The sequence below is a fragment of the Lactuca sativa genome, chromosome 2 (genome assembly GCF_002870075.4).
Source record: "Lactuca sativa cultivar Salinas chromosome 2, Lsat_Salinas_v11, whole genome shotgun sequence".
NCBI lineage: Eukaryota > Viridiplantae > Streptophyta > Magnoliopsida > Asterales > Asteraceae > Lactuca > Lactuca sativa.
The window spans coordinates 124605360-124749538 of NC_056624.2; the positions used below are offsets into that span (position 1 = coordinate 124605360).

General features: G+C 37.5%; 4 protein-coding genes, 8 non-coding genes and 2 pseudogenes across 13 annotated transcripts; 12 read left to right on the forward strand and 2 right to left on the reverse strand.

The window, feature by feature from the left end:
- Positions 1-14296: 14296 nt before the first annotated feature.
- On the forward strand, positions 14297-16682 carry LOC111898620 (exonuclease V, chloroplastic). 2 transcript variants are annotated; one of them, XM_042899172.2, is made up of 7 exons: positions 14297-14790; positions 15035-15139; positions 15233-15354; positions 15457-15763; positions 16115-16191; positions 16303-16537; positions 16629-16682. In XM_042899172.2, the coding sequence occupies exons 1-6, from the start codon at positions 14410-14412 to the stop codon at positions 16529-16531; spliced, it is 1221 nt and encodes a 406-aa protein (XP_042755106.1). In that variant the 5' UTR covers positions 14297-14409; the 3' UTR covers positions 16532-16537; positions 16629-16682. The 2 variants fall into 2 exon arrangements, with proteins under 2 accessions (XP_042755106.1, XP_023750287.1); XM_023894519.3 differs by having other exon boundaries at positions 16303-16682.
- A 3069-nt stretch (positions 16683-19751) lies between these two features.
- Positions 19752-24278, forward strand: LOC111898619 (pescadillo homolog). The gene is made up of 13 exons (XM_023894518.2): positions 19752-19928; positions 20013-20098; positions 20527-20775; positions 20861-20986; positions 21079-21163; positions 21234-21344; positions 21444-21537; positions 21616-21842; positions 21966-22073; positions 22146-22267; positions 23155-23374; positions 23660-23905; positions 24011-24278. Exons 1-13 carry the CDS (start codon positions 19905-19907, stop codon positions 24098-24100), a joined length of 1788 nt encoding a protein of 595 aa, XP_023750286.1. The 5' UTR covers positions 19752-19904; the 3' UTR covers positions 24101-24278.
- A 6013-nt stretch (positions 24279-30291) lies between these two features.
- On the forward strand, positions 30292-31760 carry LOC122196613 (photosystem II CP47 reaction center protein-like; annotated as a pseudogene).
- A 27605-nt stretch (positions 31761-59365) lies between these two features.
- On the forward strand, positions 59366-61763 carry LOC111898618 (uncharacterized). The gene is made up of 7 exons (XM_023894517.2): positions 59366-59816; positions 59959-60035; positions 60175-60309; positions 60411-60465; positions 60595-60682; positions 61100-61198; positions 61303-61763. Exons 1-7 carry the CDS (start codon positions 59464-59466, stop codon positions 61453-61455), a joined length of 960 nt encoding a protein of 319 aa, XP_023750285.1. The 5' UTR covers positions 59366-59463; the 3' UTR covers positions 61456-61763.
- Positions 61764-62490: 727 nt separating this feature from the next.
- LOC111898698 (small nucleolar RNA Z102/R77) lies at positions 62491-62570 on the forward strand. The gene has a single exon (XR_002852678.1). It is a non-coding gene; the product is annotated as a small nucleolar RNA Z102/R77 (small nucleolar RNA).
- A 74-nt stretch (positions 62571-62644) lies between these two features.
- LOC111898697 (small nucleolar RNA Z102/R77) lies at positions 62645-62730 on the forward strand. The gene has a single exon (XR_002852677.1). It is a non-coding gene; the product is annotated as a small nucleolar RNA Z102/R77 (small nucleolar RNA).
- A 10531-nt stretch (positions 62731-73261) lies between these two features.
- Positions 73262-73363, forward strand: LOC111898692 (small nucleolar RNA R12). The gene has a single exon (XR_002852672.1). It is a non-coding gene; the product is annotated as a small nucleolar RNA R12 (small nucleolar RNA).
- Positions 73364-73412: 49 nt separating this feature from the next.
- On the forward strand, positions 73413-73497 carry LOC111898680 (small nucleolar RNA SNORD24). Its single transcript, XR_002852661.1, has one exon. It is a non-coding gene; the product is annotated as a small nucleolar RNA SNORD24 (small nucleolar RNA).
- Positions 73498-73569: 72 nt separating this feature from the next.
- On the forward strand, positions 73570-73652 carry LOC111898690 (small nucleolar RNA Z199). The gene has a single exon (XR_002852670.1). It is a non-coding gene; the product is annotated as a small nucleolar RNA Z199 (small nucleolar RNA).
- A 44-nt stretch (positions 73653-73696) lies between these two features.
- LOC111898681 (small nucleolar RNA SNORD18) lies at positions 73697-73774 on the forward strand. The gene has a single exon (XR_002852662.1). It is a non-coding gene; the product is annotated as a small nucleolar RNA SNORD18 (small nucleolar RNA).
- A 66-nt stretch (positions 73775-73840) lies between these two features.
- LOC111898693 (small nucleolar RNA R64/Z200 family) lies at positions 73841-73942 on the forward strand. The gene has a single exon (XR_002852673.1). It is a non-coding gene; the product is annotated as a small nucleolar RNA R64/Z200 family (small nucleolar RNA).
- Positions 73943-73985: 43 nt separating this feature from the next.
- Positions 73986-74079, forward strand: LOC111898696 (small nucleolar RNA Z221/R21b). The gene has a single exon (XR_002852676.1). It is a non-coding gene; the product is annotated as a small nucleolar RNA Z221/R21b (small nucleolar RNA).
- A 51408-nt stretch (positions 74080-125487) lies between these two features.
- LOC122196614 (uncharacterized) lies at positions 125488-129514 on the reverse strand (annotated as a pseudogene).
- Positions 129515-129568: 54 nt separating this feature from the next.
- Positions 129569-132337, reverse strand: LOC111898674 (uncharacterized). Its single transcript, XM_052768917.1, has 3 exons — positions 132022-132337; positions 130518-130890; positions 129569-130427 (listed from the first exon to the last, which is right to left on the reverse strand). The coding sequence occupies exons 1-3, from the start codon at positions 132335-132337 to the stop codon at positions 129569-129571; spliced, it is 1548 nt and encodes a 515-aa protein (XP_052624877.1).
- Positions 132338-144179: the final 11842 nt, after the last annotated feature.

A 144179-nucleotide genomic window follows, 5' to 3' on the forward strand; every position in this document is an offset into this window, starting at 1 on the left:
AAATAACGGTCACGAAGGGTTTATGAATCTTCAAAAGCAATTGGCATATTGCTTTTTGTACATCTGTCTTCTGACGAACTCTGCTATCTACGGATGTTGTTGTGTCACTAAAAAGCATGTATATCATATGAAGATGTTCGGACTGTGTCAGGCCAATTATATGCAACTTTTCGTGATGCATGTAACGCTCTTTGGTTTAATAGGAGATGATATTGAATGGATGGATGCCTTTAATGAAGCATCAGCTTTGGGCGACTTCCCATCAGCTACGGTCCCTTTCTGTCATCTTCTGCTCTTTTGTGAAGTCAACAATCCATTGTCACTATAGGAATCTGCATACACCAAAATGGTGGATGATTATGTACATAAACTTCATCTTGAATTTCCAGGTAGATCCTTTTACGTACATTCTGATATAATTCAACAACAACTGCTATAGGATTTAGAGAATATGTTTTGTTCAAATACTCCAAGTAGATCATTGGTTGATTTACAGTTATCTACTCCATCCGATTCTTCCGTAAATGTCCTAACTAACCGTCTCCTACTAGAGGAAAGCATGTATGACAAAGAAGATTTTCATAGACAACATCTCCAAATGCTCTCCGTTTAAACAGACAGCAGATGGTTGTCTACCAAGCAGTTGTTACATCAAATGAAATGAAAAAACATTCTCTCATTTTCGTTTTTGGCCATGGAGGTACTGGGAAAACCTTTTTATGGATTGTTATAATCTCATATTTCAGATCATTTGGGAAAGTGGTTCTTGCTGTAGCCGCTTCTGGAGTAGCCTTACTTATGCTTCCATGCGGCCGGACAACACATTCAAGGTTCATAATACATATTGACCTATCTGATAAAAAAACATGCGACATTAAAAAGAAGACGTCACTTGCGGAAATTGCTACAACATACCTTGCTAATTATTTGGGACGAAGCACCTATGAGTGATCAACGTTGCTTTGAATGTGTTGACCGTTCACTTCGTGACAATCTTGACTGCGATCAAAAACCATTTGGTAGTGTTTCTGTTCTTCTTGGAGGAGACTTTAGACAAACCTTACTTGTCAAGTCAAAAAGTACTCGCGAAGCCATTGTCTCTTCGACACTACCTCATTGCTATCAGTGGAAATCCTTTCACGTTAAAGGTAAACCGAGAATATGAGGTTGATGAATGCACCTGGTAATCCTGGTACTCAATTCTCCACATCAGACTTTGCAGAATGGATACTTAAAGTCGGTAATGGAACTATAGGTGAACCTGACAAGCAAGACCCAATGAATACGTTTTGGACAAATTAATTTTTTGCCTTAGTAATTTAAACTAAAGTCATAGTATTCATTAAACCGAGAGTGTGCATATAGAGAACGTCCAAATCTGACTTCACAAGAGGAAGTTATGATTTTTCGAAGTTTCGGTGTAACAATATACAACTCATAAATTGAATTTTAGATCGGTCATTTTTATCGAAAATGACCTAAATTAGAATTGAAGATCTCATTAATAGGACTTCAACGATAAAAATTCAGTCGAAAACGGAGTCTGTATGTAGAGGTTATGAATTTTACACAACCGTTAACAGTGTAATCTTCTCAGACTGTTAAATTTAAAATCGTTTAAGAATTAGCTAGTGGGTCAAAAGGAAAGTTGTAGTACATGGAAATACCTACGTGTGGATATAAAAAACCTCAAAAAAGGAGCTCGTATGCGAAAGTTATGAATTTTTTAAAATTGGTTATTTTACCTGCGTCCCGCGCCACGTGTCAGCAGTAGGCGAAGCCTTGGTGCCTACACAAGACTCACGACATGAGAGGTGTGTCTCACTACATGAGAGACCCTTGGACAACCTATAAATAGAGTCAGAATTCACTCATTTCTTCACACCTTTCAACTCCATTCTCTCCCAAACCCTAAGATCCTAAGACATTTTCTCTACCACCTCCTAGGTGTTAGTAGTGAGTCCCAAAACACCAGAAGCCCCTGAGAAGAAGAACTTTCAGCTTAGAAGTTGTGCCCGCACAAAGCCCGATTCTTCGCTAGACCCCCTTGTAAGTGAGTTATGCTTACCATACTTTAAGTATAACTTATGTTTAAGTTCATTATCGTTATTATGACCCTATAAACAAGATTTATCAGTGATTCCAAGTCGTTATACTGATTGATCTACTTACAAGGATGATATCTAGGTTATGATTTAGTGAGGTGTTTAAAGTGGGATTTCCAAACAACATACTTTGTATACTAAACGGATCCTACCTCCGATATGATCCTACCTAGTTGTTCCTTACTTGATAGATCTTAAAGTAGACTTTGAGTTAATGATGAATCTAGACTACTAGTTAGTCACAATAAATAATAAACCAATACTTAGTGATAATGATACTAGGTTTCTTCAAAGGAAAAGACAATTGTTATAAGTGAAGCGCTGCCTAAGTTACGAATCATCACTTTAACAGGTAAGTGCATAGTTACTTTCATCTTACACATAGATATGAAATATTTAATAATACATGCTATATGTGTTCCTGATATCTATGCTAGATGAACGATTTATACATGTTTTACGTGATTTAAATTGTATATGTATTTTTATACCTATAAATATATATTAGGTAAAGATGGGTATATGAATGATAAGAGATGAAAGATGATATAGATGATGAGAGATGAAAGATGATGAGAAGACTTGACTTTAAAGTTGATCCAGTCATCTAGCAGAGTATAAAGGACAACTATGGACTATTCTAGACAATTCAATGGAACGCTAGCAGACTGGTAGCATGTAGGTGTTTTTGAACTACGTGTTCACCAGATGTACTCTAAAAATCATGGCAGTTGCACCTAATGGATAATACTGGCAGTTGTGCCTAATAGATAACATTGGAAACTGTGCCTAATAGATAACATTGGCAGATGTGCCTAATAGATGACAGTGACAGTTGTGCCTAATAGATAACATTGACAACCGTGCCTAATAGATAGCAATGGTAGTTGTGCCTAATAGATAACATCGGCAACTATGGACTTAATGCCTGTTACATAAACCCTGACAACGATGGACTTCGTGTCTATTCATTAGGACAATCATTAGAAATAAATAAATGAAGAATAAATGATTCTTAGGGTACAACCTTAAGGATAAAGAAGATAATGAGGATGATAAATTGGGTTAATTATTCGATGATTAAACATAATAATTATATAGTTGTGGGTTAAAAACCCTATGTGCTCACCAGGTTTCCCAACGCGACCCACTCAGTTTATCGTATCACAAGTAGCGATATTAAAGATACATTCTGCTGAGAGATTCAAAGAGTTTTAAGCCACTAGTTTAACTACTGTAAGGCTTGTGATATTTTGTTATACTTATGTTTTTGTATTGATGATGACATTCCAAATGTTTTAATATAAATAAAATAGATTTCTTAGGAAATAATTTGATAACATCATTATCATGTTTTATGGGAACAAATTCCACAATATTATTCTTCAAAAATGATACTCTGATTTTTAAATAAGCATAACCAAATTGGTCTTTTCTGGCTGTGAAAATAGGGATGTCACAACTTCATTATCAAACCAAGTTTCAAAACTCAAAGAATAACTACTATTATTAAACACTATCAATGGAACTTATAGTATTAAAATAAAGTTTCTAATTATGTTATAGTACTAAATCCATGTTTATATTTAGATTTAAACAAGTCAAGGAGTAATTCACTTATGTTAGGGCTTAAAACACCGGTCTAAACTTCATAATCCATTATCCAACAAGTATGTGGATTAATTTTCAATGAGGTAATAGAGCATCATATATTATTACTAAATACATTGGATCATCAAAGTATTATCACCAATTCATGACCGATAAATCTAGGAAGTGATTTACCATTGATAGAAGCTCAAACATTTAAATAGGAATATGCCTGCCTCGAGAGCTTAACACTTGAAAATGATGTTAAACTATGATTTGGATAAAAAAAAAATTGAATGGAAAACACGAATTTGGATTAATTGCTTTCATGGTTTTGAATTCTCCTTCAACCACCAATGAAACACCTCTCGTTTGATTTAATTGATTTAATCCATTTCAAGAATCTTCAATCAAATTTAAAAACATCATTTACGAAAATATGGTCTCATAGTCATTGTTCATAAAATATCAATGATTTAAAAGTACTTTAGAGGATGGCTAATCAATTGTAACATCTAAATAAAAGTTCAAAGCAACCACACAACAAGTATAGCTTTCTAAATATTCAAGTCATCTTCTAAGTCTTCATTCACTACTACCACCTAAATACATGTCAAAATATAGGTTAGGAAATGGGAAAGTCTAGTGAGTAATGTTGATATTTCACACTTGTGAAATCAAATTAATTGACACATTCCCTTGAATAATAAGAAGCTCCCAAAAATCAATTGTAAAACTATTAATAAAGAGTAAAGTCTTAAATAATCCTCAAATTGGGATAGTCCTTAACTCATTGAAAACTCTTAAATATTTAGTTAGTGGTAAGTCCCAAGTAAGTTGAAATAAAAGTCATGAGTTATTATCAATCATTTATTCATAATCAAAATATCATCAATATAGTTATAAAAAGAATAGATGCAATGTAATATGTTTATATCCCTTTCACAAATCAATATCACATGTCTAACCATACAAGTCATATAGTCATAAAGTGAGAAGTGTCCTACATCATCATCGTGTAAGAATATTCAAACAAAGAATGCTCACATGCACTGCAATAAACTTCTAACTCATAACTAGGATAATGTGTTTACTCACAAAATACACATTCAAGATAGCTAGTCTTGCATACAAATGAGGTATTGTTTAGACCACCCCCATTAGCAACCCCAACCCACCATAACTTTTATATAAAAAAACTAATTTATCTCTCTTACACCTATAGAACTCAACCCAATTCAATTATCCATACCCATTAACAATCCAACTCAAACCTAGTTTTATTTTAAAAAATAAGTAATATAATAAAAATAAATTGGAATTATATCAATATTATACTCTATTTATATAAATAGATAACAAAAAATCATGAATTTTAGTTTTTTTTTTTTAATTTTTTTTATCCAGATAAAATTAATTTTTTTAATGACAATAGTTTTTTTTTATCAAAAAAGAATATATATCTATCCCCTAAATAATAAGCACTTGGCATCAAAATAATATGACAATCTTTTGTGAACTTTGATCGTGTGTGTGGCCTAGGCTGTCGATATTTATGTAATTTTCATTTTTTTTAATAAAAAGTGGACGAGCGGCTCGTCCAAAACTACCAATGGGGGTAGTCTTATAGTGTTATCATTTAGTCATTTGACTATATATATATATATATATATATATATATATATATATATATATATATTATACACGTGCTCTGATAGCAAGTAAGACATCAATGTGTTGTGGACCCCGATAAAACCTAACAATTTCGGTTTATAATTGATCCCTAATCTATAAAGTTTTATTCGAACTAGGAAAAGGCCCGTGCGTTGCACGGGTGATGAAAGTTGTTGACATAGGAGTACACGCTAACATGTTTACACAAATATTTGTACTTAGATAAACCACCGCTTTTATAACAAAAACTAGATGATGAACTGTTTTGCTTGACTTGGTTTTTGGTTATATGTTTCTAGCCTGCAGAATTTGGACCATGTCTTGGAGCATAGTGATGGTTGTCTCCGTAAGTGTGATGGAGTGATTTAATCTTTCCTTCATGAGTTGGTCGGAAGAACTGCAGGAGAGCAAAGTTCTTAAGGTAAAGGATTTGTAGGTTGAGTCTGGATCGTTGTTCAGGTTGTTGATTGTTTGCAGTTTGGTGTGAAGGTCGTTTGTCAAGTTGGTGTGGGTTATTTTGAGGTCATCAAGTCTTACATGTTCTTTGTGTAGCATTCTTGTGACAATGGATTGCATCTTCCTTCTGGCCTCTTTTTTTTGGATCAAGGTTGTGGTTCTTGTGTCCATTTTGTCCTTTATTTTGATTTTGTTTGATATGATTTCGGATGTTGCTTGTTATATAGTGACTGAGATGTAGCTAGTTGGTGTCATTTATGACGCTTACATTTTGTAGGTGTGTATTATCTGAGTACTGCATGGATAAGGACAGGGTTTGTAATGATGAGTTTCTAATTTTCGTATTTACTTTTGAGGGAGAATATACTTCAGTGTTTTGTATATACATATGTGGGTTTGTATATTATAAAAGTAAGTAAGAAGAGTGTGAAATGTAATAACTTGAGTTAGATTATAATGTATATTGTTTAATTGTAATAAGGTTAAAAGATAGTAACACTAATATTCCATTTATTTATATATTACTATGGAACGGATTGTATCTCTTAAAATATGAACATGGTTTTACTCGGCAAAAACGTTATTACAAGGTATCTGAGTCTTTCATTGTACGTTTATACTTTCCAATCCTTTTATGGATCGATCCAAGCCTGAAGGAGATGTTGTCCTCCATGGACTGCTCCTCGATTGTGGCATCTTGAAGGATGTTTTTTAGGATTTTCGAATTGGGGTGGTCTGCATGTATGGAGATGGTGGTATGAGAGCTATCTTCCATGGTGAATCCTTCTTGTAATTTGGTTTGAGCTGCTTCTATAATGTCTGCTATCTCTCGGAGGTAAGCGATAAGTACGAGGATGACGCTGTTTAGTTCTTCGTTCTTCATTTGCTCTGTTTTTAGGTTGGAATTACTAATTTGCTTAGTGTATTGTGAATTAGTTAAACAAAGCGTGCAGTGATAGGAATATATAAAAAAAACTGTGTCAAAAGTAAGAAATGAAAAAAGTCACCGTTGAAACATGCCATGGGCTTTAATATATATATATATATATATATATATATATATATATATATATATATATATATATATATATATATAGGGTTAGGTTATTTTGTTTTCACTATCTATTGTGTGCATGTATGACTGATTCTGGACCAATCATTTTAGTTATTTTAAGAAAGTGTTTAATGCATATTACATGTTGAAGATATAATAGGTATTAATTACATCTTCAGCATTTAATATGCATTAATTACTTTTTTAAAATAACTATAATGATTGGTCCAGAATCAGTCATACATGCACACAATAGATAGTGAAAACATTTGAACCTAACTCTCTCTCTCTCTCTCTCTTTCTGTATATATATATATATATATATATATATATATATATATATATATATATATATATATATATAGAGAGAGAGAGAGAGAGAGAGAGGTAGGTTCAAATGTTTCTCACATTTATTGTGTGCGAGGATGCACCAATAGGAATTTAGTATTAATTATATGTATATTAAATGCTATCTATACTTATAACTCAGTTTTATGAAAACTAATTAAATTCGTCATTAATGTCAACAATAATATTCTTTCAGAATGAATTCATATCTAGAAGAATGAGAGTGTATTCCAACAGAATTAGAGTGAATTATAGTAGAATACACTTTCGTTCTTCATATTCCATGCAACTTTATTATATTTTAAGTGACCGAGTCCTGAAACAAAATACGAACTCATATATAAAAACCTAGATGCGAATTCATTCTGAAAGAATGTTATTGCCGACATTAATGACAAATTTAATTAGTTTCCATAAACAGAGAACTATAATTATGGATACCATTTAATATACATATAATTATGGAAATCATTTAATATATATATATATATATATATATATATATATATATTTAATTAAATAATTATTTAATTTACTAAGTTCCTATTGGTGCATTCTAGCACACAATAAATGTAAGAAACAAAATAACCTAGCCATATATATATATACATATATATATATATATATATATATATATATATATATATATATATATATATAATAAGCGTACTTGTTTCAATTTCCATATATCAAAGTTTAGGATGTTCATGTAAAATTCTTCAAGCACAGATCATGTCGTCCATAAGTTTTGGTTGTTCGGCCAATTTGAGGAAGTTTAGTAGGATCTGAAAATCGAGTTTCAGGTCTATGCTCAAGATCTAGATATAGGTTAATAACCGCTTCATGAAAAAAACACATGAAAAAGAGACACTAAATTGTGAGTACGAGATGCGCATATAGAATTAGAACTCATTTAAGACAAAACACATAAGTCCATATTTTGATGGTTTAAGTGAAATCTTATATATACATAGAATATACATGACCAAAATAATTTTTAGATGGGAAGGGATAATTTATATACTAATCAAAGCACAATGTTCTTAGGAACAGTGCATGCGGTGATTTTTTTTTACCGTTCCTCTAACCCCACCGCTCCACCGCCTATCTACTTTTTTCGTCCCTAGCCTCTTCTGCTTCATCTACTTCGAATCAACCGACCACCATTATCTTACTTCCACATTTTCTCTACTCCGATCAGTGGTTTCCAACAACATTTCGACAAAGGCTGATGCCTCCCCTCCCTTCTTGCGACATCCAAAGATCGAGTGAGAGAGGGGCGAAAAGCAGACAACATCGGAAGACCACAACCTGTTCACCGTTTAGGTTCTCTCCCCTCTGTTTCTCTATATCAAAACAAAAACCCTTGACGTAGGAGGTTTCGCCGTCGTTACCTGTAGAATCCAATTAACACAGGAGGTGGTGAGGTCGGCGGAAAAGGTGGTTCAATCGGTCACGCCACCGTCATCACATGAAGCACTTCGATTAGGGTTTAATTCCCCCAATTTCACCTCACTTTATCTGTATTTTATCATCACTTAATTTGGTTTCTTAGTAAATTGCTTATTCCGATTTCAGAAAAGTCAACCTACGATGGGCTTTGTGCCAAATTAAGAAGATTTGAGGGGTCACAGAAGGTAGAAGGTTGATGCTTCAACATGTCTCGATTTCTATCCCATGTGTTTCATTACACTTTGATTTTAGAATAATTTTGATAAGGTTTGTTCGATTTAGGAACCCCATTTACATTTCACTTTTTTTGATTTCTCTTGATATATTACATTTGTGTTTGTCATTTTTAGGGTTTACCTTCGTTTTCCCCACCTTCCGTTCTAATGACTTTTGCTCTCTCATGTATCCATCAGGTCTGAAGCAGTGATTATAACTTTTGTGGTGGATTTTATAATTCACGAGAATGACTTTAAGACAAAGGTAATCACTTGAATTGATTGCAATTTTATGTTACTAATTTATATTGCTTCGCCTATGCTATTCAGACTTCATTGTACAATGATTTTGCGTCTTATTTTTTGTATTCTATTTGTGGATTTTTGTATATGGTGAAGAAGTGAGAGTGGCAAAGTTGACCAGATTAACTACATGGCAGAAGGTGACATGTCAGATGTTGCAGATGATGTGGATGAAGATGAAAACAATGGTGGAGATCGAAATCTTTATGATTACGAAATATTTAGTTTAATACTAAAATTCCATCCCTTTTATTGTTTTTAGTCCAGAATCTAATATGGCAGACGGTTGCCACAGTGGAAGGCCACCTGGACTACTTATAATTTTTCTCAGGCATGTTTTGCTTTTTGTTATTTTCATTCCAGGTTGTATTTTTCTTGGATATATCCTTAGTCAAGTTGTCAACAACCTTAACAAGAATACATCAGTTGTGATGCTCCAGATTTGAACAAATTATATATGAAGGGAAAAAAATTCTTGGTGCTCGGAGAAATCCCCATTGATAGAGTTTAATACACACTTGGATACAAGTTTAGTATGTTTATTTTTTTAATGGTACATATGTATTTTATTTTTTCCTTTTGTCATATGAACTTTTGTTGAATTTCTCTATGTTTGTGTACGAAAAACTCTTTGTACACTATCTCTTTCAAGAAATTTGTTGGTCACCATGAAATTGGTGAAACTTTATGTTTATTTGTTTGCTTTATGCTACTTCAAATGTCCCAGATTCGTAATTTTTCTTTGTTATTGATTTCTCTCTTTCTGTTTTGGTTCTTGCAGGGATTTTGTCTATTTTGAAGGTGAAGGAGGCAACGATGCCAAAATTTAGGTTTGTCGTTGTTGGTGTCAAATTGAAAGGATACATTTGAAGCCTCACTTAACAAAAATTCACGTGATGTTTCTGAATCATTTATCATTTTTTAATGGCCCGTCTCAGCAAAAGCTTAAGAATTGTAGTTTATCTAAGTATGATAACTTCATAGCATAATGAGTCATTCCATTCCAAAAAACATATGATAACTTGATAACATAAAAAGTATCGTGAATTTCAAATGTTTTTTTTTTCAGGTGTTGTAAAGACAAAAAGGAATGAGAAGTAGAGCCTGAGGTTGATCCTCAAAGAGATCAACACATGGTTCTATACCATACATATAAATAAAGACTGCATTACTATTTAATGGTGAGATTATGCTGGGAAGCAAATGATAGTTATGCAACAAATTGATAAGGACCACACTCTTTATCATCATACCAAAGGGCTGAATGCCATAAATAGCAACATAAATGTAGAATTATTGGCAAGGGATTGCAATTCAAATTTAGCGAGTAACTAATTAGAAAAGCATATCACCTGTATTACTTCTAATTTTATATATTTCTCATACTACTATTTTTGGGATTTTGGTTTTTGGTAGAATGATGTAAGAAGGTGTTCTAAAGACATAATCGAACACAAGTTTCAAAAACGCACAATGTTGCCTAGTAAGCTTTGTTATTTAATAGTTATGAATTTCATATGATGGGAGATTAGAAGGTATAATTTAACAGTTGAATTGTTCACTTGGTCCATGTAGTTTTCAAATGACCGAAACGATCCCTGTAACAAAAGTGAATTGTAATTTTGGTCCCAATAGTTGTCAAATAGACAAAATGATAGAAGTGGTCCTTGTGTGAAAGAAAAAAAAATACATGAATGGTTTGTGTCTTTCAGAAAAACGGATAGAATTTGTCCCTTTGTGTGAAAAAGTTATAGAAATGATCTCTGTCTAACAAAGTAACAGAAACGATCGCCACCTAAGACAAATTTACAGAAATGGTCCCTCTATAACAAACAGATGAATTTATAGAGATGGTCCTTACATAAGAGAAAGTTATAGAAACGGTCATTGTGTAAGACAAAGTTTCATAAATGGTCCCTGTGTCTAAGACAAATTGTGACATCCCCATTTTCACGGCCAGAAAAGACCGATTTTTTTATGATTTATAAAAATCAGAGTACTTCTTTTCATAAAAATGTTGCGGAATTTGTTCCCAGAAAAACATGATAAATACGTTATCAAAACATTTTCGAAGAATCATATTTTATTTATTTTAAAACATTTGGGATGTCATCGTTAATACAGAAACATAAGCATAAACAGAACTTACTAGTGATCTACATCTCTTTAATCTCTCAGTGTAATGTGACTTCATGACAACACCTGTGACATAAATAAACTGAGTGGGTCAGGTTGGGAAACCTGGTGAGTATATAGGGTTTTCAACCCACAATAATATAATTATTATGTTTAAACAATCAAACAGTCAACCCAATTACCCATCCCCATTATCTTCTTTACTCTTAAGGATCTACCCTAAGAATCAGCTCTTTCTCATTCATTCATTCCTAAGGATCATACTAAGGAAACAACATGAAGTCCATTGTTGCCAATGACACATTGGTTAAGCGCAGCTGCTAATCTTGTCACTTATGCGCAGCTGCCAGAATTGGGACATTTTCTATGAGGCGCTTCTGCCGGTATTGACCTTTAAACGCTACTGTCATGGTCATAAGGCTCCCTATTAGGCGCAACTGCCGATACTCTCATTAGAGCGCAGCTGCTAGGACGTTTACCGTAGATCTAAAACATCTACGGGTTGTGGCGCAACTGCCAGTGCTCATCTATAGGGTACTAGGTCTACTGCTGCCAATGTATACCTATAGGGCACTAGGTCCATGCTACTAATGTTCCTCTATTTCAGCTTTTATCTCTCATCATTCATCTACCCATGTTTTACCCAACATATTTTGTAGATATAAAATACTTTATACAGTTTACATCATTTAAAACATGTATAAAAATCTTTCACCAGCATAGACAGCAAGTATTCAGACAATATGCACACATAGCACGTAATTTATAATAAAATACTTCATATCTATGTGTAAGATGAAAGGGACCATGCACTCACCTGAAAGGTGGTGACTCAGCACTTGGACAACGCTTCGATACTCTCAAAACAATTTCCCTTCGATAAAATCTAATACCAATACCACTAGGGTTTAGTCTAACGATAACCACGACAAATTAATAGTCTAACTATTATTATTATTATATAAGCGTTAAATAACACTCAATATAACTCATAATAATAGCCCAAATACTCATTATAAGTTCATAATAACGTTACTATATTAAAACGTAAGCTATACTAAAGATAGGGTAGGCATAGCTCACTTACAGCGGGTTTTCTTGAAAACCGGGCTTCGCTGGAGCAGCGTTCCCAAGCTGAAAGGCTCTTTTCTCAGGGATTCGGGAGCCTCGGGGCTTCCTTTGGGTGCTAGGGGGTTTACCTAGGCCTTTAGGAGGGGGGGGGGGTTAGGGGCTTTAGAGAGAGAAACTAGAGAGAGAAAGAAGGGTTTGAAGGTGTGAAGAAATGGCAAGACCCGACACTTCTATTTATAGGGTGAATTCCTGACGGACTCACCGAGTCGGTTCACTGACTCGCCAAGTCAATGTCACATGTCATCATCTGATGGTTTTCCTTGGGGAGAAAGCCTTGGCCCATATTCAGCCACGTCACCCCTTTTGCAGCAGCACCCTGCCGACTTCTAAGCCCTGTAACTTTCGCACACAAGCTTCATTTTCAACGTTCTTTTTTTCCACACGTAGGTAAAAACAAGATTTACAACTTTCATTTAGACTCCGTCGGCTAATTCTTGACCGATCTCAAATTTAGCAGTAGGAGGCGTTTAGACTGTTAAATGACCGCGAAGAATTCGTAACTCCTTCATACGAACTCCGTTTTCGTCCATATTTTTACCGTTGAGTTCCTATTAATGATATCTTCAACTCTCATCTAGGTCGCGTAAGCCAAAAACCGCTCGAACTAAAATTCGAGTTTCGGGTCGTGCACTGCTAAGCCGAATCTTAGAAAAATCATAACTTCTTCATACGAAGTCAGATTTGGGCGTTCTTTTTATGGATTTTCTCGGTTTAACATATTCTACGACTTTCGGTTAGGTCTCTAAGGCTAAATCTCGCTCTATCGTAAATTCACTATTTACGCTTTCCGGTGTCGTGCCGGTTTTGCCGTAAATCTTCGACGGACCATAACTTCTTCGTTATAACTCGGATTTCGGCGTTCTTTATATGTACGGAAACCTTGTGACATATTCTAAAACTTGGTTAAGATTATTTATTCTAAATAATCTTTTGTCGAAAAGTCATTTTCGTCCTCTATTGCCTCTAAATTGACTAGTCCGGATCTACGGGCGTTACACAAATGTAGACAAATTTTCTGTCTAACCAAACATGGTTGCCTGTTTCTTCACAATCTTTACAAATACATCCAACATTGCTAAACTTAACACCGATAATATGCTGTTTCTTTCTTTGTTTTTTTTTTTTTGTTTTTTTTTTCATTTGGTTTGTGTCGTATTTCAGCCCCTGGATCATGACGGTATGAAAGAATGGAGTTGTTGCAAAAAAAAAAATCATGATTTCACCTTATTTCTGGAATTTCTAAGGTATGTTGCATGTATATTTTGCTGCATTGTGCACTGTTAAAAATAACATTTAATGACTTCATTGTTTTGTCATTTAAGATGCAAGACAGGAAAACACACAACTGAAAAGCCACAGGCATTGATTTAGCTTGGAAAATGCCCGATGTTGTATGGGCAATTTCGGAAAACCACCGGGTGACACGATGGAGAAAGTGAATATTCTTAATTTCTTTCGGCTTAATGCTAATCACAACAATTACAAGTGCACTTTCAATTATTTCTTTTGTTGTAGCAATAACATCCTTTTTTTGTACAATTAAATACAACATTATATTTACAAAGATTTTCTTTTTATAGAGTTATAATATGATGAAATCAAAGTAGGTTACTTTTGTTATTTAATCATCCTTTGTATGCTTTTACCTTGTAATCAACATCCAACCCATGCAAAACATGACCACCTACACTAGTAATACATTAAAAAAAAAATAACCGATTTTATGCGGTAATAACTAATAATTATGTGTGTTAAACAAAAACAATAAGTTAATTAAGGGCTAATAATACATTAAAAAAAATAACAAAGTCTAAAAAAGAATTTCCCCAAACTAGAACTCAAAGCCAAAGGCTCAAAGCTTCCACAGGAAGTCGCAAGAAAAACATGTTTCTTGCTTCTTTTTACTGTCGCGCGGGTCGCCAGTTCTAACGATCATTTTCCGAGAATGGCCACCGAAGTAGGATTTGAATCTGCTCCCGAAGTCATCGGTCCGCCGACTCCCCCCATTCCCATCGAAACCCCCCAAATCTCATCATCCCCACCGCCTCAGATCCCGACAGAGATCGTCAGCGACGAAGAAATGTCACTAATCGAAGCCGCTTTCTCTTTCGCTTTCGCATCCCGCTCCTCTCCCACTTCCCTCCACGTCCACCGTAATCCTCCGTCTGTTACGTCAATTACCCTGCTTTCGAAACGCAACTGCGTGGGCGATATCGAAGATGGAATTGGAATCGGGAGAACCCAAAAGAAGAAAAAGTTCACTGAATCGTTGTTGTATCGTTTCAGAAGGAAAACAGGACTGTTCGTTACTGATATCACGTCTACGGTAATTGGTTCTTTCATTAATCTTTCTCTCAATTAGGTTTTTACTTTCTCTTCCTCTTATGTCAAGTTCCCTGCTTTCTAGCAAATTAGTTATTCAAAACTGGTTGATGAAGTTGCTTGTTGATGGGTATTTGGATGTATTTGTAGATTTTATGTGAATTTCACCGTCTTTAGTGTCTTTTTTTATCAATTACAGTGATTTTTGTCATGAATCCAACAAATTTCTGTTAATTTTTTTGCTTTAGGAATGGTGTGAAAAACAGCAGGAGTTCTTTCTTCTTCGTGGAAAGCCGAAAGCTAGTAAAGCCATGAAAGCAGGAAGTGCTCGTCATGCAGTACTTGAAGCAGAGGTACCTTAAGCATTCAAAAATGATTAATTTCCATTTGCATTTGTTATTATTTTTTTTTTCTTCATTATATCATTTTGAGTGATATGTTAACAGGTTATAACAACAGTAGAAGTGCTTATAAGATCATCTGAAGAACGATGGGCTTTGAAATTCATAAATTTCATACATGGTACTAATCAATTATTTCTTGAAGGATTAACACGCGAGTTGCCAATGTAAGCTTGATTAACTCTTTAATCTTTATATTTGTTTTTTTTACTTCTATTCTAGACAAACATTTGGCACTTAATTTATCGCATTATGTTTGCTTCAAACAGATTAGGGTTTGTGGAAGGTGTATGTGTGGTTGGAGTTATTGACGAAATTCGTGAGACAACACTAATGGAAAATAGACATGTTCCAACATTGGTGGAAACAAAAACGCGTTCACAAAACAATCTTCCATCTGAACCCCAACAAAGAAACGGAAGGCTTCAATTAATGTGCTATAAGTACCTTTGGGATCATCTAGTTGCTAATCCTTTTCCTACTTCACAATTTTTAAAATTATTTTCCTTAAATCCCAATTACGTTTTATCCAAAGAAATCCAAGAAAGTGCTATTCAAGCAGGTGTCGAGGCTCAGGTAATTTTGTCCTTTTTCTCTTCTTTTTTTTTATAAAAAAAAAAAAAGTTATCTTTTAGCAACCCCTAAGCTGCCCCACACTGTCATGTCATGACCAGCTGCATCATGTGAGAAGTAAATCATATGCACTACAACCCTTGAGGTGACCGACATAAACCCTAAACCCTAAACAGAGAAGTCTTAAAAGTCACCTTGAAATCCAGTCAAAACATAGGGTTTAGGGTTAGTTGTCAGCTATCAGGGTTTAGGGTTAGCTGCTCAGACTCAAACCCTAGGGGCACTTTCGTCTTTTTCTCTTTATGATTAAACGTGCTTCGATCGGTCGTTTTATTAACTTTGATGTGGTTGCAGACACTTCATGATGTACTAACACAATACCAATATATATGTTCCAAGCTGCCCAAAGCTCACAATGAGCTTTTGTTAAGGTAAGTTGGTAGTATTTTTTTTTTTTTATAAAAATTAAATTTTAAAGATCTAATTCGCATATTCTTCCGAGTTATATTGATAAAATTGTTTTTTTTAATCAATGGGGATAGATACGAGTACCAAAAAGATCAATCTTTGATAGGCGAAAACCAATATTTATATGATTCTGATTGGGTCACGGGTCAAATTAAGTCAAGTATTGAATTTTGGAAAGGTGAAAGAGAAGCTAATTATGTTCTTGAGGATGAAAGATGGAAATGCTGCCTCTGTAAATATGCATCTATGTGTCCAGTAAATGCTAAGTCTGAAGAACATACAGCACACACCACTAAAGAATAGACGTGGGTATGTGCATATTTGAATATGTCTTTCATTTTTATTTTATTTTTTGTGTTTGTAGGTTTAATCTTTTCATTTATATGATTTGTTGTATTAGGATCATGTAAAACATCCATATATGTGAATGCACCTGATTGAACTGTCTTCACCATTTTGTTATGGGTTCACTTAGTCTTATTTGTTGTACATAATAACACTTGTATAGTTTGTAAATAATGTTAATGAGATAAAACTTGTTGTCTTTTGTCTTGTTAAATGTAGCCTTAGAAAGTTTGTAATGTGAAATTTAGAAAAAATATAAGAAAACATTCTACATGAAAAAAGAAACATCAACAATAAAGTAGTAAAAGAATATCACCGTATCATAGTGTTCTAAAAGGTGTGTCAAGGCTTGAGGTGTGCCTTTGCTGTTACGAAGCCTCATAACGTTGCTGTTAGGCGTGACGCATGACAATGCATGATATGACGCGTGTTTTTTCGTTTGAGACACATTCTTTTTGCTGTTTGTTATGTCTTTTCTAATTGAGGATATAAGTATTAAGTTTTTTGTTAACTTTTTGTTATCACTTATTGATATAACACTTTTAAAAAGTAGTTATATTTTATATAAATTTATATTTATGTGGTAATATAATTATAAATTAATACAAAATCATCGTCTTACATCATATCTTGAAAAACATCATGGCTTGTTAAGCTTGAAGCTTGGTCTTGCTACAACGCCACGTCTCATGCCATTTAGAATCTTGTTGTATCATGTTGAAACAAAATAAGATCAAATTTATATGACAAAATTACAATTTTGAATCAAACACATGTAAAAGAGGTCGGTTTTACATAAGGAACAAAAATAGGTTTTATCAAATACCTTGCTAAACATTTGTTGTAATAATAAAATGGCTAGGGCTGAAGCAGGTGAAAATAAAAAGCAACCAAATAAATGATTTGGTGGAAACCCTTGTGAGAGAAAAAAAAACATAAAAGCGTATATACTTGGTGTCTTTGGATCAAAAACCAAATTTAATTCCTATATACACAATTTATTATATAATAAAAAAGCCAAATTTAATTATATAAAGGTAATACAATCATTTTATACGGATCAAAAACCAAAACTATAAGGTTTGAAAATCACAATAATGCTTTATGGAAAATAGAACTAAAACTTCAAATTTGACCAAACCATATGAATGAGTTCTATAATTTAGTCTAAATTAAATAATAATTACACACTAGAATATTTCCAGCCGTGCTTTGTTGTTGAATCCGTTTTCTAAGTTGAATTTTGATGATTATATCAATAAAAGTTAGTTATTGTTATATTTTTTGGTAGATTAATATACAAGGTCGGCATCACTGACTAACTCCAATATATACGGTCAAATTAAAACGTATTATTGTGACTAAATTCATACGTAGAAAATGTACATAAAAATAATCACGAAAACGTAAAATAACTATAATTAATACCGATACGTACATAAAAATAAGCAAGTAAGATTTGTTTAAATTAACAAATGAAAATTCAAATAATCAAAAAATATTATATGTGCTTGGCAAATGCACATAAAAGTAAAAGTAAATTATAGTTTTGGTCCCTATGGTTTGGACAGATTCTTATTTTTAGTCCAGTCTTTAAAAATTTGATAAGATGCATCCCTATGGTTTAAAAAAAATTGCAGGGCACATCCTTAGTCCATTTAAAAATAACATTTTACCCTTAGTTTTATATTTTTGTTTTTCTTTTATATATATATATATTATTGCTTATTTATTTATTTTATATTTTTTCGCTTACATTTTATTTTATTTACTTATATTTATTATTTAGATTTTATTTGACGTTTTTTGAATATATTTTTTTTAATGTTTTTACATTTAGTTTGCTTATATTTTTTTGAATAATCATTTCTAGTTTTTTGACGTGTTGTTTGAATGCATTTTATGCTTTGACGTTTTGTTTGTTTATATTTTTTAAAATAATTTTTGTAAAAAATGTAAAAAAGTTCATTAAATGTGAATATTATTAACATAGATTAGGTATAAAATTATTTTTTAATACAATTAATAGATAAGTTAACCGAACTTCGAAAACGAATTTCAACTTATATAATGGTTAATTGGAACCATATAACTCGAAAACGAACAAAATTTCTAAAATAAACTCGAAAACATTGATACATGTGTTTGAGTTATAGGAATTCTGATTAGCATTTGCCATTCGGAACAAAATGTTAAATATTTCTAAAACCAAAAAATTGAACTCGAAGCCATTGACTCTCGTTACGAATTCCGATTAGCCTATACAATAATACTATAAAAATAAATAATTTTACACCTAATATGTGTTATACATAAAACATTTTATATTTTTTATACAAAAAATATTTATAAAATGCTTTAAAAATATAAAAAAACAAAAGATCAAAAAAACATATAAAAATATATTCGAACAAAACATCAAAAAAAATAAACCAAGATTTTTTTTTTCAAAAAAACATCAAAAAAATATATTCAAATAAAATTTCAAAAAAATATAAGTCACAAAAAATATAAATAAATAAAATAAAATGTAAGTGGAAAAATATAAAAAAAATAAAAAACTATATATATATATATATATATATATATGTGTGTGTGTGTGTGTGTGTGTTTGTGTGTGTATATATATAAAAGAAAAAACAAAATATATAAAAGTAAGGGCAAAATGGTCTTTTTAAAATGGACTAAGGATGTGCAGTGAAATTTCTTTAAACCATAGGGATGCATCTTGTCAAAATTTCAAAGGTTGGATTGAAAGTGCGAATCTAACCAAACGACGGAACCGAACCTATAATTACTCTAAAAATAAGCACAAAAACATTAAAAAAAATGATATCGAAACATAAATAAAATCGAATTTATACTGACATATGTATTAGAAAAGCAAATAGTTTTTTTTGGGTTAAACACCGGATTTAAAAAAAATGGAGGGGTTCATATACTAGGGTTAAATAATGAAGGTGTAATTGACATTTTAAAAAATTTAAAGTTAAGAAATAAAAATGATATTTTACAAAGTAAAAAAATTAAAAATGTTATTTCTGAAAGTTATAAAAAGACAAGGGTAGAAAATATGACTTCTGAAAGTTAAAGGAGGTAAATATCGATCCATTCCACCCTACCGACTTTACCAATATATAATATAATATTATTTTAAAAAATGAAAACCCTAAGATATATAGTTTCACTGACCGAAGAACATACGGCCTCCCTTTCTTCCTCGCCGAACTTCGGCCACCCACAGCCTCCCTTTCCCTCTTCAGAGAAAGGCACCGTTCACCGGAGCACCTCACCGTCTTTCCTAGAAGCAGATTCGTGACTGCTAGCAGCCATGCCGAAACATTACAGGCCTCCAGTAAGTTTCAAACGAAACATACAAGTAATTCCTTAAACGGAAGAATACTGTTTTTTATGTTGCGTTTTTACTTGTCTTCTGCAGGGGAAGAAGAAGGAAGGGAACGCCGCCAGATACATCACCAGGTCTCAGGCCGTTAAGTACCTGCAAGTCAGTCTTTCCGTGTTCAGGTATTAATTTGCTTTGAAGCTTGGCGTATGTTTATGAGCTGAGATAAGAAGCACAAAAGCTCAATGATTGAATTTACAATCGATATTCGCGTAGTTAAATGTATATTCATATCGAGTGTTTTGAATGAGGGTGTAAAACGAAGAATTTGAAAGAAGTTTTCGTTGTGAAACGTATTGATTTATCTTCAATGAGCATTAAAGGGGAGAATTTGAGATAAGAAGTCCAGAACCCTAATTTGATGTCATTTAGTACCATGAAGGGTCTTATTGACATAAAAAGCAAAACATCTAATAGAGTGGATTTGAATAGTTACTCTTTTCTGTTGTATTTGATATCTATATGTTTGAGTATTCAGCCATAACATGCTATGTATTTTCAATTATGTATACTAATAATCTAAATGTTTTGGTTGTTTTTGATTCAATAGGAGATTATGTATCTTCAAAGGTGTGTTTCCTCGGGACCCGAAGAAGAAGGTGAAGGGAAACCACCATACCTATTATCACATGAAAGATATTTTGTTTCTTAAACATGAGCCACTTCTTGACAAGTTTCGTGAGATGAGAGCATATGAGAAAAAGGTAAAGAAAGCAATGTCTAAGAAGAACAAAGATCTTGCTGAACGCCTCTTGACACGCAAACCTTCTTACACACTTGATATGCTTATCAGAGAGAGGTTAGCATGACTATATCCAAACTTATATACCATTTTTTGTTGCGTTTCCTTATTATGTCCTTACTTTTTACAAATTTGACTTCAGGTATCCAAAGTTCATTGATGCATTAAGAGATTTAGATGATGGCCTCACCATGGTGCATCTTTTTGCTGCATTACCTGCTATAGAAAGGGAAAATATCCAAGCAGAAAGAATCCATAACTGTAGAGGGTATGTGTGATTGTCTTCCCATATTTTGAAATCTGAAGTTGACCTTTGTTTTTATCCGATTTTATATCTTAATGTTTTATATGTTTCTTTAGGTTGAGTCTTGAATGGCAAGCATATGTCTCTCGCACACATAAATTGCGAAAGGCTTTCATATCTGTGAAAGGCATATATTACCAGGTACATAAATCATCACATATATAAATTTGATGTTATGTAGAATGTAAATTTACCATTCTGCCCTTTTCAGGCTGAGGTTGAAGGGCAGAAAATCACATGGTTGACTCCTCATGCACTACAACAAGTAATGCCTCAAGATGTTGATTACAAGATCATGCTTACATTCTTGGAATTCTATGAGGTTTATGATAATCATCAAGCTTCTACCTTATGAATATTTTCCATTTGTTTATCTTTTGTTTCAACTCTTTACTTACATATAACATGATTAAATATGCAGACTCTTCTTGGATTTGTTAATCTCAGACTTTACAATTCGATTAATTTGAAATATCCACCTATTCTTGATCCCCGATTGAAAGCTTTAGCTGCAGGTATGATTTTTCTACCATATGATAAAATATCAATGAACATGGTGTATTAAATTCCATAAATCTTGATACTTTTTGCAGATTTATATGCTTTGACAAGGTATGTTGATGCTAAAGACAAAAAAGATGGAGGAAATCATGAAGAATCTGAACTTAGATTAGCTCAACTTCAAGACCAACTTCCTGCTAATGAACCTGGTGCATTAATGCATCTTGTTGAAAACACTGCTGATGAAAATGAAGATGATGAAGAAACAACTGCATGTAAAACCCTTTTCAAAGACATAACATTCTTCTTGAGTCGTGAGGTAAATAAAGTCGAATATATATATATATATATATATATATATATATATATATATATATATATTTGTAATTTATTAATTCTTTCATCTTGTTAAAGTGAGTGTCTTTGTTTATTTTTTTTACAGGTTCCAAGAGAATCATTGCTTTTTGTGATTACTGCATTTGGTGGGGTGGTGTCATGGGAGGGAGATGGAGCTCCATTTGAGGAATCTAACCAGAGCATTAATTATCAGGTATTTTATTTGTTATTATAGTATAAGAAATTCTTTTTTATGTTTCTTATTAATTGTTATTATTTTTTGTAGATTGTTGATAGGCCAACTCAGAGTCACAGGTTTATTTCAAGAGATTATATCCAGCCACAATGGGTCTTTGATTGCATAAATGCACGTGTTATACTACCAACTGAAGAGTATATGGTTGGGAAGTAAGTTTCAGCAAACACCCACTTTTTAACATTCTTAATAAAGTAAATTACATTTTTGGTCCCAAAGTAAGGCTGATTTTTGCAATTTTGGTCCTAAAAAGTTTTCTATCACATAATTTTAGATCTTGTTTGAGGTTCTTGTAACATTTTTGGTCCCTTTTCACAAATATGACCATCTTTGGTCCAAGAGTATGGCTGATTTTTGCATTTTTGTTCCTCAAAAAGTGTTCTTTTACATTTTTGGTCCCAAGAAGCGTTTATTTAACAATTCTAGTCCTTGTTTGAGGTTCTTGTAATGTTTTTGTTCCTTGTTCAAAGTAAAATGACTATTTTTGGTTGTAGAGTATATCTGATTTTTTGCAAATAAGGTCCGAAAATGTTTTCTATTACAATTTTGGTCCTTATTTGAGGTTCTTCTAAACATTTGTGGTCCCTTTTCACAAAAATGACCATCTTTGGTCCTAGAGTATGGCTGATTTTTGCGAATTTGGTCCCAAAAAGTGTTCTTTTACAAATTTAGTCCCTATTTGAGGTTCTTGAAACGTTTTTGTTCCTTGTTCAAAGTAAATCAGACATTCTTGGTCCTTGAGTATAGTTGATTTTTGCAATTTCGTCCCAAAAAATTCTCTTTTCAGTTTTGGTCCTTACTTCAGGATCTTGTAACATTTTTGGTCCTTGTTCCAAGTAAAATGACTATTTTGGTCCCTGATTTCTGCAATTTTGATCCTAAAAGTATAGTGATTTTACTTGGAACAAGAACAAAGACCAAGAATGTTAATAGAAAACTTTTTTGGGACCAAAATTGACATAAGTCAAAATACCCAGGGACCAAAAATGTAAAATTTACTCATTTGAATTATGTATTCTGAACATTTTGTATAATTCAGGGTTCTTCCACCACATTTGTCTCCATTTGTGGACAATGAAGCAGAAGGGTATGTACCTGAGTATGCAGAGACCATTAAAAGGCTTCAAGCTGCTGCTAGAAAAGAGATCCTCCCAATGCCAGGTGGCGAACAAGATGATTTTGATAATGCCCAAAATCTCCTTGCTGAAGGCATCATTGATCGCGCTAAAGCCAAAGAAGCTGCTGAAAGAAAACGAAAGGTTTAAATTTACATTTTTGGTCCTTGTACTTTGGTCATTAAAACAATCTTTCTTTCTTCCTTCTTTGTCCCTGTTTCATTATGCCAATGACTGAATGGATAATGATTAAAAAATTGTATTTTTTTTCTTGATTGACAAATGACCATTATACCCTTGCATTCCAAAAACTTGTTTTAGTGTGGCTAAACCAATATAAGCTCATTAAGTGAAAAAAAAGAAACAGATTGTTGGTGTATGAGTGACGAACATGTGTAAAATGACGATTTTGCCCTTTTGGGATTGCAGATGGAGGTTTTTCAAGCGCAGTATCATGAGGAGCTAAAAGCAGAACTGGAAGGGAAGACAGACACAAACACACCCACTACACCTAAAGAGAGCAAGAAGAAGAAGAAGAAGGAGAAGAATGTTGATGATGAAGAAGAAGAAGAAATAGAAGACGATGGAAATCTGAAACAGTTTGCTGATGATAATGACAACATGTCAAAGGTTGCCATGTCACGTAAAAAGAGGAGACTTTATGAAGCCATGAAGGTTACTTTACTTTTCATTTATTTATTATTATTATATTTATATTAAGAAGAAGCACATAATCCATAATATGTTTTGTTTATTTAATTTGTGTTTATTTGTGTTCAGATTTCGCAAGAAAGGAAAAAGGCAAGTGTGGACACTCTCAAGACAAGGAAGAAAAATATTCAAAAATCCAAGAAAACAACATCTGACTGATTCAAGTTCCATTTAGAGATTCGAGGTCTGTGCTTTTTTAAAAGCAGGGAATTAAATTTTGTAGGTATTTATTTATGTTTGAGTTTTATAACTGTGGATTTTTCTCAAAATTTGGTTTTGGTTTGTTTCAGTATCTGATGATATTCTTACTAAATCACATATGGCAAGACTTTGAATTTGTTCTTTGTGAGTATTGTTAATTTGTGTTTATGTTTTACCTCTTTTAGAGGTTTGAAGAGCTTAAAATTTTAAAAGAAACTGAATCCATGATAATGATGGATAGCATGTCATGATTATGTTTTTCAAATAGCATTTTCAATGGGAGTGTTGTAAGATGTCAAATATTAATAAATACTTATCCCTTCGGAACACTGTTCCCACAACAAACCTTATTTCCCTTTCTTCTAGACAAACACACCGACATTTATACCAGAAACCCAAACCTCCCCGGTCTTCAAATAATTACACGATTATGATATCCCTAACACAATGAAACTGCCACATCTCAAGTCTATGATGACACAACCTAGGAGGAAAGCCATATTGATGTGTATGAGTCGGACATGCAGTTGCTAAAACTTGACAAGAGGTTCTGGTACACACATGTCCCAACCATTCTAGATCGCAATGCGAGGGTATTGTTCAAAAGTCTAGCAGCAAATAGTATTTGAAACTTCACAAAGCTCAAAGAACTCTTCCTAACGAACTTCACCTAGTTGGGGAAATATCGGGAAGAATTCGAGAAATTATAGAATGTAAGTAGATCGAAGGAGAGTCCGTCAAAGATTATTTTAAATGCTTCAACGAAGCAAAGCTAGACGTACCGGGGGAAAATGATCACATGGTCACAGAAGCACTCACCCATGGTCTACTTCCAAGGTCGTTGTCCTGGAAGTTATTGGGAAGAGTCCCAACCATGCGACAAGAGCTTAAAGAAAAGGCGTAATACTATCTGTGCTAGGAGGAAGGAACAACTGCAAAAGAAACATATCTGAAAGTCGCTGCCTTCCAAACATCAAAACACAAGGAAGCCCATAACAATTACCAAACAGAGAGCGCAAACACTCATGAAGAAGCAGGACGACACCAAAGATCATTCCACCCCAGCCTACGAGACGAAAGGTGTCACCATAGATTCGACATGTTCGCCATAACCGACAAACCTCGCAACCTGAGAAAGTATGTAGACGCCCTACGACAAAACATAATATTATGAATTCCGATCCACAAGAACCATGGGCATGACACAACAAAATGCACCATCCTAAAAAAAGAGTTAGAAGAACAAATTCAACACGACAACCTAACTGAAATTGCCGGAAGCCTAAGAACTTAGAATGACACAAAAGAACTACAACCTAGAACCAAGAGGGATGACAACCGAACCAAAGAAAATGGTCATATTTTTTGGGAATCATATCCCAATGTCGGCCTAAAACCACACAATAGCTCAAAGCAGGAAATAATTCTTGCAAATACCACAAAGAGTATACGTTGACAACAGTATCACAACCAAAATCATGTTTGGGTACCGTTTCATACACTTGTCGTGCGAGTGGAAGAAAGAACTACGTACGAACTTCAACAGGTTGGCTACTATGTTTCGCTGGACACAATGATGCAGCAGTGAACAGTCGAAGCCATCTACCTACCATTCACGTTGGAAGACCATAAAGGGGTTAAGAAGAAAGATAGTTACTCTAGAATTCATGGTCATTTTAGCACCCTCAGAACACAACATCATTATAGGACATGCTACGCATCTGCAAATCGGCATAGTAATATCCACCATACACAATCTGCTAAAGTTTACCACCAATGATGGAGTGGCAACAATCATAGCCACTCCACCCAGAATAACCAAGTACAACCAAATCATGACACGTGAAGAAATAACCAAAGGATGCAAGCGGACAAGGGAAGCATAACCTAAAAAAAGAAGAAGTTGTTCAATATACATACCAGACCAACAAGTTTGCATCGGCTCAACCCTACCAACCTCCATGATATAAAAATTTCTTTCCTTACTCAAGAAATACAACCACATCATCATCTAGGAACAAACTTATATGGTGAAACTATGTTCCGATATTACCGAACACAAACTCAACATGCAACCTAGAAGTAACATAGTTAAACAAAAACGAAGAGGCATGTTGAAGATAGGAATAAAGCAATCAAATTGGACATCACCAAACTCTTCTCGGTAGGCATTATGAGGGAAGCCATCTTCCCAACCTAGATAATCGATCCAACCATGGTCAAGAAACATGACGAAAGTTGAAGTATGTGCATTGTTTATACAGACATGAACAAAGCTTGTACGAAGGATTACTACCCCTTCCAAAATTCGATCAGAAAGTTAAATCGATGGAAGGGTTCAAATGGAAATGTTTCCTAGACGCCTATAAGGGGTACCACCAAATCTTGATGAAACAAAAAGACGAAGAGAAAACACCATTTTACGTAGACCAGGACATGTTTTGCTACTAGAAAATGCCGTTTAGACTAAAAAATGATGATGCAACCTATTAACGCTTAGTTGATAAGATCTTCAAATATCAAATATGCCAAGATATAAAATTCTATGCCAACGACATGGTCATCAAAAGTATTGATGACACGTCTTTGCTGAGAGACATTAAAGAAACCTTAAAAGACTACGATGAAACTCAACCCCATGAAATGCATTTTCACGGTAGAAGAGGGTTAGATCTTGGAACCAAATCTAAGCAAAATTAGAGACCTTTTAGAAACAAAGACCCCCCCATGGCTTGGAATATATGAAAGGCCTTAACAGGAAACTCACCGCCCTATGAAGGTTCATAAAAAATCAGTTGAAAATGTCATGCCACCAAAGGGCTTCTAGCCCAGCGGTATCAGGTGGTGCCCTCCCTTCTTGAGGTTGAGGGTTCAAGTCTCGTGGTGGACATAGGTGGAATTAGGTGTTAGTTTAGGAGTAAATTATAATATTTGTATTTGCCGGTTCAAAAAAAGAAAATGCCATGCCACTATTCTAAACCCTAAAAGGATGAGATGACAAAAGCAATTTCAAATGGACATCAGAAGCAGAAAAATCACTAAACCAACTAAAGGATGCCATTTTGGAAGCATCCTACACTAGTTATCCCTATTCTTGGGGATACATTGTCCTTCTATCTGGCAACATCTCCATAATCAGTTTCGTACTTACATTAAAAAGGGATAAAAAGCAATCACCCATATACTTCACTAGCAGGGCCATACAAGGTCATGGATTAAATTACCATGTCGTAGAAAAATTGGTGCTCGCATTGATCTATGCTACCAGATGACTCCGAAGTTGCTTCTAAGTGCACTACATTGAGGTACTACCTAGCCATCCAATCTGTCAGATCCTCCTAAAACCATAAAAGTAGGGATGATTAGCCAAGTTGGAAAATGAACTAGGAGAACACGATATTGAATAACGATCACGGACAAGTATTGATCGACTTTTCGACTGAAATACTCGAGTAAAAACAAGCACCATTGTACCAACAATGGAAGCCAATAAAGTGCCACACAACAAAGAAATACAAGACATTTGGACCTTACACACCGAAGGTGCATCAAATAAGGAAGGGTCATGATTAAACATTGTATTAAAAATCCCTAAAGGAAAATCTCTTGAGCTCTAACCGGCTAAACCCGCTTTGGTGGCCCGCCCCAAGTCTTGCCCATAGCTGACTTCTTTGCTAGATGATATCGAATAGTACGACTAGAGTTCAAACCCTCAGAAAATACAGGGAAAGAGATCTGAAAGTAGCCTTTTACCCCGTTATTCGATGGTGAATGCAACTTAACTCTCCCCATTCAATAGGCTAAGCCTATCCCTTTGCCGTAAAGCTAAGACAGAACTCAGCTAGGACCGAAGATAGGATTGCCAACCGGATGAAAACCGAAGAGAGCATTGTCAGTTTCATTCCAGTCTTTTCTCAATTGAGAAGTCAACCAACAGGTCAATCCTTCCCTTATATCATATCCATTTTACACAGTCTTTGTTGAAATAGTGTAAACAGTGCGAGACTTTCAACTAATGAAATCTAAACCAGCTAGTTCAGTCAGATACCGGCTAAGCAACCTCTAAAGCAACTATCAGAGTAGTAGCAACTTGAAATTCGCATACCAAAGACGATGGAATTCCCCACTTTCTAATGCAATACGGAAAAGCTTAGGGAGTCAGCTAGTCCAACATCAGTCATTCTAATGGAATATCTGGAATATCGAACTAGGAATTGAAAGACTTTCTTTCTTTATATACGAGTCAATTACATACCGGAAATCTCAAACAGTAAATGCTATACCGGAAATGCGATATCTAAAGTCAATCTCAGTGAATTCCGTACAAAGCAGTCCAACCAAAACCACTTATAAAAAAGGATTTTCTTTTATTTTTCACTAAACACGAGTTTGTCTTCCTTTCCTTATTAACGTATAATATCAAAAAAGAATTCATTAAACTTATCCAATTAACTTCTCATTGATGGATTCTTTCATCGCGATTCAATCCAAATCACGATGTTATTTTCTTGTTCTTAAATGAGTCTCTTTAATCTTTTTAGGTTTATGCTCTACTCCGGGTAAAGATCCTCCCAATTTTGATTTGCACATATAGTACAAATGCTCCCATTACCACTTCTTTTTCTTATGCCTTTTTTTTAATTCACGCATGCCGTAAAATAGTTGACGGCTTCATGCATATTACTCGATTGATTAACATAAGAGTTTGAAATAACTTCTACTTACAAAAAAGGATTTCTTTCAAATCAAATAAAAATAGGAATCCTTTATTATATAAAATAGATATATTATCACTTGGTTTTTTTTAAACGGAGCCTGGATACTTCAATGTAGTAGTCCAATTAAGCCAACCAAAAATTCTTCTAATTGATAATAGTAATTTGAATCCCCCCCCCCCAAATGGATCTAATTGCACTTCACGCTCCAAATTTTTGATGATTCAATTAATCTTTCGTGGGCGAAACAGAGAATATCTCGATTGGGGAGAAAACAGGGAAATCCCATATGACCCAATATATCTGACAAGTCATACTATATGTCAGCCCAAGATGCATCTTCTGTTGGATTAGTGTCTAAGTCCATAACTATTTTAGTATGTACTTGACCCGATGGTGCATGATCCTTTTGGGTTGCCTTCACCAAAGTAACTTGATAGGATGAATAATGGAGAGAAAGGATTAAATATGATTTATTAATATATTATGAGAATAATATATTAAAGGAGAAATCATATTGTTTAATTAATATTAGTCAAAAATTAATAAGAATTAAGTTTGTGACTAAAAGACATTAATTAAACTAAGGGACTAGAACTGTCAATTGTATGATAATTGAATATTGAGCTAATGGACTCCATATTAAAGGGGTGGACGAATTCTATGGGAAACCCATTAGAAATCGTTCCAAGGCCTTTAAGGAAGGAGCCCATGGGTTGCTTAGGGCTTAAGCATCCAAATTAGGGTTTCCTTGTTAGATAACCCTAATAGCCTCACTATTTAAAGAACCCTTATGCCTCAAAAACGTGGACAAGCTTCCTTCTAGGGTTTCCACACGTTTTGGGCAGCCTCCTTCTCTTCTCTTCTTCATCCTCTTGCTCTTGGTGTTTGTGAACCATTAGAGGAGTGACATTTGTGACTCTAAGCTTTCTAATGTCATTACAAGGAAGATTTGAGATTTTTATTACTACATAACAATCAAGGTATGATCTAAACCCTAATTTATATGTTATATTGATTATCATATGCTAGATCTAGGGTTTATAGTCTTGGATAACTTGCATGTATAATAGAGAAACCTAGATCCAAGCATTAGGGTTTGTATGAGCACATAGGATGTTCTTATGACCAAAACCCATCATCTTCCTCTCCAGGACTTCGAAAAGGTACTTTTGGAACACCAATAGGCGTTAAATGAAAGAAAAAAGAACTCAATACTAGATTTTACTTTGATGTGGAAACGTAACAAACCATTTATTATCTTTATAATATTGTACTTTATCCTAATCATATTTTATTATCATATTTTATTCATAAATTAGAAAATTTTATAAAGAAAGTCAGAAAAAATAAGGGAAAATTATTACGAATAGTGTCCTTTAATGATGAACAAGTATGGGCACATTCGCTCATATAAAATGGCAATAACCTCCCCATTGCGTATTGGTACTTATCGAGTATAGAATAAATCTGCTTCTCTTTGTTCCTACGAACAAAATTGTTCCATTATTACCAACAAAATAGAACAAATATGAACCCTTGCGTTGAAATAATCCACTAAAGAGGGGGTCCATAACATAGTCATAGTATATTTCCAATGCAATAAAGTTACGTAGTGTCTTTTTTCTTTCATAAAGGGGTATTTCTATGGGTTTGCCTTGGTATCGTGTTCATACCGTTGTATTGAATGATCCCGGACGGTTGCTTTCTGTTCATATAATGCATACAGCTTTGGTTGTTGGTTGGGCCGGTTCTATGGCCCTGTATGAATTAGCAGTTTTTGATCCTTCTGACCCTGTTCTTGATCCAATGTGGATACAGGGTATGTTCGTTATACCCTTCATGACTCGTTTAGGAATAACCGATTCATGGGGTGGTTGGAGTATCACGGGGGGGACTATAACCAATCCGGGTATTTGGAGTTATGAAGGTGTGGCTGGAGCGCATATTGTGTTTTCTGGGTTGTGCTTTTTGGCAGCTATCTGGCATTGGGTGTATTGGGATCTAGAAATATTTTCTGATGAACGTACAGGAAAACCTTCTTTGGATTTGCCCAAGATCTTTGGAATACATTTATTTCTTGCAGGTGTGGCTTGCTTTGGTTTTGGTGCATTTCACGTAACAGGTTTGTATGGTCTTGGCATATGGGTGTCCGATCCTTATGGACCAACAGGAAAAGTACAAGCTGTAAATCCATCGTGGGGTGTGGAGGGTTTTGATCCTTTTGTTCCAGGAGGAATAGCCTCTCATCATATTGCGGCAGGGACTTTGGGCATATTAGCAGGCCTATTCCATCTTAGTGTCTGCCAGCCCCAACGTCTATACAAAGGATTGCATATGGGCAATATTGAAACTGTCCTTTCCAGTAGTATCGTTGCTGTCTTTTTTGCAGCTTTTGTTGTTGCCGTAACTATGTGGTATGGTTTAGCGACTACCCGCATCGAATTATTTGGGCCTACTCATTATCAATGGGATCAAGGGTACTTCCAAAAAGAAATATATAGAAGAGTTAGTGCTGGGTTAGCCAAAAATCAAAGTTTATCAGAAGCTTGGTCTAAAATTCTTGAAAAATTAGCCTTTTATGATTACATCGGAAATAATCCGGAAAAGGGGGATTATTCAGGGCGGGCTCAATGGATAACGGGGATGGAATAGTGGTTGGATGGTTAGGACATCCTATTTTTAGAGATAAAGAAGGGCGTGCACTTTTTGTATGTCGTATGCCTACCTTTTTTGAAACATTTCCGATCGTTTTGGTAGACGGAGATGGGATTGTTAGAGCCGATGTTCCTTTTCGAAGGGCTTTACACTCTCAGGTTCGACTTCTAGAGATCAAACAACGAGGCAGAGTTCGCAGCCCTGCCAGTTGGAATGCACCTAGTGACCGAGGTGGGTGCAAATGATGTCGTAACCTGAATGATTTGCTACTCCTAGCAAATAAAATCAATGAAAACTACGGAGTTTGGGAAATATATACGTAGGAGTATGTAAACACGGTAAAAAAACTCGTCGACATATTCTGAATGTTCATTATTAAACAGATTATGAGATCAGAGAACAAACAATTCGACACCATAAACAAATTGGCTTTAACCTCGTTTGACCATCTAGCAAAGAAGGTACTAGTAGAGTTACTTACTGAAAGATCTTCTATGCTCAAGAGTCATATTAAAATGATATTGTTAATTAACATATGATTTTAAATGGTCACATTAACAACAAACTAATACAATTGATTATCTATTAAAAATTGAGTTTAATAAATATTTATAAACTCTTATAAAAAATTGGAAATTATTTATTTCATGAAAATAATACTTTTCAATAGCAGGTAATATAATATATATCATATGATATAATTTTTTAAGTTATGTATAACATTTTGGAGTAGAAAGACTTTTTTGTCTTTTACCAAAAGGTTAAAATTTATATTTTGAAAACTAGTTTATAAAAGTTACAAACTTGGCGTTCTTTTTGTGGCTCTAAAGTTGGAGATGGTTAAGGAGACAAGGGGATGGGCTTTTGATTTAATTAATCTGAAATAATACATCTCTAGAAAGCATGCATGGACTACTTGATGGAGTATGAGACATTATGTAACACCGTAAATTTCAAAACAATTTTTCTTTTAAAAAATTAAAATTATCAGTACATATTTCACAAAACATAATTTATTTAAATCACAAAACATAGCTCCATGTTTAATAAAATGGAAATCCAAGATCCTCTTAACTCTTTCTCTGGTGTGTACAATCAAGTTGGTGTCGTCCCGCGATCCAAATAAGAAAAACCTGAAACACATAACACATAACACATAACACGGTAAGCACGAAGCTTAGTGAGTTCCCCAAAATACCACATATAACACATATTAGCCACTCGAGGCTATAACTCTGTGGACCCTCTGGTCCTAGCTCTGTGGATCCTCTGGTCCTAACTCTGTGAACCTTCCGGTTCTAACTCTGTAAACTCTGGAACATACACAACATAAATCACATAGAATAATGCGGTGCATCACAATCACATAAACATCATACAAGATACTCTGTCATATAACTCTAATTACCACTCTAGGTAAAGTATAGTGATAAGACTCACCTCGGATGAAGAACAACTCCTAAAAAACATTACTGCCACGCACCGGCCTCCAACTTTGTGCCAAACTCACAATTATCTCAATTAGGAGCTAAGTCCAACCTCTCACTATTTGGGTCTAAAGATAGGCCACCTACCAGCCCATTAATGCCCTGAACCCATTGAGCCCACCAAGGCCCAATAATAAATAGGCCCTCACACAGCCCAAAACCCAAATAAAAAGGCAAGCCCAACTCATGGGCCCAAAGCACATACATATGGTTCTCTGATCCAAGGCTCTATTACGTGAAGCCCGAACCCCAGGCCCAAAACTTAAGGCCCAACACATCATTTATCCCAAAAGCCCATAGAGGGGTTACGCGGGGCGTACCTCCTTTGGTACGCTCAGCATACTCAAGCATGCACAATTCTGATCGGGGACCTCAGCCCAGTACGCAGGGCTTACTAAGATTACACTGGGCGTACTCTCAGTTTTGCTTAAATCAATTTTTGGTTCTTAATCCGTTAAGACCTTAACTCATCTCTTGGATCTAGACTTCCTAACATCTCCTACTCCATAAAGTTATCAACTTTAAGCCTTTGCATGGCTGAAGAAGTCACAAGCACACAAAACACTTATTCTCTTTACCCATTAAGCTCTTATCTCATGCATAACTTGGCTCCAACACCCAAGATCCCATTTTTATGACATTACACCACTAATAAGCTCAAAAGGGGAGGGTCTTAGTCTCTAGAGTTCAGTATCTCATCAAGTCTCCACCTTTTTGGGACAAAACCCTAAAGTACCCCATTAACATACTTAAAACAAAAGAGAGGTAAAGTTTGAAGCTTTATACCTCAAAAAGAAGCTCCCATCTCATATATGCTTAGATCTAGAAGCTTGGACTCCAACTCCTTCTTCTTCAAGGCTTCCACTTCTCCTCAAGAGCACACAAAACTCTCAAAAGCTCTTAAATACACATACAAGATCCAAGAATGAAGGACTAGGGTTTTGGAGGGTTTGCTCTCTGAGAAAGGTGGCCAGGAATGAGGCCATCTCATTCTTTATATAGGGTCACTTAAAATATTAGGGTTTTCCTTATGTGCCTAGTACGTCCAACGTACTCAGTGGCTCTTGGTTAAGGAACACGCGCATTTGTACGCTAAGCGTACACATACGTACGCCCAATGTACTTCGCTGCCACACTTCTCCACTTTAGGGACACATCTTGCCAAATCTCAAACTTCCATAACTTCTTTGATATAACTCTGATTTCAAAGATCATCATACCTACGGAAAGGTGATGAGATGCCTTACGATTCCAGAAACTCGCCACAACCCGAGACTTCCTCATGCCCGGCTCGTGGCCCACGAACCCTATTCATGGACCCTCCGAATCAGGATGTTACAATTCTCCCCCACTTAATCAGATTTTGCCCTCAAAATCGCTTCTTATCAACACTTAGATTGAAACCAAACCCAAGAGGCACCAATAAAAAGGACCTCATATCCCACCACTATCTTTCCATGGATGCCTGAGTCCAAACAGGAACTCCCAAATCCATAACCAAAATCGAACTCTCTGCCGCTAAGATACCCCCTTTCTGACCTTCCCAAAATCGGGAACTCCAGTCGCTTGGCCCGCCACCAAACCGTCCACTCATGTTATCACCATGATAGTCGCCCCTTTAACCTCAAACTCTGATAACTCACTGCTCCTCTGTCTTCACAAGACAAAATTCAACAATCAGCTATCGATCACTCATACCAATGCACCAAACAATCTGGATCACGCCCCAAAGAACGGAAGGGTTCACATCCCACCATGGTTCATTCACTGAACTGCTATACTAACCCATCCGAACAGTGAATTCTCAACACTCTGCCCTCAGACACAAGAGAATAATCGTGCTCGCTCAGAAGTGTCCTTAGACACAAAAATAACCATAAGCCTCAGCTCCATTTCACATACCCCTTTTTAACATTGAGCACCAGGTCTGAACTCGACCCATCTGTTGAACCTCCAAGGTCCATTGCATTATCTCAACCGTCTCAATGGCTCCCTTTTCACAATAACTACCTCGGTCCATAGTGACACACAAGTCATGAAATTTGCCTTACCCCAAGCGAATGATATACTCCCACTGAAGGTCGACTCAGCCCCGACCCATGTCGTTCACTGCTCAAAGTTCCATGCATCCCGCGGTACTTCCCGTACCCGAGTACTGACCTACACAGGTTTAAGACATCAGATGATAAACAATAACCCTCAATATGGAATCCATCTCTGAATCCGACATCTCATTCCACCTACTGAATACACCACTAGAATCAAACTCAACTCGAGAGTCTGGTCTGGCACAAAATTGGGACCACTCGTCCCAACGAACATTCAAATCGTGACCCATGACTCGCAACCCATGCGCACTTTACTTGACCGAATTCTACGAATTGCGATGTCCACAACTTTACTCAGAATATAATGATTCCCGATCATTGAGGAGACCCCAGTCTCGCCCCTGGTCCGACCACCGGACTCCCAAGAACTCATGAATTAGGGCTATTCAAGCCTAAATCCTTTCTGCGTCATGCTCTAAACAAGAGTGCTTCATCATAACAACCTCTTGCTAACTAGTGCGTACTATGGCTCCTCATAGCATCACGACACCCTCCTCTCTGACTAGTGAGTACTACGGCTCCCCGTAGCATCACAACACCCTCTCTCTGACTAGTGAGTACTACGGCTCCCCATAGCATCATAACACCCTCTCTCTGACCAATGAGTACTACGACTCCCTGTAGCATCACAACACCCTCTCTCTGACCAATGAGTACCACGACTCCCTGTAGCATCACAACACCCTCTCTCATCACTAACTCATTAAAATGCAGCTCTTCGCGGTCTCACCCCACTAACTCTTACCACTTCATAATTTCACTCTCAGATCAACGCCACACTGCGATCATTACTCATGCCTTACGGATCATCCATAGATAGGTGCACGCACACCCATCCAGGCTAAGCAACACTACTTCGGACAACCACCGTCGAGACAAAACCTCTTTTTCTCGCTGTAATTCACATTCTCAAATAAATCCTTTAGATGCCAATTAGCTGAAGGGCCTCCCACCAAAACCATACACACTCGATACCCCCACTTGGCATCTCAAGCTCAAAACTCAAAATAATCCGAGATTTAGGACATTGAACTCGGATACCCCGAAATACTCCATCTTCCGAATTAAAACACAGAGAAATTGCCAACGACTCAAAACATGAAGATGACAATCCGAAACTTCCTCCTCTATTTCCTAGAACTCATGCTAGAATACCCATAATGACTTTGAATTTGGTTGACTAATCAACTTCTTTCCTTCTCATACCGTATATAATAGCCCATACTCTGAACCAGAAACTCTCAACCGCCGAACTAACCTCACAAGCCAACCACCTCGAATTCACCATTTAACCTTGAAGGATCCCTAACTATCACAAGGTCTCCGACCAACGGCCACTTGCCGTGGAGACACTCATCCTTTCTCAAACACGTACCACATGCACTATCTCACTTTGCACCTCTCCCTGACCAGCAATAACCCTGGTCTCAGAAATCCACACTGCATGCCTCTCTATCCAGATCTCTTACCGTTCTTGGACAACTCTCTGATCCTCTCAACCAAAAGACCCGGTCCTCCCCCACTTAGGGTTCGAACCATCACCAACTGGTGCACCAACACTCTATCCCATAGACTGTCTCTACTAATAACATCACACCTAATTTCGCAAGGCGCTACGCAACGCTTGATGATCTCCCTGACAGAGCTCAAACAACTACAATACCCGAATCTCATATGCAACCTTTAGAACTTACCATCATCACTGTCTCTAGTCATTCATGATCTCACACTATACCATCATCGGACCTCCCAACTGTCCAGTATTAACACTGACTCTTAATCTAGAAATAATGGACCATCATACTCCTCATCCTCGATTCCTTGCCCAACGCTCCGACATGTCCCTTATCATAAGAGCAGAAACCACATTTCCACTCCCTATACCCTTCAAAACAATAAAAGTCACCACCCTGATATACTCCTCTTGATCTTCCAACGCTACATCTAACACATGCCCTACTATACTCCAATAGGGTGTATCGTGGTCCTCGACCATCTCAGTCCCCACTGACAACCTGCTCAAGCTATATCATTCCCTTGCGACAGGCCTACTGCCAGATACTTTGATTGAATATCACCATTAGTGCGATCCACAAGGCTCACTCCCAACTCAGAAACCCAAATCTCAACACCTCATACGTATCCCTTAGGAACGAAGATAGCACTACTCGGGTCACAAAGGTGACGTCTCTACTATCGACCGACTGCCCAGCTCAGACCGTATTCTTCCATAATGCACCGTCCCTACTCAAATTTGAGTCTTGCTACTCTTCTGGCAAGTTACTGTTGGAATAGTGTCTAAGGCTGCAACTATATTAGGCAAGTATTTGACCCGGTTGTGCATGGTCCTTTTGGGTTGCCTTCACCATAGCAACTTGACAGAATGATTTATTATGAGAGAAGGAATTTTATTAATACATTATGAAAATAATATAAGGAATAATAATAATATTATTTGATTAATATAAGTCATAAATTAATTAGGAATTAATTTGGTGACTTAAAGAGATTAATTGAATAAAGGGGCATAAACTGTCAATTGTATGATAGTTGGACTTTGGGCTATAAATCCCTTATGGATAAAGGTGGACGATTTCTAGGGCTTAGGATAGGCTTAGAATTCATCCAAAGGCTTATCAATTAGGGTATTGGATTGCTTAGGGCCTAAGTTATCCAATTAGGGTTTAAGGGTGAAACCCTAGGAGCCTTACAAGTATAAATAGACCCCAAGGGTTAAGGAAATCGACACTTGTGCTTTAGAAAGAAACCCTGACCGATTTTGATCCCTTCTCCTCTCTCTCAAATCATCCTCTTTCTAGTTGGTGTTCGTAAGCCATTAGAGGAGTGACAGTTATGACTCTAAAGCTCCAAGGACAAGAAGATCAAGCAAGTGATTCAAGGTAAACTTCTAATTCTGATTTCATATGTTATTATGCTCTATTAGTCATTAGAAGTATTGGATTCAATGCATGTTTAATTAGAGAAACCTAGATCCAAGCATTAGGGTTTGCATGTGCACATAGGAATGTTCATTTGGCTAAAACCCATCAGTGGTACCAGAGACTAGATTGGTTTCTATTGAATTGATGCATTGGTTACTTGTTTGATGCTTACTAAATTTGAATTTTATGTTTCTGTCTGATGGACTCGGCGAGTCCCATAGTAGACTCGACGAGTTGGCTCGACTCGGCGAGTCCAAGCGTCAGAAAGAGCAAATATCGGGATTTCTTGCTGTTTATCTTTGAGATACTTGCCTTTATCATATTAGATCAATATAAATCCGATTTTATGATATATATGAGTATATTCTTGATCTAATTGAAGATATTTATCAATTAATAAAATATTTATTTCCTTATGTGATAATTGATTAATTATTTTGATTAAATTGGTAAATTGTTTTGCAAGAAATTATTAAATAAACCAAATATGGATAATTATGTGATTAAATGTTAATTTAGATTATTTGTTATTTGATCCCCTATGTTTTGAAAAGTTTAAAACTTGCCCTCAAGTTTTGAAATTTATGTTTTGTGATTAAAAGTTTAATTTAGACAATTTAAATTTCAAACCCTAGAATTTTACAAGTTTAAAATTCAACCCTATACTAATATAATATTACAAGACTAATATATATATATATATATATATATATATATATATATGTATGTATGTATAGTTAAAATGCTAGTCTTACCGTTAGTAGGCCTCATTCACGAAGCCGGTCTATAAGGTGGGTATAAGGTTGCGACCTATAAAATGGAGCTTAATGGGTGTACACTCACACCCACCGCTTGCTTGATCAGTGGAGGGTCGTTAGCCTAACGGGTATGATAGGGCAACCTCATCTTATCATTAAAAGTATAATATGAAATACAAAGTAACTACATGTTTTTTTTTTTTTTAAATTCCCAATCTTAGTTACTTTAGGAAAAGTGAATTCATGCAATCCCATGAAATTACACTTTGCACCCTTGCTAAGAAGTTAGTGGATCGTGTGTGGTTTATCGGCACACTAATTGGTTCTAAGCAAAGGTGGCAAAGGGTGATTCATTGTTTATCATAGTTCGATGGAGCGTGTGTGGTTTACTGGCACATCGAATAGGTGATTGTTACAATGAAGGCACCATGTGAATTTGCATGGTAATTCACACCCACTTTGTGATCCTCGGTATCCCAGTCACAAACGAGAGGGGCATATCGAGATTTAAACATGCCATTGAAAGGTTTCAATGAATCTCATCCCAACCTAGGAATTCTCAATACATTTAGAACTTAAAGTTATGTTTTCATGGTGGAGAATTAGTGAATTGTCATTCACTTACCTTCAAATTGTTTGCATGTTAGATTACGGCATCCCTTTTCTAATATGTAAATATTGTTGTTGGATCCTATCCCTAATTTTTCTTATTGGGTGATAATTAGGGATTCAAATTCTAATCTATCTTTGTCCTTTCTATTTGTAGATGTCGAACGCGAACAACGTTGCTGCTAGCTCGTTCACATTGATGAGCCTTTGCCAAAAGGTGACTTTCGATGGGACGAACTTTAGCGAATGGATAAGATACATTCGCACAATTGCTCGCTATGAGGACAAGGAGTATGTCCTCGATGAGAAGCTCGAGAAAATCAACCCATAAATCGCTACTCCGGCTGAAATGACTGCTTTTGAGACTCATGAACGTGATGGACGAAGGTTCATTGCATCATGATAGCCACAATGAACGCCGAATTCCAAAATTCCTATGAGGACATGTATCCGTACGAAATGCACCAAGACTTGTTGGAGAGATACCACCAAAACACGAGGCAGGAGCGTTACGAGATTTTCACTAACATGATTTCCGCCAAAATGGGTCATGGAGAATCTCTAACCGTGCACCTGCAAAAGATGCAAAGGTATGTCGATCGTCTTCGCAAGTTGAATGTTGACTTTGGGGATAACTTGGCGATCGACATGGTGCTTCACTCTTTGCCTCCGTGGTACAATCAATTTAGGATGACCTACCACATGAACAAAGAAAAGGTCACCCTAAGTAAGCTCCAAGGTCTCCTTAGGGTTGCTGAAAGCAACCTCAAGGACAAGTCTGTTGCACCCGCTCCCAATCCACCCGCTGCTCCTGTTTTGGCCATTGGGCAAGGAAGAGGCAAGAAGAGGAAGGCTCCGTCTAAGAGCCACCGCAAGGGAAAGTCCCGAGATGGTTCCTCTTCTAGTGGGACCAAAGTTGATCCCGCTAAGCCTAACCCTAACCCGAAGGAGGCAGGGTGCCATCATTGCCATAAAATAGGGCATTGGAAGAGAAGCTGCCCAGACTACCTACAAACCATAAGGGAAGGAAAGATCAAGCCGTCTTTCGCAGGTATATATATGATTAAATCTAACGATTCATCTCATGATATTTCTTAGGTCCTTGATACCGGTTGTGGTTACCACATTTGTTCTGAATTGCAGGGACTAAGAAGAAATAGGGATGTGGAGCATGGAAGAATAAATCTAATCATGGGGAACAGAAGATCGTCGCCTGTGACCAAGATTAGAGTGTATTCTTTAGTGCTTAGGAATGGTTTATGTTTAGATTTGAACAATTGTTGCTATTCGCCAGAAATGGCAAGAAACATCATATCATTTCATGGTTTGTTTAGACAAGGATTTAGATTTTCTTTTAATAATGAGAATGGTTCTATTTGTGCTTATCTAAATGGTGTCTTATATTTTGAAGCAATACCATGTAATGGAATTTATGAAACTGTTATGATTGTAGATAACTTAGGAAATGATGTTTTATGCATGGATTCTTCCAATGGTATGGATAAAGCATCCTTGTGGCATTGTCGTGTTGGACATGTTAACAAGAAACGCATATCCCAACTCCAAAAAGATGGAGTGTTGGAATCATTCGACCTTAAGGAAGATGACACATGCGAGTCTTGTTTGCTTGGAAAGATGACTAAGTCACCCTTCAGTAGTACATGTGAAAGGGGTGAGGTTCTATTGGACCTAATACATACCGATGTATGTGGACCGTTTAGATCAACCACGAAGGATGTAAACCGCTTCTATGTGACTTTTACCGATGACTATAGTAGATATGGGTATATCTACTTAATCAAGCAAAAGTCAGAAACGTTTGAAAAGTTCAAAGAGTTCAAGAATGAAGTGGAGACACAATTGGGCAGGAAAATCAAGATGCTTCGATCCGATCGAGGAGGAGAGTACCTAAGTCTTGAATTCCACGACTATCTCAAGGAGTGTGGAATAGTTTCACAATTGACGCCACCTAGGACACCGCAGTTAAATGGTGTGGCAGAAAGGCGTAATCGAACCTTGTTGGACATGGTTCGCTCTATGATGAGTCGTGCTTCACTACCTATCTCTTTTTGGGGGTATGCCTTAGAGACTGCCACCCATATCCTTAATCGAGTCCCTACTAAGAAGGTTGCCAAAACTCCTCACGAGATGTGGACAGGGAAAGCTCCCTCGTTAGCACATATCAAGGTTTGGGGTTGCGAGGCTTTCGTAAGACGAGATACTCACGACAAGCTTGAACATCGTAGTGAGCGATGTATTTTCATCGGCTACCCGCAGAAATCCTTTGGATATCTCTTCTATAGACCGAAGGACAATGTTGTCTTTGTTGCGAGGAGAGGAGTTTTCTGAGAGCGAGAACTCATAAGCCAAGGAGACAGTGGGAGGCAAATCGAGCTTGAAGAGATTCAAGAGTCGATAGATGAAGGAACCTCTACCGCTGGCACTCAACCCGAGGAGGAAACTCCGGTTGAACCGATTGACGTGTCATTACCTCTTAGACGTTCCGAAAGAGTTAGAGTTCAACCCCAGTTATATGGTTTTCATATTACTACCGAAGGGGACACGTACATTAGTGATGGTACACTAATAAATCTTGATGAACCTAATAGCTATAAGGAAGCCATGGCAGGCCCGGAGTCTGCGAAATGGAAAGAGGTGATGGACAGCGAGATCCAGTCCATGTATGACAACCAAGTTTGGATTTTGGTTGATAATGTGTCCGGACGTAAGACCGTTGGGTGCAAGTGGATCTTCAAGAAGAAGACCGTCGTGGATGGAAATGTACACACATATAAGGCGCGATTGGTTGCGAAGGGCTTTACTCAAACTCCTGGAGTTGACTATGATGAGACCTTCTCACCAGTTGCGAAGATAAAATCTATTAGAGTGATGCTAGCAATTGCCGCATTTCATGATTATGAGATTCGGCAATTGGATGTCAAGACCGCTTTCCTTAATGGGAAGTTGGCTGAGGATGTTTACATGGCTCAGCCAGAGGGTTTTGTCGATGCCAAGCATCCCAATAGAGTGTTCAAGCTTGAAAAGCCCATTTATGGACTTAAGCAAGCATCTCGCAGATGGAATCTTTGCTTTGATGAGAAAGTCAAAGAGTTTGGATTTGTACGAAGCGAAGATGAATCATGTGTATATGTCAAAGCCAGTGGGAGTATAGTTAGCTTCCTCGTTTTGTATGTCGATGACATACTGCTCATGGGAAACGACATCCCGACTCTGCAGGAAGTTAAGTCCTGGCTCGGGAAGTGTTTCGCTATGAAGGACCTCGGAGAGGCTTCCTATATTTTGGGAACAAGGATAGTGAGAGAACGAAGTAAGAGACTAATAGGACTTAGTCAGAACACTTACTTGGATAAAGTACTAAAACGTTTTAGTATGGAAAACTCAAAGAAGGGAGAATTACCGATATAAAGTAATGCCAAGTTGAGTAAGACTCAAAGTCCGAGTACCGAAGCTGAAATAGCAGAAATTAGCCGAGTACCATACGCTTCCGCAGTTGGCTCAATCATGTATGCTATGCCTTGTACTCGCCCTGATGTAGCCTTTGCTTTGAGCATGGTTAGTAGATATCAAGGGAACCCTAGCATAGCCCATTGGATTGCGGTCAAGAATATCCTTAAGTACATTCGGAGGACGAAGGAATGGTTCTTAGTCCTCGGAGGGAGTGATGACTTGAAGGTGCGAGGGTATAGTGACGCCAGCTTTTAGACCGATAGGGACAACTACCGTTCGCAGTCGGGCTGGGTCTTTACCCTGAATGGAGGAGCAGTGACTTGGAAAAGTTCCAAGCAGGAAACCGTAGCTGATTCAACGTGTGAATCAGAGTACATTGCAGCGAGCGAAACGTCAAAGGAGGCAATATGGTTGAAGAACTTCATCGGTGATCTTGGAGTTGTACCTACCATAAAGGAGCCCATGGAAATTTTCTGTGATAATGAAGGAGCGGTTGCCTTGACCAAGGAACCGAGAGATCATGGTAGATCTCGACATATCGACAGAAAATATCATTTTATTAGACATCGTGTAGATGAAGGACAACTCGTGGTGAAGAGGATATCATCAGAAGATAACCCAGCAGATCCGCTTACGAAGGGACTGAGCAGGGTTAAGCATTTGCAGCATGCTATGAGTATTGGGCTGAAGGATGATATTAGTATAGATTAGATAGTAGTAGAAACGTGTAATAGATAAATGTAATTGACATTTGATGATTAAATAAAGGAGTATTATTTATGAGTAATGTAACTATCTTATCTTAATTGTTTAACTATTGTTTCACTTTGCATGTTTTGACTTCCAGAATAATTGAGTTTATTAAGAATAATCGAATTATTCAAATTGTCCACAATCGTTCATATTTGGAAGTAGATATGAGTGAAGATTGTCATGAATTGGTGTGTAGATTGTCTAAATGGTATTAGACATAGCAAAAGTGTGCTACAACGTTCATGAGTGCTTATGAACTAGTTTTGAGCATTGGAACAAACCCGCGCTTGCTGGAATCATCTTATGGAATATGATAAAAGGATGATCGCAAGACGATAATATCATATGGTCTTAAAACCTAGATATATGGTTTGTTATTTGTTAATTGGTTGTACATTGATAATGCAAAACCGCATCAGTAACTTGATGTTATAAAACGCATTGTTGTGTATACTGATTAATGAATAAGTAAATGTATATAAGTCGAAGTTTATCTATTACTTTTATCCTAAGAAGGTAAAAGCGATATCTCGGCTGCTCGATGATTTGATTTGACTTATGTGTCGGGCCCGGTCAAAACTAAATTGATGTGTTCAATTAAGTTCTATGTCAAATAAATCGGAGATCGAGAAACCAAATGCTAGACAAATTTTTCCATAGAATTGTCAGCATGATATCTGAACAGAGGGCTGTAAGATCCCTTATCTAAAGGACAAGATTGATTAGATCAGAGGTTGACAGCGTCTTTGAGAGCTATGATTGCTAATCGGATTATACTTGTGTATATAGTTAGTAGACATATCCAAGTGGGAGACTGTTGGAATAGTGTCTAAGGCTGCAACTATATTATGCAAGTATTTGACCCGGTTGTGCATGGTCCTTTTGGGTTTCCTTCACCATAGCAACTTGACAGAATGATTTATTATGAGAGAAGGAATATTATTAATATATTATGAGAATAATATAAGGAATAATAATTGTAACGCCCGCGTTTCCAGGCTAGGCATTTTCGTTGATGTAATAGTCTAGGTTAACCTTTGTAACCCGTTTTGAAATAATATAAGTATATTATTTGAGTATTATGTGTTTTGTGCTTAATTGCTTAATTATGTGATTTGATTAATTAAGAATAAAATGAGCGTCAAAATTTAAGTGTAAAATAAACTTGATATCTTTGGATAATGTTGTAGTAGTTGAAACGAGGTTCCCGAATATATAAAGAACGCCCAAATCTGACTTCGTATGAGGAAGTTATGATTTTCTGAAGTTTCGACTTAGCGGTATGCATCCCAAAATACTCGCTTTGAGATCGAGCGGTTTTTAGTCAAATCAATCTAAACGAGAATCGAAGATCTCGTTGTTAGTATCGAAGCGATGAAAAGTTAGGCGAGAACGGACGTCAAACAAAGAAGTTATGAATTTATAACGAAGTTTTTCTGTCCCGGCCTACTAAAAATAATTAATAAAAATAAAGTCAAAATTAGTCGACGAAGTCTAAACAAAAGTTGTAGAGCGTAGTCTCACCTACGCGTGGATATAAAGAACGTCGAAAACGGAGTTCGTATGAAGAAGATATGAATTTCTGAAGTTTATTAAATTATTTGTATTTAAATTTAATCTTTAATTCGGATGTATATCCGAAGGAGTCACCGATCTGATCCGAAGTACGCCCAGCGTACCGCGAAGCATGACGCACCTCGCACTCAAGTTCTTCGGATGACGCATGCCATGACGATTCAGACGCGTACGCCCCGTGTACTGTTGTACGCCCAGCGTACTCCGAGGCTCCAGCCTCCTATAAATAGGATGCGAGGGCAGCCGGCTCATTTGCTCTTTTTTTCTCTTCTCTCTCCCGTTTTGCATCGTTTTGCGTAACAGAAGTACCCCGAAGCCCCGATATCATTCCCGAGCCCCGAAGCAAGTCCCGAGGTCCTGAAAATCCCGAGAAGTAAGATTCCCGAGCCGAAGCTCTGCCCGCGAGAAGTTCGGTTTTTGTGGAGATCTTCCAGATCTGCCGAAGAATACTACTTCTACAAGCCGTAGTGCTGTCTGATCATCTTCTGATCAAGTGAGTGTGTACTACCTTTCATAAACACGATAATAATACAAGTATGGTTTGAGTGTATTAAGTATATTGTTGTTTATATACGTGAGTGTGTGGTTACTTTCTTCTAACGCATAATTATGAAGTATTTTATACGAAATACGTGTTATGTGTATAATTTTGTGGTTATGTGTGTGAATGTGTATTCACTTTCTTCTATCTCATAGATATGATTTATTCTCTATGAAATATGTGTTATGTGTGTGTGCCTCATCTGTTACGTGGAATATGTATTGATTAAAGCATGCTATACAGGTTTTTTAAACTATGTATAAAAATGTATATTTTTATCTACTAATATGTTGGGTATAACATGGGTAGATAGTTGGTGTGTAATAAACAAATGAGAGGCCTCGTTGTTGTTTTGATTCAGTCATCTAGCGGAGTTTGGATGACGACCACATACTTTTCTAGACAGTCCTGTGGAACGCTAGCAGGTTCGCCACCTGTAGGTGTTAATGAACTTGGGTGTTCATTCGATGTACTCCATCCCCCTCGTGGTTGCCTTATTTGACTTATATTGCTAAGGAACCCCCGAAGCATGTGTTGTCGCCCCGATGAAATATTCTTAGACTAGGTCCCTTGTGTTAGTTATTTTAGGGACATAAAGTGAGAATAACGGAAATAGGTAATTGGGTTATTGTTGGTTGGTGGAATTAAATATAATTATTTATTGTGGGTTGAAAACCCTATATGCTCACCAGGCTCCCAAGCCTGACCCACTCAGTTTTATTTGTATTACAAGAAGTGGCGCAAGGGCATAGGATGGATGAACCATCAAGTTGTTTTGTTTACAAGTCTGTATATGTTTATATTTGTTGAATGACTTGTAATGTTATCGTTTATGTTTTATGGTCTGTATCGGAACATGACATCCCGAGTTTTGATTATATAATGAAAATACATTTCTTTTATGAAATGCTTTGGTAAACATTGTTTTATCACGTTTTGTTTTTGGGAACAAATTCCGCAACTCTTTCAAATCAAAAGGATTTACTCTGAAATTATTTTAAAAGCATAAATCGGTCTTTTCTGGCCGAGATTTTGGGGATGTCACAGTTGGTATCAGAGCATTTGTTTAAGCGAACTAGGAATTTGTAGGATTTCTAGACTTAAACTTAGAATGCTAAGTGAAATTTTGAGATATGTGTCTGTTATGTTTTAGACACGAGCACTAGTTTATTTTAGGAAAGTTGCCTAAAATGCTTTATGTGCTAAATGTTATATGCTGCCATATATGATATTAATTGTTCGGATCTATGGTTTGTTGCCGACCGGATCTAGAAACCTTATGTGTGTAGGATTCTAAGCGTACGTCTACGATATTAGAACTAGCATGTAAACGTTTCGGAGTGATAAGGAGGATTTGAATATCTATCGTGAATGAGGATCTAATTTCACCTTATTCGGTGTATAGAGCAAAAATGGTGAGAACAATAAGTGGAGTTGGAAATGCTGATGAAAACAGGAATCAACCACCAGTGATTGAACAAATACATGTCGTAGCAGCAGCACATGAGCCAATAACCATGGCTGGTGTGCAAATGATGATTCAAACAATGTTGGATCGTCAGATGGATGAAACTAGGCGGTTGCTTCAACAGAATCATGAAGAACTGTCAATTTGTGTGGAAGAGCCCGAATTAAATGAAGGGCACTCGGAAGGTGGAAACTTCAGTGGGTCTATTGGTCAAGCCAACCCACCGATAGTTAAGCAAAACAACCATGATGGAAGGAATGATGGAATGAGATGCAAGTACAAGGACTTTCTAACTTGCAAACCATCGACCTTCAATGGAATGGAGGATCCGATTGGAGTTATGGATTAGATCTCCGAAATGGAGTTAGCCGTCATGACTTGTGGCTGCAGAGGCAAGTTGCAGGCTATCTATGCAGTGCGTCAGTTCCGGGGTGGAGCCGTTCGTTGGTGGAACACTCTAGGGAAGACGTTAAGCCCTAATGAGCCACTGCAATTGACATGGGCAGAGTTCTTGGTGCAGTTCAAGCGCAAGTTCTGCTCGGCTCAAAATCTGTTGGAGTTGGAGAATAAGTTTTTGGCATTGACGAAAGGCAGCATGTCAGTTGATGAATACACCAATAAATTCACCGATAAGATGGAGTTTGCCTTGCGTATCGTCCCAGACGAGCTGACAAAGGTGGACCGGTATGCGAAGGGACTCCCATGGGAGTACGAGGTGCCAGTACATCAGACACATACTCTAGAGGTAGCTATCTGGGCTGCCAAGTCTGTTGAGAACATGATTAAGGGGAGAACCACCGACAAGGTTGAGGTTGGTGAGAAGAGAAAGTTTGAGGGAACATCTGGTTCCGGTAAGAAAAACAAATTTTCGAAATCTGATTCGAAAAAGTTTGGTGGAGGAAAAGGAGGCGAAGCAAAATGGTGTGATAAGTGTAAGAAAAAGCACTTTGGGAAATGTAGTGAGGATGTAACCTGCTACAAGTGCGGAAAAATTGGGCATTTTGCCAATGAGTGTCCGAACAACAAAAGGATGTGTTTTGGTTGCAATGAAGAGGGGCACATTTTGAAAGACTTTCTGAAAAAGAAGGAGGCAGCTAAGCCCAACATTCCACCAAAGCCAAAGGCGAGAGCCTTCCAGATGACACTCGAAGCTGCGAAAGATGAAGCTGATGTCGCTTCAGGTACCTTTCTCGTAAATGAATTACCTGCTCAAATTTTGTTTGATTCTGGAGCCAACTACTCCTTTATTTCGCATGAGTTTGGTAGAAAACTAGCCTTGTCTGTTGATAGACTAGATAATGCTTTATTAGTCGAAGTAGCTAGTGGCAAGTTTGTACCTGTTAGCCATCGTATGAAAGACATCTTAATCGACCTTAATGGGAATAAGTTTCACGAGGAATTATTGCCTATCGAACTTAATGGTTTCGACATCGTGTTGGGAATGGATTGGCTTAGCGCCAATGATGCCGAAATATTGTGCAAGAAGAAGATAGTTAAAGTAAACCCGCCTGGGAAGGATTCATTTATGGTGTACGGGGACAAACGGCGAGTAAATTTTGGAATCATTTCCCTAATGAAAGCCAGAAAGTGTTTGACCAAGGGATGTACATCATATTTAGCATTCGTGATCGATGCTAAGAAGGAAAAGAAGGTGATGCAGAGTATTCCAGTGGTGTGTGATTATCCGGAAGTGTTTCCCGAAGATCTTCCTAGATTACCACCTGATAGACAAGTGGAGTTCAGAATAGACCTGTTACCAGGAACCACGCCAATAGCAAAAACACCTTATCGATTAGCACCGACGGAGATGAAGGAGCTGATGATGCAACTTCAGGAGTTATTGGACAAAGGTTTCATTAGACCTAGTTCATCGCCCTGGGGAGCTCCGGTGTTATTTGTGAAGAAGAAAGATGGAAGAATGAGAATGTGCATCGATTACAGAGAGCTGAACAAGGCAACAATAAAGAATATATATCCATTGCCGAGGATTGATGACATATTTGATCAATTGCAAGGTTCGAGCTATTTCTCGAAGATCGATCTTAGGTCAGGATATCATCAGCTAAAAGTAAGAGAGCAAGATATCGAGAAGACTGCATTCAGAACTAGATATGGACACTACGAGTTCTTGGTTATGTCGTTTGGACTAACCAATGCTCCAACAGCGTTCATGGATTTGATGAATATGGTTTGTAATCCGTTCCTTGATAAATATGTGATAGTGTTCATAGACGACATTCTGATTTATTCGAAAAGCCAAGAGGAGCATGGCAGACACTTGCTAGAAGTGTTAGAAGTCTTGAAGAAGGAGAAGTTGTATGCAAAGTTCTCTACGTGTGATTTTTGGATTCGAGAAGTCCAATTCTTGGGTCACGTGATCAACCAAGAAGGGATAATGGTTGATCCAGCGAAGATTGAAGCTGTAATGAAGTGGGAACAACCAAAAAGTCCCACGGAGATCCGAAGCTTTTTAGGATTAGCCGGATATTACCGAAGGTTTATCCAAGGATTTTCTTCGATTGCTACTCCATTAACAGCTTTGACCCACAAATGAGCTACTTATGCTTGGAGTGATAACCATAAAGAAACATTCGAGAAGCTAAAGAAGAAGCTATGCGAGGCACCGATACTTTCTTTACCCGATGGAGTTGAAGACTTCGCTGTTTATAGCGATGCGTCTGGGGCTGGATTGGGTTGTGTTTTGACCCAAAGAGAAAAGGTGATAACATATGCCTCTCGACAACTGAAGGAGCATGAAAAGAATTACCCGACTCATGATTTGGAGTTGGCAGCGGTAGTTTTCGCTCTAAAAATATGGAGGCATTACCTCTATGGCACGAAGTGTAAACTTTTCACAGATCATAAGAGTCTCCAATATCTCTTTAATCAGAAAGAATTGAATATGAGGCAACGACGTTGGCTAGAGTTACTCAAGGACTACGACTGTGAGATACTTTACCATCCCGGTAAAGCTAATGTTGTTGCTGATGCTCTCAGTCGGAAAGTCAATCTTGAAAGGAAAAGGCCAAGAGCGTTGAGAATTGAAGTTGTCTCGACTATTTTGGAAAGTATAAAGAAAGCTCAAAGCGAAGCTTCTGAGAAGAATGACCGAAAGGAGGAACGTTTGGGCAAAACGTTGGTGTTCGGTGTAAACAGTCATGGACTGAAGGTGTTCCAAGATCGGATTTGGATACCTAAGACAGGAGGAGTCAGAGATCTTCTGATGGAAGAAGCTCACAAAACCATGTACTTGATTCATCCCGGTAGCACTAAAATGTATAGGGACCTAAAACCCTACTACTGGTGTCCGACGATGAAGCTTGATGTTGCAAAGTATGTGGCCGAGTGTGTGACTTGTGCGAGAGTCAAGACACAACATCAGAAACCATATGGGAGTTTAGAACCTTTACCTGTGCCTATGGGTAAATGGGAAGACATTGCGATGGATTTTGTCATTAAACTACCCAGAACAAAAAGTGGTCACGACATGATTTGGGTGGTCGTTGATCGATTCACTAAGAGTGTGCATTTCATAGCAGCCAAGGAGAAATGGTCTATGGAGAAGCTTGCAAATTCTTACGTGAAGGAAATTGTGAGGCTTCACGGTGTTCCGTTAACGATTGTGTCGGATCGTGATAGCCGTTTCACCTCAAGGTTTTGGAAAAGTCTACAAGAGGAAATGGGTACCAAGTTATGTTTAAGTACAGCTTATCATCCGCAGACTGATGGTCAGAGTGAAAGAACAATACAAACACTTGAAGATATGCTGAGAGCATGTACCCTGGAATTCCTAGGTAATTGGGATGAACATTTACCTTTGGTAGAATTTTCCTACAATAATAGTTTCCACTCGAGCATAAAGATGGCACCTTATCAAGCTTTGTACGGACAGAAGTGTCGTACGCCGTCTTGTTGGCTTGAGGCTGGGGAAAAGCAGTTTATGGGACCCGAGATGGTCCATCAGACTGCTGAGAAGTTGAAAGTGATCAGGGAAAGAATGTTAGCAGCTCAAGATCGTCAAAAAAGCTATGCTGACAAGAAGCGAAGGCCAATGACCTTCGAAGTTGGAGATTCGGTTTTGCTTAAAGTCTCACCGTGGAAGGGACTTATAAGATTTGGTAAAAGGGGAAAGTTGAGTCCAAGGTTTATTGGACCGTTTAAAGTTCTTCAAAGGATTGGGAACCAAGCTTACAAGCTTGATCTACCAGAGGAACTGAATGGAATTCACAACAATTTTCATGTGTGTTATTTGAGGAAGTTCACGGGAGAAGTTCCCGATATAATTCCAATTTCTGAATTGAGAATAGATGAAAACAAGAGGTTAATTGAAGAACCAGAGGCAATTGTTGACCGAAAGACTAAGAAGCTTCGACGCAAGATGGTCGAATTAGTGCTGGTTCGTTGGAAATATACGAATGGGTCAAATCTCACCTGGGAAACGGAGAGTGACATGTTGAGTCGCTATCCGCATTTGTTTGTTGATGTGTGATTCCGAGGACGGAATCATCATAATGGGGAGAAAATTATAACGCCCGCGTTTCCAGGCTAGGCATTTTCGTTGATGTAATAGTCTAGGTTAACCTTTGTAACCCGTTTTGAAATAATATAAGTATATTATTTGAGTATTATGTGTTTTGTGCTTAATTGCTTAATTATGTGATTTGATTAATTAAGAATAAAATGAGCGTCAAAATTTAAGTGTAAAATAAACTTGATATCTTTGGATAATGTTGTAGTAGTTGAAACGAGGTTCCCGAATATATAAAGAACGCCCAAATCTGATTTCATATGAGGAAGTTATGATTTTCTGAAGTTTCGACTTAGCGGTATGCAGCCCGAAATACTCGCTTTGAGATCGAGCGGTTTTTAGTCAAATCAATCTAAACGAGAATCGAAGATCTCGTTGTTGGTATCGAAGCGATGAAAATTTAGGTGAGAACGGACGTCAAACGAAGAAGTTATGAATTTATAACGAAGTTTTTCTGTCCCGGCCTACTAAATATAATTAATAAAAATAAAGTCAAAATTAGCCGACGGAGTCTAAACGAAAGTTGTAGAGCGTAGTCTCACCTACGCGTGGATATAATGAACGTCGAAAACGGAGTTCGTATGAAGAAGATATGAATTTCCGAAGTTTATTAAATAATTTGTATTTAAATTTAATCTTTAATTCGGATGTATATCCGAAGGAGTCACCGATCTGATCCGAAGTACGCCCAGCGTACCACGAAGCATGACGCACCTCGCACTCGAGTTCTTCGGATGACGCATGCCATGACGATTCGGACGCGTACGCCCTGCGTACTGTTGTACGCCCAACGTACTCCGAGGCTCCAGCCTTCTATAAATAGGATGCGAGGGCAGCCGGTTCATTTGCTCTTTTTTTCTCTTCTCTCTCCCGTTTTGCATTGTTTTGCGTGGCAGAAGTACCCCGAAGCCCCGGTATCATTCCCGAGCCCCGAAGCAAGTCTCGAGGTCCTGAAGATCCCGAGAAGTAAGATTCCCGAGCCGAAGCTCTGTCCGCGAGAAGTTCGATTTTTGTGGAGATCTTCCAGATCTGCTGAAGAATACTACTTCTACAAGCCGTAGTGTTGTCTGATCATCTTCTGATCAAGTGAGTGTGTACTACCTTTCATAAACACGATAATAATACAAGTATGGTTTGAGTGTAATAAGTATATTGTTGTTTATATGCGTGAATGTGTGGTTACTTTCTTCTAACGCATAATTATGAAGTATGTTATACGAAATACGTGTTATGTGTATAATTTTGTGGTTATGTGTGTGAATGTGTATTCACTTTCTTCTATCTCATAGATATGATTTATTCTCTATGAAATACGTGTCATGTGTGTGTGCCTCATCTGTTACGTGGAATATGTATTGATTAAAGCATGCTATACAGGTTTTTTAAACTATGTATAAAAATGTATATTTTTATCTACTAATATGTTGGGTATAACATGGGTAGATAGTTGGTGTGTAATAAACAAATGAGAGGCCTCGTTGTTGTTTTGATTCAGTCATCTAGCGGAGTTTGGATGACGACCACATACTTTTCTAGACAGTCCTGTGGAACGCTAGCAGGTTCGCCACCTGTAGGTGTTAATGAACTTGGGTGTTCATTCGATGTACTCCATCCCCCTCGTGGTTGCCTTATTTGACTTATATTGCTAAGGAACCCCCGAAGCATGTGTTGTCGCCCCGATGAAATATTCTTAGACTAGGTCCCTTGTGTTAGTTATTTTAGGGACATAAAGTGAGAATAACGGAAATGGGTAATTGGGTTATTGTTGGTTGGTGGAATTAAATATAATTATTTATTGTGGGTTGAAAACCCTATATGCTCACCAGGCTCCCAAGCCTGACCCACTCAGTTTTATTTGTATTACAGGAAGTGGCGCAAGGGCATAGGATGGATGAACCATCAAGTTGTTTTGTTTACAAGTCTGTATATGTTTATATTTGTTGAATGACTTGTAATGTTATCGTTTATGTTTTATGGTCTGTATCGGAACATGACATCCCGAGTTTTGATTATATAATGAAAATACATTTCTTTTATGAAATGATTTGGTAAACATTGTTTTATCACGTTTTGTTTTTGGGAACAAATTCCGCAACTCTTTCAAATCAAAAGGATTTACTCTGAAATTATTTTAAAAGCATAAATGAAAATCGGTCTTTTCTGGCCGAGATTTTGGGGATGTCACAATAATAATATTATTTGATTAATATAAGTCATAAATTAATTAGGAATTAATTTGGTGACTTAAAGAGATTAACTGAATAAAGGGGCATAAACTGTCAATTGTATGATAGTTGGACTTTGGGCTATAAATCCCTTATGGATAAAGGTGGACGATTTCTAGGGCTTAGGATAGGCTTAGAATTCGTCCAAAGGCTTATCAATTAGGGTATTGGATTGCTTAGGGCCTAAGTTATCCAATTAGGGTTTAAGGGTGAAACCCTAGGAGCCTTACAAGTATAAATAGACCCCAAGGGTTAAGGAAATCGGCACTTGTGCTTTAGAAAGAAACCCTGGCCGATTTTGATCCCTTGTCCTCTCTCTCAAATCATCCTCTTGCTAGTTGGTGTTTGTAAGCCATTAGAGGAGTGACAATTGTGACTCTAAAGCTCCAAGGACAAGAAGATCAAGCAAGTGATTCAAGGTAAACTTCTAATTCTGATTTCATATGTTATTATGCTCTATTAGTCATTAGAAGTATTGGATTCAATGCATGTTTAATTAGAGAAACCTAGATCCAAGCATTAGGGTTTGCATGTGCACATAGGAATGTTCATTTAGCTAAAACCCATCAGTTACCAGCAATCCCTCGGAGCTAACTCGATTTCCGTATCAAGGGATGCTCCACTAAAACTCGTTAATCCTGGCCTTCTGGACCCATACTCTTTCACATCCGACCTTGGTCTAGATAATCATTGCGGAATAATTGGTAAAACCAAAAGCACTAACCGTTACAGATCATGGTACTCGAACCACGATGTCTCCTCTCAATATGCCACCAATCATGGTACTCGAACCATGGCATCACCTCTCGATCTGCTTCCAATCATGGTACTTGAACCATGACATCACCTCTCGATCTGCTACTAATCATGGTACTCAAACCATGACATCACCTCTCGATTTGCTACCAATCATGGTACTCGAACCATGACATCATCTCTCGATCTGCTGCCAATCATGGTACTCGAACCATGACATCACCTCTTAGTCTGCCACTTTGAACCTCTAGGATACTCCATGCATCGAGTATGGGTCTTCTGCTTTCAGTAGTACAGGCCCATACTACCTGCCACATCTACCCATACTCTCTACACGGACCACTCCAGATTCCCTAAGTAGTTACTCAACCTCTTCTTCACCAATCTCAACACGCGTGCTCGCTCCCCAGCAAAATGCTCTACTTTGTCAGCGTACTCACCTGACGAAGGCCACTTCCTAGGTTGTTCCTAGGTTCTCACATTTCTCTGCCATCAGCTGCTGAGAAACTCCTTATGATGTCAGTCATCTACCTCCTGAATATCGTCACATTCACTTGGTAGCTGACTCCCATCATCGGGAGTTCCACAAAGCACGAAGCAAGCAGCATTCGGGCATCGAATGACCACATATAACCCGCTCTAGGTGATAACTCCACTAGCTCTACTCATACTCAAAAGATATCACCAAACTCTGCAACTCTACCTCCCGCGGTATCCAGCTACTCTCTCGGTAGGTTTCACAATGCTAATCTAAGTATCTCTCCTCAATCCAAATCCCTCTCTACAAAGGATTCCTGCTGGATACTCTTACTTAGCACCTACTTGAAAGTGCATCACAGATAACAACAACTCCTAGGCTAAGGCATCACAAATCAGGCCACTCTAATCCTAAAATATGATATACCTAGCCTATCTCTATCATGCATAATATCTCATGACATATTTCATAACACAAATGTAATGGTAGTTTAGGAAATCACCGTTCGGGCTCTGGCTGATTGTACCCACTGCTCCTTCCGCTTTCTCTTAGAAACTCTTACTTGTTTTAGAAAATCATTTATTTTGAAAATTTTCCTCATTTCCTCAGTTTGAGTCCAGGCATACACAAAGGTACATCCGAATCCCTCAAACCAAGGCTCTGATACCAACTTGTAACACTGTAAATTTCAAAACAATTTTTCTTTTAAAAAATTAAAATTCTCAGTACATATTTCACAAAACATCATTTATTAAAATCACAAAACATAGCTCCACGTTTAATAAAATAGAAATCCAGGATCCTCTTAACTCTTTCTCTGGTGTGTACAATCAAGTCGGTGCTGTCCCGCGATCCAAATAAGAAAAACCTGAAACACATAACACATAACACGGTAAGCACGAAGCTTAGTGAGTTCCCCAAAATACCACATATAACACATATTAGCCACTCGAGGCTATAACTCTATGGACCCTCTGGTCCTAGCTCTGTGGATCCTCTGGTCCTAACTCTGTGAACCTTCCGGTTCTAACTCTGTAAACTCTGGAACATACACAACATAAATCACATAGAATAATGCGGTGCATCACAATCACATAAACATCATACAAGATACTCTGTCATATAACTCTAATTACCACTCTAGGTAAAGTATAGTGATAAGACTCACCTCGGATGAAGAACAACTCCTAAAAAACATTACTGCCACGCACCGGCCTCCAACTTTGTGCCAAACTCACAATTATCTCAATTAGGAGCTAAGTCCAACCTCTCACTATTTGGGTCTAAAGATAGGCCACCTACCAGCCCATTAATGCCCTGAACCCATTGAGCCCACCAAGGCCCAATAATAAATAGGCCCTCACACAGCCCAAAACCCAAATAAAAAGGCAAGCCCAACTCATGGGCCCAAAGCACATACATATGGTTCTCTGATCCAAGGCTCTATTACGTGAAGCCCGAACCCCAGGCCCAAAACTTAAGGCCCAACACATCATTTATCCCAAAAGCCCATAGAGGGGTTACGCGGGGCGTACCTCCTTTGGTACGCTCAGCATACTCAAGCATGCACAATTCTGATCGGGGACCTCAGCCCAGTACGCAGGGCTTACTAAGATTACACTGGGCGTACTCTCAGTTTTGCTTAAATCAATTTTTGGTTCTTAATCCGTTAAGACCTTAACTCATCTCTTGGATCTGGACTTCCTAACATCTCCTACTCCATAAAGTTATCGACTTTAAGCCTTTGCATGGCTGAAGAAGTCACAAGCACACAAAACACTTATTCTCTTTACCCATTAAGCTCTTATCTCATGCATAACTTGGCTCCAACACCCAAGATCCCATTTTTATGACATTACACCACTAATAAGCTCAAAAGGGGAGGGTCTTAGTCTCTAGAGTTCAGTATCTCATCAAGTCTCCACCTTTTTGGGACAAAACCCTAAAGTACCCCATTAACATACTTAAAACAAAAGAGAGGTAAAGTTTGAAGCTTTATACCTCAAAAGGAAGCTCCCATCTCATATATGCTTAGATCTAGAAGCTTGGACTCCAACTCCTTCTTCTTCAAGGCTTCCACTTCTCCTCAAGAGCACACAAAACTCTCAAAAGCTCTTAAATACACATACAAGATCCAAGAATGAAGGACTAGGGTTTTGGAGGGTTTGCTCTCTGAGAAAGGTGGCCAGGAATGAGGCCATCTCATTCTTTATATAGGGTCACTTAAAATATTAGGGTTTTCCTTCTGTGCCTAGTACGTCCAACGTACTCAGTGGCTCTTGGTTAAGGAACACGCGCATTTGTACGCTAAGCGTACACATACGTACGCCCAATGTACTTCGCTGCCACACTTCTCCACTTTAGGGACACATCTTGCCAAATCTCAAACTTCCATAATTTCTTTGATATAACTCTAATTTCAAAGATCCTCATACCTACGGAAAGGTGATGAGATGCCTTACGATTCCAGAAACTCGCCACAACCCGAGACTTCCTCATGCCCGGCTCGTGGCCCACGAACCCTATTCATGGACCCTCCGAATCAGGATGTTACACATTAGGGACATGATATGTATTAATGTGCTAAGGCCTTATGGTTATTACCTTTGCTTTAAGACCATTACTTGGATATAGTCCACAAAATGTGTTGAATCTTCATCTTTGTCTGCATCACCGACTCTTTCTAAAGACATTGTTTATGAAAATATCACATTCTTATATAATAGTAATATTATAATATATGTTGTATTGCATCACTTTATACGTCATCTTCTTTACAATCGAACAATCGATTGTAAATACAATACTAAATGTTGCTCGTGAGTCCTTAGCGAGATCAGTTGTACGCTAACTTATACTATATTGATTGGACATAAAGTAACATTATACATAATAAATGCAACCTGCCAGACCATACTGAGCTAACTCTTGGAAAACGAATCATCACGGCTTTACAACCGTTAATTGACGACTTTGTAAAAAAAAGAAGGTAAAATGGTTTTCTTCTGATGATTAGTGTCATCTTATAAACAAATAATTCAACCATTTGTATTTAATTTTACAAAAAAATATGGATCCATAATAGTTATAAGGATAATGACTTGAAAAGGTAACCAACTATACCCTTTGTACATATTTGGTCACTTAATTTTTTTGGTGCTCTGTTAACCGTTAAACTTGTTATTTTGTTCAAAAGATACCATTATTACCGGGTATTGAAGCTTTAGTTGGTCATGTTGAATTTTCCTGCGAAGCTATGAATTTTCTGGCGAATGCAACCTGAAATCGAACCCTAGGTTTGAGTTATGGCCCTTCATCCATGGGACCTTCGAATACCCATCACACCTCCACCTCTCTCTTCATCCATGACAGATCTCGAGTTCACCATCTATTCATCATCTCCATTAACGAATAAACATCACACATCCACCCGCAACACCTTCGAATACCCATCTTATTCATCATCTCCATTAATGAACCTGCAACACCTTCATCCATGGCAGATCTCGAGTTCATCGATGGTATGTTTCTGGAACCCTTCATCTTCCTCGAGTTCAAACCATTCATACATGGTAAATTTCGATTTGTTTATGTTCCTTCATCTTCCTCGAGTTTAAACCATACAAAAACCCACAAAATCGTTTTTCGGACCTTCAATTTCTGATGAACAAGATGTAAGTGTGTGTGTGTTCTAGAAATCGTTATGAAAATTCGTTTTCGATTTTTGGACCTTCGATTTATGATGAACAAAGAACTCGAAAACTAAAATAGTTTTCAGAAACAGACGAACAGATGACAATAAGTGTTTTTGAAATCGTTTTTAGATATGCAATTGTTCCTAACATCATTTGGCCGGAACACCCCTGGAGAAGACGACCGTAATGACATATTCACCGGAAACCTTCACCCGAGAATAATGATATCTTTTGAACGAAATAGCAAGTTTGATGTTTAACAGAGCACCGAAAAAAATTAAATGACCAAATATGTACAAAAGATATAGTTTTTTACTCTCTCAAGTCATTATTCTATAGTTCTACAACCTTTAAATAAATAAATCTAAAATTATAATAATACATTGAAACAAATTAAAAAAGAACGGTACAATTCTTAAGAGTCTACACTATACACATGGTCATGTATCATGCTGCCACAAAAACCCTATTAAAAAGACTTCAAAAACCCCTGTTTTCTTATCCATAACTGTTCTTCTTCATCCCCTCCTCTCGAAAAACCTCCGTGAACTACTACAATGGACACAAGCTCCCTTCTAATACATCAGCCATTACCATGCTCATATATTTCTTCTTCTTCTTCTTCTTCATGCTCGAAACCTAAATTTACTCTCAATTCCTCTCCTTGTTCATCGTTTACTTCTTATCCGTTCGGGAAATGCCTTCGGTGGAATGTCCTCCCGCCAACAACCACCGTGCTCTTCTCTCTACCTCAATCATCACTCTTCCGTACCTCTGCGCTTGCAGTAGAGGAGATTTTGGAAAAATCCACCTTGGAGGATTCTGTTTCCTCGCTTCCCAAAGTGCCTATGCCGAAAATCGATAAAAGCGGGAGGTTTTGTAGTCCTAGAGCTGCCAGAGAGCTTGCGTTGTAAGTCAAATTATACCTCAATATCTAGATCTCATAGAATTTTGAATCTGTTTATGCGTATTCGATTATACCCACCATGAGAATCATTGTTTGATTGATACTAATCTCATTGCTTTGTTTATTGTATGTTTCTAAATGTTAGGTCAATCATATATGCTGCTTGTTTAGAAGGATCCGATCCTGTACGTCTGTTTGAGAGAAGAGTGAATGCCAGAAGAGGTAAGTATTTTATTTTGCTTGCCTTTCTTCATGATTTTGTGTGCTGTTTTAAGCAGAATTAACTCCTTATAAGTTTATGATCCAACTCGTCTACCTAATATCTGAGAGACTAACCATGAAGTATATCTGAAAATTGAAGAACTAGGGTACGAATTTGATAAAGAGACATTGATGGAATACAATCATATGAGCTTTGGAGGACCCCCTGTGAAAACAGAAACAGCTGAAGAAGCCGATGAGCTTCTGCAATTAGATGAAAAAGCCTCTGAAATTGGTACAACACAAATAACATCAACTACAAAATTCTTCAAATTGATTTAACTTCTCATTCTTTAAAAATCTTTGAATAATTTTGGCTTCTGTATTCTATCTCAGAGGCAGAAGTCCTTTCAGCCCCTCCAAAGCTGGTATACAGTAAATTAATCTTGCGGTATGCATTCAACAGAAGTAAAATAAGTGCTGATAAAATTCAACCTCTGAAAACTTAATCCCCTGATTATTATTATTATTATTATTATTATTATTATTATTATTAATTTTTTTTTGTCTTCAAATGCAGCTTCACAAGGAAATTATTGGTGGCAGTAGCAGAGAAGTGGGATGATCATGTTGTGGTCATTGAAAAAGTTGCTCCACAAAATTGGAAGGTTTGAACCACCTTGCCACTTTTGTCCCCAACACAGTATAACCTGTTCTGTTCTGTCCTGTTTCGCAGTATAACCTTTTTGGGAGAGACAAAAGTTGCACTTTTTGTCCCATATAATATAATCAACATTGGTGCAATGCATGTCAAACACAGTATAATATGTTCTGTTTGGTTCTACTTTTTTGGATGTTCCACCTTTTTGAGTGAGAGAAAAAGCTGCAAATTTTGTCTCATTGTCTAATGCATGTCAAACACAGTATAACATGTTCTATCAAGATCCACTTTTTTGGAATCCAATATAACCTCTTTTCATGTTCCACCTTTTTGGGCGAGACAAAAAGCTGCAATTTTTGTCCCATTGACATCAACTCACTCCGATACATGTCAAACACAGTATAACCTGTTTTGTTTTGTTCAGAATGAACCAGCAGGAAGAATCTTGGAGCTTTCAATTCTCCACCTGGCCATGTCTGAAATCGATGTTTTGGGTACACGTCACCAAATTGTGATAAACGAGGTTCATTTCTTCATACCCTTTTAAAGTTCTTATTAACCCTTTCTTATAACAACAATCAATTGATTTAAACATTTTTGGGTGTTTATTTATTTATTAATATAAAGGCAGTAGATCTTGCAAAACGGTTTTGTGATGGATCAGCACCCCGGACAGTGAATGGATGCCTGAGGACATTCATAAAGGGCATAAAAGGAAATAGTGTGGCTCTTGCACAAGATTTGGAGACTAAAAAAGAAATCATCTCAAATGAGTTGTAGAATTTATACTCTTTTTGAGTTTGAGATAATGCCAAATACCAACCAGAATATATAGACTTTTTTAGTGAAGTCTTGTTGTAAGAAAGAGGAGTTGTTGTGAACTTGTTTGCAAAGTGGTGTGTGGAGGATCAACACCTAAAGAGAACGCATTTCTTCGTGTATCTAAAACGGCGTTTTTTTGATGACATATTTGTGTATGATATAATGTTTTTAGGTTGGAATTGGATATTTTGATGTTAAAAAGAACTTGCATTTGGCTTGTATTTAACATGTAGTATAATTTTTATTTTCACTTGCATTTGACCTTATATGTATGTGCTATTTCTTTTTAACTAAATGGATTGTATGGAGATATAATCATTTGAACTATAATATTGATGTGAAAAAAATGATAGATATTTGTGAGGTTAAGCATTGGAGATGATCTTAGAAAACTGTACCACACTGCGAAAGTTCTAAACCGTTTTATATGGTATGGTTGGTTTTTTTCCATTAGGATACACGAAACCTTGGAAAACTTTAACCCTAAGTTATATCTATCTATACTTATAATGGGCCTTCCGAAGTCATACGGTTATAGATAAGTTGATATTTCAAACCATATTGATTTGAAACATAAGAACTTTTGTATTCTTGTAACTAATGACAATTAGTAATTTCCTTTCCTTCACTTTAATTTCCTTTTAAAAACTTATTTCATATTTTATAAAACATATTTTCCTTAGAGTTTCAAGTGGTCTCACAACCCTATTTCATTTGATCCTAACTCTATGAAAATTCCTTACAAATTCCAAGTCGAGACAAATGGTTAGAAACAAGATAGATGTGATTTCGCAAATATTCGGTTAATCAGACGTTAGACTACCATTTTAATCATTTTGGTTCAAATCCATAGTTCTCACCTTCTCTCAACCTTCTTATTTTAGTATTTTATGCGTTCATTGCTCATTGATTCGATGTGCATGAATCATGAACGACTATAACTATATTTATGATATGTGCTTTGTTCTCATTTTCTTAAATTTTTTTCGAGCTTGAAATGATGATAAATTGTTTTCCTTGTTGATTTGACTGCCAATATGATGACAAAAATGTATTAGCTCTATTTGATATCCCTTGATTCTTAATGTGATTGAATTGGATTTTTAAGTTTTTGAAATCTTACAACATGTTTGTTCATTTGAACATAGAATGAAATGATGGTTAATAAGATTATCTATCAGTTTGATTTGTCATCAAAATGGCAAAATAAGTATTAGTTATGTTTGATCGTTCTTCAATTTTGATTTTATTTGTTTTCACTATGATCTTTTTACATTCTTATCTATAATCTTATATTAACTTTCCTTTTATGGTTTATGATGTTTAATTGATGTTTTTGACTTAATGTGATTGAGTTGAAGTTTTTGAAATCTTATGGTTTTTATGTCTTTCAAATCTTACGATGCTTTTGTAAATTTGAAGGGAGAATGAAGTGATGATTAATAGACACTTTGTTGGTTTGATTTGTGAGCATGATGGCTGAATAAGTATTAGTTTTGTTTGATTTTATTTGTTTTTGTAACAACCTAAAGATAAAAGATATAAAATTTGGGCTTTCAATGGTTTAAATATATTATTGGACTTTTGGAACATTGAGCCCCTATCCCAAGAAAATAACTTAAAACTCAATTATTGTTAAAATGAGGATTTAATGAAACATCTCTTACATATAGTGATTTTAAAATGATTTTAAATTAAAGTTTCTATCCCAAAATCAAAGTTCAAATTTTAAACATATGTGGATAAACATTTGGTCCCGATTCAGGTTTAGTTTAAAACATAGTGATGACATTGATGGGTTTTAGCCATATGAATATTCCTATGTGCACATGCAAACCCTAATGCTTGGATCTAGGTTTCTCTAATTAAACATGCTTTGAATCCAAGACTTCTAATGACTAATTAGGTATAAGAACAATACAAAAGCAGAACTAGAAGTTTACCTTTGAATCTCTTGTTTGATCTTGTTGTATTGGAGCTTTAAAGTCACAATTGTCACTCCTCTAATGGCTTACAAACACCAACTAGCAAGGAGGATGATTTGAGAGAGAGGAGAGGGATTAGAAATCGGCCAGGGTTTCTTTGCTTTAGCATAGGTGTCGATTTCCCTTGCCTTAGGGGTCTATTTATACTTGTAAGGCTCCTAGGGTTTCACCCTTAAACCCTAGTTGGATAATCTTTCCTTAAAGCAATCCAAATCCTTTCCATGATAATGCCTTGGACGATTTGTCGCTTATCCCAAGCCCTAGAAATCGTCCAACCCTTATCCCTTAAGGATTTACAGCCCAAAGTGCAACTATCAAACAATTGACAGTTTATACCCTCTTATTTAATTAATCTCTTTAAGTCACCAAATTAATACTAATTAATCTATGACTTATATTAATCAAATAACAATATTATTATTCCTTATATTATTCTCATAATATATTAATAATATCTAATCTCTCATAATAAATCATCCTATCAAGTTGCTATGGTGAAGGCAACCCAAAAGGACCATGCACAATTGGGTCAAATACTTGCCTAATATAGTTGCAGCCTTAGATACTATTCCAACAGTCTCCCACTTGGATAAGTCTAGTAACTATATGCACAAGTACAATCCGATTCGCAATCGTAGCTCTCAAAGACGCTGTCAAACTCTGATCTAATCAATCTTGTCCTTTAGATAAGGGATCGTACAGTCCTCTGTTAGATATCATGCCGACAATTCTATGGAATAATTTTGTCTAGCATTTTGGTTTCTCGATCTCTAATTTATTTGACATAGAACTTAATCGAACACATCAATTCAGTTCTGACCGGGCCCGACACATAAGTCAAATCAAATCATCGAGCGGCCGAGATATCGCTTTTACCCTCTTGGGATAAAAGTAACAGATAAACTTCGACTTATATGCATTTACTTATTCATTAATCAACTATACACAACAATGCGTTTTATAACATCGAGTTACCAATGCGTTTTCGCATTATCAATGTACAATCAATTAACAAACAACAAACCATATATCTAGGTTTTAAGACTATATGATATTATCGTCTTGCGATCACCCTTTTTATCGTATTCCATAAGGTGATTCCAGCAAGCGCGAGTTTGTTCCAATGCTCAAAACCAGTTCATAAGCACTCATTAACGTCGCAGCAATCTTTTTCTATGTCTAATACCATTTAGACAATCTACGCACCAATTCATGACAATCTTCATTCATATCTACTTCCAACATATGAACGATTGTGGACAATTTGAATAATTCGATTATTCTTAATAAACTCAATTATTCTGGAAGTCAAAACATGCAAAGAGAAACAATAGTTAAACAATTAACATAAGACAGTAACATTACTCATAAATAAAACTTCTTTATTTAATCATCAAATGTTAATTACATTTATCTATTACACGTTTCTAATACTATCTAATCTATGCTAATATCATCTTTCAGCCCAATACTCCTAGCATGCTGCAAGTGCTTAACCCTACTCGGTCCCTTCGAGTTGTCCTTCTTCCAACGATATCCTCTTCACTACGAGTTGTCCTTCTTCTACACGATGTCTAATAAAGTGATATTTTCTGTCGATGTATCGAGATCTACCATGATCCCTTGGTTCCTTGGTCAAGGCAACCGCTCCTTCATTATCACATAAAATCTCCGTGGGCTCCTTTATGGCAGGTACAACTCCAAGATCACCAATGAAGTTCTTCAACCATATCGCCTCATTCGACGCTTCGATCGCTGCAATGTACTCTGATTTGCACGTTGAATCGGCTACGGTTTCTTGTTTGGAACTTTTCCAAGTTACTGCTCCTCCATCCAGGGTAAAGACCCAGCCCGACTGCGAACGGTAGTTGTCCCTGTCGTTCTGAAAGCTGGCGTCACTTTACCCTCGCACCTTCAAGTCATCACTCCCTCCGAGGACTAAGAACCATTCCTTCGTCCTCCGAAGGTACTTAAGGATATTCTTCACAGCAATCTAATGGGCTCTGCCAGGGTTCCCTTGATATCTACTAACCATGCTCAAAGCAAAGGCTACATCAGGGTGAGTACAAGTCATAGCGTACATGATTGAGCCAACTGCGGAAGCGTATGGAACTCGGCTCATTTCTGCTATTTCAGCTTCGGTACTCGGACTTTGAGTCTTACTCAACTTGGCATTACTTTGTATCGGTAATTCTCCCTTCTTCGAGTTTTCCATACTAAAACGTTTTAGTACTTTCTCTAAGTAAGTGTTCTGACTAAGTCCTATTAGTCTCTTCTTTCTCTTACTATCCTTATTCCCAAAATGTAAGAAGCCTCTCCGAGGTCCTTCATAGCGAAGCACCTCCCCAGCCAGGACTTAACCTCTTGCAGAGTCGGGATGTCGTTTCCTATGAGTAATATGTCATCGACATATAGAACGAGGAAGCTTACTATACTCTCACTGGCTTTGACATATACACACGATTCATCTTCGCTTCGTACAAATCCAAACTCTTTGACTTTCTCATCAAAGCAAAGATTCCATCTGCGAAACGCTTGCTTAAGTCCATAAATGGACTTCTCAAGCTTACACACTCTATTCGGATGCTTCGGATCCACAAACCCCTCTGGCTGAGCCATGTAAACATCCTCAACCAACTTCCCGTTAAGGAAAGCGGTCTTGACATCCATTTGCCAAATCTCATAATCATGAAATGCGGCAATAGCTAGCATCACTCTAATAGATTTTCTCTTTGCAACTAGTGAGAAGGTCTCTTCATAATGAACTCCAGGAGTTTGAGTAAAGCCCTTCGCAACCAATTGCGCCTTATATGTGTGTACTTTTCCATCCACGTCGGTCTTCTTCTTGAAGATCCATTTGTACCCAACGGTCTTACGTCCGGGCACATTATCAACCAAATTCCAAACTTGGTTATCATACATGGATTGGATCTCGCTATCCATTGCCTCTTTCCATTTTGCAGACTCCGGGCCTGCCATGGCTTCCTTATAGCTATTAGGTTCATCAAGGTTTATTAGTGTACCATCACTAATATACGTGTCCCCTTCGGTAGTAATATGAAAACCATAAAACTGGGGTTGAACTCTAACTCTTTCGGAACGTCTAAGAGGTAAGGACTTGTCAATCGGTTCAACCGGAGTTTCCTCCTCGGGTTGAGTGCCAGCGGTAGAGGTTCCTTCATCTATTGACTCTTGAATCTCTTCAAGCTCAATTTTCCTCCCACTGTCTCCTTGGCCTATGAGTTCTCACTCTCGGAAAACTCCTCTCCTCGCAACAAAGACAACATTGTCCTTCGGTCTATAGAAGAGATATCCAAAGGATTTCTGCGGGTAGCCGATGAAAATATATCGCTCACTACGAGGTTCAAGCTTGTTGTGAGTATCTCGTCTTACGAAAGCCTCGCAACCCCAAACCTTGATATGTGCTAACGAGGGAGCTTTCCCTGTCCACATCTCGTGAGGTGTTTTGGCAACCTTCTTAGTAGGGACTCGGTTAAGGATATGGGCGGCAGTCTCTAAGGCATACCCCCAAAAAGAGATTGATAGTGAAGCACGACTCATCATAGAGCGAACCATTTCCAACAAGGTTCGATTACGCCTTTCTGCCACACCATTCAATTGTGGTGTCCTAGGTGGTGTCAATTGTGAAACTATTCCACACTCCTTGAGATAATCGTGGAATTCAAGACTTAGGTACTCTCCTCCTCGATTGGATCGAAGCATCTTGATTTTCCTGCCCAATTGATTCTCCACTTCATTCTTGAACTCTTTGAACTTTTCAAAAGTTTCTGACTTTTGCTTGATTAAGTAGATATACCCATATCTACTATAGTCATCGGTAAAAGTCACATAGAAGCAGTTCCCATCCTTCGTGGTTGATCTAAACGGTCCACATACATCGGTATGTATTAGGTCCAATAGACCCTCACCCCTTTCACACGTACTTGTGAAGGGTGACTTAGTCATTTTTCCAAGTAAACAAGATTCGCATGTGTCATCTTCCCTAAGGTCGAATGACTCCAACACTCCATCCTTTTGGAGTTGGGCTATGCGTTTCTTGTTGACATGTCCAAGACGACAATGCCACAAGGATGCTTTATCCATACTATTGGAAGAATCTATGTTCAAAACATCATTTCCTAAGTTATTAACAATCATAACAGTTTCATAAATTCCATTACACGGTATTGCTTCAAAATAAAAGACACCATTTAGATAAGCCAAAATAGAACCATTCTCATTATTAAAAGAAAATCTAAAACCTTGTCTAAACAAACCATGAAATGAAATGATGTTTCTAGCCATTTCTGGCGAATAGCAACAATTGTTCAAATCTAAACTTAAACCATTCCTAAGCACTAAAGAATACACTCCAATCTTGGTCACATGCGACGATCTTCTGTTCCCCATGATTAGATTAATCCTTCCATGCTCCACATCCCTATTTCTTCTTAGTCCCTGCACATTAGAACAAATGTGGTAACCACAACCGGTATCAAGAACCCAAGAAATAGCATGAGATGAATCGTTGGATTTAATTGTGTATATACCTGCGAAAGACGGCTTGATCTTTCCTTCCTTGATGGCTTGAAGGTACTCTGGGCAGCTTCTCTTCCAATGTCCTATGTTGTGGCAGTGGTGGCACTCTGTCTCCTTTGGGTTTGGGCAGGGCTTAGCAGGATCAACTTTGGTCCCACTAGAAGAGGCACCATCTCGGGCTTTAACCTTGCGATAGTTCTTAGACGAAGCCTTCCTCTTCTTTCCCTTTCCTTGTCCAATAGCCAAAACAGGAGCATCGGGTGGATTGGAAGTTGGTGCAACAGACTTGTCCTTGAAGTTGCTCTCAGTGACCCTCAAGAGACCTTGGAGTTTGCTTAGGGTGACCTCCTCTTTGTTCATGTGGTAGGTCATCCTAAATTGATTGTAGCTTGGAGGCAAATAGTGAAGCACCATGTCGATCGCCAAGTCTTCCCCAAAGTCAACATTCAACTTGCGAAGACGGTCGACATACCTTTGCATCTTTTGCAGGTGCACGGTAAGAGACTCTCCATGACCTATCTTAGCGGAAATCATGTTAGTGAAAATCTCATAACGCTCTTGTCTCGCGTTTTGGTGGTATCTCTCCAATAAGTCTTGGTGCATCTCGTACGGGTACATGTCCTCATAGGACTTTTGGAATTTGGAGTTCATAGTGGCTATCATGATGCAATGTACCTTCGTTGCATCACGCTCGTGAGTTTCAAAAGCGGTCATTTCAGCCGGAGTAGCGATTTCAGGGTTGATTTTCTCGAGCTTCTCATCGAGGACATACTCCTTATCCTCATAGCGAGCAATAGTGTGAATGTATCTTATCCATTCGCTAAAGTTCGTCCCATCGAAGGTGACCTTTTAACAAAGGCTCATCAATGTGAATGAACTAGCAGCAGCGTTGTTTGCGTTCGACATCTACAAATAGAAAGGACAAAGATAAATTAGAATATGAATCCCTAATTATCACCCAATAAGAAAAATTAGGGCTAGGATCCAACAACAATATTTACATATTAGAAAAGGGATGTCGTAATCTAACATGCAAATAATTTGAAGGTAAGTGAATGACGATTCACTAATTCTCCACCACAAAACATAACTTTAAGTTCTAAATGAATTTGAGAATTCCTAGGTTTAGATGAGATTCATTGAAACTTTTCAATGACATGTTTAAATCTCGATATGCCCCTCTTGTTTGTGACTGGGATACCGAGGATCACAAAGCGGGTGTGAATTACCATGCAAATTCACATGATGCCTTCATTGTAACGATCACCTATTCGATGTGCCGGTAAACCACACACGCTCCATCGAACTATGATAAACAATGAATCACCCGTTGCCACCTTCGCTTAGAACCAATTAGTGTGCCGGTAAACCACACACGCTCCACTAACTTCTTAGCAAGGTGCAAAGTGTAATTTCATGGGATTGCATCAATTCACTTTTCCTAAAGTAACTAAGATTGGGAAATTTTTTGAAAAACATGTAGTTACTTTGTATTTCATATTATACTTTTAATGAGAGGATGAGGTTACCCTATCCTACCCGTTCGGCTAACGACCCTCCACCGATTAAGCAAGCGGTGGGTGTGAGTGTACACCCATTAAGCGTCATTTTATAGGCCGCAACCTTATACCCACCTTATAAATCGGCTTCGTGAATGAGGCCTACTAACGGTAAGACTAGCATTTTAGTTATACATATATATATATATATATATATATATATATATATATATATATATATATATGTATGTATATATATTAATCTTGTAATATTATATTAGTATAGGGTTGTATTTTAAACTTGTAAAATTCTAGGGTTTGAAATTTAAATTGTCTAAATTAAACTTTTAATCACAAAACATAAATTTAAAAACTTGAGGACAAGTTTTAAACATTTAAAAACATGGAGGATCAAATAACAAATAATCTTAATTAACAATTAATTCCATAATTATCCATATTTGATTTATTTAAGGATTTCTTGCAAAAGAATTTACCAATTTAATCAAAATAATTAATCAATTATCACATAAGGAAATTAAATATTTTATTAATTGATAAATATCTTTAATTAGATCAAGATTATAGTCATATGTATCAAAAAATCAGATTAGGGTTGATCTAATATGATAAAGGCAAGTTTCCATAAGATAAATATAAAAAAATCCCGAATTTGGCCCTTCCTGACGCTCAGACTCGCCGAGTGTCCAACTGGACTCGCCGAGTCAGGCCAACTCGCCGAGTCCACTATGGGACTCGCCGAGTCCATGACTCAGAAACACAAAATTCGAATTTTGCAAGTAAGATTCAAACAAACAAGCAACAATTTAATAGAAACCAATCTAGGCTCTGATACCACTGATGGGTTTTAGCCATATGAACATTCCTATGTGCACATGCAAACCCTAATGCTTGGATCTAGGTTTCTCTAATTAAACATGCTTTGAAACCAAGACTTCTAATGACTAATTATGTATAAGAACAATACAAAACCAGAACTAGAAGTTTACCTTTGAATCTCTTGTTTGATCTTGTTGTCTTGGAGCTCTAGAGTCACAATTGTCACTCCTTTAATGGCTTACAAACACCAACTAGCAAGGAGGATGATTTGAGAGAGAGAGGAGAGGGATTAGAAATCGGCCAGGGTTTCTTTGCTTTAGCAGAGGTGTCGATTTCCCTTGCCCTAGGGGTCTACTTATACTTGTAAGGCTCCTAAGGTTTCACCCTTAAACCCTAGTTGGATAATCTTTCCTTAAAGCAATCCAGATCCTTTCCATGATAATGTCGTGGACGATTTGTGGTTTATCCCAAGCCCTAGAAATCGTCCAACCCTTATCCCTTAAGGATTTACAGCCCAAAGTGCAACTATCAAACAATTGACAGTTTATACCCTCTTATTTAATTAATCTCTTTAAGTCACCAAATTAATACTAATTAATCTATGACTTATATTAATCAAATAACAATATTATTATTCCTTATATTATTCTCATAATATATTAATAATATCTAATCTCTCATAATAAATCATCCTATCAAGTTGCTATGGTGAAGACAACCCAAAAGGACCATGCACAATCGGGTCAAATACTTGCCTAATATAGTTGCAACCTTAGACACTATTCCAATAGACATTACAATCAATCTTAAACCATAGGTAAGACTACAACATTACATCTAATATCATCTTCTAAATATCTAAGCCCCCTTCATCTTTAACCTGAGCAACATGCCAAAATATAGCGTAAGACATGGGAATGCCTCGTGAGAATCCATGAGGTCAACTCTTCGAGAGTAAAGGATGATGGTGATCATCCATACTCAAAGTTGAACCTCCAAAATAGTTTAAATCAACAAAACATTTCAATACCCTTATAATGGGTTCAAAACAATATCGCTGACTAGGGAAAATATATCAACATATTAGCTTCACAACATTAGAAGGAACGCAATGCATATGCGCCTAACGCATTTCCCATGTTTATCCCAGTCCATCTCAGTCCAATACACGTCGAACATAGTATAACTTATTCTGCTTTGATTTTCCTTTTTGGAAGAGACAAAAGTTACGGTTTTTGTCCAATATAATTATCATTTGGTCCAATGCATGTCAAACATAATATATCATGTTTTTATCTGGATTCACCATCTTGGGAGAGTTTTGTTCCAATGAAATCAACCTTAGTCTAATGCTTTTGAAACATAGTATAACCACTTTCATTTTGTTCAATCTTTTTAAGCGACATAAAAAGATGCAAAATTTTCCCATTAACATCTGCATCGGTTCAATTAGTGTCAAACATACAAACACTATATAATATGTTATGTCTAGTTCCACCGGATTGAGCGAGACAAAAGGGGGCAATTTTTTGTCTCGTGGACATCAACCCCATTCAAATACATGTCAAACGTAGTATAATCTGTTTTTGCCTTATTCTATCTTGTATCACCCACTTTACATATTCTTATAAATTTTGTTCAAAATGAACTAGCTGGTAGTATCTTGAAGCTTTCTAAGATGCAAAACTTTCCCATTAACATATGTCTCGGTTCAATACGTGTCAAACAATTTAATACGTGTCAAACATACATACACTATATAATATGTTATGTCTAGTTTCATCGGAATGAGTGAGACAAAAAGTTGTAATTTTTGTCCCGTTGACATCAACCCCATTCGAATACATGTCAAACATATTATAACTTGTTTGTGTCATATTCTATCTTGTATCACCCATTTTACATATTCATATAAATTTTGTTCAAAATGAACTAGCTGGTAGCATCTTAGAGCTTTCTATTCTCCACTTGGCCATGTCTGAAATTGATGTTTTGATACACTGTCACCAAATTGTGATCAACAAGATTCATTTCTACATACCCTTTTAAAGTTGTTACATTTTTTGAGATACAAATCCAACTCATTTAGAGATTTTGTGGGTAGTGTTTGTTTATAAAGACAATATCTTGCAATCATATAGTTCGCTTTGCTAACTTTCTCAAATGGTGTGTACGGATGTGGGAGGGTTGCAATTGAAGTTTCAATCGGAGGGAGAAAGAAAAGCCATCATCTTTTAATTTTTTCAGATATTACTTTACATCTAAATGTTTACGAGACATCTTCTAAATCAAGACACATAAATTCATATGATTTTCGATTTACCAATTTTGGTTTGAAAATAAGAAAAACTAATTGTTTTCGAAAAGATGAGCCCAAACCCTTAAAGGCCTAAACTTGATGCGCTATCTCTTTCTAAAAAAAGCCCATAAAAGAACATAACGAAGCCGCAGCAACTAGGGTTTAAACACCGTATCCCTAATTTACATCTGTATATAAAATACATCCTCCTCGTTGCAACAAAACAACTCAATCGCAGCTAGCTACTTCATCTCTTTGTAAATCTTATGTTTGAATAGCTTAGAATCCATTATCTCATATTGCTTTCTACGTTCTTTTGGTTTCAGTAATACTCGATTTACTTGTACTTCATCATTTTGAGTCTGTTGAATGGTGTTATCATTAAGCCTGATATTGCAATTCCTTGATCGGAGTCCAATTTCAACGGTGGATTAAGGGATCTATCATTAGGCTAAATGAAGTATTTCGATCACATATATTTGAATTCTATATGTGGCTACCTTTAGCTCCGGATCTTCCTCTTTAGCTAGGGCTTTTCGGTGACAAGGTAGATACATTCAAACTTACTTATCTTTTCTATATTTATCATTATATCATTGATAACGAGTATGATGAAAAAAATCATTCGGATTCCCAATGATTTTCTCTTTATAATAGTTTTTATTTGAAGAGGAAGGTGATCTTACACTCCATTTCTGACTCATTATACTACGATTTATCTAAATCAATTTAATCGATTTTTTTTACTGTTGTGGCCATTGATGTAAGAAAGATATTTGCTACTCTTGATGGGATTATCCCATTTGATGATTCATTATCCACCAAGATCTCTGAGGCCTCTTCAATTTTGGATTTTTAATTTCGTTTTGAAATATTTCATTTCTTGTAAAATCATTTTGTTTCTGTTTCCGTTGCCAAGTGATGAGAAAATAACTGCAACAAGATGATCGAACTAAGTGTTCGTGATTATTAGTATTTAAGTCTCTGATGCTCAACAATTAATCTAGTTTTTACTTGTTATGTTTATAATTTTTTTTGAGATATGATGAGCAAATTTATTGGTCCGTGTTTCTGAATTTACAGTGACGATAGATCTTTAACCAAACTCTGATCTCGATTCTCAATATTCGACATTATTCGTTTTTTGAATCTTATATTTGTGTTTTGTTTTGGTTAAATAGTATCTGTTTTGATGAATTATGAAACTTATCACATGTCAGACTTCAGAGTTTCTTTTAAACAATGAAACAATGAGATTACAAGTTCATAAATCTGAACAGATTTGAAAATACATCAAATTGCGATTTTTATGAATTGATTTATGAAGGGCAATGATGATAAAACAGGAAAGTCATGCACCACTCTGATATTCATTGTGATCGATAAACTTTCTCATTACCCATATTATGTTTCTGAGCCTTTTTTTTTTTATTATCTTGAGCTTTAATATGATTAAACTTTTTTTATTTAGTTTTTTCTGTTATATATATATATTTTTTTGTGATCGTTTAAAAGAGGACCCAGGTGATGGAATTTCCCGATTGGGAGATTAAACCATGATGCGGACCGTATGGCTTTTATTAGCATTTGGGGATAAATATTTGGTTTCTGATGGTTTCTCTTTTATGTAGTCATAAATCATTATCTTGTTTTTTGGGTTATAATAATTTATCATTTGTCTTTAAATATTATTATTTTCATGACGCATCAGGTAGTAATATCCAAACAAATTTTTACAGTATTGTTAGCAAAAGTTCAAGGGGAAAGATCATGACGGAAAATGGAAAAAGTGCATACAATTTAAAATGTTTATTAAAAGAAATCAAAAGTAAAAACAAAACAATATGGAAAAGTTAGAAACCAACCTTCTAATCTCCAAGTGTAACTCTAGAATCATTGTGGAAAAATTAGACTTTTAAGGGTGAGCAAACCCAAACCTAGAAACCGACTAAAACCGATGAAACTGAAACCGAAAAAACCTAAATTGAAAATCGGGTTCACTTTTGGTTTTAACCCAAAAATTGATCCTTCCAACCTAGAAACTGATCCATCCAACCCATGAGAAACTGACTTATATTTAAAACTGATAAATTGTTTCTAGAAATCGATCTATCCAACCCAAGAATTTGACCCATAATTGATTTTAGTTTTGTGTTTTTTTTTAAAGTATTTAACTTGTTGGTTTATTTATGAAAAATGGGTTAAAACCCAAAATCCATGGGTTTAAAGCCAGAACCCTTGAGTGTATGGATTGAACCTAAAAAACCGAAAAACCGTCCAAACTGATATCAGAACCCGAAAAACCGAATCGATCAGAAACCGATCCTATGTTCTGAAAACCAGAAACCTACCTTAGATGTGTTAGGGTCCAAAACCGACCCAACCAGGTGCATGCACAATCCTATTTAATGTAACACGTCTCAAAAGTGTGTCTCTACAGTCATTATGGAAATTAAGACAACTATTCCAATTCAACCAATAATCAATCTATGATCATCAACATAAACCATTATAGTTATCCGTACATCATATTTCAAAACAAAGAAATCCTCCCATTATCTTTAATAGATTCTGCATTGTTGACATGACCACCACAATTACCCGTAAATTATATTTCAGAACAAAGCATAATTACCCGAACATCATATTTCAGAACAAAGAAAACACACACAAACCAGAAAATCACAGTTAGGCGATGTCATTGTTAACCCTCTTATGACCGGTTCATATTTAGTTAACAGTCTGTCAAGTACCACACGCCATCCAAAAAAAATTATTTTTAATGGGACCCAATTATTCAACCAATGTTTGTACGGTAGCTCCATGTAATTCTTCGATTCCCATAGTCTACGCAATGATTTGACCGTGAACTCTACCAACGTTTCGATTTTCCTGCTCCATTTATCATCAATACTCTTGAGGTTATTGGCCTGTAATACTAGGTCACAACAGATTCTTTTAATTTTTTCCTCTTCCGACAATGTACCCTTTTCTAATTCCACCTCTAGCTGATAAATACCCCATTAAACTCCAATCTATCAGACACCATACATTGGTTTTTTTTTTTTTTTTTTTCCTTCTAATTTGAGTAGTGCTGGAAAAACTTCTTTTAGAATGCCAATACCCATCTAGTTCTCAAACGAGAATGAAGTTTTATTTTCCCTTCCCAATTCATTTTTTAGTAATTTAGAAAACACCATATTACTATCCTCCATGTCGTTTGTTACCCTTATAATGTTTTTCCATACTCCTGATAATTCGATGCTCTAAGCCTTACAACACCCATACATCCCTTATTTTTTGGAGTTAAAACCTTATCCCAAGTAATCCAACAGATTTTTGTTGTTGGCGATCCTCCTGCCCATAAGAATTTTCTTCTAAACCCGTCTAAGTTCTTGATCACTTTCAATGGAGCTTTAGACAATGAGAAATAAAAGATTAGGAGGCTACTAAGCACTGAGTTAACGAGAGTAGTACGACCCCTGAATGATAATGTTTTTGCTTTCCAAGTTGACAGTCTGAATTGAAACTGGTCAATGACAAGCTTCCAATTCTTGCACAAAGACATGTTCGCCCCCATGGGGAGCCCCAAATACGTGAAGGGGAGAGATGCAGACTGACAATTCAGAATCAATGCAATAGAGACTACTTCATTTGTGTCCACGCTAATACCAAAGACCCTGCTTTTTGAGAAATTCATTTTCAAATCCGAAGCTAGATGAAAACATCTCAATATACTTCATAAGATTCACTTGGGACCATTCCCCCACAAATTAGGTGTCATCTACATAGAGTAGGTGGGAGATACAAGGTCCCTCCTTAGGCGTGGAAATACTGTGGAATATACCCAAGTTCACACCTTTTATCATCACTATGTTCAGAGCTTCCATTGCTAAAACAAACAAAAATGGGGAGAGCAGGTCGCCCTGTCTCACCCCCATACTCATCGAGAACTCCAGAGTTGGAGCACCATTTACCAAAACAGACATACATGAGGATCAGAGACATCAAAGTATCCTTTGACACCACCTTGACGGGAAGCCCAATCGATCCATGGTTGAGATCAAGAAATCCCAACTCAGTGAATCAAATAATTTATTAAAGTCAACTTTTAAAATTAAAGCTTCCCTATTTGTCTTTTTGAGCCACATAACCAATTCATTAATCATCAGTGGACCATCAAGAATATTCTTGCCTGCTATAAAGGCTGATTGAACCTCCCCCACCTCCGACCCAATTACTTTCTTCAACCGATTTGCCAGCACTTTTGAGATAACCTTATATACACATTCTATAAGATTGATTGGGCGATAGTCAACCAAACACAAAGGGTCCACCACTTTGGGCATGAGCTGTTGGATTAGTGTCTAAGGCTGTAACTATATTTGGTAAGTACTTGACCTGATTGTGCATGGTCCTTTTGGGTTGCCTTCACCATAACAACTTGACAGGGTGATTTATATAGAGAGAAGAGATATTATTATTAATGTATTATAAGAATAATATATTAAAGGAATAATAATATTATTTGATTAATATAAGTCATAAATTAATTAGGAATTAATTTGGTGACTTAAAGAGATTAATTGATGAAAGGGGTATAAACTGTAAAATGTGTGATAGTTGTATTTTGAGCTAAGAATCCTTATGGATATGGGGTGGACGATTTTAGGGATGCGGATCACCTAGAAATCGTCCAAGGCCTTATCTAGAAGGGATATTGGATTGCTTTGAGGCTAAGTTATCCAATTAGGGTTTTAGGGTGAAACCCTAGGAGCTCACAGTATAAATAGACCCTTGGGGTTGTGGAAATCGACACCCTTGTTATTGGAGTAACCTTAGAGCCGATTTCCCTCTTCCTTACCTCTCTCAAATCATCTTCTTGCTAGTTGGTGTTTGTAAGCCATTAGAGGAGTGACAATTGTGACTCTAAGCTCCAAAGAAGAAGAATGTTTCAAGTAAGTAACTCAAGGTATTATTCTAGATCTGTTTTCATATGTTTTGATTGTTATTTTACACTAGATCTAGCCATGAAAGTCTTGGATATATTGCATATTCAATTAGAGAAACCTAGATCCAAGCTATAGGGTTGTATGCGCACATAGGAAAGATCTTATGTCCAAAACCCATCAGTGGTATCAGAGCCATGATTGGTTTCAATTGAATGTGATGCTTAACTGTTTTGCTTGCTGAAAATCGTTTTTCTTCACCTATGTCCGACCCAACTCGGTGAGTCCAAAGCTTGACTTGGCGAGTTCCAACGTCAGACAGAGGATAATTCGGGATTTTATTGCTGTTTTGTCTTGGATTGATACCTAAATCGTTTTATTAAGTATAAATCCGAATTTTAACCTAATTTAATGATTATCCTTGACATAAGAATAGATAATTTCAAATCTTGTGAATATTAATTATTTATATGATAAATATGGACTATTTAAGATTATTTGGTAATTATCTAATGACTAAAATTGGATTAGGTCAAATATAGATAATTATGAAATTAATTGTTTAATTTGAATTATTTGTTATTTGATCCCTATTGTTTTGAAAAGTTCAATATTTATCCGGAAGTTTTGAAATTTGAATTTGATGATTAATAGTTTAATTTAGAAGAATTTAAATTTCAATCCCTAGAATTTTACAAGTTTAAAATTCAACCCTATACTATTATATTATTAAAAGCTTAATAAATATATAAGTAAAATTAAAATGCTAGTCTTACCGTTAGTAGACCTCATTCACGAAGCCGATCAATAAGGTGTGTATAAGGTTGCTGCCTATAAAATGACGCTTAATGGGTGTACACTCACACCCACCGCTTGCTTGACTGGTGGAGGGTCGTTAGCTGAACGGGTAGGATAGGGCAACTCTCTCTCCTCATTAATAAGTATAATGAATCTATAAAGTAACTAAACTATTTTATAAAATTCCCAATCTCAGCTACTTTAGGAAAAATGAATTGATGCAATCCCATGAAATTGTACTTTGCACCCTTGCTAAGAAGTTAGTGGAGCGTGTGTGGTTTACCGGCACACTAATTGGTTCTAAGCAAAGGTGACAAAGGGTGATTCATTGTTTATCATAGTTCGATGGAGCGTGTGTGGTTTACCTGTGTAACGCCCGCGTTTCCAGGCTAGGCATTTTCGTTGATGTAATAGTCTAGGTTAACCCTTGTAACTGTTTTTGAAGTATTAATGATGAAATATTTGAGTATTATGTGAATTATGTGCATTTGTGTGTTTATTACTTAATTATAAAGATGTAATTAATAAAAAAATAAAATAAGCGTCAAAATTAAAGTATGAGATAAGCCCAATATCTTTGCATAAAGATGTAGTGGTCGAAACAAGGATTCCGAAGATATAAAGAATGCCGAAATCCGAGTTATAACGAAGAAGTTATGACCTGTCGAAGTTTCGCGACAGAACCGACAACGCTGAATGATGTAAAAAGTGAAATTTACGTTAGAGCAATATTTAGCCTTAGTGATCTAAATGAAAGTCGTAGAGTTCGTTAAACAGAGAACGTGCATAAAAAGAACGCCCAAATCTGCCTTCGTATGAGGAAATTATGATTTTTCGAAGTTTCGACTTAGCAGTATGCAGCCCGAATACTCGATTTGAGATCGAGCGGTTCTTAGCCGAAACAATCTAAACAAGAATTGAAGATCTCGTTAATTGTAGTGAAACGATGAAAAGATAGGCGAAAACGGACGCCGGATGAAGAAGTTATGATTTTATAACGAAGTTTTCCTGTCCCGGCCTACTAAAAATAAATAATAAAAATAAATCAAAGTTAGCCGACGGAGTCTAAACGAAAGTTGTAGATCGTAGTCTCATCTACGCGGGGATACAAAGAACGTCGAAAACGGAGTTCGTATGAGGAAGATATGAATTTTTGAAGTTTATTAAATATTTTCGATATTTAATTTAAATATATATTAACCGATATTATCCATGGGGGGAGTCAGCGACCCTATCCTCATTACGCCCAACGTAATTTCATATTACGCCCAACGTAATTCGAAGTTCCATCCCCTATAAAAGGATGTCGAGGGCAACCGAGTTCATTGCTCATTTCTTTCATTTTTCTCGCGTTTTTGCATCGTTTTTGTGCAAGAATTACCCCGAAGCCCCGATATCATTCCCGAGCCCCGAAGCAAGTCCCGTAGCCCTGAAGATCCCGAGAAGTGCAATTCCCGAGCCGAAGCTCTGTCCGCGAGGAGTCCGGTTTTTGTGAAGATCTTCCAGATTTGCCGAAGAATACTACTTCTACAAGCCGTAGTGCTGTCCGATCATCTTCTAATCAAGTGAGTGTGTGGTTACTTTCTTCTAACGCATAATTATGAAGTATTTTATATAAAATACGTGTTATGTCTATATTTTGTTGTTATATGTGTGAATGTATATTCACTTTCTTCTATCTCATAAATCTGATTTATTCTCTATGAAATACGTGTTATGTGGGTGTGCCTCATCTGTTATGTGGAATATGTATTGAATGAGAATGTTATACAGGTTTCAAACTATGTATAAAAATATATATTTTTATCTACTAATATGTTGGGTAGAACATGGGTATATAGTTGACGTGTGATAAACAGATGAGAGGCCTCGATGTTGTTTTTGATTCAGTCATCTAGCGGAGTTTAGATGATGGCCACAGACTTTTCTAGACAGTCCTGTGGAACGCTAGCAGGTTCGCCACCTGTAGGTGTTAATAAACTTGGGTGTTCATTCGCTGTACTCCATCCCCCTCATGGTTGCCTTATTTGACTTATATTGTTGAGGAACCCCCGAAGCATGTATTGTCGCCCCGATGAAATATTCTTAGACTAGGTCCCTTATGTTAGTTGTCTTAGGGACGTAAAGTGAGAATAAAGGGAATGGGTAATTGGGTTATTGTTGGTTGGTGGAAATTAAATATAATTATTTATTGTGGGTTGAAAACCCTATATGCTCACCAGGCTCCCAAGCTTGACCCACTCAGTTTATTTGTATTACAGGAAGTGGCGCAAGGGCATAAGATGGATGAACCATCAAGTGGTTTTGTTTACAAGTCTGTATATGTATATATTTGTTGAATGACTTGTAATGTTATCGTTTATGCTTTATGGTCTGTATCGGAACATGACATCCCGAGTTTTGATTATATAATGAAAATACATTTCTTTTATGAAATGCTTTGGTAAACATTGTTTTATCACGTTTTGTTTTTGGGAACAAATTCCGCAACTCTTTCAAATCAAAAGGATTTACTCTGAAATTATTTTAAAAGCATAAATGAAAATCGGTCTTTTCTGGCCGAGATTTTGGGGATGTCACAACCGGCACATCGAATGGGTGATTGTAACAATGAAGGCACCGTGTAGATTTGCATGGTTATTCACACCCGCTTTGTGATCCTCGGTATCCCAGTCACAAACTAGAGGGGCATATCGAGATTTAAACATGCCATTGAAAGGTTCAATGAATCTCATAGAAAAATCTAGGAATTCTCAATAAAAACTTAAGGTTATGTTTTCAAGGTGAAGAATTAGTGAATCGTCATTCACTTACCTCCAAATTATTTGCATGTTGGATTACGGCATCCCTTTTCTAATATGTAAATAATGTTGTTGGGTCCTAGCCCTAATTTTTCATTTTGGGTGTTTAATTAGGGATCCAATTCTAATCAAACTTTGTCCTTTCTAATTGTAGATGTCGAACGCAAACAACGCTGCTGGTAACTCATTCACGTTAATGAGTCTTTGCCAAAAGGTGACCTTCGATGGTACGGACTTTAGCGAATGGATAAGATACATTCGCACCATTGCATGCTACGAGGACAAAGAGTATGTCCTCGACAAAAAGCTCGAGAGGGTCAACCCGGAAATCGCTACTCCCGAAGAGATGGCTGTCTTTGAGACACACGAACGTGATGCAACGAAAGTCCATTACATCATGATAGTCACTATGAACCAAGAATTCCAAAAGTCCTATGAGGACATGTATCCCTATGAAATGCATCAAGACTTGATGGAGAGGTACCACCAAAGCGCGAGGCAAGAGCGTTACGAGATCATCACGAACATGATTACCGCCAAGATGGGAAATGGAGAATCGTTAACCGTGCACTTGAAAAAGATGCAAAGATATGTTGATCGTCTTCGCAAGTTAAATGTTAACTTTGGGGAGGAATTGGCCATCGACATTGTTCTTCACTCCTTGCCTTCATGCTACAACCAATTTAGGATGACCTACCACATGAACAAGGAAGAGGTCACCCTAAGCAAACTCCAAGGACTCCTAAGGAATGCTGAGAGAAACCTAAAGGACAAGTCTATTGCACCAACTCCCGCACCAATCGCTGCTCCTGTTTTGGCTATAGGGCAGGGAAGGGGCAAGAAGAGGAAGGCTCTGTCAAAGAGCCACCGCAAAGGAAAGTCCCAAGATGGTTCCTCTTCTAGTGGGACCAAGGTTGATCCTACTAAGCCCAACCCTAACCCGAAGGAGGCAGAGTGCCATCATTGCCACAAAATAGGGCATTGGAAGAGAAGCTACCCGGAATATCTACAAGCCATCAAGGATGGAAAGATCAAGCCATCTTTTGCAGGTATATACATAATTAAATCTAATAATTCATCTCATACTATTTCTTGGGTTCTTGATACAGGATGTGGTTACCACATTTGTTCTAATTTGCAGGGACTAAGAAGAGATAGAGATGTGGAGCAAGGAAGAATAAATCTAATCATGGGAAACAAAAGATCGTCGCCTGTGACCAAGATTGGAGTGTATTCTTTAGTGCTTAGTAATGGATTAGGTTTAGATTTAAATAATTGTTGCTACTCGCCAGATATGGCAAGAAACATCATTTCATTTCATGGTTTTTTTTAGACAAGGATTTAGATATTCGTTTAATAATATGAATGGTTCTATTTATGCTTATCTAAATGGTGTTTTATACTTTGAAGCAATGCCTTGTAATGGAATTTATGAGACTGTTATGGTTGTAGATAACCTTGGAAACGATGTGTTGTGTATGGATTCTTCCAATAGTGTGGATAAAGCATCTTTGTGGCATTGTCGTCTTGGACATGTCAACAAGAAATGCATAGCCCAACTCCAAAAGGATGGAGTATTGGGGTCATTCGACCTTAGGGAAGATGACACGTGCGAATCTTGTTTACTTGGAAAGATGACCAAGTCACCCTTCACTGGCACTTGTGAGAGGGGTGAGGGTTTATTGGATCTTATACATACCGATGTATGTGGGCCCTTTAGATCCACCACAAAGGATGGAAACCGCTTCTACGTAACTTTCACCGATGATTATAGTAGATATGGGTATATTTACTTAATCAAGCACAAGTCTAAAACGTTTGAAAAGTTCAAAGAGTTCAAGAATGAAGTGGAGAATCAATTGGGCAGGAAGATCAAGATGCTTCGATCCGATCGAGGAGGAGAGTACCTAAGTCTTGAATTCCACGACTATCTCAAGGAATGTGGAATAGTTTCGCAATTGACGCCACCTAGGACACCGCAGTTAAATGGTGTGGCAGAAAGTCGCAACCGAACCTTGTTAGACATGGTTCGTTCTATGATGAGTCATGCTTCATTACCTATCTCATTTTGGGGGTATGCCTTAGAGACTGCCGCCCATATCCTTAACCGAGTCCCTACAAAGAAGGTTGCCAAAACACCTCACGAGATATGGACAGGGAAAGCTCCCTCGTTGGCACATATCAAGGTTTAGGGTTGTGAAGTTTTCGTAAGATGAGAAACTCATGAAAAGATCAAACCTCGTAGTGAGCGATGTATTTTCATCGGCTACCCGCAGAAATCCTTTGGATATCTCTTCTATAGACCGAGTGACAATGTTATCTTCGTTGCAAGGAGAGGAGTTTTCCGAGAACGAGAACTCATAAACTAAGGAGACAGTGGGAGGCAGATCGATCTTGAAGAGATTCAAGAGTCGAGTGATGAAGGAACCTCTACCGCTGGCGCTCAACCCAAGGAGGAAACTCCGGTTGAACCAATTGACAAGTCCTTACCTCTTAGACGTTCCGAAAGAGTTAGAGTTCAACCCCAGTTGTATGGTTTTCATATTACTACCGAAGGGGACACGTATATTAGTGATAGTAAACTAATAAATCTAGATGAACCTAATTGCTATAAGGAAGCCATGGCAGGCCCGGAGTCTACAAAATGGAAAGAGGCGATAAACAGCGAGATTCAATCCATGTATGACAACCAAGTTTGGAATTTGGTTGACAATGTGCCCGGACGTAAGACAGTTGGGTGCAAATGGATCTTCAAGAAGAAGACCGACGTGGATGGGAATGTGCACACGTATAAGGCACGACTGGTGGCGAAGGGCTTTACTCAAACACCCGGAGTTGACTATGATGAGACCTTCTCACCAGTTGCGAAAATTAAGTCTATTAGGGTGATGCTAGCCATTGCCACTTTTCATGATTATGAGATATGGAAAATGGATGTTAAGACCGCTTTCCTTAATGGGAAGTTGGCTGAGGATGTTTACATGGCTCAGCCAGAGGGTTTTGTCGATCCGAAGCATCCAAATAGAGTGTGCAAGCTTGAGAAGTCCATTTATGGACTTAAGCAAGCATCTCGCAGATGGAATCTTTGCTTTGATGAAAAAGTCAAAGAGTTTGGATTTGTACGAAGCGAAGATGAATCATGTGTATATGTCAAAGCCAGTGGGAGCATAGTTAGCTTTCTCGTTTTGTATGTCGATGACATACTGCTCATAGGAAATGACATCCCGACTCTGCAGGAGGTAAAGTCCTGGCTCGAGAAGTGCTTCGCTATGAAGGACCTCGGAGAGGCCTCCTATATTTTGGGAATAAGGATAGTGAGAGAAAGAAGTAAGAGACTAATAGGACTTAGTCAGAATACTTACTTAGATAAGGTACTAAAACATTTTAGTATGGAGTACTCGAAGAAGGGAGAACTACCGATACAAAGTAATACACAATTGAGTAAGACTCAAAGTACGAGTACTGAAGCCGAGATAGCTGAGATGAGTCGAGTACCTTACGCTTCCGCAGTTGGCTCAATCATGTATGCTATGACTTGTACTCGTCCTGATGTGGCCTTTGCTTTGAGCATGGTCAGTAGATATCAAGGGAATCCTGGAAGTGCGCATTGGATTGCGGTCAAGAGCATCCTTAAGTACCTTCAGAGGACCAAGGAATGGTTTCTAGTCCTCGGAGGGTGTGATGACTTAAAGGTGCGAGGGTATAGTGACACCAGTTTCCAGACCGACAGGGACAACTATCGTTCACAGTCGGGATGGGTATTTACCCTTAATGGAGGAGCGGTAACTTGGAAAAGTTCTAAACAGGAAACTGTAGCTGATTCAACGTGCGAATCAGAGTACATTGCAGTGAGTGAAGCGTCAAAGGAGGCAATATGGTTGAAGAACTTCATTGGCGATCTTGGAGTTGTGCCTGCTATAAAGGAGCCCATGGAAATTTTCTGTGATAATGAAGGAGCGGTTGCCTTGACCAAGGAACCGAGAGATCATGGTAGATCTCGGCATATCGACAGAAAATATCACTTTATTAGACATCGAGTAGAAGGACACCTCGTGGTTAAGAGGATATCATCAGAAGATAACCCAATAGATCCGCTTACGAAGGGACTGAGTAGGGTTAAGAACTTGCAACATGCTAGGAGTATTGGGCTAAAGAATGATATTAGTTTAGATTAGATAGGTTTAGAAACATGTAATAGGTAAATGTAATTGACATTTGATGATTAAATAAAAGAGTATTGTTTATAAGTAAAGTTACTATCTTATGTTAATTGTTTATCTATTGTTTCACTTTGCATGTTTTGACTTCCAGGATAATTGAGTTTATTAAGAATAATCGAATTATTCAAAATGTCTACAATCGTTCATATGTTGGAAGTAGGTATGAATGAAGATTGTCATGAATTGGTGTGTAGATTGTCTGAATGGTATTAGACATAGCAAAGGTTTGCTGCAACGTTCATGAGTGCTTATGAACAAGTTTTGAGCATTGGAATAAACCTGCGCTTGCTTGAATCACTTTGGGGTGATCGCAAGACGATAATATCATATGGTCTTAAAACATAGATATATGGTTTATTATTTACTAATTGGTTGTACATTGATAATGCGAAACCGCATCAGTAAATTGATGTTATAAAACACATTGTTGTGTATAGTTGATTACTCGATAAGTAAATGCATATAAGTCGAAGTTTATCTGTTACTTTTATCCTAAGAGGGTAAAAATGATATCACGGCCGCTCGATGATTTGATTTGACTTATGTGCCGGGCCCGGTCGGGGCTAAATTGATGTGTTTAATTAAGTTCTATGTTAAATAAATCTGAGATCGAGAAAATAGTTGCTGGACAATAAGTATGACAATGTTTCATGAAATTGTCTGCACGATATCAAAACAGAAGACTGTATGATCCCTTATCTAAAGGACATGTTACTGATAAGATCAGAGTTGACAGCGTCTTTGAGAGCTACGATTGCTAATCGGATTGTGTTTGCGTTTATAGTTACTAGACTTATCCAAGTGGGAGACTGTTGGATTAGTGTCTAAGGTTGTAACTATATTTGGTAAGTACTTGACCCGATTGTGCATGGTCCTTTTGGGTTGCCTTCACCATAGCAACTTGACAGGGTGATTTATATAGAGAGAAGAGATATTATTATTAATGTATTATAAGAATAATATATTAAAGGAATAATAATATTATTTGATTAATATAAGTCATAAATTAATTAGGAATTAATTTGGTGACTTAAAGAGATTAATTGATGAAAGGGGTATAAACTGTAAAATGTGTGATAGTTGTATTTTGAGCTAAGAATCCTTATGGATATGGGGTGGACGATTTTAGGGATGCGGATCACCTAGAAATCGTCCAAGGCCTTATCTAGAAGGGATATTGGATTGCTTTGAGGCTAAGTTATCCAATTAGGGTTTTAGGGTGAAACCCTAGGAGCTCACAGTATAAATAGACCCTTGGGGTTGTGGAAATCGACACCCTTGTTATTGGAGTAACCCTAGAGCCGATTTCCCTCTTCCTTACCTCTCTCAAATCATCTTCTTGCTAGTTGGTGTTTGTAAGCCATTAGAGGAGTGACAATTGTGACTTTAAGCTCCAAGAAGAAGAAGGTTTCAAGCAAGTAACTCAAGGTATTATTCTAGATCTGTTTTCATATGTTTTGATTGTTAGTTTACACTAGATCTAGCCATGAAAGTCTTGGATATAATGCATGTTCAATTAGAGAAACCTAGATCCAAGCTATAGGGTTGTATGTGCACATAGGAAAGATCTTATGTCCAAAACCCATCATGAGCGTGATAAATGAAGAATTGCACCCCGAGTTTATGATTTATGTAGAATGAAACTGTTGGAAAACCCTAAGAAAATCTGTTTTCAAGATCTCCCAAAAGCTTTTGATGAATTTGAATGAGAATCCGTCGGGCCCCGGTGCTTTTTCACTCCTACAACTCCATACAACATCTTTTATTTCCTCCATTCTGAACATCTCCATGAGAAAAGACGCATCCACAACCGCTAACCTCTTTATAAAATTACCAGCTAATCTAGGCCTGTTAGTTGCATGATCAATGAATTTCTCTTTGAAAAAAGGAAAAACCTCCTTCTTTATCGCTAATGGGTCAGTGGACCATACCCCATTTATTGACAGCCCGTTTATTCTATTATTGGAGATGTTACTCTTAATAATACCATGAAAATAACGTGAGTTTTCTTCGCCATCAATAGCCCACCTGATTCTCGCCTTTTGTTTAAGGTAATAAGCTCATTTTAAAATAGTGTTTGGGTTATCTTATTTTTTTGTAAAATGACCAATGGACAAACTTACATTACACAATTGTAAGTCATAAAAATACACAATTATAAGGCATCAAAATACAAAATTATAAGTCTTTAGAATACATAATTTAAAATCATCAAAATACCATACATTGTAAATAATATAATTGTCACTTATATCACATTATATATCCTGCAGTCATATCTCTTACTGCAATCATATATATAAATAATCATATCTATGACATGCATTTGCATCTTCATTTGGTTCATTACCACTACTAGATGCATGGGTATTAAATTTTTTTGTGGTTTATAAGAATCTTGTTGTGCCCTGCTAAATGCTTCATAAGTATTATCTTTCATTCTAATATAATTATGAATTGCCATATATGTTAACATAATGTTCACCTGTGTGTTTCATAGGGTAAGTTAACATGCATATCTTTTAAAAATGCCCACCTAGCTTTCCATACTCCAAAAGTCCGTTTAATGACATTTCTCAGCGATGAATGATGGTAATTAAACTTCTCTTTCGTTCCTTTTGGAGAACTTATGGCAGAAGTGTAACGCCCGGGTTTCGGGGCTAAGCATTTTTGACGATGTAATAGTCTAGGTCAACTATTGTAACTCTTTTTGAAGTAATAAAGATGAATTATTTGAATATTATGTGAATTATGTGAATTTATATGCTTATTACTTATTTATAAATGTGTAATAAATAAAGAATAAAAATAAGCATCAAAATTAAAGTGTGAGATAAGCCCGATAACTTTACATAAAGTTGTAGTGGTCGAAACAAGGATTCCAGGGATATAAAGAACGCCGAAATCCGAGTTATAACAAAGAAGTTATGACTCGTCGAAGTTTACGACGGAACCGGCACGACACCGGGAAGCATAAATAGTGAATTTACGATAGAGCGACTTTTAGCCTTAGCGATCTAAATAAAAGCCGTAGAATATGTTAAACCGAGAGCGTTCATAAAAAGAACGCCCAAATCTGATTTCGTATGAGGAAGTTATGATTTTTTGAAATTTCGGCTTAGCAGTGTACAACCCGAAGTTCGAGTATTAGATCGAGCGGTTTTTAGCTGACACAACCTAAACGAGAATCGAAGATCTCATTATTAGTAGCGTAACGATAAAAAGATAGACGAAAATGGACAACGGATGAAGAAGTTATGAGATTTTAACGGACCAACCCTATCCCAGCCTGTTAAAAATATAACTTTAAAAATAAAGTCAAAATCAGCCGACAGAATCTAAATGAAAATTGTAGAGTACGTCTCCACCTACGCGTGGATATAAATAACGTCAAAAACGAAGTTCGTATGAAGGAGTTACAAATTATAATAGCATATTTACGTATTAAAATAAAGTATAAATTATATATACGTACACATATATATACATATGTATATGTCATTAGAAAGATATCGACGATGCGGTCATTATAAGACTAATGTTGAGTTATTTCGACATTAGTATAGTACAAATATCGTTAAATCTATTTAAAATAGTATTATAAATGAGTGTTTAGTTGTTTATATAACTATAAGGTCATTAAGTAATTATGGAAGGTGGTTTTTGAAAATTCAATTAGTATAATAAGAGCCTCTAGCTCTCATATTTCTTGCACCATTCTCTTGATTCAAGAGTCTTTCTCTTCTTATCCCCCGAGCATTTCGGTCCATCCTGATTCGACTTCTCTTTCTGTAGTTTTAGTATAGTAAGGTGAGCGCTGAAGCGCTGCACGAATCTTTTCTTAGAAAGATTTAACGACAAAGTTCTGCCTCTGCAGAGCCCGACTCCTAGCTAAAATCCCGTTGTAAGTAAGTTATGTTTACCCTATTTTAAATATAGTTTATATTTAAAATTAGTATTGTTATTATGAACTTATAATAAATATTTGAGCTATTATTATGACTTATATAAGTGTCGTTATAATATCTTTTTAACTACTCGCGGTACGGGGAATTTGGTTTAAAGGGCCGCATAGGGTTGTTGGATTTCAGAAGTGCTATATGCCAAAATGGTCATGCCCTCCGGTGTTTTATGTCTGGCCCCTGTCTGTACATAGTGGTTGGAAATTATTGTTTAAACGCTTATATAATAATAATAATAATAATAATAATAATAATAATAATAATAATAATAATAATAATAATAATAATAATAATAATAATAATTATAATTAGTCACGGTAAATATTAGTTTAAAATCTAGTGGTAATAATACTAGGTTTCGTCGAAGGAAATTATTTTAAAGTAAACGAAGCGCTGTCCGAGTACTGAGTCACCACCTTATCAGGTGAGTGCATAATTACTTTCAACTTACACATAGATATGAAGTATTTTATATAAATTACGTGCTGTGTGTGCATATTATCTATATACTTGCTATCTATGTTGGATGAACAATTTTATACATATTTTAAATTATTTAAACTATAAATATATTTTATATCTACAAAATATGTTGGGTAAAACATGGGTAGATGTAATAGTTGTTGTGTGACAAAATAAAATGATGAGAGGCCTCGTTACAGATGTTATTGATGATCTAGTCATCTAGCAGAGTATAGATGACGACCACAGACTATTCTAGACAGTCCCGTGGAACGCTAGCAGACTCGCAACCTGTAGGTGTTTATTTGAACTGTGTGCTCACCAGGTGTACTCCATCCCCCACGTGGTTGCCTTAAGTACATTTATTGCTGAGGAATCCCCTTAGCCGTAGTGTCCATCCCGATGATGATCCTTAGGCTAGGTCCATTATGATAGGTGTTTAGGGATGTAAAGAGAGGATAACGGGAATGGGTAATCGGTTTATTGTTGATTGATGAAATTAATAAACTTATTTATTGTGGGTTGAAAACCCTATGTGCTCACCAGGTTCCCAAGCCTGACCCACTCAGTTTCTTGTATTACAGGTAGTGGTGCATGAACATAGATGTGATGTCTTGGGATGAGAGATTAAGGGATTTTAGGCATGTAAATACAGAATAATGTAGTAAGGCCTATGTTGTATTGTTTATGCTTATGATCTGTATCGAACATGACATCCCGAGTCTTTTTAATGAAATACATTTCTATGGAAATGCTTTTGATAAATCTTTATCATATTTTGTTTTCGGAAAAATTCCGCAACACTTTTATTTAAAATGTTACTCTGATTTTCAAACAAAGCATAAACAAAATCGGTCTTTTCTGGACGTGAAAATGGGGATGTCACAGTTGGTGTCAGAGCATTAGTTTAAGCGAAATAGGAATTTGTAGGATTTCTAGACTTAAACTTAGAATGGTAAGTGATGATTGTGAGATGTGAGCACTAGTTTATTTTAGGAATTATACCTAAAATGCTTTTATGCGCTAAATGCTGTGTGCATGATATGTTGTTATTTGCTCGGATCTATGGTCTGTTTCCGACCGGATCTGGAAACCTTATGTGTTTGGGATTCTAAACGTACGACTACGATATTAGAACTAACATGTAAAAGTTTCGGAGTGATAAGGATTATTTGAATGTAAGTCCTAAATAAAGATCTAAACTCACCTTATTCGGTGTATAGATCAAGATGGCAAAGACCCGTAGTGGAAACATGAATGGAAATGGGAACCAAGATCAACCCCCAATGATACAGCAAATACCAATGATAGTAGAAGTTGCACCTGAGCCAATCACCATGGTTGGAGTACAAGACATGATGCGGGCTATGTTAGCTGAACAAAAGGAAGAAATAAGGCGGATGATGCAAGAGAATAGGGACGAAGCCACCGTGCCCATTGTGCAACAAGAGCCGATTCCCGAACAATCGGAGGATGGAAACTACAGTAGGTCAGTGGGCAAATCTGATCCGCTAATTAATAGGAGAAACGACCAAGATGATGTAGTCGAGAGAAACAGATGCAAGTACAAGGATTTTCTGACTTGCAAGCCATCGAATTTGATTGGAAAGGAAGATCTGATCGGAGTCATGGATAGGATCTCAGAAGAGGAAATTTGAAAGGTCTGCTAAACCCAACAAAAAGAAGAGCAAGTTCAGTTCAAAGAAGCTCGGGGAAGGAGGAAATGAATCGAAATGGTGCGAGAAGTGCAAGAAGAAGCACTTGGGAAAATCTAGCGAGGAAGTAACCTGCTACAAGTGTGGGAAAACGGGGCACTAAGCCAATGAGTGCACCATCAACAAGAGGGTGTGCTACCAGTGCTGTGAAGAAGGAAACATTGCCAAGGATTGACCAAAGAAGAAGGATGCAGGAAGGCCCAACGTTCCACCAAAGCTGAAGGGGAGAGCCTTCCAGATGACGCTGGAGGCTGCGAAGGAGGCAACAGACGTCGCTTCAGGTACCTTTCTTGTAAATGGTTTGCCTACAAATATACTATTTGATTCCGGAGCCAACTACTCCTTTGTATTGCGTAAATTCGGTGGGAAATTAGCATTGCCTGTAGAAAAACTTAATAATGCCCTGATTGTAGAAGTTGCTAGTGGCAAGTTCATACCGGTTAGTAATTGTATTAAGAACGTAGTCATCGACTCAAACGGAAACGAATTCCACGAGGAGCTGTTACCCATAGAGTTGAACGGTTTTGACATCGTTCTGGGTATGGATTGGCTTAGTGCCAATGATGCTGAGATCCTTTGCAGAAAGAAAATAATAAGGGTAAACCCACCAGGGAAAGAGTCGTTTATGGTGTATGGGGACAAACACAGAGTAAATTTTGGAATCATTTCCCTGATGAAAGCAAGGAAATGTTTATCCAAGGGATGTGCGTTATATTTGGCATTTGTTATCGATGCTAAGAAGGAAAAGAAGGAGGTGCAGAATATACCGGTCATAAGTGATTATCCGGAAGTCTTTCCCGAAGATCTTCCCGGATTACCACCTGATAGACAAGTGGAGTTTCGGATAGACGTACCAGGTACTGATGGGTTTTACTATAAAGAACATCCTATGTGCTCATACAAACCCTAATGCTTGGATCGAGGTTTCTCTATTGTACATGCAAGTTATCCAAGACTATAAACCCTAATTCTAGCATACAAATAATCATATTAACATAAGAATGGGTTTAAGTTATTACCTTGATTGTTATGTAGCAATAACAATCCCAAATCCTTCTTGTATTGACTTTAGAAAGCTTAAAGTCACAAATGTCACTCCTCTAATGGTTCACAAACACGAAAAGCAAGAGGATGAAGAGAAGAGAGGATGGAGGCTGCCCAATACGTGTACTAACCCTAGAAGAGAAGTTCCCCACGTTTTTGAGCCTTAAGGGTTCTATATATAGTGAAGCTATTAGGGTTATCTAACAAGGAAACCCTAATTTGGATGCTTAAGCCCTAAGCAACCCATGGACTCCTTTTATTAAGGGCCTTGGACGATTTCTAATGGTTTTCCCCATAGAATTCGTCCAACCTTATAATATAAGGCAATCCATGGCCCAATTGCAATTATCTTATAATTACAATTCCAGTCCCTTAAGTTTAATTAATCTCTTTTAGTCACAAACTTAATTCTTATTAATTCTTGACTAATATTAATTAAATAATATGATTTCTCCTTTAATATATTATTCTCATAATATATTAATAAATCATATTTAATCCTTTCTCTCCATAATTCATCCTATCAAGTTGATTTAGTGAAGGCAACCCAAAAGGACCATGCACCATCAGGTCAAGTACATACCAAAATAGTTATGGACTTAGACACTAATCCAACAGTCTCCCACTTGGATAAGTCTAATAACTATTCTGTGTATGACTTCAGATCCTGATCTGCAATCATAGCTTTCCAAATCCACTGTCAACTCTGATCCTATCACATACGCGTGTCCTTTAGATAAGGGATCATATATTCCTCCATTCTAGATATCGTATGAGACATGATTTCTAATCATTCTCTATGTACTATTTCTCGAATTTCGATTTATGATGACTGACTAATTGAACAAATCAAATTAGCCCTAGCCCGGCCGAGCATTTACGTTTGTCATCACTAAATCATCGAGGGGCCCAAAGATATCGCTTTTATCCTACTTTGAATAAAAGGAACGGATAAACTTTGATTCAATGCTCGCTTGCACTTACTCACCGAATCACACACACCAATATGTTTTATAACACCAAGTTACTGGTGCGTTTACATATTATCAATGTGCAACCGATTTGCAAGATACAACTCACACATCTCGGTTTCAAGAATATAAGATGTTATCGTCTCACCAATCACTCATGATACAATTCATGGAGTGATCCAAGTGAGCGTGGGTTTAATCCAATGCTCAAATCATATTCATAAGCACTCATGAACGTTGCAACAAACATTTGCTTATGTCTAATGCTCTTTAGACAATCCACACACCAATTCACGACAGTCTTTATTCATATCTACTTCCAACATATGAACGACTGTGGCCCGTTCGAATATTTTGACTGTTCTAAACCAATTAAATTATTCAGGAAGTCAAAACATGCAAAGTGAAACACAAGAATAATACTAATCCCATATGGCCTCAAACCTTTGAGCATAAATAAAACACCTTTTATTTATCACCATATCGATTACTCATTATTTGTTGTTTCGGGTAATCAACTTTTTACTTGAATTATTACAACACTTGTCCCATGCTCTTAGCATGCACACAATGTTTACCTATGGTTCTTACTTTGTGAAATAGATCAAATGAACACATTTTCAATCATACTCATTTCACAACTCCCAATCCTTTTCACAAGTGAAAGAGTATCAAATTCTTGCCACTTATTGAATATGCTAGATTCTAACATTTTATGCAACGGTCCTTTTGTAATGTCACTGCACTAAAGTCACAATGACTATTGCCAATGAAATCACAAAGTCCTCTATCGGAGATTGTTACAATACAGTTCCTTAGATGTGATGTCTCTCACTCAAAGTACATTCTTTTGAACATCCTTTTGCATAAAATTTCTAATCTAGACATTGATTCTCAATATCTAACTCCCAATATGGAAACCTTTCCATACTTACCATATGACAACTCATTCTCAATAGAATCTTATCTATTCATAATAATGTCGATATGGTCATCCAATACTATACTTCCAACTACTCACAAGCGACCAATCCTCGGCGAACTTTGGATTGTCCTTTGATAGTTGTTTAATTATCTTAGTCAAAACCGATTCTTGTCCTTTTTCCCTCTAAATGCGCTAGACATTTGGAAAATTTTAGAATGGTCAAATATTATAGCATTTGCAATCGATCCTATACCCGAAGTGTATGGGACACAATGCATAATGTTTTACATAAAGATTTGATACTTTATCAATCTTCTGCTATAATATTTTATGTGCTATGTTCTCAAAATTCGAATTGTGAAGAGGAATGCCGTAATCATAATCGAAATTTTAAGAACACACTATGTACCTTTGACTAAATTTATTAACATTCCACAACCTAAGCCTTTAGATTTGAAATGAAGCATAATATTCTCTCCCTTAATTATAGCAAAACAACTTTACAACACTTACGACTTTGCAAGGTATAACTCTTGTTTTTTTCTATAATTAATATTGCTAACTTGCAATACTTGCCTTAATAATCATACAATCATAACATTTATGCTCCCACTATCATGATGATTATTATAAACATAACACTTATGCTCCCACTAGCTTTGACATGTATTCAGAACCCAACTCAACTTCCAGAAAACAATACTTATTGAATTTCTTAAGTTTATGTTTCTAATACTTAATGCTTTGATAATCATTTATCTAAGCTTATACACCTTTCCTTTAGATAGCTCATATGTGTGTCTAAGCAATTCAGACTAATTTCCAAATCTCACAATTCGAATCATGGAAAGGGATACCATAACCATAATCGAATTCGAGAATCCAATTTTCACAATCGCTATCTTCTTTAAATCTCTCTTAGTGAAAGCATTTCCTCACAGTCATTTTCATGAAGGAGGGAATCTTATGACACTTAGATTTTTAATGGTGTATGTGTTCCTATCCATGTGAATTTGTCAAAACCAAAGTTTACGACAAATTCAAACTCATATGGACCGAACTTTCTTAATCTTGATTTCTTGCCTTATGGTAGCACAACTACCCATCATGTCTTCCAAGTAGTTAAACAACTCACCTTTTCCTATCAATGTACTTTTCATTGATCAAGATGCATGCCTTTTATGCGTTCAAATGAGAACTCATAGAACTCACATGCATAATTAACTCAATTGGAACGACACAAAAGCAAAATAGTGTCAACACGATAGGTTGTAAACCTCAACTCGTGTGCTAGTGATGATCGATAAGGTCTATTTTGATTTGTTCTTGAAACCTTTCAAGACCATTAAGACTCCCACTGACTCCTTGACATATAAGATTCTCTTGTCAATAAATATTTCTTGACAAACAAATTTTCAAGAGTTAGTGTAGTTTTTATCAAAACACTTCATAAATTGGTCCTAGTTGGTCTTTGTCTTATCCAAGACATCACAACTTTCCACATTTGATGAATGTTATAAACCTTTTTAATGCTTGTCACTCATTGTTACAATCTTAACTCTAAGACTTGTTTGGAATGAAGTATGATTGACTTCTTGATTTTAACCATTTCTTCAATTCTTGATTCCTCTTCTTAGACATACAATTGTACTAAGACTCGCTTAGAGGATCAATTGAGATAAGACCTATCATAAAGCATAAAAGGTACTCTCCCTTCTTCTTAGAATGGAGAAACTGTTATCTTTCTGCCTACTTGATTCTTCTTATTCATTTTGCTATTGATTTAAACTTTTTCAATCAACTCAGAATTACACTTAATCTTATAAGTATTTACTAAACCTTTAGTAAATCATGACGAATATCTTGTTACTCTTATGGTGGACTTGATCAACACACAACTTTGTGTACTCAATCTCCTAGTCCTTCACTTGACACTTTGTCGATGAATTAGTCTATTTTTCCAAATATGGAATTTCTCATTCATCGTGCAACCAAGTTGCATGATTCCAAGTTTGTGTCCAATTGAAACTCGGGCGATGAGAAACTCTCCCTATTTGGTAAATTCTTGACATTTCCATAAATAACATAATTAAGAATCAAATTCATTATTGCTAATATTAGAAACATTCAAACATCACTTTTTCATGCATGCCATCGCAAGGATAAATAAATCATATAAAATCAAAATTTATTTTATTGCGGAAAAAATTTGTCCTTGCAATTCATTGAAAAATATGCTAATACATCTTTCTTAGCAATCTAATTCTAACTCTAAGTCGTAGCTCAAGAATCTAATCTTCAAGTAATGCGATCGATATTCATTTCTTCACGGTTAGATTCTGCTTACTTCTTCCCTTAAGCTTCCTTTCTTTTCTTCGATCCTACAAAACATCAATTGTAATCTTATCACATTATGTATTAAGAATCTAGAATAGAAGATTAAAAGAGTTAGTCAATGGATTTTACCTAAAACAGAGCCATACGTTTTGACTCTCTCATCTCTTAGATCTCTCAGGTAAATAGGGCAGCTTCGTCTCCAATGCCCCTTCTCTTGGCAATAAAAGCAAATTGACTCTTTTGGAACAGAACATGGAACTACTTCATACACTGCCTTTCTCTTATGGTCAAACTTTTCGATCATAGCATGTCTTTCGTTGTCATTGTCTATATTCATAGAGGTTTTGAAGGCAGATTCACCAATCAACTTTGCTTTTCTATTGCGCCAAATCATTGCTGATTCAGCAACAACAAGCATGTAGGTGAGATCTATGAGGGTCACGTCGCAGTTCATCATATAGTACTCTCTTACGAACTCACTATATGAGTTAGGAAGTGACTGAAGAACCCTATCAACAATCATCTCCTCACAGACAACGGATCCCAACATTCTTAACCTATCAATGTGTGACTTCATCCCTAGGACGTGACACCGACTTTCCTTCTTTATGTTTACTTGCCAAAAGGGCTTGAGTGATCTTGAAATTTTCAAGCCTTCGAACTTGTGGGTTAGGGAGAATAATTGGAGGAGGTGGAGGAAGTGAAGCATGATCTCTTGTTCCTCGATCGAATCGTGGAATATCATCTTCATGTGGAATGCTTGTTCCACGGGATTTGGGAAGACCATAGTTGTCGAACTTTGACATCTACAAAACGGGAGAAAACGAATTCAAGTTAGTTGATTGATTGAGTCCTTAGTAAATCACCCAAATGAGATACTAAGGCTAGGACCCAACACAATATGCTACAACCTAGAAAAGGGATGCCATAATCTAGTTGCAGAATATTTGAAGGTAAGTGAATGATGATTCACTAATTTCCACCAAGAAGAATGAAAAAGAAATTTAAGTTTTAAATCTATGAAAACTCCTAGATCCTTTGAGATTCATTGAACATTTCAATGGCATGTTTAAATCTCGATATGCCCCTCTTGTTTGTGACTGGGATGCCGAGGATCACAAAGCGGGTGTGAATAACCATGCAAACTTACATGGTGCCCTCACATGTTACAGTCACCTATTCGATGTGCCGGTAAACCACACACGCTCCACCGAACTATGACAAACATTGAGCCACCCTGTGCTACCTTTGCTTAGAACCATTTAGTGTGCCGGTAAACCACACACGCTCCACTAACGTCTTCGCAAGGGCACAAAGTGTAATTTCATGAAATTGCATCAATTCACTTTTGCCTAAGTAACTAAGATTGGGAATTTGTAAAAACATTTAGTTACTTTTGTACTTCATTATACTTATAATAGAAGGTTTCTGTCCTATCCTACCCGTTCGGCTAACGATCCTTCACTAGTCAAGAGTGCGGTGGGTAAGAGTGGATACCCATTCAATCGCCATTTTATAGGCAATTTCCTTAAACACCCCTTATAGACTAGCTTCGTGAATGAGGCCTACTAACGGTAATACTGACTTTTACTCATACATATATATAATGTTAGACTTTTAATGTTATATATCGTATAGGGTGTATTTTACACTTTTAAAATATTAGGTGGTCAAATTTAACAATTATACTTTTAATTCGATTAAATTTTAAACCTAAACTTTTATGGATTTATCAAACCTCTTTTAATTATACACCTTAATTAATTAATAAAACCATAAGGGTGTGATTTGAACTTTTCAAAACAATACTAGGGTTTTATAATTTAACATTCCTAAATTAAACTTTTAATCAACTTTTAAATTCCAAAACTTGAGGGCAAGTTTTGAAACATTTCAAAACATTAGGGTTTAGAATTTAAATATAAATCAAAATTAAACTATTAATTAAAATTTAAATTCCAAAACTTGAGGGCAAATTTTGAAACATTTCAAAACATTAGGGTTTAACCTATTTAAATCTCAAAAAACAAAACCTTTGAGTTTAAATTTAAACTATAAAATCTAAATTAACATTTAATCACATAATTATTCATATTTGATTTATTTAATGATTTCTTGCAAAACAATTTACCAATTTAATCAAAATAATTAATCAATTATCACATAAGGAAATAAATATTTTATTAATTGATAAATATCTTCAATTATATCAAGAATATACTCATATATATATATATATATATATATATATATATATATATATATATATATATATCATAAAATCAGATTTATATTGATCAAATATGATAAAGGGAAGTATCTCAAAGATAAACAGCAAGAAATCCCGAAAATAGCTCCATCTGACGCTCGAACTCGCCGAGTACCCCCATGGACTCGCCGAGTCCATCATGCAGAACCACAAAAATCGAATTTTTTCAACATACAAGGCATCAATACAATAGAAACCAATCTAGGCTCTGATACCACTGATCGGTTTTACCATAAAGAACATCCTATGTGCTTATACAAACCCTAATGCTTGAATCTAGGTTTCTCTATTGTACATGCAAGTTATCCAAGACTATAAACCCTAATTCTAGCATACAAGTAATCATATTAACATAAGAATGGGTTTAAGTTATTACCTTGATTGTTATGTAGCAATAACAATCCCAAATCCTTCTTGTATTGACTTTAGAAAGCTTAGAGTCACAAATGTCACTCCTCTAATGGTTCACAAACACCAACAACAAGAGGATGAAGAGGAGAGAGGATGGAGGCTGCCCAATACGTGTACTAACCCTAGAAGAGAAGTTCCCCACGTTTTTGAGCCTTAAGGGTTCTATATATAGTGAAACTATTAGGGTTATCTAACAAGGAAACCCAAATTTGGATGCTTAAGCCCTAAGCAACCCATGGACTCCTTTTATTAAGGGCCTTGGACGATTTCTAATGGGTTTCCCCATAGAATTCATCCAACCTTATAATATAAGGCAATCCATGGCCCAATTGCAATTATCTTATAATTACAATTCCAGTCCCTTAAGTTTAATTAATCTCTTTTAGTCACAAACTTAATTCTTATTAATTCTTGACTAATATTAATTAAATAATATGATTTCTCCTTTAATATATTATTCTCATAATATATTAATAAATCATATTTAATCCTTTCTCTCCATAATTCATCCTATCAAGTTGCTTTGGTGAAGGCAACCCAAAAGGACCATGCACCATCGGGTCAAGTATATACCAAAATAGTTATGGACTTAGACACTAATCCAACAGGTACGACACCGATAGCAAAGGCACCTTACTGTCGCACCACAAAACCATAGAACGGCGGAAACGTTCGGGGGTGGAGGACGTCATGTACAATATCACAACAATGCAAAGTAGTAGACAAGCAACAATATCATCAAGTGCATCAATAATATAATTTCGTACAAATGTGTTCTATCAAGTTATATAGACACCAAAAATATACATAAAAAAAGAGGAGTCTTGAACAAGCTCCGCCTTCTAAAAAACTGGCTCTGGTACCTGTCTACTGGTGACCTAAGAATACAAGTTATTTTGAAAGAGTTTATCAACTTTAAAGCTGGTGAGATCATAAGTATATTAGTGTCTGTGTTTGTATGAAAGCATTTGTAAGATGTTTGTAAGATGTGATGTATAAGTTTTGTAAAGTTTGTATTTGTTTGAACACTCCTAGAAAACCCTATGTTTCCTACTAAAAGTAGCCTTCTACCAAGGCATCTAGTATCTGTGTGTGTGTGTCTCTTGTAAGAGTGTGTATTTTTCCCAATTCCGACTATCATTAACCAAAAATATAGTTTTTACATTACCGTGCATCATCTAAATGTTCACGAAGTGAATGTAATGGGAAAAATATTATAGTACTGTAGTGTTGTATTAAGTAACTACTGCTGTACTAACTACCTTAAACCAATTGTTATTTAAAGTACCATGTGATCGGCCTGTAACCTGCTACCGACTCAATAGTAAAACGACGATGTAAGACGCCGTAAGAAATGACATTTGGCACCCGTAGACTTGCAAGTCCCACTGTAGCGAGCAGCAAGGTGTAGGATAGTCAATCCAGTATAGATCTATACGCAAGCTCATACGCTCCCTATTAAGGAGATTCTGGATACAAAAACGGTCATAGAAGGTAGAGCCATGCCCCGTTTAATGGCTCACATAACTATATTAATGTGTATTTAATGTATGTTCTAGCTGTATTGTGTGTTCTTTCTCTGTCTAGCATGTATGTTAGTTTCTCATCACAGTATCTATCGTGTGTTTCTCGTTATAGTATCTCTTGTTAGTTTCTCATCATAGTATCTATTGTTTGTTATTGATTCATGTATGAACTGACTCTTGGTATGTTTCATTGCTCTAGTAATAGTATTAGTATATCTCTAAACTATACCTATTATAGTTTACTAGTAATGTTGTTTGTGTATATGAGCTTGTTTGTATACCCTTGCTACCCAAAGGTATTGTACTGAATGAAGTAACCTTTTATATCTATATACATATACATAATATATATAACTAGGATTCAAACGACCCTCGGACAAAATAACCCTGATACCCTAAGTCCACAACCAAACAAGGAACGGGAAGTAAGGTGAGCTATCAGTCCTAAGTCCTTTCAATCCTACTTATATAACTATATCTATATAGATATACATTTTAATAGAATATAAGTTTAAAAGAGTTTAAGAAACAGTAATTGGCATGTGAAAGAGTTGATAAGAGCATTTGATATGTAAAAGAGTTTGTAAAAATGTTTGACGTAAAACAGTTTGATAACACAGTTTGAAAAACAAGAAGACCACTTGTTTGGTAGTTATTAATCACATGTGATTGATATAATAACTATAATTGTTCAACTTGTATTCCCCCCATAAAAGCATTTAAAACATTTAGAAGGTTAATTAAGGGGTATGAACTCACCTGTAGTGAGTGGTTTGGATGAACGGATTGTATAGGATGCTAAGTGTCAAGTGAAGACTTGAGCACACACGCATATCCTATTTAACATATAACGATACATATATGAATATAATTAGTGCCTATAACATCTAATTATTGAATTGAAGCTACCTTAGAGGCTAGTAAACACTTATTTTGAAGTGTTACAACCATATATGATTGTATATAAGGGGTATATGGCTATACAAGGGAGTGTATGGTCAAAATACACACTATTTGTGTGTGTGTGGCCAGGGTGTGCGGCCAGGGGGTGTGTGCGGCCGCACACTCCCTATGGAATGTTTCAAAATGTAATTTAAGGCTTTAAGACTCATATAGGAAGGTTTCTTACTTCATGCTTTAGCCTTACATGAAGTTTTTTACCATTTTTGGACCTAAAAAAGGTGTGTGCGGCCGCACACCCTTTATGAACATGATAAAATCATGTTTTTCTAGCATATCATCAAGTGTTCTTAGCATATAACAAGTTATGATAAGTGTATACACGTTATAGAGGCTAGAAAGGGCGATTAAGGTCCAAAACTAGTGTGTGTTCTTCGTGTTCTTGACTAAAAATGTATGTTTTCATGGATCAAGGCAAGGGGAAAGGCTAGTTAAGTTCACATATTAACTAAACAAAGGATGAATCACTCACTTGATTGAAGTTTGGCGTGAAATTTGGATGGTACTTGAGAGAAAACGTGTTCTAGCTTTGAAGAAGTGAAAAAGTGTTCAAAAATGACAAGTGTAGTATATATATGGGAGAGTGTGCGGCTGGGGATGGGTGTGCGGCCGCACACTCCATGTGTTGGAGTGTTTGGCCCGATTTTGCTTGATATGCATCCTGTTATCCCATTTCTAGTTTCCCACCTTAATTGTATAGGGTTTAGAACACTCTAATTGACTCTAAATAGTGTTAGAAAATAGCAAAAAAGAGTCCAACCTTCATTGATTTGAATAAGAGTATAAGATAAAATTTTCGGATTGTCACATCATCCCCCCGTTAGAGAGAATTTCGTCCCGAAATTAGAGTTTAAGCAATTAAGTGGTTACAAATAAATGAGTAAAAATACGAGGGTATTTCAGTTTCATCTGATCCTCTCGCTCATAAGTGAATTCAGGTCCTCGCTTGGTGTTCCAGCGGACCTTCACTACCGGGATATGGCTTTGTTTCGTTTGCTTGACCTCTCAGTCCATGATCTCTACAGGTTCTTCCACGAAGTTGAGGCTCTCGTTGATCTCAATCTCGTCGAGTGGGATTACAAGAGTCTCGTCGGACAGACACTTTTTCAAGTTCAAGACGTGGAAAGTAGAATGTACGTTACTGAGCTCGCGTGGTAAGTTAAGTTTGTAAGCTACAGGGCCGATTCTGGCAAGAATCTTGAATGACCCAATGTACCTTGGATTTAGCTTTCCACGCTTTCCAAAGCATATCAAGCCCTTCCAGGGTGAGACCTTCAATAGAACGCGGTCGCCCACCTGGAATTCCAACGGTTTCCTTCGTTTATCAGCGTAGCTTTTCTGTCGGTCTCTAGAGGCTTTCAGTCGTTCACGAATCTGAATGATCTTCTCTGTCGTTTCCCGTATGATCTCCGGACCTGTAAGAGTGCTGTCAGGAACTCATCCTTTAGCTAACTGGGTATCACCCACCTCAGCCCAACACAGAGGGGATCTGCACTTTCGGCCATAGAGGGCCTCAAATGGAGCTGCCTTTATGCTTGTGTGATAACTGTTGTTGTAGGAAAATTCTACAAGGGGTAAATGAGTATCCCATGCTTTCCCAAAGTCGATCACACAGGCTCGCAACATATCTTAAAGGGTTTGGATAGTTCTCTCACTTTGTCCGTCGGTCTGTGGATGGTAAGCTGTACTCATGTCCAACCTAGTTCCTAAGGAACTTTGTAGCGACTGCCAGAACCTCGAAGTGAACCTACTATCTCTGTTTGAGATAACGGATATGGGAACACCATGCAGTCGTACAATCTCCCATATGTAAGTTCTTGTCAGCTTCTCCATCTTGTCTGTTTCTTTGATCAGCAGGAAGTGTGCAGACTTGGTCAATCTATTGACGGTGACCCATATGGTATCAAGTCCACCCGTTGTCTTGGGCAAGTTGGTTATAAAGTCCATAGTGATCCGCTCCCACTTCCATTCTGGTATTTCCGATTGTTGTAGTAAACCGGAGGGTTTCTGGTATTCGACCTTGACCTTGGCACAAGTAAGGCATTTACTCACGAAGGTAGCAATCTATGCTTTCATGTTAGGCCACAAGTATAACTTTTTGAGATCCAGATACATCTTATCTGAACCCGGGTGCACGGAATAACGAGTGTTGTGCACCTCGTTTATGACCAAGACTCTGAAGGCACCATGTTTTGGTGTCCAGATCCGATCCATAAGGTATAAGGATCCGCCACCCTTGACTTCCAAATTCTTTTCCATCCCTCTCAGGGATTCACCCGCCACGTTTTCAGGTTTCAAAGCGTCGAGCTGATCCTCCTTAATTTGTGTGGATAAGTGTGAATGGATAGTCATAGTCAATGATTTGACTTTACGACCAGAATATTCTTTCCGACTGAGAGCGTCAGCTACTACATTGGCTTTACCCGGATGATAACAAATTTCGCATTCGTAATCATTGAGTAGCTCGACCCACCGTCGTTGTCTCATGTTGAGCTCCTTCTGGTCAAATATGTGTTGTAGGCTTTTGTGGTCTGTAAAGATAGTGCTTTTCGTACCGTACAAGTAGTGTCTCCAGACCTTCAGAGCAAACGCAACTGCTCCCAGTTCAAGATCGTGGGTCGTGTAGTTGACCTCATGTTTCTTCAGCTGTCTCGAGGCATAGGCGATGACCTTACCTCGCTGCATCAGAACACATTCGAGCCCTTGATTTGACGCATCGTAATAGACTACGAAGTCTTTTATCCCTTCGGGGAGGGATAGTATTGGTGCAGTACACAAGGCTCGCTTGAGCATTTAGAACGCTCTCTCCTGTTTCTCTTCCCAGTCAAAGGCCATGCCCTTCTGGGTCAGTGTTGTAAGAGGTTTCGCTATGCGGGAGAAGTTCTGAATGAATCTGTGATAGTAGCCAGCGAGGCCTAGAAATTGACGAATTTCTATAGGCGTCTTCGGTGCTGACCAGTTCTCAATGGCTTTGATTTTGGAAGGGTCCACGTGTATTTACTCTTCACTAACCACGTGCCCTAAGAATTCGACTCTTCGGATCCAAAATTCGCATTTCGAGATCTTTGCATAGATCTTCTCCGAACGTAATGTTTCTAGGACTTGTCGCAGATGTTGACTATGCTCCTCCTTACTACGAGAGTAGATAAGTATGTCATTGATGAAGACGATGACGAACTGATCCAAGTAAGGACGACACACCCTATTCATTAAGTCCATGAATACAGCGGGCGCGTTTTTTAATCCGAACGGCATCACTACGAATTCGTAGTGCCCATAACGAGTTTGGAAGGCTGTCTTCTGAACATCCTCCCCTAATACTCGTAGTTGGTGATATTCAGATCTTAAGTCGATTTTTGAAAATAAGTTCGCCCCCTGAAGTTGGTCAAATAAATCGTCGATACGAGGCAATGGATAACGATTTTTGATGGTTAGTTTGTTGAGCTCCCTGTAGTCGATGCACATACGAAACGATCTGTCTTTCTTCTTGACGAACAAGACTGGAGCTCCCCAGGGTGAGAAGCTTGGTCTTATAAAGCCCTTGATGAGCAGTTCGTTAAGTTGACAGGACAGTTCTTGCATCTCTACAGGGACTAGACGATAGGGCGATTTGGCTATGGGAGTAGCCCCTGGTACTAAGTCGATTCGGAACTCGACTTGACGTTGTGGAGGTAATCCTGGGAGTTCTTCTGGAAAGATGTAGGGAAATTCGCATACTACTGGAATGTTCTGAATGTCCTTTGCTTCTTGGCTCACATCGACCACATGAGCAAGGAATGCTCGACATTCCTTTCGCAAGAATTTATGAGCTTGAATGCTCGAGATGATACGAAGGTTCTTGCTAGGTTTGTCACCATAAACTACTAGGGTTTCACCAGACGACAGATTAAGGCGAACAGCCTTTTCGTAACACATGATATCGGCACGATGTAAACTCAACCGATCCATGCCGATAATGACGTCGTAACTTTTAATTGAGATCGGCATGAGATCGATCGAAAATGAATGGCTGTCTAAAGTTAGGGTACACCCTATGAATATATTGCTAGTGGTCTCTGTCTTTCCATTAGCCATTTCTACTGTGAACGGTTCTTTAAGTGCTCGTGATTTTTGCTTAAGTAAATGAGCAAATTTTTGGTTCACAAAAACTCCTCTCCGCTCCGCTATCAAATAGAATGCATGCATAAGAGTTATCGAGGAGAAACGTACTAGTGACCACTGTGGGGTCAGCAACCGCTTCCTCGTGGCCTATGGCCAGAACTCTTGCCACTCCACCGACATTCCCTGCCTTTGGGCAGTTTCTCTTGTAGTGGCCCGCCTCGCCACATCCGTCGCAAGCCTGGCCCACAACAACATCGGGGACTGGGGTGATTGCCCTCACTGGAGCTTTGCAGAAATAGGCAGTGTGCCCCTTCCTGTTGCATTTCAAACACTACATTTCCTGGCAGGCACCGATGTGATGGAAGTTGTATTTGTTACACTTGGGCAAACTTCCAGCATACTGCTTTACCGGAGCAGCAACGGTAGGTGCTAACGTAGCATGAACTGCTACGGCCTACTGCTTTTTGGTAGCCTTCGTTTTCTTTTTGTCCTCCTAGAACTTCCACTTGGAATCAGCGGTTTTGGCGGGTTCTGAGACAGTCAGGGTTGTTGTTGCGGCTGGGGTACGAACCCCATGGTCTATGAGCCGTTGTGCCAATCGTTTGGCACTATCAAATGTAGTGGGGTGTGATGCCAAAACATTTCCCTGGTATGGTGGCATCAGCCCCCATATATATCTCTCGATTTTCTTTCTCTCCGTATGAACCATGTTGGGACAGAGGGCCACCAGTTCACAGAATCTGGCGGTGTAGGCAACTACGTTGGAGCCCTTCATTGTTAGGCTCCACAATGCTTCCTCCAGTTTCTGGATCTCGCCCCTCGGACAGTACTCCTTAATCATGAGGTCTTTCAAAGTTTCCCAACCCATAGCATTAGCCACCATGAGAGATAGTGACTTAACATGGCTATTCCGTCATGTTAGGGCTTTTGTTTCAAAGGTACAAGTAGCAAACTTGACTTGCTCTCCTTTGGACAGGAGCAGATTTCGAAAACCGATTCAGTTTTCTCAAACCATTGTGAGAGGGCAATGACTCCGCCAGTCCCTTTGAAGGACAATGGCTTGCAGTTGGTGAAGTCCTTGTAGGAGCACTCTTTCAAGCGCACATGGATTTCACCATGAGTAGATAGGACAGGGGTTCCTCCTCCAGTGGAACCGGATGAATGATATTGAGCCATGGCTGTAGCCACAACTGCAGCCACAACAACATTTAGAGCTGTCGTGTCGAACTGAGGAGTAGGGGGTGTTGGTGCGGGAGGATTGCGTCGTGGTGATTTACGTGGAGGCATCTTTGAACTATAAGTTTATGAAGGTGAAGACATTGATAAGAATTTAATACAAGATTTGATGAAAATGACTCATGGACTAACTCGCCATAGTCCAACAATACAAATGAATAACACAATTAATTGTAAATGAAAGCATTTGGAGATAATTTCCATGAGATTTAGATATCTGTCGATAATGCTGGAATTACAGATGTAACAAGTTCGGGAAAAATGACCTAGAAGTAGGTCTTACATCAACCAAGATGGGAAAATTTCGACATAACTACGACCCGATCAAGACCTTAACAGGTCTAGGATTTACAAGGATAGGAAATTAGTCTAGAGTTTTTACACAACTAAATTATATCCAAAAGAGAAGTTGATGAGAATTTATTGGCGACGAGAACTACCAGAGTGAGTTCTTGACTCTGACAGAAGACGTTTTATGTCCCTCACGCGCCTATCAGATCTTGCTTGCTGAGCTCGAAGTTCCCTTACTTCAGCTTGGGTTTCAACACAAGTTCTCTTTGTAGAGCTGCATTGTGGACCAGAGTCCTTTCATGAGCAGACTCTAGTTGGCGAATGCGGACTGTGTTAACGCCAGAGTTGGCGTCAATCTCCACGACTCGGCCGATAGCTGCTCGACCCAGCTCTGTGTTTCGAGCAATCCTACAAACTATGATGGGTAGGACTCTGTCAGCGGAACCTCCCTCAATGAGGTTGTAGAAGCTTTTGTATCCATTGTAGGGAATGGGTTGACCTTGTTCCTGACTCCATCTATTCAAGTTTGCGGCCCATAGGGGGTGGGTCCTTGAAATGTTGGACGATGGTTTTGGTTTTGAACAGCTGAGGGTTGGTTGTTGACTTCTGGCTCTGAGTCATAACCATCAGAAAAGCCTTCAGATTCATGATCATCCAAAGGGATTGGGTGATCATCTTCTGGTTCTTCTTCCAGCCATCCTGCATTGTCGTGGTTGGGGTAGTACGGGTCTCCGGGAAGATGGAATCTAGCCATTAAATCTACGCGAGAAGAGAGGTATAAGATTTAACTAAGTAGACGATCTAATTAGATAATTATAAGATGATCTTTATCAGTTACTCCAATATTTGTCTAGAGCATACCAGTTATATGTATTCTGGGACATGATAGACCTTCGAATAAGTGATCCTAACTCTAAGTCCACAACCAAACAAGGAATAGGAAGTAAAGCAAAGATCGCAGATTCTAAGTCTATGAGATCCTAGTTACATATAACCTTAGCGTATCCACTAAAAAACTATTGACATACTAATAAAGACCTTTAGTTCTCATATAAGTAATTATAGTAACACAAAATACTCCTATAGTATTTGAAGTCTAATGTTCTGTTCTACTGTTCTCATTGTAGTAGTGTCGGTAAGTTTTTAGACTTGTTGCAACCTCACAACCATACTTAGGCACATGCTAATCGCTCATCGGATAATCTAGTTGATCAGGCTACATATTCCCAGGGTTGACCATATGTCTCTAAGTCTACTTATGCTGCCCAATAATCGTAATACTTTTGTTCTGTCCTAGTGACACTGACTTTAGTATGAATGTAGGTATGTATACTTGGTTACATATTTTATTATTTCAAAGTATAAAAACTTTATCAGAGTATTTTAATCCCGCTTGTGTTTATAGTTCGTATATCTTTTATGGGTTGATACACTCGATTCACTATAAACAAAGCTCTGACACCAATCTGTCACACCCGAAAACCAAAGAACGGCGGAAACCTTCGGGGGTGGAGGATGTCATGTACAGTATCACAACAATGAAAAGTAGTAAACAAACAACATCATCATCCATTGCATTAATAATATAATTTCCAACAAGTGTGTTATGTCAAGTTATATAAACACCAAAAATATACATAAAAAAAGAGGAATCTTGAACGAGCTCCGTCTTCTCAAAAACCTGGCTCTGGTACCTGTCTACTGGTGACCTAAGAGTACAAGTTATTTTGAAAGATTTTATCAGCTTTAAAGCTGGTGAGATCATAAGTATATTAGTGTCTGTGTTTGTATGAAAGCATTTGCAAGATGTTTGTAAGATGTGATGTATAAGTTTTGTAAAGTTTGTATTTGTTTGAACACTCCTAGAAAACCCTATGTTTCCTACTAAAAGTAGCCTTCTACCAAGGCATCTAGTATCTGTGTGTGTGTGTCTCTTGTAAGAGTGTGTATTTTTCCCAATTCCGACTATCATTAACCAAAAATATAGTTTTTACATTGCCGTGCATCATCTAAATGTTCACGAAGTGAATGTAATGGGAAAAATATTATAGTACTGTAGTGTTGTATTAAGTAACTACTGCTGTACTAACTACCTTAAACCAATTGTTATTTAAAGTACCATGTGATCGGCCTGTAACCTGCTACCGACTCAATAGTAAAACGACGATGTAAGACGCCGTAAGAAATGACATTTGGCACCCGTAGACTTGCAAGTCCCACTGTAGCGAGCAGCAAGGTGTAGGATAGTCAATCCAGTACAGATCTATACGCAAGCTCATACGCTCCCTATTAAGGAGATTCTGGATACAAAAACGGTCATAGAAGGTAGAGCCATGCCCCGTTTAATGGCTCACATAACTGTATTAATGTGTATTTAATGTATGTTCTAGCTGTATTGTGTGTTCTTTCTCTGTCTAGCATGTATGTTAGTTTCTCATCACAGTATCTATCGTGTGTTTCTCGTTATAGTATCTCTTGTTAGTTTCTCATCATAGTATCTATTGTTTGTTATTGATTCATGTATGAACTGACTCTTGGTATGTTTCATTGCTCTAGTAATAGTATTAGTATATCTCTAAACTATACCTATTATAGTTTACTAGTAATGTTGTTTGTGTATATGAGCTTGTTTGTATACCCTTGCTACCCAAAGGTAATGTATTGAATGAAGTAACCTTTTATATCTATATACATATACATAATATATATAACTAGGATTCAAACGACCCTCGGACAAAATAACCCTGATACCCTAAGTCCACAACCAAACAAGGAACGGGAAGTAAGGTGAGCTATCAGTCCTAAGTCCTTTCAATCCTACTTATATAACTATATCTATATAGATATACATTTTAATAGAATATAAGTTTAAAAGAGTTTAAGAAACAGTAATTGGCATGTGAAAGAGTTGATAAGAGCATTTGATATGTAAAAGAGTTTGTAAAAATGTTTGACGTAAAACAGTTTGATAGCACAGTTTGAAAAACAAGAAGACCACTTGTTTGGTAGTTATTAATCACATGTGATTGATATAATAACTATAATTGTTCAACTTGTATTCCCCCCATAAAAGCATTTAAAACATTTAGAAGGTTAATTAAGGGGTATGAACTCACCTGTAGTGAGTGGTTTGGATGAACGGATTGTATAGGATGCTAAGTGTCAAGTGAAGACTTGAGCACACACGCATATCCTATTTAACATATAACGATACATATATGAATATAATTAGTGCTTATAACATCTAATTATTGAATTGAAGCTACCTTAGAGGCTAGTAAACACTTATTTTGAAGTGTTACAACCATATATGATTGTATATAAGGGGTATATGGCTATACAAGGGAGTGTATGGTCAAAATACACACTATTTGTGTGTGTGTGGCCAGGGTGTGCGGCCAGGGGGTGTGTGCGGCCGCACACTCCCTATGGAATGCTTCAAAACGTAATTTAAGGCTTTAGGACTCATATAGGAAGGTTTCTTACTTCATGCTTTAGCCTTACATGAAGTTTATTACCATTTTTGGACCTAAAAAGGGTGTGTGCGGCCAACATGATGTGTGTGGCCGCACACCCTTTATGAACATGATAAAATCATGTTTTTCTATCATATCATCAAGTGTTCTTAGCATATAACAAGTTATGATAAGTGTATACACGTTATAGATGCTTGAAAGGGCGATTAAGGTCCAAAACTAGTGTGTGTTCTTGGTGTTCTTCGTGTTCTTGACTAAAAATGGATGTTTTCATGGATCAGGGCAAGGGGAAAGGCTAGTTAAGGTCACATATTAACTAAACAAAGGATGAATCACTCACTTGATTGAAGTTTGGCGTGAAATTTGGATGGTACTTGAGAGAAAATGTGTTCTAGCTTTGAAGAAGTGAAAAAGTGTTCAAAAATGACAAGTGTAGTATATATATGGGAGAGTGTGCGGCTGGGGATGGGTGTGCGGCCGCACACTCCATGTGTTGGAGTGTTTGGCCCGATTTTGCTTGATATGCATCCTGTTATCCCATTTCTAGTTTCCCACCTTAATTGTATAGGGTTTAGAACACTCTAATTGACTCTAAATAGTGCTAGAAAATAGCAAAAACGAGTCCAACCATCATTGATTTGAATAAGAGTATAAAATAAAATTTTCAGATTGTCACATCATCCCCCCGTTAGAGAGAAAATAGCAAAAATGATCAGCTACAAGGTTCGAGCCACTTCTCAAAGATCAATCTTAGGTCAGGGTATCATCAGCTAAAAGTGAGAGATCAGGATATTGAGAAGACTGCATTCAGAACGAGATATGGACACTACGAGTTCTTGGGTATGTCCTTTGGACTAACCAATGCTCCAACATCATTCATGGATTTGATGAATACGGTTTGTAAACCATTCCTCGATAAATCCGTGATAGTGTTCATCGACGACATTCTAATATGCTCGAAAAGCCAAGATGAGCATGGCAGGCATCTACGGGAAATATTAGAAGGGATGAAGAAGGAGAAGCTTTATGAAAAGTTCTCCAAGTGTGATTTTTGGATTCGAGACGTCAAATTGTTGGGTCATGTGGTTAACCAGGAGGGAATAATGGTTGAACCAGCAAAATTCGAAGTTGTAATGAAGTGGGAACGTCCAAAGAGTCCCACGGAGATTCGAAGCTTTCTTGGATTAGTTGGATATTATCGACGATTTATCCAAGGCTTTTCTTCGATAGCTGCTCCATTGACAACTTTGACCCATAAAGGAGCTACATACACATGGAGTGAGAAGCACGAAGAAGCGTTCGAGAAGCTAAAGAAGAAATTATGTGAAGCACCGATTCTTTCTCTACCCGATGGAGTTGAAAATTTTGACGTGTATAGCAATGCGTCGGGAGTCGGGTTAGGGTGTGTTGTAACTCAAAGAGAAAAGGTGATAGCATATGCGTCTCGACAATTAAAGGAGCATGAAAAGAACTACCCCACTCATGATTTGGAGTTGGCAGCAATAGTTTTTGCTCTAAAGATATGGAGGCATTACCTCTATGGCACGAAGTGCAAGCTTTTCACTATCATAAGAGTCTCCAGTATCTATTTAATCAGAAAGAATTGAACATGAGACAATGACGTTGGCTAGAATTACTCAAGGACTACGACTGTTAGATACTTTACCACCCCGGTAAAGCAAATGTTGTTGCTGATGCACTCAGTCGAAAAATCAACCTTTAGATAAAAAGGCCAAGAGCCTTGAGAAGAAGAGCGTTTGGGAAAAATGTTGGTGTTTGGTACAAACCGTCAAGGACTGAAGGTGTTCCAAGAACGGATTTGGGTACCTAAGACAGGAGGAATAAGAGACCTTATGATGGAAGAAGCGCACATGACCATGTACTCGATTCATCCCGGTAACACTAAAATTTATAGGGACCTAAAACCCTACTACTGGTGGCCGACGATGAAACTCGATGTTGCGAAGTATGTAGCCGAGTGTGTGACATGTGCAAGACTTAAGGTACAATATCAAAATCGTATGAGAGTTTAGAGCCTTTAGATGTACCCATGGGTAAATGGGAAGACATCACCATGGATTTTGTGACTAAACTGCCCAAGACGAAGAACGGTCACGACATGATTTAGGTAGTCGTGGATCATTTCACTAAGAGTGCACACTTCATAGCAGCCAACAGGAGGTGGTTTATGGATAAGCTCGCAATTGCTTACGTGAAGGAGATAGTAAGAATTCACGGTGTTCCTCTTACGATTGTATCGGATCGTGATAGTCGTTTCACGTCAAGTTTCTGGAGAAGTCTACAGGAGGAATTGGGTACGAAGTTGTGTTTGAGTACAACTTACCATCCGCAGACTGATGGCCAGAGCGAAAGAACAATTCAAACACTGGAATATATGCTGAGAGCATGTACCCTAGAATTCCAAGGTAACTGGGACGAGCACTTACCTCTGGTAGAATTTTCCTACAATAATAGTTTCCACTCAAGCATCAAGATGGCGCCCTACCAAGCTTTGTACGGACATAAGTGTCGTACGCTGTCCTGTTGGCTTGAGGCCGGAGAGAAGCAGTTTATGGGCCCCGAGATAGTCCATGAGACTGCTGAGAAACTGAAGGTAATCAGGGAAAGGATGTTAGCAGCTCATGATCGTCAGAAGAGCTATGCTGAAAAGAAAAGACGATTGATGACCTTCGAAGTTGGAGATTCGGTTTTGCTGAAAGTCTCATCGTGGAAGGGACTTATATGATTCGGGAAACGAGGAAAGTTGAGTCAAACACTCTATACAAACACTCAAATAATCAACAAAATTTTGTGATTAAAATTTGAAAGCATGTATAATGCTTATTCAATGACAACAAAATTCCATCAAACACTCTATACAAACACTCAAATAGTCAACAAAAAGTTGGAAACCCTAGAAATCCCGGTTAAAGTCCAATATGGACCAGGATTTCCTTATTGGGCCTAATGGACCAATAAGCTTCCAATTTGACTATTTTGGGCTTAGGACCCTTAAATGGGCCCTAATTGGACCCAATTTCATGAAAACTTAACATTTTGGGCCATAATGGATCCAAAATGAATTGGTTTACCTTAATGAGCCTTATTGGGCCATAATTGATTCAATTAGCTTTCATGGACCATAAATCCATTCTTCTATACAAAATTGGGCCGTGAACACCCCTAAAAGCCTAATGGGCTGAAAATACCAAGTTGGGCCTTATAACTTAGAACTAAGATAATTAATGGCCCAACACTATGAAACTCTTTCCTTCTAGCCCAAGTTCTCGGCCCAACAAAAAAAAAAGAGATTAAGAGAGTTGAATTTTGTGTTGCCACCTCATTTTTATTTGGTGGATAACTAGGCACATTACACTCCAAACATCCAAGTCCTCTCATGTTCCCATGCAAACTCATCTTTCTCTTTCTTTTTCTCTTCTCGTCCGAATGCAACACACACACACGCATCTTCAAACTTCCTTCAAACTCACTCAAGCTCTCAAGAACACCTCTCATTTCTTCATCAAAATTTCTAAGATCTTGAGCATTTTAAGTAGGATTTTCCACAAGAATCATCATCATAGGTAAGTTGATTCTTGGATCCATAATCTAGTCTCTTTATTTCATCAAGAATCTCTCTAAACTCACACAAACTCATGATCATACTCCTAGAAACCTCTAAGTTCGAGATCCACCGAAGAAGGCTTGCTAGGATCGAACTCTTCCATTGCTTTCTTCAAAATCGTGAGCTACTAAGAAAGGTGAGTTCATACCCCCTTGTTTTTGGTTTTTACTTGTTTTTGGGGGGAGAATACAAGTATTATGTGATGATCTATGTGTGTTTGCATGCTATATGTGAATTCTTTAGTTTTTGGTTGTGATAATTTGAAATATTTGTTATATTTCAAGATCTATAACAAAAAGGGTGAAATAATCATGAACAAAAACTTGATAAACAAACATACATCATAGATCTAAGGGCTCTTAAGTTAAATAGGTGAAAAACAAAACCAAAGAACCTTACAAGTGTCATTTTTGCAAAAATAACAAATATTGGGTGTAAATTGTAAATTTTTGGTTTTATGGAGGTTATAAGTTGTTTATTAATATAAAAGCTGATTTTTATGAAAACCATACTTTTTAAAGGGTCAAAAACATAAAATTTGGCATATTGGGCTTTAAGTTGGGCCTCACGAGATATTGGGGCCAAGGTTGCGAAAAAAGGAAATCTTGAGGGGCTGAAATGGAAAACTTAACAAACTATGAGTCTAAAACGTAAATAAACTTTTTCAGGGGTTAAAAATGAATTTATTACTAAATTGGACTAAAAATGCAAAGTTTTTGATTTTAGGGTCAAAATTGTAAAACTTATAGAAATTGGGCCAAAAATGTAACTTTTTGCAAATAGAGGCTGGAAATGAAAAATGCAATAGTTTTGGACTGAAATTACTATTCAAATAAAGTTTGGGTGGAAAATGTCAATAAAAATGGTTTAAGGACCAAAAATGTAAATTTTCATAAAAAGAGACTAAAACTGTCATTTTTATAGAAAAAGGTGCCATAATGGTTAATCTAAATGTTTTTGGGCCAAATAAACGATTATAACTTTTGGGGTTAAAAATATCAAGTTTATAACGCATGGTTTTAAAAATATATATACATATAATAAAAACTTCGTTATAAATCAAACATTAAAATCTTTCGTTATTGCGAATAAACATTTAACATACCACGAATACCAACAATACGAACTTAAACTCGATAAAACATAAGCGATTCAAAAGTTGGGCTCAAATACCTTCTATATGTGTTATTGGGCCTTTGTGGCCCAATATCATGTTTATTGGGCCCAATATATTCACATATGTTTATTGGGCCTCCTGTGACCCAATTACATGCCTACGGGATCCTCAATGGCTTTTACATGCTATTGGGCCTTAGTGGTCGATTGGCATTGCTAGAAAGGTCCAAATCAAACATATGCATGATGGGCCAACGTGCCCGTCTCATACTCGACAGCCTATGATAACATACATGAGTAGTGGGCCTCTGCTGCCCTCTTCTCTTCGTATGTTAGGCTTATCTCTGTTATTCAAGTAAACATGAAATTAGGTTGATAAACAAGGTTATTCAAATTCAGTTGGATTTTATTGGGAGATAACAGGTGACATTATTAAGTGTCGGTCGTAGTCTGTAGTTATAACCAGAGTCTCTTGGAGGGAGAGCGAGAGTTTGTATATAGATCTATATAGGGGTGACTCCCTCATACATGAGCTGTTCACTACAGTTAGACTCGGCTAGTCTAGGGTGACAAAATCTCAAATCAATTCCGACATTCGCTAGAATGCCAAGACAGACGAACTAGTCATTATTATGCATGGTTATAACCACTCACATAGATATCCAACACCATCTAAGTAATCAGGGGAAAACATATTCATTCGTTGTGACGATACAATAATACAAACTATCATACTATTTATATCGGAAAACATCAGGTTTTCCGGGGGAACAACATTATTCACTCCTATAGACAACAACTATAATACAATAATCAATTTTGAATAACAATCACTTTTACTTGTTTTGAAATCACATACACATGCACTTATGGGATCATCGCATCTTTTCGCAAGTAGTTTTTGTACAGAAAATATCGGATTTTCTGGGTTTTACAAACAATACAAACTAATTTTATATCAAACATGCTTATGAACTCACCAACATTATATATGTTGACGTTTTCGAAATAACTTGTATTCTCAGGTAACAGATAAGCTGAAGAGCAATACTAAGTGTGTTAGGATGTTACATTTTGAAAATTCTCAAACAATTTATGTTATGGATGTGTAATGTTTAAACAATGTACTAGATGTGAACAATGACAGTTGTACTATCTAATGTTGGTGATGTATGTGTTGTTCATGTATATTTATTGTGATGATATTTCAATTTAAGTCACACGAACCCCCGGACGTTTCCGCCGTCTGGTTCGGGGGTGTGACACTCGCCGAGTCCTTCCATACCCCTTTCTCATTCAGATGTTTTAAGGCAGATTTACAACCCGAAACTCTAGATCTAGCCTCCCAAGGCTGACGTACCACGTAAAGCTGCAAGCTTTACGTCCATGCATGGCACTTAGGGCTTGAAATGCCAAAACAACTTTCATTTAGGGTCTTAATCAAGAAATCTCTTCTATTACCTGGGACCTTTGGACTCTAGGGACCTCACAAGGTCCAAATCTGAAGTCTCAATCTCTTGGTAAGCTCAACACACTCAAAGCCTCAAGGAAAGATGGAATAAGCCCTAAAACTCCATAAAATGATACGTAATCAAACTAATGAGCAAGGTGGAGACCTTTTTTTACCTTCAACAGAAGCTCTAGATGAAATAACACCAGATCCAACTGTTGGATTAGTGTCTAAGTCCATAACTATTTTGGTATGTACTTGACCCGATGGTGCATGGTCCTTTTGGGTTGCCTTCACCAAAGCAACTTGATAGGATGAATTATGGAGAGAAAGGATTAAATATGATTTATTAATATATTATGAGAATAATATATTAAAGGAGAAATCATATTGTTTAATTAATATTAGTCAAGAATTAATAAGAATTGAGTTTGTGACTAAAAGACATTAATTAAACTAAGGGACTAGAACTGTCAATTGTATGATAGTTGAATATTGAGCTAATGGACTCCATATTAAAGGGGTGGACGAATTCTATGGGGAAACCCATTAGAAATCGTCCAAGGCCTTTAAGGAAGGAGCCCATGGGTTGCTTAGGGCTTAAACATCCAAATTAGGGTTTCCTTGTTAGATAACCTTAATAGCCTCACTGTTTAAAGGACCTTATAGCCCCAAAAACGGTGTGAACTAATTGATTAGGGTTTCCACACGTTTTGGGCAGCCTCCTTCTCTTCTCCTCTTCATCCTCTTGCTCTTGGTGTTTGTGAACCATTAGAGGAGTGACATTTGTGACTCTAAGCTTTCTAAAGTCAATACAAGAAGGATTTGAGATTGTTATTGCTACATAACAATCAAGGTATGATCTAAACCCTAATTTATATGTTATATTGATTATCATATGCTAGATCTAGGGTTTATAGTCTTGGATGAATTGCATGTACAATAGAGAAACATAGATCCAAGCATTAGGATTTGTATGAGCACATAGGATGTTCTTATGGCCAAAACCCATCAGTGGTATCAGAGCCTTGATTGGTTTTGTCACACCCCCAAACCAGAACGGCGGAAACGTTCGGGGGCGGAGGATGTCATATTCAGTATCATAACAGTTCATAGAAAGGAAAGTACACACCACCATACATATATAAAGGTTTTTAAAATGTTTACATCATTGTATTCATTACATGCCCAAAAGATAAAAGCATAAACATCTTTCAAAAGAAATAATTAACGCCAGCGCGTTAATTCCCAAAAGTTGATTTCCAAACCTGCTTAGCGGTTCCCTGAGAATACAAGTTATTTCAAAAAGAAAGTGTCAACAGTTAAGTTGGTGAGTTCATAAGTAGTTTAGAAAGTTTGTATGTCATTACAAATTGAGTGTATGTTTTCCAAGAAAATCCCTTATTTTCTTATAAAAGTGTGAAATGCATGAGAATATATGTATTGAATAATATGGATAGTTAAATGAAGAGAATCCCTTATTTTCCTATTAGTTGTTTGTTTTGTATACCGGGAAAATCCCATATTTTCATAAAGTGATAGTTAGCCTAATGTCCCAGACTAAAAACCGAAAGCAAAATACATGCCTTAGGGAGTTAGAGCATAGATTTATATAATAAAACCTATTAGAAGATTTCAGTTTGTTAAATGAAGAATAGTTTTAATAACTACTCATTCATCAATCAGAAGTACTATAATAATTGTATATCCGATGAGTTTTATAACCATACTAAACATAATATGCCTGTAGCGACGTTCTTCAGGCGTCGTAGCGTTATGACAAACTGTGACCCCAAAGGACGGACTGTAGCTAACAGTCAGGGCGCGGGATCATGACTTCCCGTATAGATATATACACATTTGACACATTCTCCGAACGGGAGACTCTGGTTATAGACAGGACTTGAAGCGGTACCTTTTAGCAAAAAGGTATTATTTAAAGATGTACACGTCTCACGGATTCTCAACTAAGTATGTATTAAAGTAGTAGTTTCGTATGCAAAGTTTATCCTTTTTCACAATGTTCGACAATGCATAAATCATAAGTTTTTAAAATATATTAAAACGGTTTAGCAACGAAGGATGCTTTGGAATTGCTAAATACTTTGTAAAAATCTAGTGCATGCAAAATGTGACAAGAGTTTTCACATAGTAGTAGTGAATCACAAGTGATTCATTCGATAAAAACGAGTACAGTGAAACCTTATGAAATACACGATAATAACCGTATGTTTACTTGTATTCCCCTCTTAAAAGCGTATAAAAAGCATTTAAAATGTATTTAAAATAAATGTGTTTGTAGGGGTATGAACTCACCTGAAGGTTTGAAGAAAGCGAGATGGAAACCGGGCAGAATTTCGTCTCGGGAAACGGATTTTTCTCGGGATTCTCGGGAATCTCGGGAGTAAAAACGATCTTCGGGACTTGGGCTAAATGACCAAGGCTTCGGGTTAGCACGGGCACGGAAAACGATGCAAAACGCAAGAGAAACGAGAGGAAATGAGCAAGTTTTCCCGGAACCCTCGCATCCCTTTTATAGGGGCTGAGAGGCTTCGGTACGCGGGGTGTACGGACGTCCGTGGGGCGTACCCGTGCGTCATGCATGACCGAGTCCTCGACTGCCCCGGAGCTCGGATGGGACGGGGCATAGCTCGCATAAGAGGCGACGTGGTCGAACCGAGGCCCTTGATTTGAGTACGCGGGGCGTACGAGGGTACGCAGGGCGTACCTCGGTTCCATCTGCTGACTCCTCTTCGGATATTACCAAGAGTTTAAAATTAAAAATATATATTGATTATTTATTAAACTTCAAAAATTCATATCTCCTTCATACGAACTCCGTTTTCGACGTTCTTTATATCCACGTGTAGGTGAGACTAAGATCTACAACTTTCATTTAGATTCCGTCGGCAAATTCCGAAATTATTTTATTATTTATTTTTAAAAGGCCGTGTTTAAGGAATTTCTTTAGAAATTCACAACTTCTTTATCTGACGTCAGTTTTTGCCAGAATTTTTACCGCTGAATTACCATTGTCGAGACCTTCGATTCTCGTTTAGGTCATTCCGGCCAAAAGTCGCTCGATCTCCGATTCGAGTTTTTAGCTGCCTGCTGCTAAGCCGAACTTAAAAAAAATCATAAATTCAATTTACGAAGTCGGATTTGGGCGTTCTTTTTATGTACTTTTGCAGTTTAACGATATCTATGACTTTCATTTAGACACCTAAGGTCAAAAAGTATTTTATTGAAACTTTGCGTTTTTACGTAACTTCATATTGCCGGGTTTTGTCGGAAAACTTAGAATGGTCATAACTTCTTCGTTATAACTCGGATTTTAGTGTTCTTTATATGCTTGGAAATATTAAGACGATATCTATTACATAGCGTACTCCAACCAGAGCTTTTGAATACTTCATTTTTCGATGGTATCCCAATTACTTTTTCCAAGAGGTTACAATACTCGATTTTCAATGACCTGAAATGACGGGTTGTTACAGATTTCTATTGTATTGATGCATATTTGATCGAAATCAGCACTGAAAATCGAAATTTTTTGCTTTTGAGTGTTTGACTCGCCGAGTCACTTGGTGCACTCGCCGAGTCAGCTGTACTCGACGAGTCCAGGTCCAGACTCGACGAGTCAAAACGTCTGACAGCTCATATTCGCGATTTTCTTCCTGTTTTGGCTTTGGATAATTACCATAAACATGTTTTTGTTATATGGTGGTTGTCGAGGCCAACACAAATAATAACCCTAAATATTACACACTAAAATAGTGTATAGTAGTAAAGGGATCGAATCCACGGAGATTGGTTCAATTTATAACTCTATGAAAAATATCTTTGTAAAAATACTTGTAAAATAACAATAAAAATAAAATGGGGGGTTTTGGTGTTTTGAAATACTTGAAACAAACTAGAATTAACTATGATTTAAATAGACAAATGCAACAAAAATAAGAGTTTGATGTAAAACCAATAAGGGAGAGATGGTTGACTTAAAGTTTCCTCACTTTGACTTTTGATGAACATATCATTAGAATCTAATGGTGCAATACTTTGATTTAAATCCTTAATTTGGCTATAGTAATCCAAGGAGCTTGAGATTACCTAGACTTTTCTTAATTGTTGAAATGGCTAGAGAAGCTCATAACAATTTCCTTAGTCAAAGTCACTAATTCCAAATAGCATGTAATTAGTGAAAGTCAACTAGCATTAAGAACCAAAAAGTCACCAAATCCAAGAGGGGTCAAATGCTTTCACCACCATGTTGGAGGAAATGTTTTTATGATTGTGTGAAGCAAAAACAACACAAAAATCATTTGTTGCTTGCTAATTTGAGGATCATTTACTTAATCAAGAAATTAGCCAACTAATCACCACAAACACATTTAAACTCATGAATAAAAACATAATAGTAGTGATAATATGATAAAACACAAAACATTTCCATAAAGATTTAAGAACAAGTTCATGAATTCTTCAACATTCAACAAAAGTTCAAAGGATTCAACAAAAAGTCAACCAAGATTAGTTTAGCTAAGCATGGATAAACTCAAAGAAACTAAGTTAGAGGAAATTGTACCAAACATTTTCAATAATCAAGAGGTGAAATCAAGATGTTCTTGAGGTGTTCTTGGCCTTCAAAAGCACTCCAAACTCCAGAGAGAACAAGTCAAACTTGGACCTTCAAGATAAGGCTGAAGAGGAACACCAACCTTCCCAATATAGAGCTCTAGATAAAATCCCGAAATTGCCCTTGTCAGGAATCCACGCGGGCCGCGGGTAATCTTTTGTGGGCCGCGGGCTTCAATGACATTTTTGGGCTTCTTCAAGTTTTGGGCCCCCACAGCTAATCCATTGGCCCAGTTCGAATCCAATCAGCTCCTAGCCCATTTTTCTTCAATATTTCTTCAATTAAAGCCCAATTTGTCTATCCACATCACTCAAAACTTCCGCAAACTCCCAAATATTGATCTTGCACACTCAAGAATTCTCCCGCGTCTTTCAAATTTAAAGCTCAATTCTTCCAAGCCTTCAAGCAATTGACAAGTCCACCCCATGAATCACCTTCATAGCCATCAAGCACGAAATCCCCAATTCCCTTCAAGCCCAATCGCCTCCCAAGAGTACCGCCCCGCTAGTTTCCAAGAAAATATGCAATAATGCTCAAGAAACTAGAAAGTACCCTGAAATGGTCATAAAAATAACAAAAGGGAAAATATGCATGGAAGTTAACTAAAATGCGAATGAAATGTGCTAAAAGAAACTATAAAAAGAAGTAAATAAAATGAAACTATCAAATCACCCCAAGCTTAAACCTTACTTGTCCTCAAGTAAGACAAGACTAAATGAACTTGGGACAAACTACCCTAGAAATAAAAAGAATGGATAGTACCATGGAACCTGTTCGATGTTAGTCAACATGGTCAGAATTGATCTCGCTGCTGTCTCACAACTTTTTCATCCGATGGCAATGGGACCATAAACCACAGCCAGGAGAATTCCTTTAGGTGAATAAGGAGGGATGGTCAGTCGTAGTCTTAATGGAACATGCATACAATGAAGAACATCTGTAGTAGGGAGAAAGCAACTGGATGGGCTCGGGTGGAGCTCTTCTTTAAGTGCACACTCTGTTCTCACATTTTCCGGTTTCTCTCATGTGTAACTAGGTTTAATCGCTCGGGCACCGTTGTAGGAATCGGTTCACTTAGTGTTGGCCCAAACCTCCCGTAGTATCCGACTCGACAGTCTCTCTAACATCACCAATTTGCGAAAAAAAAAACAACTCAATCTATATACAATAAAACAGACCTATACAAATGAATATCAAATGCCGGGTGACCAAGATGTTGGGAAATTTGTTCAATAATTGAACCGGCCACTTATCTAAGATAGTTGCAACTGAAAATTTGCGTGCTTCCTTTTGCTTTTTTTAAGATACTTGAAGGTAATGTATTAACTATCAAATTTTTTAACAAGAAATCCTTTGACTCAAAATTTGGTTCCCAAAGGTGTGTAAGTGGAACCGAAAGGGTAATGATATAATCCGAATGGCCTAAGTGTGAAAATGACCATGTGTGGAGCATAAAGATGTAATGTAATCTCCTTTTCAAACTTGTGGTTTTTCAAAGATAATGAAAATGTCCAAATGTGGACTAAAAGACTCTCGAAAATTCTAAGAAAATCACAAAAAGATATGGTGATGTAAAGAGACCGGATATGGATTCTACTCGGGGACAAGCACCAATGCTTCATCCTAACAGTTTAAACATGATCAAGTGTGATCCTCTCGACGGTAGTGACCGCAAGGCTAAGAACATCCATTGCTATAATATATCCTACAGTTGTTAGTATTGTATGCATAATTTTTCATGAAACTACCTGGCCATGATCACTTATCCCTTTAAGCTACCAGCATCTGATCCCAAGTATGAAATCCCAAACTGCAGCCAATGGTCCCGGTTCGATGGGTGAGATAGCAACAAGATCCTAGACCAATAATGATACAATAAATGTGAACCTGTTCCATGGTATCCAAGAGAGGTGAGAATAAACAGACAAAAAAATGCATGAATGCTAATGCCTTAGGCTAAATGCTATGCAAAAATATAAAAGGTGAAAAAGAAGAAAATAAGATCTTTTTGGAATTTTAAATAAATAAAAAAATGAATGAAAATTAGCTTAATACTAAAATGTTATGCATCCTAGTTAAAAATGCATGAAAAAGTAAAAGATAAGGGAAATGCCCCACCCCAAGCTTAAGAACAAGCATTGTCCTCAATGCTTAGGGAAAGGGCGGAAATGACCTAAATCGGAGGGTCGGGCGGCGGGAAATGCCTGTGACGATAATGGTAGTCCCATATATCTTGGACCTGGCAGGAAATGGGAGGGAAGGACTGCTCCAATCGACCAATACGACTCACCACATCTTGGATGGCTCTCGTATTCTCTTGCGTTTGGTTATCGATGCGCTGCACCATAGAGAACATGGTGGCAAATTGGTCAAAGAACGTAGGGGGGAAATATGGTGGGACTTCGTGTCCCCCCTATTGCTGCTGCTGAAACTGAGGCTCGACGAATTGTTGTGCATGCTGAAACTGGTCATCCTCATCATCTACAGGTGGAGGGTAGTCTGATGGAATGATCCATTGCTCGGGATCGGTTGGCTCAAAACTCCCTATATACTCATGGGGGAGAATGAGGTATGGTTGGTTGTCAAGAATCCACATGGGACCGACGACCGAATCCCGGATGAGTTGCATTCGGCGAAGTGTGTTGCCGTCAAGGCTAGAGGGGCCGGAAGCCTTCTCGAATGGAAGAGTAGAGAGATGAAGTTGAAGCGGTGGTCGGGATGCAATGAGGGTGATTAATCCCCTAATGAAAATGTCTCCTTTGTCCATAGTTGTGAGGTTGTAACACTTGGTGAAGAAAAAGGAGGCAAAATCAGGCCGCAGACCGTTCTCAGGAGTCATGCACCAAAGATAAAATAATTTCGCCTTTGAAATTTGTCCCACTTCGGAGTGGGCGAAAATGGTGCATGTGAGAACTCGATGCGCTAGGCACAAACATGGGTGGATTATGGAGGAGGCCTTTGATGAAGACGATGAATATTGTGGCTCGTTGGTAATTTGTTGCCAAAATTAATGCTCATTGAAGTTTCCGGGCCATGGGTCATGTTGGTAATATAGGTTGTCCACTGGAGTGCCCATCAGGGCGTTCACGACCCGATGCGGTAGGGATCATTTCTCACCGAGCATTTGGAAGGTGCAGTTTGGGCTTCCTCCTCGGGATTGAATGTGGCAAGAAATTCCAAGGTGGGTTCAACATAGGTGGCGGCGCGGTTATAGAGGAATTGACCCCACCCGATGTTGTTAAATAACGTTTGGACTCCATCGAGCACCCCAAGACTAGCAAAAGATTCCCTATGGATGAATTTTGTTGACTTGACTTGACGCTTATTTGAAACGAGAAAATCATAAGTTTTACGATCCTTGTGATTCAACAAACGAAACGGGGGATCCTTGGATTTTCCTTTCGACCCTCCTTTAGAGGAAGTTGCTCCCGTCCCCGTTTTTGCACGCTTTGACATTTAATCGGGACAAAATTTTACAAATAATAACTTTCAGCCACAACAAAGGCACACAATACCAACAACAAATGGGAAATTGGGATGTAAACAATCAAGTTAAAGGAATGAGATTACCCAATTTCTTAGACCCGGGATGAACTAGTGCCACCAAAAAGATTTCGTCAAGACATACCCCAAGCTTGCAATTTTGCTCTATATTTGAATCTTTAATCGCTAAAACAACCCCACAAACTAGCTTCAAGATGACTTTCCGGCGAATGGAGTGGCGGCACCTGGAATTGGACGGAAATTTTTCGTGAGATTTTGCGGAAAGATTGGTATGGTTAGAAAGCTCTTGATGAGAGAAACAAAACCCCGTGCTCGGAATCTCCAATGGTGGCCGGAGTTGGCCGGAAAACGCGAAAGAAGGTGGTGGTGGGTGGCGGTGGCGCCCGGAATTCCGGCCACAGATCGGACCGGAATTTGGGTGGGGTTTGTAGAGGATGAAAAATGGAGAAGAATGGCGGTGGTTTCGCGAGATTCCGACCGGTAGAACTCCGGGAAAATGGATTTTTGTAAGATGTGGGTTTAGTGTTCTTGAGCTTCTAAAGAGAGAATGGAGGAATTTGTTAGGTTAGAATGAAGAAGAAAGGTGCTGGAGGGGTTTAATCCTTGGTCAAGGAAGGTCAAATTCGGGTCAATGTTTGTCAACTCATTAAACCTCTTGGTCAACGAAAGTCAAGGCAGTCAACAGCTCCAAGGAAACAGTTAAGCGACCAACACGCGGGCTGGGCGCGGGCCGCGTGCTGGCCGCGTCTAGTCCCCAAAAATGGACTTGTCCAACAGGGAACAGGAAAGGAATCTGCGCGGGTGGAACACGGGCCGCAGGCAGGCCGCGGGAACTGATTTGCTCGAAAAAGTTTCCAAGTGCTTCGAAAATCCACGCGGGTCAGGTTCGGGCCGCGGGCTGGCTGCGGGTACTGAATTAAGTTTGAGCTTTGGCCTACGCGGTCTAGACTCGGGCCGCGTGTTGGCCGCGTCTACTTGCTAGAAAACCTTCTGAACTTTCTAACCTTCCACGCGGTCTGGGCTCGGGCCGCGGGCTGGCCGCGGGTGCTGTTCAAAAATCTGATCTTTTGACCTAAGCGGGCCGCGAGCAATCCTTCATGCATCTTACGCGGGCCGCGGGTATGCCTGCACATCAAAAATGAGATTTTTCCAAAAAACTTGATTTTTAAGCCAAAACGATCCCCGTAAGGCCCGGTATCAAAATTTTGACAAAATTTGGAGTAAAACGGGGAACGATTGGTGAAACCTTTCAAAAATTTATTTGAATCCCAAAAAAACGCTTTGCAAAATGATTTATTTGAATTTGAAAAATGGTGAAAGCACATTGCTTTCCAAAAATGCCCTTCTTTAACGTCTTTTGCGAGACGTCTTCCTAGCTTTCTTCAACACATCGGGACATCCAAATGGATGATTTCAAGGGCATTAGCACTGAAACCTTCATAGAATGGCTTCAACCGGTGCCCATTGACTCTAAAAATTTGTCCCGTCTTTTCGCTTTGAATTTCCACCGCCCCATGGTCAAAGGTCTTAATCACAACAAAAGGTCCAATCCATCTTGACCTTAGCTTGCCTGGAAATAACTTCAATCGTGAATGGTATAGTAAGACCCTATGCCCCATTTTAAAATGCTTCCGGGTGATGGACTTGTCGTGGAAGAGCTTCGTTTTCTCCTTGTAAATCCTTGTGTTTTCATAGGAGTCGTTTCTCAATTCTTCTAGCTCTTGGAGTTGAAGTTTCTTATGCCTTCCCGCCTCGTCAATGTTGAAATTGCATTGCTTGACCGCCCAAAATGCGTGGTGCTCTAATTCGATGGGAAGATGACATGGTTTCCCAAAGCCAATCTGAAGGGCGACATTCCTATCGGGGTCTTATAAGCGGTCCGATAGGCCCATAAGGCATCGTTAAGTCTCAGACTTCAATCCTTCCTTGTCGGATTCACCGTTTCTCTAGAATAGACTTCACTTCACGATTCGAGACCTCCGCTTGACCATTCGTTTGAGGGTGGTAGGCGGTAGAGACACGATGGGTCACGTTGTACTTTTTCAATAAAGCTTCCATCATTTTGTTGCAAAAGTGCGTCCCTCTATCACTAATCAAAGCCCTAGGCACACCAAGTCTCACAAACACATTAGATTTTAAAAAGTCAATAACCTTTTTGGCATCATCCGATCTTGTGGCTTTGGCCTCAACCCACTTAGAAACATAGTCAACCGCGAGCATGATGTAAACGTTGCCAAACGAAACAGGAAATGGGCCCATGAAATCAATCCCCCATACGTCAAAAATTTCACAAACAAGGATTGGATTTTGGGGCATTTGGTTCTTTTGCGAAATGTTTCCCGTCATTTGACACCATTCACAACTTTTGCAAAACAAGTAACAGTCGCGTGACATGGTTGGCCAAAATAATCCACATTCAAGAACTTTTCTCAAGGTTCGGCTAGGTCCAAAGTGTCCCCCATAAGCAAATTCATGACAGAATTGCAAAATAGATTGATGCTCTTGTTGGGGTACACATCGCCTAATGATTTGATCGGGACAATGTTTCCACAAATAAGGCTCATCCCACACATAGTATTTTGCATCACTTTAGAGCTTTTCTTTTTGAGCATGTGTGAATGTGTCCGGATACCTTTTTGTGACCAAAAAGTTAATGATATCGGCATACCAAGGAATAGATTGAGTAAGGGAAAAGAGATGCTCATCCGGAAACTCGTCCTGCAACGGGAGAGGAGTTTCATTTGAAGTGATCCGGCTTAGATGATCGGCCACGAGGTTCTCGCATCCGCTCTTGTCCTGGATTTCCAAGTCAAATTCTTGTAACAGTAGGATCCACCGGATGAGTCTCGGCTTTGCATCTTTCTTTGTCATCAAGTACTTGAGAGCCGCATGATCCGAATACACTATGACTTTGGTGCCAAGTAGATATCACCGAAACTTCTCCAAAGCAAACACTATGTCCAATAGCTCCTTCTCCATGGTAGAGTAGTTGCTTTGAGCATTGTCTAGTGTCCTTGATGCATAATAGATCACGTGGGAGGTCCTCCCATTCTTTTGACCCAAAACGACGCCTATCGCATAGTTGCTTGCATCACACATGATCTCAAAGGGAAGATCCCAATTTGGTGCTTGCATGATGGGAGCGGATGTAAGCAACTCTTTGAGCTTGTCAAAAGCTTCTTTGCACGCCTCGTTGAACTCGAAATCAACCTCCTTTTGCAAGAGTTGGCACATTGGTCTCGTTATCTTTGAAAAATCCTTGATGAACCTTCGGTAGAAACCTGCATGGCCCAAAAAAGAACGAACTTCCCGAACACAAGTCGGGTAAGGTAAGCTTTGAATAACATCAATTTTGGCCTTATCTACCTCAATTCCTTTTTAGACACAATGTGATCCAAAATGAGACCTTGACTCACCATGAAATGACATTTCTCAAAATTCAAAACCAAGTTTGTTTCAATGCATCTTTTTAAAATTTTTGTGAGATTGGTCAGACATTCTTGAAAAGAGTTGTCATATACCATGAAATCATCCAGAAAAACCTCAATTAGGTTTTCAACATATTCCGAAAAGATACTAACCATACAAAGTTGAAAAGTGGCCGGGGCATTACACAATCCGAATGGCATTCTACGGTATGCGAAAGTGCCAAATGGACATGTAAAAATTGTCTTTTCTTGGTCCTCCGGTGCCACCGGGATTTGGTGAAAACCGGAGTACCCGTCTAGACAACAATAATGGGATTTCCCGGCCAACCTTTCTAACATTCGGTCAATGAAAGGAAATGGGAAATGATCTTTTCGTGTGCTTTCATTGAGTTTGCTGAAGTCAATACATACTCTCCACCCGTTTTGCACACGGGTGGGGACCATCATACCTTTGTTGTTCTCGACCACCGTGATTCCCGTCTTTTTTGGAACGACTTGCACCAGGCTCACCCACTTGCTATCCGAGATTGGATAGATCATCCCCGCATCTAGGAGCTTCAAAATCTCTTTTTTGACCACTTCCATCATTGGCGGATTCAAACTTCTTTGTGCGTCCCGTCTCGGCTTGCATTCATCCTCCATTAAGATCTTGTGCATACAAGTGGAGGGGCTCAATCCCTAGATATCCGCAATCGTCTAACCCATGGCTTCTTTATGCTCCTTCAACACCTTGACGAGTTGTTTTTCTTCAAATTTGGTTAAGTGAGTTGAAATGATAACCGGAAGGGTTTCATTCTTTCCCAAATAGGCATACTTCAAGTGTTGAGGTAAGACCTTCAATTCCAATTCGGGTGGTTGAACAAGGGATGGGGGCAATTTTGTATGAGTTGGGGGCAATTCAAATTGCTTGACATCTAATCTTGTGGATTTCTTCATCTCCATTTTATTTACCAACTTCTCAACTTCCGGATCCAAAGAATAAAGCTTTAATTGCTCGGCTAGCTTCCCACAATCGAATCCTTTGCTTAAGATCATCTTCAATATATCACCGTTAGATAACTCGAACAATTCTTGAGTAATTGGCTTGACAACATCAACAAAGTACAAAGATGAAACATCACTAGGATATCTCATGGCATCATAAATATTAAAACTTATTGTTTCACCATCAAACTCCATTGTCAAACTTCCCGCATACACATCGATCTTCATCCTAGCCGTCTTCAAAAACGGTCTCCCAAGCAAGATTAGAGTCGATTTGGAGGACACTTGCTCATCTAGATCAATCACATAGAAATCCGCCGGGAAGACCAATTGGTTCACTTGCACTAGGACATCTTCCAAAACGCCTCTAGGAAAGACACTTGATTTATCCGCAAGAGAGATTATGACACCGGTTTCACTTAAGGGTCCGACATTCAATGATTCATACACCGAATAGAGCATGACATTAATAGAGGCACCAAGATCAAGCATAGCACTACTAAAAGTGAAATCTCCAATCTTGCAAGGAACCGTGAACATTCCGAGATCTTTGCATTTGGGTGAAAGTTTCCTTTGTAAAACCGCGGATGCGTTTTCATTCATCAAAATTTTCTCATTTCCCTTCAACTTCCTCTTGTTGGTACAAAGTTCTTTCAAGAACTTTGCATATCTCGGAATTTGCTTGATCGCATCAAGTAGAGGGATGTTTACTTCCACCTTTCGGAAGGTGTCCAAAATCTCTTTCTCCTCCATATTCTTATCTGAAGTGGCAAGTCGGGAGGGGAACGGTGGTTGAGTGGCTATTGATGTTACTAGAGGGGTAGACTTCTTTGGAACTCCAGCTTGTGCATCGTTCTTGACTGTAGGTTCTTCAATGGGAATGATCTCTATTTCTTCCTCTTCCCTTGGCTTCTTCTTTGAACTACTTTCTCCGGCTTGTTTGCCACTTCTCAAGGTCACCACATTGACATTTGGGTTCTTTTCGATTTGAGAAGGGAGTTTACCACGGGATTCCAACTTTCTTATAGATGTAACTATATCTCCAATTTGTGCTTCAATGTTGGAGATACTAGTCCTATTCTCTTTTTGGAATTGTTGGGTACTAGTGGCTAGAGATTTGACAATGTCTTCAAGAGACATTCCGGAGCTACTTGGTTGAGATTGAGGAGGTTGTTGATGATGATGTGGAGGGTGCGGTTTGGGTTGATAGTGTGGATGTTGATGTTGGTATTGAGGTTGTGGTGGTGGATAGGACGATCTAACCAATGCATTTTTAGGCAATGGTCTTGAGTTGTAGCTCATGTTGGGATTTGGCTTCCAACTCGAATTATGTGCATTTTGGTAACCGGATGGTTTGTTGTGGTAGTTTTGGAACTCTCCCATGGCATTCACATGTTCTACATCTTCTTGAAGGATGGGACACATATCCGTAGGATGTCCCATTATTGCACATATTCCACAAACCATCACTTGTGGAGTTTGTCCCATGGCTAGCTTTTGGACAACAGAGGTTAGATCTTTTATTTGAGACTCAAGATTTGATGTTCCCACTTCATTGACTTTGTGTTGTGTGTCTCTCTTCATGTCTTGGCGAGGGCCAAAATGTTGTGAATTTGCGGCTATGGTGTTGAAAAGTTGTCTTGTTTGTTGTGGGGTTTTACTAAATACATCTCCACCACTTGAGGCATCAACTAGTCTTCTCTCCATTGGCAACAATCCCTCATAGAAGTGTTGAATGAGGAATTGTTCCGGAATTTGGTGTTGTGGGCAACTATAGCACAAGTTGTTGAACCTCTCCCAATAATCATGGAAAGTCTCATTTTGACCTTGGCGGATTCCACAAATCTCATTTCTAAGACTTGAGAGTCTTGAGGCGGGATAGAATTTATCAAGGAAAGTTCTTGCCATGTCGGTCCATGAGTTGATCGACCCCAGTGGAAGATAGAATAACCAATCTTTTGCTCTATCGGCCAATGAAAAAGGGAATGCCCTTAGCTTGATTTGGTCATCGGTTGACCCTTGTGGCTTCATGCTAGTGCAAATAATGTGGAACATCTTCAAATGCTTATGAGGGTCTTCATTCTCCAATCCATGAAAAGTTGGTAGATGATGGACTAAACTTGACTTCAACTCCGAGCCTCCTTCCAAAACTGGGTAATTGATACCGGTTGGAGTTTGTGTAACATCGGTCTCCATCATTTGCCTCAAAGTTCTTTCGGGAACTTCTCCTCCGTCCGTCATTGCAATTGGTTCAATAATGGGTGGGTTTTGTTGTAGGGGTGGTGATTCGGGAATTTCTTGGCGAGGGTCGGGACTAGAATCGGGTTCTATATCACTTAATGAAGCGGTTTCAACCTCCGGGTCCCCGTGGGGGTTATAAGTTTGACCATGTTCAACTCGTTTTTCCTTAGCCAAACGCCTTGCTTCTTTTTCGATTTCTGGGTTGTAAATCAAGTCACCTGTACGCTGAGATCTAGGCATAGAGGGACAAATTGATTAAAAATAAACCAATCCCCGACAACGGCGCCAAAAATTTGGTGGTTGTCGAGGCCAACACAAATAATAACCCTAAATATTACACACTAAAATAGTGTATAGTGGTAAAGGGATCGAATCCACAGAGATTGGTTCAATTTATAACTCTATGAAAAATATCTTTGTAAAAATACTTGTAAAATAACAATAAAAATAAAATGGGGGGGGGGGGGGTTTGGTGTTTTGAAATACTTGAAACAAACTAGAATTAACTATGATTTAAATAGACAAATGCAACAAAAATAAGAGTTTGATGTAAAACCAATAAGGGAGAGATGGTTGACTTAAAGTTTCCTCACTTTGACTTTTGATGAACATATCATTAGAATCTAATGGTGCAATACTTTGATTTAAATCCTTAATTTGGCTATAGTAATCCAAGGAGCTTGAGATTACCTAGACTTTTCTTAATTGTTGAAATGGCTAGAGAAGCTCATAACAATTTCCTTAGTCAAAGTCACTAATTCCAAATAGCATGTAATTAGTGAAAGTCAACTAGCATTAAGAACCAAAAAGTCACCAAATCCAAGAGGGGTCAAATGCTTTCACCACCATGTTAGAGGAAATGTTTTTATGATTGTGTGAAGCAAAAACAACACAAAAATCATTTGTTGCTTGCTAATTTGAGGATCATTTACTTAATCAAGAAATTAGCCAACTAATCACCACAAACACATTTAAACTCATGAATAAAAACATACTAGTAGTGATAATATGATAAAACACAAAACATTTCCATAAAGATTTAAGAACAAGTTCATGGATTCTTCAACATTCAACAAAAGTTCAAAGGATTCAACAAAAAGTCAACCAAGATTAGTTTAGCCAAGCATGGCTAAACTCAAAGAAACTAAGTTAGAGGAAATTGTACCAAACATTTTCAATAATCAAGAGGTGAAATCAAGATGTTCTTAAGGTGTTCTTGGCCTTCAAAAGCACTCCAAAGTCCAGAGAGAACAAGTCAAACTTGGACTTTCAAGATAAGGCTGAAGAGGCACACCAACCTTCCCAATATAGAGCTCTAGATAAAATCCCGAAATTGCCCTTGTCAGGAATCCACGCGGGCCGCGGCTAATCTTACGCGAGCCGCGGGGTTCGACGACATTCTTAAGCTTCTTCAAGTTTTAGGCCCCCACAGCTAATCCATTGGCCCGGTTCGAATCCAATCAGCTCCTAGCCCATTTTTCTTCAATATTTCTTCAATTAAAGCCCAATTTTTCTATCCACATCACTCAAAACTTCCGCAAACTCCCAAATATTGATCTTGCACACTCAAGAATTCTCCCGCGTCTTTCAAATTTAAAGCTTAATTCGTCCAAGCCTTCAAGCAATTGACAAGTCCACCCCATGAATCACCTTCATAGCCATCAAGCACGAAATCCCCAATTCCCTTCAAGCCCAATCGCCTCCCAAGAGTGTCGCCCCGCTAGTTTCCAAGAAAATATGCAATAATGCTCAAGAAACTAGAAAGTACCCCGAAATGGTCATAAAAATAACAAAAGGGAAAATATGCATGGAAGTTAACTAAAATGCGAATGAAATGTGCTAAAATAAACTGTAAAAAGAAGTAAATAAAATGAAGCTATCATTATAAAATCCGAATTTTATCAATATTTGGTGATTATCCTTACCTAAATAGAAGATAATTGTCAAAATTTAGATAATCACTTGTTTTATTAGATAAAATTTGATTATTTGTAATTTAGATTTGAATTATCTTGTGAAAAAGTTTTAATTTATCCCCTTTAGGTTTTATAGTTTAAATTTGAACTTAAAAGTTTTGTTTTGAAATTTAAATAGTTGAAACCCTAATGATTTGAAAAGGTTTCAAAACTTGCCCTCAAGTTTTGGAATTTAAATTTTGATTAAAAGTTTAATTTGATGTATATTTAAATTCTAAACCCTAATGTTTTGAAATGTTTCAAAACTTGCCCTCAAGTTTTGGAATTTAAAAGTTGATTAAAAGTTTAATTTAGGAATGTTAAATTCTAAAACCCTAGTGATGTTTTGAAAAGTTCATATCACACCCTTATGGTTTTATTAATTAATTAAAGTGTATAAGTAAAGGAGGTTTAATAAATCCATAAAGTTTTGGTTTACAATTTAATTGAATTAAAAGTATAATTGTTAAATTTAACCACCTAGTATTTTAAAAGTGTAAAATACACCCTATACTATATATATATATATATATATATATATATATATATATATATATATATATATATATATATATCATTAAAAGTCTAACATTATATATATGTATGAGTAAAAGTCAGTCTTACCGTTAGTAGGCCTCATTCACGAAGTCGATCTATAAGGGGTGTTTAAGGAAATTGTCAACAAAATGGCGATTGAATGGGTATCCACTCTTACCCACTGCACTCTTGACTAGTGGAGGGTCGTTAGCTGAACGGGTAGGATAGGACATAACTTTCCATTATAAGTATAATGAAGTACAAAACTAACTAAATGTTTTACAAATTCCCAATCTTAGTTACTTATGCAAAAGTGAATTGATGCAATTCCATGAAATTACACTTTGTGCCCTTGCGAAGAGGTTAGTGGAGCGTGTGTGGTTTACCGGCACATTAAATGGTTCCAAGCAAAGGTAGCAAAGGGTGACTCAATGTTTGTCATAGTTCAGTGGAGCGTGTGAAGTTTACCGGCACATCAAATAGGTGGCTGTAACATGTGAGGGCACCATGTAAGTTTGCATGGTTATTCACACCCGCTTTGTGATCCTCGGCATCCCAATCACAAACGAGAGGGGCATATCGAGATTTAAACATGACATTGAAATGTTCAATGAATCTCAAAGGATCTAGGAGTTTTCATAGATTTAAAACTTAAATTTCTTTTTCGTTTTTCGTTGGTGGAAATTAGTGAATCGTCATTCACTTACCTTCAAATGTTCTGCAATTTGGGTTACGACATCCCTCTCCCGAGTTGTAGAATATTGTGTTGGGTCCTAGCCCTAGTATATCATTTGGGTGATTTACTAAGGACTCAATAAATCAATTAACTTGAATTCGTTTTCTCCCGTTTTTGTAGATGTCAAAGTACGACAATTATGGTCTTCTCAAATTCCGTGGAACAAGCATTCCACATGAAGATGATATTCCACGATTCGAACGAGGAACAAGAAATCATGCTTCACTTCCTCCACCTCCTCCAATTATTCTCCCTAACCCACAAGATCGAAGAAATGAAAGGTTCAATGTCACTAAAGCCCCATTGGAAATGAAACATGAAGATGGTAAACCCGTGTGTGCCCACGTTCTAGAAATGAAATCACACATCGATAGGTTGATAATGTTGGGTGCGTCATTCCCTGATAAGTTGGCTGTGAACTGGGTTCTGCAATCACTTCCTGAATCATATAATGAGTTCAAAAGAAAGTATTATATGATGGATCATGACGAAAACCTCATTGACCTAACTTACATGCTCGTTGCTGCTGAATCGGAAATGATTTGGCAAAGCAATGGAGCGTATTTGTTGGGAAAGTCAACCAACCATGCTTCCGAGGACGTTCTAGGAGAACCGACCTGCGTTTGCTGCCAAGAGAAAGGGCGTTGGATACAAGTCTGCCCTAAGAGCCTGAAGAGTCCAGAAGATGGGAGAGTCAAAGAGTATGGTTGCGCTTCAGGTAAAATCCACTATCTAACTCCATTAAGTTCCTATTCGTTGATTCTTAATACATGATGTGATAAGATTGCATTTGAATGTTTTGCAGGATCAGTGAAAAGAGAGGAAGCTTGATGGAAAAGCAAGATAAATCTAATCACGAAGAAATGGACCTCGATCGCATGGATTTGAAGATTAGATTTTGAGCTTAGAAAGTTATGATAGAGTTGTTAGGATTTTTTTTTACATAGTTTTCAGTTGATTTTGCATTGTAAGGACAAATGTTTTCCGCTGCTTTTATGAATAAGATAAATTTTGATTTGACTCATTTATTTATTTATTTATTTCCTTGCAATGAAATCATTATGAAAATTGATGTTCATATATTTCTACAACGAGTGGATGTGATTCTTAATTATGTTTGTTTATGGAAATGTCGAGAATTCACCAAATAGGGAGAGTTTTTCATCACCCAAGTTTCAATTGGACAGAAACTTGGAATCATGCAACTTAGTTGCAAGATGAATGAGAAATTTCATGTTTGGAAATTAGACTAATTCGTTGACAAAGGGTCAAGTGAAGGACTAGGAGATCGAATATACAAAGATGTGTGTTGATTAAGTCCACCACAAGAGTAACATAAGTATTCGTCATGATTTACTAAAGGTTTAGTAAATATGATTATACTTATAAGATTAAGTGTAATTCTGAAATGATTGAAAAGGTTTAAATCAATAGCAGAACGAATAAGAAGAATCAAGTAGGCAGAAAGATAAAAGTTTCTCTATTCTAAGAAGAAGGGTGTAACATCCCGGATTCCCAAGTATTATTTTATCCTTTTATTTTGGGTAATTTGTGAGGAGACTCGGCGAGTTGGAGTCCAAACTCGCCGAGTAGGATCGCGGTTTTGGGCGCGGGTTCGCGGCTGGACTCGGCGAGTCCACGCTGTTTAATGAAACCCTAATTTCCAGGGTTTGAGACCTATTTAAACGGGCTTATGGCCGTCATTTGCGGCCACCAACCCCTAGAGAGAAACCCTAAAGAGATTTGTGCGTTTTGGGAGAGAGAAGAGGCCATTGTTGACCTTTGAAGCTTTGTTTGGCAAGGTAAAGGAGATTCTAGCTAAGAGAAGACAAGGGAGGTGGACATCCTTCGATTTTGGAGCTCAGAGTATCATCTTGGAGGTATATTTTGGCTCCATTTTCTGTTGTTATGATGAACATGGGGGTTTAGGGTTTCTTGACCCCTTTGTTGGTTAGATCTGATGTCCATTTCGTCCCTATTGGTGATGAGGCTCGAGATGAGATCCATAGAGGTCCAGAGAAGCTTTATTTTTTAAGCTTTATGAGGGTTCATGAGAGTATTGGCGTAGAGTTATGAGATATGGGGCTAAAACATCATTTATGAGCAAATAGTTGTTGTTTGAGCACCAAGGTTTGGACTTTACGTGATTATCATGCCTGGGGAGGCCAGATCTATGATTGTATGGAACAGATCTGACCTCAGAAGTGAGTTTGAGTTTATGCATGGCATGGACTCGCCGAGTCTGAAGAACAGACTCGATGAGTAGCATGAATTTTGCCCGTAACCACTCAGCGAGTGGTCTTGCCGAGTTGAGGGGTCGACTCGGTGAGTCAGGGAGAGTCAAAGGGGGGGGGGGCTGAGTCAAACCGGAACTCGCCGAGTTGTTCTTGAGACTCGGCGAATTGAGTCGTGGTGGCCCCGCGATTCATGCCAGGTAGAACTCGTCGAGTTAAGGAAGTACTCAACGAGTCAAGAGAGGATCCAAGGGAGTCAGTGGACACGTATAGACTCGCCGAGTCGCCCTAGTGCACTCGCCGAGTCCGGTCAAAGTTGACTGTTGACCTTGTTGACCTTAGGGTTGAGTTCAGTTGTATTTATGGGTGTATTACTTTGTGTGATTAGGCGGAGGCTAGATCACATTTAGTCCGAGACAGATATTTACCGAGATACCCTAGGTGAGTCTTCTCACTATACTTTACCTTGTGTGGTAATAGAGTTCAGAGACAGAGTATTATAGAGTTATATGCCAGAGTGATTGCATGTTATTATGTGTTGTGATTTGTTGTGATATGTGATATGCATGATTATAGAGTTACAGAGTTGGGACTTTCGGGTCCCTAGAGTTAGGGCCAGAGGGCCCACAGAGAGTTAGGGCTGGAGGGCCCCACTGAGACACATTGAATAGAGGGTCAACAGAGTTACAGCCTCGAGTGGCTATTATGTGATTAATGTGGTATATTGGGGAAACTCACTAAGCTTATGCTTACAGTGTTCAGTGTTATGTGTTTCAGGTACCAGTGATGACCGTGGGAAGGCGTCGGCTTGATTCGTACACACATATGGGAATTGGATGTATTTTGATCTTGGGAGACATTTGTGATTTGAAAACTTGATGTTATGACATTTTGTGAACTAATTGTTTAATTAAAAATGTGTTTTCAAAAGTGAAAAATTGTTTTAATTTTTACGGTGTTACAAAAGGAGAGTACCTTTCATGCTTTATGCTATGTCTTAATGATTAAGAACCATATCTTAATTGATCCTCTAAGTGAGTCTTAGTACAAGTGTATGTATAAGAAGAGGAATCAAGAATTGAAGAAATGGTTAAATCAAGAAGTCAATCATACTTCATTCCAAAACAAGTCTTAGAGTTAAGATTGTGACATTGAGTAACAAGTCTTAAGAAGGTTTATAACATTCATCAAATGTAGAATGTGGAAAAAGGTTTTCTTATTCTCACACATTTGAAATTGGTAAGTTGTGATGTCTTGGATAAGACAAACACCAAATAGGACCAATTTTATGAAATGTTTTGTCTTGATAAAAAGTTGCACTAACTCTTGAATATTTGTTTGTCAAAGAAATGTTTATTGACAAAAGAATCTTATATGTCAAGGAGTCAGTGGGAGTCTTAATGGTCTTGAAAGGTTTCAAGAACAAATCAAGAATAAACCTTATCGATCATCACTAGCACACGAGTAGAGGTTTACAACCTATCATGTTGACATTACCTTGTTTCTGTGCCGTTCCAATTGAGTTAATTATGCATGTGGGTCCTATGAATTCCCATTGAATGCATAAAAGGCAAGGACCTTGATCAATGAAAAGTACATTGATAGGAAAGGGTGAGCTGCTTAACTACTTGGAAGACATGGTGGGCAGTCGTGTTACCATAAGGCAAGAAATCAAGATTGAAAGTTTGGTCCATATGAGTTTGAATTTGTCATAAACTTTGGTTTTAACAAATTCAAATGGATAGGAACACATACACCATTAAAATCTAAGTGTCATAAGATTCCCTCCTTCATGAAAATGACTGTGAGGAAATGCTTTCACTAAGGAAGATTTTAAGAAGATAGTGATTGTGAAATTGTATTCTTGAATTCGATTATGGTTACGGTATCCCTTTCCATGATTCGAATTATGAGAGTTGGCAATTAGTCTAAATTGTTTAAGACACGCATATAAACTATCGAAGGCAAAGGTGTATAAGTTTAAGAAGCCTTGATAAAAGATTATCAAAGCATTGGGTATTAGAAATATGAACTTAAAGAAATTCAATAGGCATTGTTTTTCTGAAAGTTAAGCTGTCTCTGAATACATGTCAAAGCTAGTGGGAGCATAAGTGTTATGTTTGTAATAATCATCGTGATAGTGGGAGCATAAATGTTATGATTGTATGATTATTAAGGCAAGTATTGCAAGTTAGCAATATTAATTATAGAAAACAAGAGTCATATTTTTCAAAGTTGTAAGGGTTGAATAGTTGTTTTGCTATAATTAAGGGAGAGCATATTATGCTTCATTTCAAATATAAAGGCTTAGGTTGTGGAATGTTAATAAATATAGTCAAGGATACATAGTGTGTTCTTAAATTTCAATTATGATTACGGCATTCCTCTTCATATTTCGAATTGAGAGAACGTAGCACATAAAATATTATGGCAGAAGATTGATAAAGTATCGAATCTTTGTGTAAGACATTATGCATCGTGTCGCATACGCTTCGGGTATAGGATCGATGGCAAATGCTATAATATTTGACCATTCTAAAATTTTCCAAATGTCTAGTGCATTTAGAGGGAAAAGGACAAGAATCAGTTTTGACTAATTAAACAACTATCAAATGACGATCCAAAGCTCGTTGAGGATTGGTTGTTTGTAAGTAGTTGGAAGTATAATATTGGATGGACCATATCGACATTATTATAGAAAATATTCTATCAAGAATGAGTTGTCATATGGAAAATATGGAAACATTTCATATTGGGAGTTGGATAATGAAAATCTATGTCTAGATTAGAAACTTTTATGCAAAAGGATGTTCAAAGGAATATACTTTGAGTGAGAGACATCATATCTAAGGAATTGAATTGTAACAATCTCCGATAGAGGAATTTGTAATTTCATTGTCAATAGTCATTGTGACTTTAGTGCAGTGACATTACGAAAGGATCATTGCATAAAATGTTAGAATCTAACATATTCCATAAGTGGCAAGAATTTGATATTATTTCACTTATGAAAAAGGATTAGGAATTGTGAAATGAGTATGATTGGAAATGTGTTCATTTGATCTATTTCACAAAGTAAGAACCATAGGTAAAACATTGTGTGCATGCTAAGAGCATGGGACAAGTGTTGTAATAATTCAAGTAAGAAGTTGATTACCCGAAACAACAAATAAAGAGTAATCGATATGGTGATAAATAAAAGGTGTTTTATTTATACTCAAAGGTTTGAGGCCATATGTGATTAGTATTATTCTTGTGTTTCACTTTGCATGTTTTGACTTCCTGAATAATTTAATTGGTTAAGAACAATCAAATTATTCAAACGGGCCACAGTCGTTCATATGTTGGAAGTAGATATGAATGAAGACTATCGTGAATTGGTGTGTGGATTGTCTAAAAAGAATTAGACATAAGAAAATGTTTGCTGCAACGTTCATGAGTGCTTATGAATATGATTTGAGCATTGGATTAAACCCACGCTCACTTGGATCACTTCATGGATTTGTATCACGAGTGATTAGTGAGATGATAACATCTTATATTCTTAAAACCGAGATGTGTGAGTTGTATCTTGCGAGTCGGTTACACATTGATAATATGTAAACGCACCAGTAACTTGGTGTTATAAAACAAATTGTTGTGTGTGATTCAGTGAGTAGGTGCAAGCGAGCATTGAGTCAAAGTTTATCCGTTCCTTTTATTCAAAGTAGGATAAAAGCGATATTTGTGGACCCCTCGATGATTTAGTGATGGCACCTAAGCGCTTGGCCAAGCCGGGACTAATTTGATGTGTTCAAATTGTAGTCTGTTGTCAGTCGTCATAAATCGGAATTCGGGAAACAGCACATAGACAGAGAGAATGATTTAGATCCATGTCTCAGTCTATACGATATCTAGAATGGAGGAATATATGATCCCTTATCTTAAGGACACACATATCTGATAAGATCAGAGTTGACAACGGCTTTGGAAAGCTACGATTGCAGATCAAGATCTGAAGTCATACGCAGAATAGTTATTAGACTTATCCAAGTGGGAGACTGTTGGATTAGTGTCTAAGTCCATATCTATTTTGGTATGTACTTGACCCGATGGTGCATGGTCCTTTTGGGTTGCCTTCACCAAAGCAACTTGATAGGATGAATTATGGAGAGAAAGGATTAAATATGATTTATTAATATATTATGAGAATAATATATTAAAGGAGAAATCATATTGTTTAATTAATACTAGTCAAGAATTAATAAGAATTGAGTTTGTGACTAAAAGACATTAATTAAACTAAGGGACTAGAACTGTCAATTGTATGTTAGTTGAATATTGAGCTAATGGACTCCATATTAAAGGGGTGGACGAATTCTATGGGGAAACCCATTAGAAATCGTCCAAGGCCTTTAAGGAAGGAGCCCATGGGTTGCTTAGGGCTTAAGCATCTAAATTAGGGTTTCCTTGTTAGATAACCCTAATAGCCTCACTATTTAAAGGACCATATAGCCCCAAAAACGGTGTGAACTAATTGATTAGGGTTTCCATACGTTTTGGGCAGCCTCCTTCTCTTCTCCTCTTCATCCTCTTGCTCTTGGTGTTTGTGAACCATTAGAGGAGTGACATTTGTGACTCTAAGCTTTCTAAAGTCAATACAAGAAGGATTTGAGATTGTTATTGCTACATAACAATCAAGGTATGATCTAAACCCTAATTTATATGTTATATTGATTATCATATGCTAGATCTAGGGTTATAGTCTTGGATTAATTGCATGTACAATAGAGAAACCTAGATCCAAGCATTAGGGTTTGTATGAGCACATAGGATGTTCTTATGGCCAAAACCCATCACCAACAGCCTCTTCTCGTTCCTTGACTTGATACTCTCCTCTTCTCTTCAAAAGGTGTAGTAAAATGCCCAAAGATTGGTTCTCTTTCTCTCTTAGCTCAATATAGACGATTAGGATTTCACACAGGGGAGTAAGGTGGCTGATGATGCAAAAATGAGGGCTTAAGGTCCTTTAAATAGGACCCAACCCCAAAGATTTAGGGTTTCCTCACACAACACCAACTCGCCGAGTTGGTCCCTTTGACTCGTCGAGTTGGTCATAAAACCCATGTGGTCAATCCCTCTCTCTCGACGAGCCGGGGCATCCAAATCGTCAAGTTGCTCAAACAACTCATAAATAAATATATAAATATTATACCCGGAAGTCGGGATTTTACAATTCTCCCCCACTAGAATCATACTTTGCCCTCGAAGTCATGCTCCAGAAACAACTCTGGGTACCGCTCGCGCATCTCGGACTTCAGCTCCCAAGTCCACTCGAATCCCCTGCTGTGCTCCCACTACACCTTAACCAGTCGTACCTCCTTGTTCCTAAGGGTCCTAACTTTTCTATCCAAAATTGCTATCGGTCTCTCGATGTAATTCATGCTAGCATCTACCTGAATGTCCTTTAAGGGTACCACCGCCGTCTCTTCGGCTACACACTTCCTCAACTGAGACACGTGGAAGGTGTTATGAATTTTGCTCAACTCTATAGGTAGTTGTTAGATGTCGTTTTATGCATATTATAGGGTAGTTTCATTAGTATTTACAATCATATTTTGTACATTTGCATGTCATTTATTTAAATAATGTTCAGCTCATGTCTTTCGTTAGAATTCTCGTACTGCTCATGTTTTTATGTCAATTTCAAATAGTTCAAGTGGAACAGTGCTTTGGGAGCAGTTGGATGCGCGTTTGGAGCTTAAAATGGAGCTTGGAACTTATGGATTATGTTTTGGAATGCTTGAAAGATTCTTTGGTCAAGAAACATTCGATCGAATTGATCACACGAAGATAGAATCTACAATCTAAAGTTAAAGGATGTTGCTGGCAGCTTTGACCCCCTGTCAGTATTTTGACCATATCTCGAGAACCGTAACTTCGATAGATGCGATTCAAAATGATCTGAAAACCAGACGAAATATCGAACGATTTAAGCACAACCTGCGATCGAAGGTTGCCTTCATGCGATCACATGGGGCATTTTTGCGATCGTAGGTTAGGTCGCAGCATGGATTCTAGGTTTTTTAGTGCCCAAAATTCATACAGGAGTGAAAACTCAAGACCTACGATCGTAGGTTGTGTACATGCGATCACAGGTTGGCCAAAAAGTGTCAAAAATAGCATCCTACTTCATTAAAAAGGCACGAGACGCGTTTACTTCAACACCTGCGATTGCAAGTTGTGTACATGCGATCGCAGGTGCGCCGTTTTTGCTGTTGGACATATAAATAGTCCCTGATAGCATTCCTGTAACCGAAGTTGGCAATTACAGAGGTACCAAACGACGAAAATATGATTTTGGAGGTGTTTCTTCTCCGATTTCAATGAATTCTGAAGATCTAAAGACTGTGGATCATCTCCTTCAAATAGATTAGTAAGATTAGTTGTTTGATGTCTCTTTTCATTTGTTTTTATCAGATTTTAGCCATGTCTGGCTAAAACCTTAGTTTTCAGTTCTGCAAAGACAAGTACTTTTCATATGATTGATCATTAGATCTGGTTTTCGATTTGTGTTTCTATCTAGATTCTTCAATTTTGTTCTTAATTAATGTTTGATTTGAATTCTTGTTAGTTTGATC

Bases quoted from the DNA above. Each gene is read 5' to 3' on its own strand.
- LOC111898620 (XM_023894519.3), top strand. From the start codon at position 14,410: ATGGCCACCGAAGTAGGATTTGAATCTGCTCCCGAAGTCATCGGTCCG. The intron at 15,140-15,232 runs GTACCTTAAGCA...ATATGTTAACAG, and splicing joins ATGCAGTACTTGAAGCAGAG to GTTATAACAACAGTAGAAGT. The intron at 15,764-16,114 runs GTAATTTTGTCC...ATGTGGTTGCAG, and splicing joins AAGCAGGTGTCGAGGCTCAG to ACACTTCATGATGTACTAAC.
- LOC111898619 (XM_023894518.2), top strand. From the start codon at position 19,905: ATGCCGAAACATTACAGGCCTCCA. The intron at 22,268-23,154 runs GTAAGTTTCAGC...TGTATAATTCAG, and splicing joins GAAGAGTATATGGTTGGGAA to GGTTCTTCCACCACATTTGT. The intron at 23,906-24,010 runs GTTACTTTACTT...ATTTGTGTTCAG, and splicing joins GACTTTATGAAGCCATGAAG to ATTTCGCAAGAAAGGAAAAA.
- LOC111898618 (XM_023894517.2), top strand. From the start codon at position 59,464: ATGGACACAAGCTCCCTTCTAATACATCAGCCATTACCATGCTCATAT. The intron at 60,310-60,410 runs GTACAACACAAA...ATTCTATCTCAG, and splicing joins TGAAAAAGCCTCTGAAATTG to AGGCAGAAGTCCTTTCAGCC. The intron at 60,466-60,594 runs GTATGCATTCAA...CTTCAAATGCAG, and splicing joins TACAGTAAATTAATCTTGCG to CTTCACAAGGAAATTATTGG.
- LOC111898674 (XM_052768917.1), bottom strand. From the start codon at position 132,337: ATGCCTAGATCTCAGCGTACAGGTGACTTGATTTACAACCCAGAAATC. The intron at 130,891-132,021 runs GTATCAATTACC...TTGGAGATATAG, and splicing joins TGTTACACAAACTCCAACCG to TTACATCTATAAGAAAGTTG. The intron at 130,428-130,517 runs GTTCTTGAAAGA...GGTTTTACAAAG, and splicing joins CAAATTCCGAGATATGCAAA to GAAACTTTCACCCAAATGCA.